We start from the raw sequence: 144,179 nt of genomic DNA on the forward strand, positions 1-144,179 counted from the left end.
GCTCCACCACCAACCGCAGCTCCACCCCCTGACACCGAAAGTTCAGTTCTGCTTCACTTCGAGCGGCCGTTGAAGACAGAGGCACCCTTTGCTCCCCGAAAGCCCTCCTTTCCCCCTTCGGAAGCCACTCTGCTGAAAGGCTTTCTTTTCAAGCCGTGGTCTTCAAATTCGGACAGCTTCCATGTGAGCTAGTCCCGCAGAGGGGGCCAGCCAAGGACCCAGGCTTTGGGGAAAACCGAACGGCGTCACCACCCCTCCTCACCCTCCCATCACTTTCAAAATTATGAAACGTGCAAACCAAAGCGAACAGAAGCGTCTCACCCTCCAAGCTACTCTACACAGATTCATGGGCCTGGACGCTGGACCCTCCGTTCTTTGACAGCAATGCTCCCCTGAGCCACATTAATTCTAAAATGTGCAGTTGCTTAAAGTGAAAGCCTGATTGTTGAAATCAATGTACACCAGCTTCTTTATTTGTATGTTTCATCTTAGAATCCTAGAACTTGGGGAAGCAGAAGCAAGCAAAGCTTACTGATCTTATAAACAGAGGTACTCAACCCTACCATACTCAACATCCTGTATTACAACAAAAATGTAACACTGCTTTACTCTCCTGGAATTAAATTCACAGATAATGTAAACTACACAAATAAGTTCAATAAACCAGTGTAATGTTATTAAGGTGGAAAAAGAGAAAGTAATTTATTCTAAAATACTAATATCAATAAAAATAATATGTTTTTCACTACGTAAATACTCTGGCCCCAATATGAGAACTGCGGAACAAAAACTGCCCCTACAAAATCTCAGGACGCCCCGTAGGGGGCAGTACTGTGCCCACTGAGAAACTGCTAAGGACTTCTTTCCGAGGAAATGCTTCAGATACAGAAATTCATTCTTTTGTTCATACACTTAACAGCTAGGTTTTTGAGCACCAGCGTTCGCCAGGCACTGTGGGAGATGCAAAGCTGAGACGCAATATTCCTGTCCTCAAGGAGGCTACAGTCGAGTAACCAAGTGAAAAACATGAGCATAAAAACATCAAGGTGAGAGGGAGAAGAGATCAAGATGGAATACAAAAAGAGATCCCTTTTAAGGGTATGGACTGATGAATTTAAATCTCACCCTCTCTCTCTGCCTTTCTCCCTCTTCCTTCTTCTCTCCCTTCTTCCCTTTTCCCTTCTTTTTCTCCTCCTCTTCATCTTCTTTAGCACCAGTTTATAGAGTCACCTCCTTCTCACTATAAGCTGTCTGCCTGGTTCACTGCCCGATTCTAGCAGCCCAGAGTCCTCCCAATTTAGGGCCATGCCCACAGGGCAGTTCTGTCCAGGAAAACAACTTCAATACCACAGTGCTTAGAACAGTGTCCTTGGCTGAATTGCGGCCAATTATTTGGTATCCTTGTACAAAGCAAGACTGTTATCACCCTCAAAAAAAAAAAAAAAAAAAAAAAACCCTGCTTGCAGACCCAAGCAATATGAATATATGTTTAGCATAGCAGATTGTGCCAGCCCACATAAATCTGTTTAGAGATCATGCTCACAGAGTAACTTGTTTTTATTAAAATAAACTCATTTGTAAAAATTGTAAATATGACTGATTTCAACAGCTGTGTGGCTCCAGAAGTAAGTTTTGAGCCATGGATTGGCACAATTAGAAGAGTCTAGATTTTTTATGCATATGTTTTGCAGTTTGTCATACACAGTCTGGAATGGCAAAACTTCAGTACTGCTAGAGATGAAAAGTTGTCCAGCAGGTTTTTAAAAAGCACAGCACTTTTGCTATTCAGAGCCTCTTCCATATTTGGAACGGTGAAAAAAAATATTTGTAGGAAATGAAGAGCTTTGAATCCAAAGTTCTAAGCTCTGGTGTCATCTGAAGAGGAATAGGCTTCCAACAGCACTTTTTTGTAGTAGTTCCTTCTGTTATTATTTTTCCTTTTTCTACCTTTGGTGACAACGTCTGAAAAACATGATACCGTGAGAACAGATTGGCCGAGAAGACGTCAAACGAAGACACTTTAAACTTTTAATTACAGGTAGGTGAACTCAAGAATTTAGCCTGAGTGAAATACTCCCACAGTGCTCTCCAATGGCTAGTTCCAAAGGTAAACAAAAACGTTCTGGTTAAAACTGGTTCAGACTGAACAAACTTTCAAAGTCAGGTTAGGGTCAAGTCATTTCCTATTTCTCTGAATGCTGGCTTTGTGAAAATAGGAATGTTGATAATAACAACAGTAAAAACAAGGTAATAATCTTAGTAATGCTCTCCGCATTCCACTCCTCCCCTGTTTCTGCATCTAGAATAAGACTATACATATAGGACTATAGGGCTACAGATGCAAAATGAGAAAAACAGGAAAAACTGATTTCCCAGTATTTATTCAAGGAGTAACATGTTGATATGCTTTTTTTTTTTTTTTTAAATCATGGTGTCAATCTGGGCTGGTTCAACCATTGCTATGTATTCTATTTTCACCAAAAAGTTAGTGGCTATGTCAACACTATCTCTGAAAAAAAAAATGGTGCCAGTGTTATCTTTTTTCACCTAAAATCTTAGGACATAAGTAACTCTAGAGGAATACCTAACTAAAAAGCAATACTAGAGTGAGAAGATGAAATACTTCACTGTATTTCAAAGTCTTAGCAGAGGAGTCTGCAAGTGGCAGCTCTTAAACTTTAGTGTGAGTGAAAATTACTGGGAACTTTGTTTAAAATGTAGATTCTCAGACTCTGCTCCTGGAAGAGTCGAATTCAGTAGGTCTGGGATGAGGCCATGACTCTGCCAGGCAGCTGGTGACGCTCAGGTAAGTGACCTGTAGGCTTCACTTTGAGAAACCGTGATCTAGAAAAATGCTTATAATTGAGGAAAAATTTACTGCATTCTTGTAGAACTAAGGGTTACAAGCCATCAGAAGTCATTATCTCTGAGATATCCATTCCTAAAACTGTCGGTTGGTTGGACATCAACACTGAAAGGGAAATTCTACTTCAGTCTTCCAAGAACTTTTGGACCCACTGCAGACATCCATCTTCCAGGGAAACTTACGTGGTACGCTAAACACTGGGTCCTTTAGATATACTGTCTCATTTTACCTTCCTGGCATCTCTGTGAAGTAGCTGGTATACATGCTGCCAAAGTGAGCACTCTGTGAAGTAGTTGGTATTGCTTGAAGTTAACATGAGGATGCCAAGGTTTGGTTGATCTTGGCTGGACTCACTCATGCATCGTGGTCAGCAGGTGGGTCATCCGGAGGCTGCCTGGTCCCAGGATAGATTCCTTTGTGTAGCTGGCAGTTGGCTGATGGTCAGTGGATCGTCTAGGTGCTGGCTTATCTAGGATGGCCTTGGTCCTACCTCCAGTGGGTTGCTGGCTATTGATCATAGGGTGACTGGGCCACTTGTGTCTCATCTTCCGGTAGAATGTAGCTTGGACTCCTTTACATGCACAGAGTTCTAAGAAACTGAGAAGCAGTGCTTAAGACTTCTTATGGCTAGCCTCAGAACCGACACACTGTCATTCCTACCACATTCTACTAGTCCAAGCAAGTCACAGGGCTCGCCCAGATGCTACCTCTTGATGGGAGCAGCTGCAAAGCCACACTGCAAAGGGTGAGGATACAGGAAGGGTAAACAATTGTGGCCATTTTTTGTAATCGATTTTCCACAGTAACTATATGACTCAAGGCAGGTTTCTTAACTTCTGTTTCTACTCAGCTTCCAAAATGAAGATAAGATTACAAATGTTGTGCCCTATCTCCAAGGGTGGATAGTTCATGCAAAGGGCCTGGCTTACCTTAATTTTTCGGAAAATAGTGGCCACAATAATGCTGATGCTGCCGTCTGGGGTCTTCCTAGCCTGAAAGTCTTATGAATCTGCATGACAGAGAGAGGAGGCAGATTTTTTGGTGACCTCTTAGGGCATGACTTTGGCCCTGATTTTCTCTGGTGATTTCATGCTGTTCCACTTAGCACTCTTCTGGTTGTGGTACAGAAGCCCATTCAAGCTAGCTCAATAAAAGAAGCCAAAGCTACTGTTTGTTCCTGCATGTTCACACCATCCTCTCCTCCCTTGACTCTCCTTTTAAGACTCCTCTAGAACATGTCCCAGCCAAGTGGCCTTAGCCCTGGAGTCCAATATGACTGTTCAGCTTTGTTCATTAGAGCTAAATGGCCTGGTTCTCAGTGTCCCAATTCCAAAATCTAAAGAGAGAATCTGCTTGGTCCAGCACATCTCTTCTTAAAAGATCAGTTTAGTCTAATCCGCCATGGCAGGAGGGGTGGACAGTCTTGGGGGGAAGGGGCAGCTCTATGTGGGCAACAGAGGCTGTGAGCAAAAGCAGTTCCTTCGGGAGATGGCCATGAGCCAGCAGACGCAATGATTCACATTTCCTGGACACAGGCAGCCTTCTCTAATATTTTAAATTACCTTCCCATCAAACAGTCGAAGTACACAACTTCAAGGACTTTATAAAAATCCACCTCATCTCTGAAAGGCTCTTAATAAAGTGGAGGTAGGTGGCTATTTCTCCCACGCACTCACCAAAAGCCTACCACAAGTTTTCACTGTAAGCAGATGTGTATTAGTTTGCTAGAGCTTAATCACAAAGTACCACAGACCACAAAGGACACTGATGTGACTTACACAAGAGAAGTATATTTTTCTCACAGTTGCAGGGGCTACAAATCCAGAGGTCAAGGCAGGATTAGTTCCTTCTGAGGGTTGGAGGAGAGATATGTTTCAGTTTTCCCTCTTTGACTTGTGGATGGCTGTCTTCTCCCAGGGTCTTCACATCATCTTCCCTCTGCGCTTGTCTGTGTTCAAATTCCTCTCTTATAAGGACAACAATCATATAGGATGAGGGTCCACCCTAATGCCCTCATTTTACCTAATTCCCTTTGCACAGACTCTGTCTCCAAATACAGTCACATTCTGAGGTTAGAATTTCCAACACACGAGTTCTGAGGGAGACACAGTAATTCAGCCCATAACAGTGTGAAAACAGTCATTTCTATAAACAATGTAAATGGTATCTGAGCCTGTTCTTTCCATTGCAACATCACGAGGCTTATCTACAGTTCCGCTTATCAGAATGCTCTTCAGTCTCTGAGAGCATCCAGTAACTACTTATTGACTCTTTGTCTGTCATTATAAATGAGCCTTCTTTAAAACTCCAACTCTGTGAAAAAGTGGTCATACTGTGAACTTTTTGAAGGTGCTTTTGAAAAAATTCTGTTATCAAATAGCATTTTGTTTATATGTTGCCTAAGAAAATGGTTCTCAACTCTGGGTAGACAATAGAATCATCTGGTGTTTTAAAAAAACAGCCCCTGCCCCTTCACCAGTCCTACCTCTAAAGATTCTGATTATTTGGTTTAGGCTGGGATACAGGCACTGATTTTTTTTTTTTTTAAAGCATCCCAAATGATTCTAAACTGAAGTGAGTTTTGAGAACCACTGGCTTCAGATAAAACATAGGGGAGGCAGACAACTCTTATAAAGCACCTCAACCTGCCAGGCCCTGAGCTAAGTGCTTTGCTATGTAATTTAATTTTCAAAACAATCCTATGAATATTAGTACTATGTCCTCCATTTGTCTAGACAAGAAAACTGAGGCTCAAGAAGATTGCCTTACTCAAGTCCCAGAAGCTGTAGAGGCAGAAGGTTTATTCAGGTTTAAATACTGGGGGAAGGAGGAGCCTGGATAGAGCTGGAGGTTGGTCAGGCCTTTTCCATTGCGGAGACAACACGCGCAGAAAAACACAACAATTTTTGGCCACTTTTAAAAAAACAGATCTGGGGGCGCCTGGGTGGCTCAGTCAGTTAAGCATCTGCCTTTGGCTCAGGTCATGATCTCAGGGTCCTGGGATCAAGTCCCACTTCGGGGTCCCTGCTCAGCAGGGAGTCTGCTTCTCCCTCTCCCTCCACCCCCCCCAATTGTGCTCTATCTCTCTCTGAAATAAATAAAAGTCTTAAAAAAATGAAATAAAAATTAAAAAAAACAGATCTTACTTTCACACTGATTCTTCCATCCCAAGCCTCAACAACCACCAAGGGAATATATTGTTTGTCGGAACAGACGAGGCTATGCTGCTGTAACAAACCCACATAAATCTCGGTTTAACATATCACGATTTATTTCTCATTCATCAGGTTTTCTCATAGCTCTCAGTGACTCTCTGGGTCAACTCCTACCACACGGTTACTCGAGGTTCCAGGCTGCTCCCTCATTTTGGCTATACCTTTTGGAATACATGTGTTCTAGGTTGCTCAGGTGGGGTGGGCGGCGGGAGAGATTTCTACCAGCTATCAAATGTTTTGGTTTACGAGTGACACATGGCACTTCTGCATAGAGCTCTTTGATCAGCCCAAATCACAGGAAATGTGGGGGAGCGCGAGGACATTTTAGTGAGCAGCAAATGTCTCTGCCACGTTACCTCAACAAAAAGCATCTTTTTGGAGAACATGTTCAAGAAGATTGAAACCCATGTTTGACTCCACAGGCCCTCCTTTCCCACTGCACAGTGAAGACTAAAGTCCATTCTTCTGTAAAGGCAAACCTAAATTCTTAACTGAGGTATGAGGCACTTAGGTATGTTAACATGTAATTTTGCCATATTATACATTTCTTAGGAGACAGAGATCATATCTCATTTTTCTCTCTCCTAATGCATTGTACACAGTAGGTCCTCAATAATAGTATGTATGTACACATATACATAAATTCAGCAAATGTTAATTGGACAAGATAGACATAGTTTCTGCTTTCATGACTACAATTAAAATACCCTAATAACAACATACTGGTTTTGTGGCTTGTCATTTGTAATGTACTTTATATCATTATCTTGTTTTAATTATGAATGTCATAAATTAAAAATATACACCAATTAGCTTGGGCTTCTCATTAATTTCTCAGCTGTTTTGTAGGTCAGACATTCTATTATCTACCTCCTTACACATTTCTTTCCCCCCTGTTTCATAGCTGGATGAGATGTATGTCATTTATAGCCAGCAAGGTGATACAATGCTATGCTTATGTTATGCATGTATTCAGAGGTTACACATCTCTTTTCTGATCATGCAGAGATATGCAGACTCTTAACAACTTTTTTGAGATATACTTGCCCAAAGACAGTTGAGGGACAATATAAACATTTTTCAGTTTAGATACACAAGGATTTTTTTTCTGATTTGTGCCTTCCTTTAGATACTTCACAGTTCATAATTAAGAATTATAGCTTGAAAGCAACTTTAAAATTTTTATAACATATTTTCATTACCAAAGGAATATGATCACTTTGCAGAAACTTAAAAAAAAACAACAAAGCAAAACAGAGGTAAGAATGCATCTACAGGTCTCCCTAACTACTATTAGCATTTTGGTGTATTTCCAGATTAGCTATTTTTAGATGAAAGAAAATACGTTACCTTTGTTTTTTCTCCTGCAAGGTTATTTCATGTAAGAATATTAGAAAACTGTCATTTTGGATAGACATTTCCATTTAGCTAGTATTTTAGTGATTATTATTTCATGCAACAGCTGTGAGGTGAAGGTTCGGAAGAAACCAGGGAATTCATTTGAGTGATGATGGTAAATTACATTTTCTCCCTAGTGGGGTGGGGAAAGAGACTTAGGAAAAATTTGAGGAAGAAACAGAAAAGAGACATATGCTGTGGTCCTAAATATAAAACATGTAAATTGAATGAAAAATATAATTACAGAACATAAGATTGGGGTAACTTATTTTTCTTCCTAAATAATTAAAGCAAAAGCTTGTGTCTTTTTTTAAGACCCTGATTTTCCTAAATATTCACCATAGTAAATAGCTATAATTAAGATTCATCACACGTAATCAGTTTCCAAATTATTTCACGAATACATTACCTCCTGCAACAGGCCCCTCCTTTTCTCCCCCAAGTCAATCTTTAAGCGAGTTGAAGTTTCACAATGGTCCTTTAAACCAGTATTCATAGCTCACAACGTCTGCATGTCCAGAGTGCCCAATGTTTGGCACGCTTTGATCCAGTAAATGTTTTAGTCCCATATATTTTGGATGTTTAAATCACTTTGATTTGGCATGTGGTCTGAAGGTAGTGGTATTCCAAGAGCCCCCTCACTGCATGTTAAGTGCTGTTCTCTGACTCTCAGCCAGAGCTCGGATGTTGGCAGGGTTGATTGCTCAAATGTAGTGATTTCATTTCCAACCTTTGCATACTAAAATTACATAGCCCAAACATGAAGCTTCCAGATTTTTCCTCTTGAAAACAGAATAAAGACATCATTTAACATTGCTACAAAATAATTAAGACAATCTTTGAAATGGGAATGCATTTGAAAATTGTTAAGCTGTCACAATACTGAGGAACTTAATGCTGGTTTGTGAGGTTAATAACAGCTGAGAAACAAACAAAAAAAAGTATAGTTGTTTAGGGAATTTCCTATTTTCCTACTTTTACCTTATAGAGGGAGTGTCATAGATTCGGTTCTCCCTAAAGCAGACCCTGAATAAAGGACGTAAGAGCCAGTGGTCATTTGGGACGTGATGCCGAGAAGTACAGGCAGGGGACAGAAGCGAGACGGGGAAGGAAGCCACTACTATAGAGTGCAGTTTCAGCATCTAGGGCCCAACCCCAGTGGAGACTAGAGACAAAGTGTAGCACACCTCAGGGGCCAGGGAGCTGCGGTGTTGTTATCCATCACTGGCACTGGCAGCCTTGGGATGTTGTACTTTGTCACTCCCAGCCTGCATCCAGCATGGCCCATGAAGACACCCTCAGGTGGGGTCACAGATATTGGCCGGAGGCTGCCAATGGCACATATCAGAATGTGGAGCGCCAAGACCGTATGAGTAGGGCACCACAGTGTCTGGTTAGGGGAGGAGGTTAAGAACATAGGTTTCAATCACACACACCTAGTAGAGTCCTGCTTTTGCCACTTACGTGTGAAATTGAGTAAATTACCTCATCTATCCGTTTAATTTGTAAAGTGAAAATAATACAGATTTTTACCTCCTAGGGTCTTTGTAAGGATTAAATCAGATACTGGGGATATACTACATACAAGGTAAGAGTTCACCACACGTATCAAAGAACTGACTCAATATGTCAGTAAACTGGGCGCCTGGGCGGCTCAGTTGATTAAGCAACTGCCTTCGGCTCAGGTCATGATCCTGGAGTCCTGGGATTGAGTCCCACATCAGGCTCCCTGCTGAGCAGGGAGTCTGCTTCTCCCTCTGACCCTCCCCCCTCTCATGTACTCTCTCTATATCATTCTCTCTCTCAAATAAATAAATAAAATATTTTAAAAAATATGTCCGTAAACTGTGACTTTTTTAACCTTTATGACAGACAGCTCTTGGGGTGGCTTCTGGTTTCGCCCGTCCTTGTAATGGTGATTTTAACAATGTCTGAATTATGTGACCCTGACCTCTGGCCATAGCTAGGGGGAACATCAAAACCAATCCAATTCTTTGATGCGGGGTGGGGGGGGGGACACTTGGAAATCTGAAATGGAATTGGAGCGCCTGGGTGGCTCAGTCGGTTGAGCATCTGTCTCCTGATTTTGGCTCAGGTCATGATCTCAGGGTTGTGGGCTGGGCTCTACACTCAGATCTCAGGGTTGTGGGCTGGGCTCTACACTCAGCAGGGAGTATGCTTCTCCCTCTCCCTCTCCCCCTGCTCGTGTTCTCTCTCTTTCTAAAAAATAAGTAAATCTTAAAAAAAAAAAAAATGGAATCAATGAGCATGGGTGTCATTGTTGTGTTATATTAATAGCAACTATTTTAAAAACTCCTGCAAGAGCTTGGTGCAGCCCTGGCTCTCTCCACTGACTTTTGGTTGTTCTGACCATCCATGAGGTAACTTAGATCCTTTCAAAAATATGCCTTTTTGCTAAAGTTAGCCAGAGAGAATTTCTGTTGCTTGCAACCAAAAGAATCTCAACCGGTAAAATCCATCTGTTCTTTTTTTTAAAGATTTTATTTATTTATTTCAGAGAGAGAGAGAATGAGAGATAGAAAGCACGAGAGGGAAGAGGGTCAGAGGGAGAAGCAGACTCCCTGCTGAGCAGGGAGCCCGATGTGGGACTCGATCCCGGGACTCCAGGATCATGACCTGAGCCGAAGGCAGTCGCTTAACCAACTGAGCCACCCAGGCGCCCCATCTGTTCTTAATTCAACACTTTAACTGATGACTGCTCTCATCAATATTTATATATAAACATAATTTAAAAACACATATGAAAGAATTTAATTATATATACATTATATATTTATATTTCATGCATAAACATAACTTTTATTAAATATGTAAATATTATTTTATATATGTAAATATTCCAGAGGTAGTGAAAAACAAAAATGAAAAACCCCACAACCTTCCAGTCTTTCCACAGTCATTGTACTGATGGCCTGTATCATCAGTTGCAAAGCCAAGATACAGTCGTTAGATGGGTTTCAATTTCATGAGAATGCCCAATATATGGACAATTAACTGTTAGCAAACTGAAGTGAAAATCTGTTTTTTTTTTTTTAAAGATTTATTTATTCTTGGGGCACCTGGGTGGCTCATTCAGTTAATCATCTGCCTTCTGCTCAGGTCATGATCCCCGGGGTCCTGGGATCGAGCCCTGCATCGGGCTTCCTGCTCCATGAGGAGTCTGCTTCTCCCTCTCCTCCTGCTCTCTCTCTCTCAAATAAACAAAATCTTTCAAAAAAAATTTACTTATTCATTTGAGAGAGAGAGCAAGAGAACCTGTGCAAGCGACAGAGGGGCGGTGGGGGGCGGGGCAGAGGGAGAATGAGAGAATCCTTAAGGAGACTCCCCACCCAGCGTAGAGCCCTACTTGGGCTCGATCCCATGACCCTGAGATTATGACCTGAGCCAAGAGTCGGGATGTTCAACCAACTGAGCCACCCAGGCACCCCGAAAATCTGTTCTTTTACAGCCTTGGAGCTGTATAAATCTAACAAGCAGCTTCTAAAAATATAATCAAGATAATTTTGTATCTTTTTTTAAAAATTAGATGCTGTTAGCTAGATCCTACTCTTTTTCTGAGGTATGGGCTTCCCTTCACTATAACCCCCATGGACCTCCATTTTCTGTCAACTTTATATCTTCTCAGTCTGCTTCTTATCTTCTGATTTCCTTTATCTATTACCATTTGGTCAACTGATATTTATTGTCAACTATGGACATTATGTAAGTGCTGGATCTATAAACATAAAGCAAAACAAAATAGTTCCTGACCTAAAAAGCCTATAATCTCATGGTGAGACAAATATTAAGTAATCACTATAAAATATATAGTTACAAATTATGAAAAATGTCATGTACGAATATTGGGGATCAAATGGAAGATTAAAATAGGAAATCTCATTTAGATTGAGGGGGCATCAGGAAAACTTCTCTAAAACGATGACTTTTATGCTGAGAAATGGAGGATATAAGTAGGAGTTAGAGATGCATTGGTGGAGGGAAGGGCATTCTAGACAAAGGGAATAGCATATGAAAAAGCAGAGAGGTAGGAAAAAAGAACTGAAACAAGGCTAAGAGTGGCTGGAGTGTTGTAGGCCAAAAGAGTGGGGAGATGAAGCTGAGAGGTTGGTAGGAGCCATAAGCATCTGCAAAGGAAGCACTAGTCAGTAACTGGTGTCATAGATCTAAGATCCTTAAAGGAGTATTTTGACTATTGAATGGAGAATGGATGGTAGGGGAAAGAGGAGAAGCAAGGCCAATCAGGAAGCTCTTGCAGTAGTATAGGCATGTGATTGTGATGAGCTGAGAGAGCTAGTGGAAGAAACAGAGAGAACTGAGAGGTATGTGGGAGGCAGAAAATCAGGACTTGGTGATAGACGAAGTTGAAGGAGAAGGAAGCTTTAGGTTTCTGGCTTCAGCATTTGGATGGATGGTAGTGGCATTTTATTGATAAGAGGAATTCTGAAGGAACAGAAGGCTTCAGGAAAAGATCGAGATATGTTGTTAGTCTGTAGTTCAGGAACGTGATTATGGACTGGAGACATAAACTTGGGAGTTGCTGAAATACAGGTAGTATTTAAAGCCTTGAGAGCAGGGAACACCATGTAAAGAAAGAGTGTAGAGCTCAGGATCAAGCTCTGGAGAACAATATGAAGGTTAAGGAGAGAGAAAGACCATCAAAAAGGCAAAAGACAAAATAAATAAAAAAGCAGTCCTGCAATCTGGAGGGAAAACCATAGAGTGCAGTGTTATAGCAGGCAGGAAAAAAAAAAAAAAACTTTCGAGAAAAATGTGTTCTATGGTCGGAAATGATGCCGAGGGGTTGAGTAGGAAGATGACTAAAAAGTCCATATTTGAGTCAGTGAAATGGCAATCATTGGTCCCCTCAGTAAGCAGTTAAGTATTTTTGCAACCTGCTATGCCCTATTCCAAATGTGCCCTAACTCCTGACCAAAAACCAAAAGAAAACAAAAACTACTTTTTGCTTTGAAACTTACAGCACTCCTCCAAGGCGAGAAATTCCTCTTCCTATAAAATTGATTCAGAACTCCTATTATTTCCTTCCCCATCTTACTCTCATATGACAACCTCCTTTCTGGAGGAAAACTCCTCTCAAGGAAGGTTCTTCTCACCATCATTACTTATAGACAATATGTCACCCCTCCAATTCTGAAGGCCAGAAACCCAAAGTCAGTAACATCAGGCCCAAATCAAAGTGTTGGCAGGTCTGTATTCCTCTGAAGGAACTAGTGGAGAACCTGTTTCTTGCTTCTTCCAGCTCCTGGAGGTGGGCTGCGAGCATTTCCTTGGCTTGTGGCCGCATGATGCCAATCTTTGACTTGATGGTCACGTTGTCTTCTAAGATCTTCTAAAATCTCCCTCTGTTTTCCCTTCCATACAGATACATGATTGTATTTAGGGCTCAACCCAAATGATCCAGGACAATCTCCACATCTCAAGATCCTTAATTACATCTAAAGACCCTCTCCTTTTTTGTTTCAGGGAAGGAAATATTCATAGATTCCACTGATTAGGATGAAGATATCTTTTGGGTGGCTACTTTTCATAAAAGTTGTATGACAAGCGTGGACTATAAAGGCTGTATTCCTTTCTGCCTCCTGGCATCCCTATATTACCTGAAAATCAAGATATTTTCAACTGTATTCAACTCATCCCTAAGATCAACAACTCTTCTTTATTATTGTCAATATCCTTGAAAATCCCCTGGGAGTTCATCTTTACAACTATGGAATTATCTTTAATGTGCGCTCTATTACCAAATAAGGTCTAAGACTTCCTTTGCAAAAATACCTCTGAGGGCTTCTTTTAGACTCTCTTGACTCTAGCCTGTCACTTTTCTAGACCATCCAAGAAAATCTTTCAAGTCCACCTGTGTATACTCAACGACTCGGTGGCTCTATTTTTTTAGCTTTTACTTCCTATGAACAGCAAGTTCCGAGTAAGACCTTTCAAGACCCTAAGCATTGAAAATATTAATGTCCCTGATTCTCTATGTATCCTATATGCCTTTGTTGGCTAAGTGCATTCCATTATCAGTAATAGAGATCCACCTAACCGCAGTTTAAACAAGAGAGTTTCCCTTTCAGTTAAGAAGTCCAGATGTAGTTAAGCATTTGACTCTCAATTCCCTGAAGTTATTATGAGCCAGGTTCTTTCTTCTTATACTTGTATGAAGTAGGGCATAGGTTCCATCTTTAAAGGTCACCTCATAGTCCAAGACAGCTCTGGAGTTCCAGCCATTATATATATATTCTAGGCAGCAGGTAAAAGGAAGCACAGAAAGGCAGAAAGTGTTCTCACTCCCTTCCTTCCCAGCAGGTTTCCTAGAAACCTTTGTATCTCCTTCCCTTTGTATCTCCCTTTGTATCTCCTGTGGTCACATAGTCACATTTTGCTGCAATGGAAGAAAACATCATTTTCCAGCAGGACAGATTGCTCAGGGTATTGTTTTAAGGAATGAGAGAATGGATATTAGGAGGCAAACTGGCTCTCTTTTCCTCTATGTCCTAATATAGAGTGAGTTTTTATCCCCATAATATCCCTCAGCAAGAAGTAGTTACTCAAGTCCTAATAAAGTCCCTTATATTATGGGGCAATCTCTCAATTGCAAAAAAGTACTGTATATGTGTGCGTGGGAGGGTAGTGGGGAGAAGACAAGTAAATCTGAAATACCCTCCATTAATCCCATGGTGCATACCTATCAGGATCCCTGATAAAATCAGATTTCAAAAAAGGCAGAAGGGGGAGCAGAAGAGCTTACCCATGCTTACAAGTAGGCTGTGCACAGTGATCTTCCAGAGTACAGTATTGAAAGGGAAGGAAAAGTGATTTTACAGCGGAGAAACCTGAGAAACGCTATTTCTGCCACGTGATCAAGGTTAACCAACAGCCATAAATCACACTGATAGTATGTCATCTGATATAACCACTTTACTTCTGTGATCTTCCTTATCCATAATCTCAGTCGAATCATGAGAAAAACAGACTAATTCCAACAGAGGGGTATCTTCCAAATATCTCAAAATTGTTCAGGCATCAAAAACATCCCTATTATGGAAGAGTTATAATAAGCTTCAATAAAAATGAGTGTGTATACATAAGTGCAAAAACATACACTGCTTTAAATTTTTTCAGTGACTGGCATCGCTTTGTGCATTATATAAGAGGATATCTATTTGTTAAGGTATTTAAATTCCTGGGTTTTATAAGGCTTTAAATAACAATATCCAGATAAATCAACAAGAAAAGGCAGCTCAACTCGGAAACCGTTTTAGAATCCAGACTCTCTCATATGAGATCCTTAACTCCTATTCCCCTTGAAGGAAGTTTCCAACTATTTCACAAACTAATATTAGAATGTCTTTGTAAAAAAACAAAACAAGAGAATATGCATGGCGGTGAATGATTTTATTGCTTTAAGAAAGAAATGTATTTTTGGTATCATTAATACAAAATTTATAATATTTATATTTATATAATTGTATATAAAAACTATCTATAGAATACAACCTAAGCACAAATTTAGAAAGATATAGAGAGTTTTCAAATATAAAACCTTTGTGCTATTAAAAAGATATTGAACAAGTAGATATTAATACATTTGCTGTGTGTATAATCATAAAAATAAACAAAAAATATTAAAAATCTTTATTAACCCAAATTAGAATTATAAAAATGTTTATCTGAATTTTGACATTCAAGTACAGAAGCTGTTCAGGGCCTTCCCACAGATGACCCGAACCCTGGCTTTTAGGTAAATGGGGAAAGAAAGCTAAAGGCAAATAGGAGATGGACACTGAAAAGAACAAGAACAAAAGGATGGCAAAGACACAAAGACACAATGGTTCAGGAAGTTTCTAGTCTGATACAAGAAAATATTTTTAGGAAGGAAAAACATTAAAAGTGCTTAAAACAAAAAAATGTCAATGTCACTAATTACTCTTAAGTGCCATAAAACATTAGTTATCAAAATAACTTTTATTAAGAGTTGGCCATACTTCAACTACTGATACACTAGAGAATTACTATTACTACAGTGCCTTGTTCAAACGTCAAATATTTATCAGTTATCGCTGTAATTTATCTTACACATGTACATAAATACCAGAAAAGTTTAAATATTTTTATTTACTATTTTAATCATTTCCTTAAAGATGCAGGATTTCATCTTGTATCACTTATATGGACATGACAAAGGTGAATTAAATAGCAACTGAATATAAAGAATACTTGATACCAGGGCATCATGATCTGGAACAACTGAAGTTTTCTACCTCTTGCTCCATTTTCTAGATAAAGGGTAAAAAGGAAAAATAGTAACTTTCAGTATAAAAAAAAAGAAACATTACTCTATTGCTATTTTACATAAATAACCTCAAGAATATTATCAACTCATGTATATACCTGAGAGAGAAAATAGAAATTTAGTTCCGTATTTATGACTATCACCTAAACTGATTATCACCAATGGGACTTCATTATTTAAATCCCTTTGAAATAAGTGTGAGACGCAGTCATCTTATGTTAAGTTCAAACAGTCATAATCAAGACACTAGTGTATTTCTAGATACTAATATTCTGTATTTTATAGGTACTAATATTACATACCTATCATACTATGTAGGTACCACAGTACACTTAGTAGATATACTAATTACTATGTATATTATATACTGGTAGGTACATTAGTATGTACCTAATAGATACATACTATAGATACATGGTAAATAGATTTATAATAGATATACTATATTGTTATAGATATATACTATGTTGTTATTATCCAATATCTATTTTTAAAAATTAGTACTAATGCCCACTATAAAGCAAGATTAAGTAAAGACACACAGGTCTATCTTAAGGCTATCTTGAAAAAGAGCTACGTATCTTCATTAATACACACACAAAATAGAGATTTTTCAATCTACTGATACTATAGTTCCAATGTTTATCGAAGAAACACAAACTAGTGAAGTACTAGATTTCAAAAAGTACAGAACTTAGTTGTATATAGAAATAATCCATAGTCCACATATTAAAAAATGGTCTTTAAAAATTCTTATAATTTCTTATATAGATTAGCTTACCTGAATAAGTGTTGTTTTGTCATAGTCCATGCGATGCTGATAAATACACTGGCTGATTACTGCATATAAATTTTCCAACTGAAAAATATTGTATTCTTGACTTTTTTTAACAACAGTCTTCAAAAGATTCTAAAAGAAAACATGAGTGTTTACACATGTGAGAGAGAAATTCGTGAGATATTTTAATTTTGAAGATTTGGGAAATTTTTAGCATATAAACCAGAAGAGGGCAGACCAATTACTTGATGAGACATGGTGGCCTCTGAAAGTGGCTCTGATCCTTAGTGGTAGTTCACTTCATCATCGTTCTAGGATCCTGGCCTCTGCCCTGGGTAACTCCCAACCTAAAAACTATAGCTGAAGAGGTGGCCAATTTCAATTTTAGCCATAAATCTCTATAGACAAATTAAAATATAACCGCAAACTAGATTAATAAGAAAAAAAGCAACATTTTTGCAGGGTATTTTATGGCAATGCAAGTGCATCATAATGTGAAACAAAAGAGAGAGTACATAAATGATGAACCACCTCACTACTTCAGTTCTTTTTTTTTTTTTTACGATTTATCTATTTTAGAGAAAGAGAGTGAAAGAGAGTGAGTGAGCGAGGGGCACAAGGGGAGGAAGAGAGTCTTAAGCAGACTCCCCGCTGAGCCCAGAGCCCAATGTGGGGCTCAACGTGGAGCTCGATCTCACGACCCTGAGATCATGTCCTGAGCCGAAACGGAGAGTGGGACACTTAACAGACTGTGCCACCCAGGCATCCCAGTTCTTTTTCTTAATGACTGAAGTGGACTCACTAGATTTCTGTGATTCTTTAAGTCTGGCCCTACAAGGATATGCCATTACCTCTCAGTTAACAAACAAACAAACAAACAAAAAGCCATTATGGTTGAGTAAAAACCAAATAAATTGGTCACTGGTGATGATCAGAAAACAATGTATATGGGCATGTGGGTGGCTCAGTTGGTTGAGCATCTGACTCCTGGTTTTGGCTCAGGTCAGGATCTCATGGCTTGTGAGACTGAGCCCTGTGATGGGCTCCATGCTCAGCGGGCAGTCTGCTTGAGATCCACTCCCTCTCCCTACCCCCCCATGCTCGCCCTCTCTCTATCTCTAAATAAATAAATAAATCTTAAAAAAAAAAAAACCAAAACAATGTATAGGATCAATAATGCAGAGAAGTATGTTAAAAAAACCAGAATATCAACACATTAGCCATCTCCAAGCACTGCTTTTATGAAAGTTATTCTATACCAAGTTCACCCTTTTATAAAAGATCATGATTTACTGCATGTCAAATTGACACAATGTACTATCACAAGTCCATTTTTGGTGGGTTCTGTTACTAATCTGCACACCGAAGCATTACGATTTCAATTTACATACTTTTAATTGTTCATGGTCCACGACAAGTGAGGGTGTAGGCCGGGAAAGAATTGCCAAAGCCTTTTCAACACTGATGAGCTGCTGTTGTTCTACTTGGGAACGTCTAGCTCGAGTCATTCGCAGAACACACATTTCTAGAATGAAAAGTTAAATAACTATTATGTGGTTCACAGACACTATGTTTAAAAGAAACATTAGGCAAATTAAATAGCAGGACATATTTACTAAAACACAAACACCAACTCTGGTTTTTTGGCTCTGCTGCAAGATTAAGATGCTGCCACTTCTACTCTCAAAAAAGAAAGAGAAGTACTTCTCAAATGGAGCATTTCAAAGGACCCTCAGCAGGATCCTTTGCACAAGATTACTTCAGCACAAGAGTCCTAGAATGTAAAAGCTGGAAGGGACCTCCGTAATCTAGGAGTTGCAAACTACCACCCATAGGACCAATCTGCCCTACTGGTATAAATACACAAATAAAAATTATATATATATATATATTTATACATATATTTATACATATGTATTTATATATGATGTATATAAAAATATGTAAAAATATATATCTATATTTATATATATTTATATAATATATAAATAAAAAATAAATACACAAATAAAAACACAACCATGCCCATTTTACATATGTGTGTCAATGTGGCTTTTCTAACAGATTTGAGTAGTTGGGACAGAGATTGTACCACTAAATATTTACTATCTGTCCCTTTACAGAAAAAGTTTGCCTATCTCTGATCTAGAATAATCTACTCACTGATAGATAAGAACAATGAGGCCAAGAGAGGTGAAGGGACTTTCTTCTAAGGTCAACTACCTAACTGTTAAGAGCCAGAACAAGAACCCAAATCTGCTGATAGGTAAACAAGTACCTGTCCCCCATTAAATAGTGTCCTTTAAAAAAAGATAATGATAAAAGAAAAATAAAACAATTCTGAACCCAAACAAAACATACTACATTATATAGCCAAAGATTAACATTTAAAATATCCACACTGAAAAGGCTATATCCTAGTCTATCCTGCTGTGATTACTCAAATACACTAGAACTCATTTCAAGGAAGTCCTTGAAAAAGATTTGCCTAGTTTATAAGACAGTGAAAAAACAAAACAAAACAAAAAAACCCCCAGTCTCATGAACATCCTCAATACTTGTTTTTGACCAAAATGAATTTTTTAACTGTTATCCCTCTTTTTGCTTTGTAAGACTAAATAATGTTTGACTTTTCCAAAACCCAAACAAATCTACTGCTAAAGATACAAGAAGATCCAGATAGAAGACAATTCTAAATGAAAAACTTTGGTGAAAGGATCATTAGAATAAATATAAATAATCTTGGACTTAACCCCTAATAGAAATAGAGCAATGATGGGGGTGAGTAACACTGGTTCTGTATCACTCAGCCAGAATTACAGAAACCTGCTGATTTTGCTTAAAAAGAAGAGGGTATCCTGCCAGTTTTTGAAAACTGTATAGCCAAGCACTTTGCAACATGCTTTAGATGGATTATTTTATTCAAGTTTCAAAATATTTCATTACCTGACCACTATCTACCCCAATATTGCAGAAGAGAAAAGGGAGACTGACTGGTCAAGACCTTGCCCAAGGTCAAAAGTTACTAAGTAGAGGACTTGGGTTCAAATCCAGGTCTATTTGATGCCACATTGTGCTTTTAACAGTAGTGATTTACAAGCTCAACAGTTATTAAGTAAAGAAATTGCTATTTTTCCTAATTAACACCTGCATTCTGAAAGACAAGGAAAAGGAATAAAATGAGATGGTAATTACTCATTTGAAAACTTTGAGTGAAACATTTTTAAGCAACGAATCATGGAACACTAATCAAAAACTAATGATGTACTGTATGGTGAGTAACATAATAATAAATAAATTAATTAAAGATCTATTTGAGAGAGAGAGAGAGAGAATGAGTGGGGAGGGGCACAGGGAGAGGGAACAAGAATCCCAAACAGACTGTGAGCTGAGTGTGGAGCCCGATGTGGGGTTCCATCCCACGATCCTGAGATTGCCACCTGGGCCGAAACCAAGAGTTGGACACCCAACCGACTGTGCCACCCAGGTGCACCAAAACATCTTTTAAAATTAAAATTAGTAAGTTGCTTTCATTGAGAAAGACTTGCCTTTTGCTTCATTTTCATCAGAAGTATCTATTATCTGACAGCCAGAAGCATCTCCATTGCAGACAACTTTATCTTTCCTCACTTCTGTGCATGCTCTGGTCTTCCCAGATTCTTCAAGTTCATTTTCAATACCACAGATACTTGAATTATTATTCCCCAATTCTATTTTGCTTTCAGAGGCATTTTGGTGCTTTTCATTTTCTTCCACTGAGGACTCTCCTGTGTTTCCAGTCTCATTGTGGTCTACACTTGTATCTTGATTTTCCTCTGTATCACTCTCAATTTTGTCATCTGTGACATTCTGGCTCTCATCTTTCACCTGTGAAATCCTCCTTCGTTTTGTTATGGTGCCTAAGTACCACTTTGACTTTTTGCGGATTTTTCTCTTCAACTGAGCTTCAAAGAATTTAAAGAAAAAGGATTAAAAGAACATTTGACAATTTTCTAAAGTCTAAGTGAGTGAGTGAAAAATACCTCCCGAGATGTAAGAGGATAGAGAGTTTGAGAAACTGCTGTAGTTTTTTATGGTTGGAACACAGAAACAAGGGTAGAGAGTACTGTAAGAAGAAGCTAGGAAGTGGGCAATGATGTGTCCTTCTAAAGAGTTTGGATTTTATCTTGAATAATTTTAAGGAGGGCAATGATATGAACTGTATGATGACCCCATGACAACAATCGCTGTGGCGATGAACTGGAGAAAACGGCCTACACTTACTGAGTGCTCACCATGTGGTGGGGACTCTTCTAAGCTCTTTGTGTACTGACCCCCTGAAATTTCACTTTCACCTGATCAGGGTTATCAACATCGTTTTACAGATGAAGAAAACTAAGCTATACAGAGCTGAAACATTCTGCCTGGACCAGATACAGAATAACTACACTGTAATATTCTGTTTGGGAGATTCGTCCATACTGTTGCATGTGCTTGAATTTTAGTCATTCTCACTGTTGTATAATCCATATTTTCCCATTCTATTGTCAGTGGGCATTTGGGTTGCTCCCAGTTTTGGGCTATTATAAATACTGGTTCTAGGAACATTCTTGGACATGTCTTTCAGCAAACATAATGTATGCAATCCTGCTGGGTGTATAGCTAGGGATGGACTGTTTTAAAGGAGACATTGTCCATGTCCTCAATTTCCATATACATACTTGCCCAAAGCTGATTGGACCAAGAGCCATTGGTCGTACAGATCTCTTGCTCGTTTGCCTTCTCATCCTCCCTTTCCCAGCTGCCATCTCCCATTTTTACAAAAGAAGGGCCTACTCTACCTATCTCAAATCACTTACCCCAGGATGGACAAGCATGCAATACAATAAGGTAAGTTCCAACCCCCACAACAAACACACACACACACACACACACACACATAGAATTCTAAAAATTCTGTTTAAAAGCATCTGAGATCTAACAAGACACTGAGGAATTATGATACCAGAATCTGGAAAAAACAAATGAATAACTGAGAGTCTAAGATGCTGAGGAGAGTTGGGACATTCATAGGGCTTAAAGAACAAAAACTGGAATTAAGAGCCTGCCAAGGAAGGGAGGTCTTGGGAAAACCCAAGGGTTCTGGGTTAGTACCCTCTGGAGCTACACCGTAAGAATAAGGAGGAACAGGAAATAGACTAGAATTTATAGAAACGAAAATCAATTTCAAATCAGTCAATTCGCAGTTAGATGAAGGTGAACTGGGACTGCAAGTGGCCTATCATTATAAACCTGGAATTATTTCAAGAATGCAAAATTGCCTTAACATTAACAAAATCAAGGTAATTTACCACATCGATATAGAGGAAACTAAGGAGAAAGTAAATGGCATCAGTAGAAAATAAAGGCTAGTTTCATAAGTAAAAGTTAGCCAAGGGCACTTACCAGGAGTACTGCAAGCCACAGGAGTACTGGTTGTCTTGAGTTTTTCATTCTGCTCTGGATCTGATCTTTTATCACCAGCAGAGGTGGAATTTTGCTTTGGCATCACATGATAGTAAGATGGGGCATATTTGGAGGAGCTACAACCTTATAAATAGACAGGGGATATCAAGTCAAATGTCCACATTTCAAAATTACATGAAGGGTTAATGAAAAGGACTCAATACACTACACCAGAGGCATCTTTTTTCTGATGCTAAATCATTTTCCTACCTCTCTTCTTTCTAGATTCCCGAATTTCTTCACAAAGCTGCTCAAAGTCTTCATCAAGTTCTTCTTTAATTATTGCATAGGCCGTATCTCTTAAAGCACAGGCTCTATGCCTAATAAGACGATCTGAGAAATGAATACAGAATTCAGTTTTAAAATCTCTCCTTTCAATAATTTACCAAAAATAAGCTCAACATGTTGGGCTAAGATTATAGTCATTAAAATTCCTTTTTCACTTTTACCATGAATAGTAAATGTTACTGGAACTGTATTATTCTGTTTTTGCTGTTAATCTAATGTCCTGGACATCTGATTCAATACGGCAGGCTAAACCCAAACAATTTTATTGCTCTGCCCTATCTAGCTCCCCTTGAAATATCAGGGGAAAAAAAAATCAATCAACAGCAAGACTATACAACAACACGACAACAACAAAAACAGCAAGGAAGGCTATCGGTGTCATTAGTGAACCAGAGGTGGAAAAGAATTTTAGAAGATAGAGAAGATGTTATTGCATTGACAGAGAAACTAAACAGACAATTAAATAGCAACCTTACACAGGAAACACTGGAAAAGTCCCTATGCTCAGGGTCCAAGCACTGTAAACTGGAATATTCTCTGAGGCAGAGGGGAGGTAATAAGTGAAGGTAAAACTGCTTGAACAACTGGATCAGTTCCCTCAGGGAGGTAGGCTGCAATATTCACACCCAGGTTGGAGTTGGCAGCAATAGCTAGAATATCAGAAGGATTCTTCACGGGATTTCTAACATGGCATTTGGGCCCAAAGAAAGGCAGGGGCAAAAGCCTAAGCACTGGTTCCCCAAGTGTGGTAGCATCAGCGTCACCTGGAAACTTGTCAGAAATGTAAATTCTCACATCCTCCCCTACATCTACAGAATCAGAAACCATGGAGATGGGGCCCTGCAAGCTGTATCTTAACAAGCCCTTTAGGAGATGCTGATTGCCCGCTACAGGCATACCACTGGTCTAAAGTAGTTTTAGATTGTCACCGTGGGCAGAAGGAGACGTAGCAGCAGCATGACTGCGGTGATACAGAAAAAGCCCTCAGTGTCCAGGGCAAATGCTTCCTTTCTACAGTTAGGGGTGTTCTCAGGTTGGTAGCCTGCTCCCCAGGGTTAACCTACAGAACCCTGAACTACAGGGAAAAGCCTACGGGAGGAGAAGCAGAGGACTGGCAGCAGAACGGTGAGCTTTTCAATTGCTGAAGAAACTCTCAGTAGGTCCCTATGCTAATCAATCTAATTTATAAACACTACCAACTAGAAAACAGAAAGCCAATGTACTGGGGGAGAGAGTTAACATAGCAAACAGGACTATTAAAAAAAATTACCCACTGAGAGAGTTAAGGATACTATCCACAAAACAAAAATAGGAAGCTAGGAAAAAGCAGCACTGAAGAAAAATATTTTTGGATAACAGAGTAAGTTTATATCAAGTTGAATATCATTATATATATGAACAAACATATTAAAAAATCCCTTACATTATAAATTTTATTTTTTAATAGATTGCATAGGTGAGGACAGAATAGGTATATGTATAGAAAAGGTCTAAAAAGATCCCCAAACTGTCCACCTTTGGAGAGAGGAAATAGGGCACTTAGTTTTCATTTTTATTGAAGCGTAGTTGAGTTATATTAGTTTCAAGTGTACAACACAGTGATTCGACATTTATATACGTTATGAAATTGATCACCATAATAAATCTAGAGGGCTTAGTTTTTAAAATGTTATTAGCAAGTCGGGGTGCTGGGGTGGCTCAGTCAGTCAAGTGTCCAACTTGGTTTTGGCTCAGGTCATGATCTCAGGGTCCTGGGATGGAACCCCACATCAGGCTCCATGCTCTTGAGAAAATGCTTTCAAACCTTTTCTATTACAGAATATTTATTTTCCACTTGGAGAAAGAGCACTGATAAACAAAGGAAAGAAGCTAAGTTGTTATGCAATTCTGTGTCTCATTAGAGGATACACCAAGGAACTGTAAATACAGGTACGCTGCAGTCAAAGAAACCTGCATTCAAATTCTGCTTCTGCCACTTCCTGGCAGTATGACCCCAAATAAGTTTTTTTTTTTTTTTTACCTCTCTAACTTCATTTTGTTCAACTGTAAAATGAGCATAACACTGTATTAAATGGCCTTGTGAATGTAAAATGTTTATATCACCTGGCATAAAGTCAACCCTCACTAAATGTTAGCAGTCCCTGTCCCCCACCCCGGGGCGGGGGGAAACAAACCCACTAATGCTCACCTCCAGGATCTCTATCTGGATTGTATTCTAAAGCATTACTACAGATTAGGTCGATATCACTCAAATAGTCTTTCACAGTCAGATACTTGTGGAGATCAATTTTACTGATTACAGATGAAAGGTCCATTGGTTGCTTTATCACAGTGACATAATCAGGAACCTAAAATTCAAGCAAATGACCAAATCACTAAATTAACTCTGAACATAAAAAACATTTGAGTCCAGTTGCTCTGACGGGCAATACAGGGGAGAGAGAATAAATATATAAGAAATAACAATAATGTATTAATATGAAACCTTTGACTCTGTTTAAAGCTGGTTTTGTTTTGTATTTACTCCTGTTCCTGGGCACCTGTATCTCCAGTAATATCTTAGACCTCTTTCCTTATCCAAATGTCACCCATCCTTCAATGTCAACTTAAGACTTCACACTTCACTCTCCAGGTCACTTTAAATCGTGTAGGTCACAATAATATTATGCAGCCTTAAGTCAATCTTAAATCACGTCTAGAATGTTTGGGTTGGCAGACAAAGTTAACTGGCTACTCTTTGGAGGAAAGGAAAATGCATTAGATGGCTTTTAAGTCTCCATGTGCTTAGGACACTACTCGGTATATTCCACATAAAGAAAATAAGCTCAGAGTGTAGACAGGGAACCACATAAACAATTCAAATATTCTCTAATTCATTATAGTTTAGAACAAATTCCAGCCAAAGATTAAATCAATACCTCATCAGGGTCAACAGGTTTAGTAAATACTCTGAATCGCTTGTCAATAGCAAGCCTATGTGTAACATTTCTCAAGAAAATCCTCAGTTCTCTAAATGTATCTTCTTCTTGTTCTTCTAGTCGTTTCACTTCTTCTACGGTCAGTGGTCTTGGCTCAGGTGGTGGTGCTACAGGGAGTACCTCCAAGGCCTGCAAAACTTCACATGAACGAAGATTTTAGTTATTACTCTCCCATCATAGCAAGGGTGACAAATGATTCAGTGGCCAGGCTTTCAGGGGTTATCCTTACATCTGCTGGGAATTAGAGGATTTGAAATACTCAAGTGCTACCATAATCTCTATCCCTAGCTCCCCTCCGGCAACAATTGGTAATTTGTTATTTGTAATGTTAATTCCTAAGTCACTACCTCTGTTCCATTTTAAGATCAGTTAAGAGGCTATTAAAACTTTGAAAATGCATTATCTCCAGCACAAGAATATTCTATTAAAAAAAGCTTTTTACTAGTTAATTTTTGAACTAATAAAAAACTGTTGTATGTTTCAAATGTAGTAAGTTTAATTTTGTTTGAACAGATATGCACTGAGTACTCAGGATAAAAAAGGAGTATGAGAGTGATGCCCCAATAAATTGGCAATCTATTAAAGGAGTAAGGGACAATTATCACATCATTGTAATGTTATATTAGTAGTATGAAAAAAGCACACTGGGTCATAATGGTAGAAAATTAATTATGCCTAGATATGTTAAGGAGGAAAAAAATGAATTATAGAAGGACAAGTTGTTCCTTAGGCAGAGATAAGCAATGAGAATAGAAGCATTACTGACAGAGAGCAAGCATAAATGAAATTATGAAAAGACAGGAATATGATGCATGTGGTGTAAAAACAGAGTGTTTGCAAGGAAAGAGATGGGGGAAGGAGGGGAGAACAAAAGTACCAAAATCGGGCTTGGGAAGACAGGCTGGAGCTTTATGAATTCCAGCTGAAATTCTCCATGGACTGGAACTACAGTAGGAAAGTCCTTGTATGCTTTAAGATCTTTAGTCTACTTTAATGGGAAGCATAGAGATTTATAAGCAAACCTAACGCCTGAGGTTTTGAGTTTGTGTTATTAGAAGATGACGATGCCATTCATATTTTATTCCCACTTTCTCGAAATTATTATACATTAAACTTTGATAGAGAAACTAACCTGCTTTCTTTTTTTTAAAGATTTTATTTATTTATTTGAGAGAGAATGAGAGATAGAGAGCACGAGAGGGAAGAGGGTCAGAGGGAGAAGCAGACTCCCTGCTGAGCAGGGAGCCCAATGTGGGACTCGATCCCGGGACTCCAGGATCATGACCTGAGCCGAAGGCAGTCGCTTAACCAACTGAGCCACCCAGGCGCCCCACCTGCTTTCTTTTTTGATAAAGGAGGCTTAGCAGCTTGCTTTAGAATTAAATCTTCAAAAAATTTTGTTCGTTCTTCTTTACCAGGTAACTGGACATTGAAAATTTCTCCATAATCACGGATAAATAATTCTTGGACCTTAAAAAAGAAAATACATGCATTATAAATGTGTATACACAATACCGTGTATATATCATTCAATGCAACAGTGGGTTATTACACACATATTTTTAATGACCTGAACTGTGTACTAAAGAGATGTTTTTATTAAAACACAGATCTTTTCTATATGTTGGAGTTATATATAAATCATATATGCGTGAGGGTAGGAACTAAAAAATAGGGGATCTTCTTTAAAACTCAAGACTCCAAAGTATAATTCATGTGGCAAGTGACATGGCAATATTTGATTTCAAGGGTTTTTTGGGATCAATTAACTCACGCTCAGAACCCAAAGTGAGATAGGATAAGAATAAAGGCTAGGGGGTACCAGGCTGGCTCAGTTGATAGATCATGCAACTCTTGATCTCGGGGTTGTGAGTTTGAGCCTCACTGTGGGTGTAGAAATTACTTAAAAATGAAATCTTTAAAAAGAAATTAAAAAAATAATAACAAAGGCTAGAAAATAACAAGTGCTGTTGAGGATGTAGAGAAATTAGAACCCCTGTGCTGATAGGAATGTAAAAATGTTGCAGCGGCTATGGAAAACACAGAATTACCATGTAATCTAGTATATGGATCTGAAGAGCTAAAAAAAAAACAACAAAAAACCCACCACTCAAACACATACTTATATACCAATGATCATACCAGGATTATTCATAGTAGGCAAGAGGTAGAGACAATCCAAATGTTCATCACCAGATGAATGGATAAAAATGTGATATATACATAAAATGGAATATTACTTAACCTTAAAAAGGAGCGAAATTCTAATGCATGCCGCAACATGGATGAACTCTGAAAACACGCTAAGAGAAATAAGTCAGTCACAAAAGGACAAATACTATATGAATCTACTTATACAAGATATGTAAAATAGGTGAATTCACAGAGACAGAAATTTATTGTAACAGAGGTTACTAGAGGTTAGATAAAGGAAGGAATAGGGAGTAATTGTTTAATGGGTATAAAGTTTCTGTTTGGATGATGAAAAAGTTCTAGAAACAGATAGTGGTGATGGCTGCACAACACTGTGAATATACTCAATGCAATGTACTTGATGTCACTGAATTGTACACTTAAAAATGGTTAAAATGGTAAATTTTATGTTATGCATATTTTACTGCCAAAAGAATGGCAAAAGAGATCCCAAAAGGCTGTTTCTAAACAACCTCTTAACCTTTTCCAGTATTTTTTTAAAAGATTTTATTTATTTGACAGAGAGAGCGTGAGCGTACAAGCAGGGGAAGGGGCAGAGGGTGAGGGACAAGCAGACTCCCCGCTGAGCAGTGAGCCCGATGTGGGACGATCCCAGGACCCTGAGATCATGACCTGAGCTGAAAGCAGACTTTTAACCGACTGAGCCACCCAGGTGCCCTTTCCGCCCCCCCCCGCCCCGTATTATTATTAGAGGATAATGATGTTCATTCCTTGTGTGATGCTTACGTACTTTGTTTTGGTTATCTTTGACATATAGAAGTTTACATTCATAGCTTTTGCATAACCTGATTTACAGGGTCTTCCATGCTCCCATATATGAAAATGTTCCTAGTATGTTATATGAAGCTTTCCTCCTATTGTCTCAACATCATTTATGAAATGTCTCTATCTTTGCTAATTCATTTACTAAATTACTATATAAACAAGAGTCTAATGGATTTTATTACATTAATTTCTCCATGCTGGCCCAAATTCCAGTTTTATTTCTAATTTTGTGGTATGCTTTAATATTTGGTGGGCCAAGAACCTTCTCATAGCTTTTTCAACATTTTTTTTTTTTTTTGGAAATTCAAGCACTTTTTCCTTTGACACTGAATTTTAGGATCCTACCTATTTTGCTGGGATTTTTACTGGAATTTGTGCCTCTTTCCCCTTTCTGGTGGCCTAGAAGTTATAGCCTGTATTTTTATTTTTTTACTGTTATAAGTTTTAACAGATATATCTAAGCTTTTTCTAGCAAACTGTAAGGTTAGTCAATACCTACATATCAGACAAAAATCTGAATGTGTGTTTACTTCTTAACTCTCCTTTGCTATGTCCTTCCTGCCATTATTAAATTCAGACCAAGACCAACTTAGTTTCACATTTCTTAAAAAATTTTTTCTAGGGCGCCTGGGTGGCTCAGTTGGTTAAGCGACTGCCTTCGGCTCAGGTCATGATCCTGGAGTCCTGGGATCGAGTCCCACATCGGGCTCCCTGCTTAGCAAGGAGTCTGCTTCTCCCTCTGACCCTCTTCCCTCTCATGCTATCTCTCATTCTCTCTCTCTCAAATAAATAAATAAAATCTTAAAAAAAAAATTTTTTTTTCTATCACAATTTTGTGACAATAAGTTTTACTGTTTTCTTTGTTCACTGCTTCTTATATGCCACTTCTACAAAATAAAAATCCAAGAGAATAATCTTTTAATAATTAGTTCTTTCAGTCAAGGGTTTATGGGTAATAGTTTCTTAGGCATGGCATATTCAAAACTGTCTTTGGGGTGCCTGGGTAGCTCAGTTGGTTAAACATCTGACTCTTGATTTCGGCTCAGGTCATGATCTCAGGGTTGTGAGATCGAGCCCTGCATTGGACTCTGCACTAGGCAAGAAGCCTGCTTAGGATTCTTGCCCTCTTCCCCAGCCTCTCTCCCTAAAAATCTTTGTTTTGTTCTCTCACTCAAATGCTTACTTTGTTGAGAAGAAAATTAAGAGTTTAAAATTATTTTCCTTCAAAACTCTGGAAATAGGGGTGCCTGGGTGGCTCAGTCATTGGGCATCTGCCTTCAACTCAGGTCATGGTCCCAGGGTCATGGGATCGAGCCCCGCATTGGGCTCCCTGCTCCGTGGGAGGCCTGCTTCTCCCTCTTCCTCTGCTTGTGTTCCCTCTCTCATTGTGTCTCTGTCAAATAAATAATAAAATCTTTAAAAAAAAAAAAAAGATTCTCTCTCTCTCCCTCTGCCACTCCCCACCTCTAAAATAAATAAATCTTAAAAACAAAAACAATAACAAAAACCTCTGGAAATAAATATTGCTCACTTGTCTCCTTAGTAGCTAGTGTTACCAATGGGAAGGTAGAAGCAATTTTTCAGTCCTTCCTAGTAATATTTTTTCTCTCAGTAGATTTTAAAATTTTCTTCTGTACTTCTGACATCCTGAAATTTTATCTAGATGTGGGCCTTTTTATTTTTTTAATTTAATTTAATTTATGTTATGTTAGTCACCATACAGCATTAGTTTTTGATGTAGTGTTCCGTGATTCATTGTTTTTGTATAACACCCAGTGCTCCATGCAGTACGTGCCCTCCTTAATACCCATCACTGAGCCAACCCATCCCCCCACCCCCTCCCCTCTAGAACCCTCAGTTTGTTTCTCTGAGTCCATAGTCTCTCATCGTTCGTCTCTCCCTCCAATACCCCCCATTTCCTTCTCCTAGTGTCCTCCCTGCTATTCCTTATGTTCCACAAATAAGTGAAACCATATGATAATTGACTTTCTCTTCTTATTTCACTTAGCATAATCTCCTCCAGTCCCATCCATGTGGATGTAAAAGTTGGGTATTCATTCTTTCTGATGGCTGAGTAATATTCCACTGTATATAGGGACCACATCTTCTTTATCCATTCATCTGCTGAAGGGCATCTCGGCTCTTTCCACAGTGTGGCTATTGCGGACATTGCTGCTATGAACATTGGGGTGCATATGGCCCTTCTTTTCATTACATCTGTGTCTTTGGGGTAAATACCCAGGAGTGCAATTGCTGGGTCATAGGGTAGCTCTATTTTTAATTTTTTGAGGCACCTCCACACTCTCTTCCCAAGTGGCTGTACCAACTTGCATTCCCACCAACAGTGTATGAGGGTTCCCCTTTCTCCACAACCTCTCCAACATTTGTTGTTTCTTGCCTTGTCCATTTTTGCAATCCTAACTGGTGTAAGGTGGTATCTCAGTGTAGTTTTGATTTGAATTTCCCTGATGGCTAATGATGATGAACATTTTTTCATGTGTCTGTTAGCCATTTGTATGTCTTCTTTGGAGAAGTATCTGTTCATGTCTTCTGTCCATTTTTTTTACTTATATTTTTTGGGTGTTGAGTTTGAGTTCTTTATAGATCTTAGAAATCAGTGCTTTGTCTGTAGTCATTTGCAAATATCTTCTCCCATTCTGTGGGTTGCCTCTTTGTTTTGTTGACTGTTTCCTTTGCTGTGCAGAAGCTTTTTATCTTGATGAAGTCCCAAGAGTTCATTTTTGCTTTTGCTTCACCAGCCTTTGGAGATGTATCTTGAAAGAAGTTGCTGTGGCCGATGTCAAAGAGGTTACTGCCTATGTTCTAGGATTTTGATGGATTCCACTGTCACATTGAGGTCTTTCATCCATTTTGAGTTTATCTTTGTGTGTGGTGGTAGAGAATGGTTGAGTTTCATTCTTCTGTATATAGCTGTCCAATTTTCCCAGCACCACTTATTGAAGAGACTGTCTTTTTTCCATTGCATGTTTTTTCCTGCTTTGTTGAAGATTATTTGACCATAGTGTTGAGGGTCCATATCTGGGCTATTCTGTTCCATTGGTCTATATGTCTGTTTCTGTGCCAGTACCACGCTGTCTTGGTGATCACTGCTTTGTAATATAGCTTGAAATCAGGCAACGTGATGCCCTCAGCTTTTTCTTTTTCAACATTTCCTTGGTGATTCAGGGTCTTTTCTGATTCCATACAAATTTTAGGATTGTTTGTTCCAGCACTTTGAAAAATGTCATTGGAATTTTGATCAGGATGGCATTGAAGGTATAGATTGCTCTGGGTAGCATAGACATTTTAACAATGTTTATTCTTCTGATCCATGAGCATGGAATGTTTTTCCATCTTTTTGTTCTTCAATTTCTTTTGTGAGTGTTCTGTAGTTCCTAGAGTGTATATCCTTTACCTCTTTGGTTAGGTTTATTCCAAGGTTATTTTACGGTTTTTGGTGCTATTGTAAATGGAATCGTTTCTCTAATTTCTCTTTCTACAGTTGCATTGTTAGTGTATAAGAAAGCAACTGATTTCTGTGCATTGATTTTGTATCCTGCCACATTACTGAATTGCTGTATGAGTTCTAGTAATTTGGGGGTGGAGTCTTTTGGGTTTTCCACATAAAGTATCATGTCATCTGCAAAGAGAGAGTGTTTGACTTCTTTGCCAATTTGAATACCTTTTATTTCTTTTGGTTGTCTGATTGCTGTTGCTAAGACTTCCAGTACTATGTTGAACAACAGTGGTGAGAGTGGGCATCCTTGACGTGTTCCTGATCTTAAGGGAAAGGTTCTCATCTTTTCCCCATTGAGGATGATATTCACTGTGGGTTTTTCATAGGTGGATTTTATGAACTTGAGGAATGTCCCCTCTATCCCTATACTCTGAAGAGTTTTAATCAGGGAAGGATACTGTGTTTTGTCAAATGCTTTTTCTGCATCAATTGAGAGGACCATATGGTTCTTCTCTCTCCTTGTATTAATGTGTTCTATCACACTGATTGATTTGCGAAATGTTGAACCACCCTTGCATCCCGGGGATAAATCCCACTTGGTTGTGGTGGATGATCCTTTTAATGTATTGTTGGGTCCTATTAGCTAGGATTTTGTTGAGGATTTTGGAATCCATATTCATCAGGGATATCGGTCTGAAATCCTCCTTTTTGATGGGGTCTTTGCCTGGTTTGGGGATTAAGGTAATGCTGGCCTCACAGAATGAGTCTGGAAGCTTTCCTTCTGTTTCTATTTTTTGAAACAGCCTCAGGAGAATAGGTATTATTTCTTCTTTGAGTGTTTGGTAGAATTCCCCAGGGAATCCATCAGGCCTTGGACTCTTGTTTTTTGGGAGGTTTTTGATCACTGCTTCAATCTCGTTATTGGTTATTGGCCTATTCAGGTTGTCAATTTCTTCCTGTTTCAGTCTTGACAGTTTCCAGATTTCCAGGAAGGCATCCATTTCTTCCAGGTTGCTTTATTGGCATATAGTTGTTGATAATAATTTCTAATAATTGTTTCTATTTCCTTGGTGTTAGTCATGATCTCTCCCCTTTCATTCATAATTCTATTAATTTGGGTCCTTTCTCTTTTCTTTTGGGTAAGTCTGGCCAGTGGTTTATCGGTCTTATTCTTTCAAAGAACCAGCTTCTAGTTTCATTGATCTGATTTACTGTGTTTCTGGTTTCTAATTCATAGTCTCTGCTCTAATCTTAATTATTTCTCTTCTAATGCATGGCTTAGGCATCGTCTGTTGCTTTTTCTCTAGTTCTTTACAGTGTAAAGTTAGTTGGTGAATTCTGGGTTTTTCTATCTTTTTGAGTGAGGCTTGGATGGCTATGTATTTCCCCCTTAGGCCAGCCTTTGCAGTATCCCATAGGTTTTGGACCAATGTGTTTTCGTTCTCATTTGTTTCCATGAATTGTTTAAGTTCTTCTTTGACTTCCTGGTTGACCCAAACATTCTTGAGCAGAGTGGTCTTTAGTTTCCAAGTGTTTGAATTTTTTCCAAATTTTTTCTTGTGATTGAGTTCCAGTTTTTTAAAAAGATTTTTACATATTTATTGAGAGAAAGAGAATGATAGAGAGCATGAGAGGGGTGAGAGTCAGAGGGAGAAGCAGACTCCCTGCTGAGCAGGGAGCCCGATGCGGGACTTGATCCCACGACTCCAGGATCATGACCTGAGCCAAAGGCAGTCGCTTAACCAACTGAGCCACCCAGGTGCCCTGAGTTCCAGTTTTAAAGCATTATGGTCTGAGAATATGCAGGGAATAATCTTATTAATCTTTTGGTATCATTTGAGACCTGATCTGTGACCCAGTATGTGGTCTATTCTGGAGAAAGTTCCGTGTGCGCTCGAGAAGAATGAACATTCTGTTGTTTTAGGGTGGAATGTTCTCTCTATATATATCTATGAGGTCCATCTGGTTCAGTGCGTCCTTCAAAACTCTTCTTTGTTGATTTTCTGCTCAGTTGATCTGTCTATTGCTGAGAGTGGAGTATGGAGGTCTCCTACAATTAATGTATTATTATCAATATGACTATTTTGGTTAACAATTGGCTTATGTAGACGGATGCTCCCATGTTGGGGGCGTAGATATTTACAACTGTTAGATCTTGTTGGATAGACCCTTTAAGAATGATATAGTGTCCTTCTGTGTCTCTAACTACAGTCTTTAAAATCTAATCTGTCTGATATAAGAATTGTTACCCCAGTTTTCTTTTGAGGTCCACTGGCATGGAAGATGGATCTCCATCCCTTCACTTTCAGTCTGGATGTATGTTTAGGTTCAAAATGAGTCTCTTGTAGACAGCATATGGATGGGTCCTGTCTTTTTATCCAATCTGCAACCCTGTGCCGTTTTATGGGAGCATTTAGGCCATTCACGTTGAGACTGATTATTGAAAGATATGAATTTATTGTCATCATGTTGCCTGTTAAGTCCTTGTTTCTATAGATTGTCTCTGTAGATTTCTGTTCTATATCACTCTTGGGGTCTTTCTCCTTTTATAGAACCCCCTTAATATTTCTTGCAGGGCCGGCTTAGCGGTCACATATTCTTTCAGTTTCTGCTGGTCTTGGAAGCTCTGCATCTCTCCATCCATTCTAGATGACAGCCTTGCTGGGTAAAGTATTCTTTGCCGCATGTTCTTCTTGTTTAGTACTCTGAATATGTCTTGCCAGCCCTTTCTGTCTTGCCAGGTCTCTGTGGATATGTCTGACCAGTTATTCTGATGTTACTCCCTCTGTACGTAAGGAATCTCTTCCTCCTAACTGCCCTTAAGATGGTTTCCTTGGTTCTAAGATTTGAGTTTTACTATTACATGCTGCGGCATTGGCCTGTTTTCCTTGATCCTGGAAGGTGTCCTCGGTCTCTAAGACACGAATGTTTGTTTCATTCCCCAGATTAGGTAAATTCTCAGCTATGATTTGCTCAAATATATCTTCTAGTCCTCTCTCTCTCTCCACCCCTTCAGGACCCCAATAATTCTGACATTGGAACGTCTCATGGTGTCACTTCTTTCTCTGATTTCATGGATTCTGAGTTGTTTCTCCCTGGCCTCCTCTTTTTCCTTCTTGTCTATCAATTGGTCTCTAGATCACTAATTCGTTCTGCCTCGCTTACCCTGTTAGATTATCTAGGTTAGATTGGATCTCATTGATGGCATTTTTAAGTTCTGCCAGTTCAGCTTTCATTACTGCCCTTAGAGACTCTATGTTGCCATTAATCGATTTCTCCATTCTAGCTACTGTCTTCACAACTGCTACCCTGAATTCCATCTTTGACATCTTGGTTCTATCTGTATCCATTTGTAAATCTGTGGCAGAAGTCACAGTCTCTGAGTCTTTCCTATTTTGGGGGTTCCTCCTCCTAGTCATTCTGTTGAGGGGTGGTTGAGGGAATGTACGGAGTCCAAATTATTGACCACAACCCAAGCAAGATGCATCTGTTTTATAGGGACTTTAGGGTTGTTGACCTCTTGTTCTCCCAGCCTGTCTTCTGGGGGAGGGGCCTGCACGCTGTTACTCAGGCAACCCTGTTTGGGCAAGAGTTGCCCTGCTCCCTGTGGGGTGGGGGATGGGCTCAGTGAAAACCGGTTTGGGGGGGCTTTTGTTCTCTGGCAGCTTTCTGTGTCTCTTCTGAGAGTCAGAGCAGAAGAGATCTTTTCCAACCCTCTGCCTCAGAGGAGAGAGATGGCAGTCAGTTCTTCAGTGAGCTCTGCAGGCCACACTATCTCCGTTTCTGTGCAGTGTCCTGGGTTGCGTGCCCCTCAGCAGCGCTCCAAGTCCTCCCCTCCAGGTTGGGGCACTTCTCTGCCCTTTGTGCTTCTAAAACCGCCAGCCGCCCCCAGTTTGCATGCGTGGCCCCCGCCGCTCCAGGTTTCAGTCTGGGGGGGTTGCCCTAAAGTCCTTTCCCCGCCACTACCTCTCTGCGATCTGCGAGTCTGTGCCCTGTTCCCAGCATGGGAGGCTTTCGCTCACCAGTGGTGCAGAATCCCAACGGCTCCCTCCCCCTTTCTTTTATCTTCTGATATATGCCCGCGGAATCACAGCTCCCTGCTTCATACCAACCGCCTGCGACATTCTGTTTGTAGAGATCCCAGATACATCTTCTTACATCTCAGGCTGATTTCGTGGGTGTTCAGAGTGGTCTGGTAGATATCCAGCTCAATTCCGGGGACCAGCTGGAATAGGGTTCCCTACTCCTCTGCCATACTTTCCTCTCCGCTGGGCCTTTTTATATCCATCAGTTAGAACACAGAAACTCCTATATCTGAACTTAAGGTATTCTTTAACTCTACAAAAGGTTTTAGTATGTGACTATTTTCTCTTCTACATTTATTTTCTCTTCCCATAAGCCCATTAAATAGGTGTTAGTCCTGAACTGATCACCTCTATTTTAGCTTTTTTTCCTCCCTTTTCAAATCTCTGTCCTTTTGTATCATATACCATAAGAATTCCTTGTCTCATGATATTCCATCTCACTAATTGCTCTTCATGTGTGTCTACTCCTTTTCAAAAGCCTCATGGAGTTTTTTTTTTATTTGGAGGGGAGCAGTTATTTCATTTAGAATATCTCCAATTGGTTCTTTTCTACAATAGTCTGTTGGTAATGCATGGATATGATTATTCATTGAGCGGTCTTTCTCAAATACTTACTTATAAGCTCATCTTTGCCTTTGAATTCTTAACTGCCCATAGATGCTTGTTCTGTTTATTCTAGCTTCTACTTCCAGTGATTATAAAGAAGCTAGTCTACCCTGGAAATAGAATGTACCTGTAATTTGCTTTCTGGGCAACAGGGTCTCCCCATTCTTCCTGATATTGGCAGCCATAGATAGTCACTGCTCTGACACATTAATCTTTGGGCCCACCCTCACTGCTCTTAGCTAAGGACGAACAACTCTTCTGATTGCTGCTTGGCATGGCCAGAAGTGAAGAAAGCCAGTTAACTCAAAGTTGTCCAAGGGCTCTTTCAATTCCTTCCTAGCACTGACTCAGAGCTAGAAACTATTCCCATCTTTCAAAGTAGTCCTCTCATGCACATGCTTTGAACTGTGGTTACCCTCATCAATCTGATCCCCATTGCTTTTCTTCCATGGATTCATGAAAGTTTCTAATCTATTCATGACATTCTTTCTCATTTTTCCCATACTGCTGACTTGTTAAGTGCTCATGCATATAGGTACTCTGATTGCAGTTCTGATATGGACAATTTTTAATGCAATTTTTAATGTACCTCAAATGGTACACAGTGTTTTCATTTATTATATAGAACAATGCTACCTAGACAGTGTCACTGAACCACTAAAAGGCTCAAAGTGGACTTGTTTATTTGTATCCACATAAATTAGATTATTCATTTTTTAAAATAAACAATTCCTGGTCCTGTGCCCACTCCTCCCTACCATGCAGTATGGTACTGGGACTTTACCCAATTTACAATTATATCCTTAGGAAATATTACCCTAAGAAAACAGAGAAGCTATTCTTTAAAAAAAGATCTTTGAGTGCAGAATTCCCACATTCTTGATCAAGTTATCTTACATTAAGCTGACTGGTTTTTCAACCTCCCTAATTCCATATAAAGAATGCTCAGCTAGGGGCACCTGGGTGGCTCAGTCAGTTAAGCATCCAATGCTTGATTTCAGCTCAAGTCATGATTTCAGGGTTGTGAGATGGAGCCCTGTGTCAGGCTCCACGCTGGGTGTGGAGCCTGCTTGAGATTCTCTCTTCCCCTTCCCTTTTGCCCCTAGTCCCAACTCACACGTGCTCTCAAAAAAAAACAAAACAAAAAAACACCCCAAAAAACAGAAAACAAAACAAAACACAACTCAGCTGGTTTGTCTTGTTATCAAGAGTATGAACTTATTATCTTTGTTTCAAACTTCAGAATGATTAACAAAGTTTTAACTGACTAGGAGTACAATAAGCCCAATGGTATAATGTGGCTACTAAATAGTAATTCTTCTTTACTCTGTTAACCAGAACACTGCTAGAGTAATTTATCCCGGGTACAACTTTTCAAAAGGAATATAACGATATTCAGGAGAGTGACTAGAATTTTGAAGAAACTAAAAATATGTGTCGTGTGGCAGAGCTTGCTATTATCAGGCCCACATCCTCTTCTTGGGCACACTGCTCTGTTACACCTCCTAGTCTCCCTTGCTGTTAGGAGGAGCCAAAGAGAACGGGACAGGAAACGATATACATCTTTCAGATCAGGCACATGAATGGGCCACTCCTTTCAGTGAGGTGGAATGAAAGCAAGCTGAAAGCTACATGATGAAAACGAGAAAGCTCTCTGAGCCCAAGTGTCTGGAACGACTTCATGGGGGAGGATAGGCCTGAATGTAGTCACCTGCGTAGTATAGTTAAGTGAGCAAGAAATAAACTTCTGTTGTATTAATAACACTAAGGAATATACCGTATCATAGAAGAAATGTTTAGTGTGAAAAAGCCTGGGTCAAAGTGGGGAGATACAAATCAACATAACAGAGGATTCAAATATATAAAGAGTTGTCGTGATGAAAATAGATTTGACAAGTTCTATATAGTACCTGGAAAACAGAGATTAAGATAAGGAAGCCCTTAAAAATAAGTTGATTTTTTAGGAATCAGAGCTAACAATGAACAGGGAAGAAAGTGTCTCAACAAAGCTGAAATATCCACATAAAGAAGTCAATATAAAGGAAGAGTCCAGAACTAGATTAACTAAACTAGAAGCCTTTGAGTCTGTAACATACACATGTTTATTTCCCAGCTTATTCAACTTTCAGTTGAGTAATTCACAATCAACTATTAAAACAGAGCCATCAGGGACAACCTGATCTCATTTCCTTCCTTCTGCTCTTCACTCACTGTGCTCTGGCCACCCTGGTCTTGCTGTTTCTTCCAACACACCAAACACACTTTTGCTTCACGGTCTTTGCACTTGCTTTTCTTCTGCCAGGAAACCTTGCCCCTCAGATGCCCAACTGGGCTACTCACTGTCTTACTTTTTTCAGGTCTTTCCTTAAAAGTCATCTTCTTTTTTTTAAGATTTTATTTATTTATTTGACAGAGAGAGACACAGCGAGAGAGGGAACACAAGCAGGGGGAGTGGGAGAGGGAGAAGCAGGCTTCCCACGGAGCAGGGAGCCCGATGCAGGGCTCAATCCCAGGACCCTGGGATCATGACCTGAGCCGAAGGCAGACACTTGATGACTGAGCCACAATAGGCACCCCAAAAGTCATCTTCTTAGTGAGGCCTTGCCTAAGACTATTTAACATTATAACCCTATCACACTCTTTTGGTATTGCTTAGCTAAATTTTTATCCATAGCAATAGGTTATTATATATTTTATTTATTTTTCTCTCCGCCCCCCAATTAAAATGTATGCCCTAGGAAGACAGAAATTTTTGTCTATATTTTTCAATGCTATATCCCCAGTATCTAGAACTATGCCTGTTAAAGAATAAGTACCCAATAAATATTAATTAAAATATCTGAATTTATCTTCCTACTCACATTCTTAAAAAAATGCAAACCAATTTTGTCAAAGGTATGGAAAAACTTACTCACACATAGAAGCCGATAATATGCTTATTATGTACTCTGACAATTGAAAGGTAGGAAAAAAAGTCTTACTTCATGTACTTTATATTCTGCTAGGAGAGAGAAAGGCAAAACAAATAAATAATGGCAGGTGGTGATAAGAACAAAGTAGAGTAAGGGAAAAGAGAGTGATGGGCAGAGGAGCTGATTGCTGTAATTGAGAAACTGATCAGGGAAGGCCTCTGAGAGGTGATACCTGGGCAGAGACCTGAGAAAAATAAAGAATCATGCCAGGCAAGTATCTAGAAGAGTATTCCAGGCAGAAAAAGCATGAACTTCTGTCACTGGTAGTTGCCTAAATAGGCACAAACTTGAAAGACAGTGATTTAGTGCCACCAAAAATTTTAAATGTGCATATTCTTTGATTAAGCTAAGGTTAATATACTTTTAGGAATGGATGCTAGAAAAATACACAAAGTAATGCTCATGTTAAATAAAACTCAAGGATGCTCACTCTAACAGTTCAACAGATAAAAACTAAACCACCACCAAAAGATCTATGAACAAGAATCTGGATAAATTTTTGGTACATCAAGACAATGGAAAAAGCCATCCTACTTTTTAAAAGGAATGAGACTGTGTCCTGAAAAATACATTATATATATACATAAATACATTTTATATACAAACATAAAGCAAACTGCAGAATAGTATGCAATAGTATGTGTATATATATATATATATACATTATACACACACACACACACACACACACACAGCAAACTGCAGAATAGTATGAAACATATAACTATTTTTTAAGAGAAAAAAGTATATAATGTAGCCCTACTATACACATACATATTTATACATACCATCCTGCCCAACAGGTCTATATACCAAATAGTTAACATGACATTTCTGATAAGAAAACTTTTCCATATCCTATTATTCACCTCTGTAGCACTTGGAAATTTTTACAATAAATTCTTAATAAGTCTCTTTCTAAGTAGAGCGATTTCTCCCCCTCAAATTACCTCTTCTGGGAGAGCAGAATGGGGTTTGTCAGAAGTTGCAAGTAATAAAACTGGAGCAAATGAAGGAATATTCTGTAACAATGTAGTAAATGTGGCTTTGAGTGTTGGTCCAACTATTTCCCACCACAGGTGGATATGAGGAACATATACTATACTTGGTGCTGTTCTCTTAGCTTCACGAATCACCTAGTAGAGAGGGAAAAAAAATTATATTTAGTTAAAGTCAGTACATTAGTAATGCTCACTTTATTAGTCTGGAACAACATTTAACTTCCTACAATTATCATATAAAACCCGCAAGTTTTTAAAATGCTTCGCCCAGTCTCATAATCTTATTTTTAAATGTTTTATGAAAGTCTCATTTGTAGGAAAACATGGTTGCTTCAAGCAATTAGAAAGAAAACAGCTTAATCAATCTAGAAGATTTGTGTTAAATATAAAAATATAAAACTTTTACATTTAAAAGATTTTAACATGAAAATAGCAAAAACAGAAGCAGCAGAAAATCTGAGCATAAACCACATAGCAGTTAGTGTTTTAAGTACTTTATTCACTTAATTCTCATACCAGCCACACAAGGTAAGTACTATCATTACTTCCATTTTGTACATGGGGAAAACAAGGTAGAGATCTAACAACTTCCCTAAGGTCACACAGATATTAAATGGTGGAAATGTGACTTAAATCCATACTCTTTAATGACTAGGCAATTACATATAGTTCTATTTCATAAACCTGGAGTTAGAAATCAGAATGACAAGAAAACAGTTCAAGAAGGATAAGGCAATTCCAGATTGTGCCTCTGGAAGACTGCATTCTCTTACAGCTTATTTGGACAACAATGAATTACCTGGGCACACGTTTCTTCAGGAGATGTAGCACTGACTCCAAAAAGAACAGGAATGTCTAATGTATATACTGCAAATTTTTCCAAAGCATGGATGACAGCTGGTGCCAAATGAGAACCTTGCCCAAAGCCTGGTTCTCCCACTATCAATATTCTTGGTCGAAAAGACATAGGTTGATAACATGCATTTCTGAAAGAAATTAGCTTTATCTTAGAAAAAGCAAAAATTTAAATTTTCCTCCCAAATTACCCATTTTTAACTCTCTTAAGGTAAAAATTTTGACTATGTGGGTGGCAATCCATAACAGCATGGTTCACGTGGTTTTTGGAAAGTATCAACCACCACAGATTTTAGGAATACTTTATATAGGGAAATTTCTACTACAGTGACAACTGTAATGATAAAAATATTTGATGTTTTAACTTAAAAAAAAAGATCAGTTAGCATCTTTTATCTTTTTCAACCACCGTCTTTTAGTTTTAGGGAATTCACACACCAAAAAATTATATATATTCATTTGCAGGAGAAATATATACCTATTCAAGTGAAGAAAATTAAAATTTTCTTTTGCCTTAAAGGATTTTTGAGAAAGCCCATTCTCATATACAGATGGAATATCATCATCACTGTATGCCAAGTCACTTTCTAGCAGAGGACATGAAATATCTATAAAACAAAAAAATTGCACATTAGTAACTTTTCTGGATTGCAAAGCAAATGTTTACCTAATGCTCTGGTTAGCAAATCAATGTAAATGAAATGTACAAGAGATTTTTTAAAAATCAAAAATATCTATGTAGATATAAGTAACAAGTAAATATAAAAAGGCCATTTCAAACTTAAAACAGATTTAACTGAAGGCAATCTGTGAATCTGTGAAGTAAATTTCCTTCAAATACCCAGGCAAAGCATGACTAGATTCCTTTCAAGAGACTCTTTTTATTATTATTATTTAAAAGTTTTATTTGCTTATTTTGAGAGAGAGAAAAAAAGAGCGCACGTGGGAGCAGGGGGTAGGCAGAGAGAGAGGGAGAGAGAAACTCAAGCAGACTCCGCGCTGAGTGTGCAGAGCCTGACACAGGACTTGATCCCAAGATCCACCACAAGATCACAACCTAAGCTGCAACCAAGAGTCAGATGCTCAACTGACCGCGTCACCCAGGCGCCCTGAAGAGGCTCTTTTCTAAAGAAACATTTCTGGGATGTATAAAACATTTAGCTTTATGATTATGAAAACTAACTTTAAATGGCCAATCAAGTTGCATACCTGAATCCAATGCTTTATTTGTTCTGATTTCTGCATGTGGAAATACTCTCTGCAGGGCTTCTAAGATCTTGTGAACGGTGCTTTGCAGGAGTGGTTTCACAACAGTGGACAATGCCTGCCCAGGTGATGTCACAGCTCTTTGGGCAGCTGGTATCATCTTTTGCATAGCTACCTCAAAATCCTTAGCTGAGATGTTAATTGAAGAGAGATCCAACTGTAGTTTCTCACTAGTAGTATAGATTTGTGGGTAGCGTCGACGCAGAGCACATAAAGCAGCCTCAGAGCATATTGACTTAATATCTGCACCACAGTATCCTATGCAAGGTAACCAAAAAATTTTAAAATGTAAAGCATCACCCTAATAGCATGACCATGGCTGAAAGAAAATTAAAACTTAACCTAGCAATATAGTAGGAAAATATTTAAAATAAGGCTAAAAATCTCTCATTCACCCAGTGAACTTATAATGGTAGTAATAACCACTGACAAATCTATCAACTTTTGCAAGTGAAATGTACAAACACTAAGTATAGCATAGCATTCAAGAACAAGAGTTTTAAAATCAGACAGACCAGGGTCAAATTCCATTTTATCATTTACAACATGTATGATCTTTGGAGAAGCATTTATGCTCGCTCAGCCATTTCTACATCTGTAAAATAGGGATAATACTACCTACTTCACAGGACTGATGTGAGAATTTCTTGAAATAATATATGTAGAATGCTTAACAGAATGACTAGAAAAATGTGAACAGCAAAAGATGGCTATTTTTTTTTAAATATTTTATTTATTTATTTGAGAGAGAGAGAATGAGAGATAGAGAGTACGAGAGGGAAGAGGGTCAGAGGGAGAAGCAGACTCCCTGCTGAGCAGGGAGCCCGATGCAGGACTCGATCCTGGGACTCCAGGATCATGACCTGAGCCGAAGGCAGTCGCTTAACCACCTGAGCCACCCAGGCACCCAAAAGATGGCTATTATTATTGTCTAACTTTGCTTTCAAATTCTGCAACAGCCAATTCATCAAATATCTCTATTCAATATCCAGGATTTTGTAAGAAGAAAACATGCCACAAATAAGAGATTAGAAACATATAACCTGTATTTTTTTAAACATAATGTTGCAAGACTACAACTTGTTTCATCTCTGAAATGCATGCATTTTATCTTTTAATGCCTAAAGCAATGTTTACCAACACAGTTTTCTGCTAGTTCTTCTAGAAATATGTCCAGTGGTTTAGGATTCCAATCCCTTGTGTGAATCTTAAGAATTTCTTTTCGAGCCTACAAGTAAGAACAATTTAACATTTTTAATAATAAAGTGTTACTCAGATGTGAATAATTTCAATTTAAAATAATTTTATCTAAAATCATAAAGAAATCAGTTTATTATATATCAGTCTATAAATCAGTCTATTATAATAAAAAAATATGAAACACTAAAAAAGAAAGGAAAAAGATGTATCTGTAAGCATTTAAGTTTATGTTAAAGAAGATACGCATTTATAGTGCTCAAGTTCTAGTCACCATAAATGTGTACGAAATTAAATAACAATGAGACTAGTGTTCATTCTGGTACGTATTAAAAATTGTGTTTTTTTAAAGATTTATTTATTTATTCCAGAGAGAGAGAGCACCAGTAGGGAGAGGGGCAGAGGGAGAGAAGCTGACTCCCTGCTGAGCACAGAGCCTGATCTCATAACCCTGAGATCATTATCTGAGCTGAAATCCAGTTGGATGCTTAACCAGCAGAGCCACGCAGGCGCCCCAAGAATTGTTTTTAAGAGTACTGACAGCCCTACTCATATTTCCCTGCTTGGTTCTCAAAAGATTAAGCAGCTTTAAAATAACTGGGTAGGATTATATGGTAGTATCCATGAAAAAGCCAATGTTAATAAATTGACTGAGGACTGACTATTCATTAGGCCACATGTTCTGAAGCAAAATAAAGTTGTATGGTAACAACCAAAGGCTATGTTCAAATTGAGAATTTTTTTTTTTTTTTTTTAAAGATTGACTGATTTTAGAAAGAGAGCAAGAGCACATGAGTGGGGGAAGGGGCAGAGGGAAAAGGGATGAGAGAATCTCAAGCTGACTCTGAACTGAGCCTGGAGTCCGTTGCAGGGCTTGATCTCACGACCCTGAGACCATGACCTTAGCCAAAATCAAGAGTCGGATGCTTAACTGACTCTGAGCCACCCAGGCGCCCCTCAAATTGAGAAAATTTTAAGAGTATTTTTAGGGAAAGCATTATTTTATTTAAAAAAAAAAAAGAATAAAAAAAATCCAACTTCTTTTCTTTAAATAAAATAATGCTTCCCTAAAAATACACACATATATATTTGGATGTTAATCACATATGACTTTTGCTTCAGAGCATACAAAACTCAATCTTCAAATTTTCACTGTGCCAAGATTTGTCCATGATATGGGCAACATATTCTGTCAAAATCTGAATAATGTTAAATTCCTACATCTTTGTCAGGTAGGCTGAAAAGGAATTCTCTGTCAAAGCGACCAGGCCTTCGCAAAGCAGGATCGATAGAATCCAGTCTGTTGGTTGCACCAATGACCACAATTTCTCCTCTGCTGTCCAATCCATCCATAAGAGCTAGCAGGGTGGAAACAATGGAACTAAATGTAAAGATAAGAGAGAAGAGATTAAACACATGATGCTAAATATATATTATTTCTTCTTTTGCTAAGATTTAATAAACATGTAAACAAATTTTCTCAGGGCATGTCATTACTTCCAATAGATTTAAAAACTGTAAACACATTAAATGGCATAGAGATTAAAATCAATGAAAAACATAAATGGCCTTTAGAATGCCACAAATGGATCCTGGAATACATTTCGTAAAGCAAAAGGATACAACATCAAAAAAAAAAAAAAAAAAAAAGCAGACAAACTGTATCTAAAAAATGCTCCACTGTATACACATTATCAAAGAACTCCCAAATAAAATAGAATACAAATAAAGCATAAAAAGTAGAACTTTATGTTTTAATTATGGATAGAGACTAAAACAATCTCCCTATCTTCATCACCCACTTTCTTTCCTTTTTTTTTTTTTTAAGTTTATTTATTTGTCTCCACACCCAACGTGGGGCTTGAACTCATGACCCCGAAATCAAGTCGTGTGCTCTTCAGACTCAGTGTCCTTTTTTGACTTAATCCAATAGTTTTTTGAGAAAAAAACCCAAAAAACTTCACACAGATCACATAATCCATACACATTTCATATTAAATACTTAATGTATTTATATCTAAGGGCTTTGCAAAACTCCACAGTACTAGGACACCAATGGAAATGACAATAAGCCCTTAATATCACCTGATATTTAATTTTCCTGATTTTTTCAGAATATCTTTTTTCATTTCATTCTTTTTTTTTTTTAAAAGATTTTATTTATTTATTTGAGAGAGAGAGACACAGCAAGAGGGAACACAAGCAGAGGGAGTGGGAGAGGGAGAAGCAGGCTTCCCGCGGAGCAGGGAGCCCGATGCAGGGCTCGATCCCGGGACCCTGGGATCATGACCTGAGCCGAAGGCAGCCGCTTAACAAGTGAGCCACCCAGCTGCCCCATTTTACATTTCATTTTTTTAAGCCAAGACCCACACACTGCACTTGGTCAAATGTCCCTCAAATCCTTAACGGTTCCCATCAAATCTTCCTTTCTTTTTATTCCTTCCTGCCATTTATTTGTTGAAGAAACTGGGTCATTTGCCTTGTAAAATTTCCTTCCTACATTCTGGATTGGGCTGCTTGCTTCCTGATAGGATCATTTAACCTGTCCTCTATCTTTCACACTTCCTATGAACTGGCAGTTAGATCTAGAAGCTTAACAGATGCAGGCTGAAATACTTGGGATAGCATATATCATAGGAATATACCATGTACTTGTTATTGTATATGCAAGAGGCACATAATGCCAGTTTTTCCTTTAAGATTAGGGGACTGGGTTTAGGTGAGGTGTTATCAGTTTACTACATTCATCATAAACTTCACTATCAACCTTTTTACCTGTTTTTACATCTTAGTTCAGGGTTTCTCAATCTTGGCACAATTAATATTTGGGTCAGATAACTCTTTATTGTACAGAGCTGTTCTTTGCACCGTAGGATGTTTTACAGCGTCTGTGGTCCTCACCCACTAGATGCCAGTAGTGGACGGTCCACCTCCTCTAATTTGTGACAATCAAAAATGTCTCCAGACATTTGTCCCATGTGGGAGGAGGGGCAAAATCCACTCCCAGTTGAAAACCACGGGTCTAGATCCACTATTTGCGAAATGGTGATTTTTCTATTTCAATAATTTTCCTTGCATTTATAAACTATGATTTTCCTATAAAGAACAATGTTACTCCTTCAATTATTTAAATTACTCTGAATCATGGCCTGAATCATAGTTACAGGACAGGAAAAAGAAATGCTTGATGCATTTTCTTTATCAATTTTCAGAGTAATGAGTCACTATTTTAGCATCCTCTGGAGTGACCAATTAGGTTTTTATTTAAAAAAATCATTAAAAACTGACAGTTCTTATGTATTTGATGCACTTCACTCTGTTGTAGTCATTTTTGATGCTCAAATTATCCCATCTTTGGCCAATAGAAACTCCTTCAAAACTGACTATGTCATTCTGATGTGACTCCGGTAGTTTCTGATTGCTTCCTTGCTTCCAGGCATTACATGATATTCCAGGCTTATCTTGCTTATTTCCAGACTTATTTCCAATACCCACCATCTCTCCTAAGAGCCCTAGTATTTAGAAAACACATTTTGGGTGCCAGGGGTACGAATTTTACTGGATTGTAATAGCTTCTAGGCCTTTTAAAGTATCCAGAGCTAGAAACTATTTTTTTTTTAATTCATTGTGAGTTCATACTGATACTCCCAATTCAAAGTAAAGATTTTAAGGTTTTGAGATTCTTTTTTTTTTTTAAGATTTTTATTTATTTATTTGATAGAGAGAGACACAGCGAGAGAGGGAACACAAGCAGGGGAAGTGGGAGAGGGAGAAGCTGGCTTCCCGCTGAGCAGGGAGCCTGATGCGGGGCTCGATCCCAGGACCCTGGGATCATGACCTGAGCTGAAGGCAGATGCTTAACGACTGAGCCACCCAGGTGCCCCAAGATTTTAAGGTTTTAACTTATTTTACATTTATATCCTCTTTCTCTTAGGCTAAAAATCGTATTTTCTAAGGCATTCACAACCTTGCTAATTTGCATTATCTTATCGTATTATTACTACTAAATAAAAAAACACAGTTTAATTATGTAACTTTTAAAAATGCTTAATTTAACAAAAATATTTATACTCAGATTGTTTAAGTCTTTGGTTAAAAAAAACAAAAACAAAACTTGCACCCACAAAGTTTCATATATATATATATATATGTATATATATATATATATACACACACACACACACACACACACACACATATATATTTATATGAATGAAAATAGCGACCTGGTTTTCCCAATACCATTTATTGAAGAGACTGTCTATCCTATATTCTTACATACAATTAGTCTCCATTGCATATTTCTGCCTCCTCTGTCACAGATTAATTGACCCTATAACGTGGGTTTATTTCTGGGCTATTGTAAATAATGCTGTAATAAACATAGAGGTACATATATGTTTTTGAATTAGTGGGGTTTGGGGGAGGGTAAATAACCAATAGTGGAATTATTGGATTAAATGGGGGGGTATTTTTATTTTTTAACCTTTTTTTTTTTTTTTAAAGATTTTATTTATTTGACAGAGAGAGACACAGCGAGAGAAGGAACACAAGCAGAGGGAGTGGGAGAGGGAGAGAAACAAGCTTCCCGCCAAGCAGGGAGCCCGATGCGGGGCTCGATCCCAGGACCCCAGGATCATGACCTGAGCTGAAGGCAGACACTTTATGACTGAGCCACCCAGGCACCCCTATTTTTTAACTTTTTGTGGAACCTCTGTACTATTTTCCATAGTGGCTGAACCAGTTTACATTCTAAGTGACAGTGCATGAGGGTTTTCTTTTCTCCACATCCTTGCCAACACTTAACTATTTCTTGTCTTCTGATATTAGCCATTCTGACAGGTATAAGATGATATTTCATTGTGGTTTTGATTTGCATTTCCCTGATGATTAGTGATGTTGACCATATTACCCTGTTCTGTTAATCTATTTTTGTGCCAGTGCCATACTGTTCTGATTACCACAGCTTTGTAGCATATTCTGAAATCTGGGACTGTGATACCTCCAACTTTGCTCTTTCTCAGGACTGCTTTGGCAAACTTTGAAACTGGACCACTTTCTTACACCATTCACAAAAATAAACTCAAATGGAAAAAAGACCTAAATGTGAAACCAGAAACCATAAAACTCCTTAAAGAAAACATAGGGAGTAATTTCTTGGATATTAGCCTTAGCAACATTTTTCTAGATGTGCCTCCTCAGCCAAAAGAAACCAAAGCAAAACTGAACTATTGGGAATACACCAAAATAAAAAGCTTTTGGAAAGCAAAGGAAGCCATCAACAAAACAAAAAGGAAACCCACTGAACAGAAAACGATATTTCCAAAAGATATATCTGATAAGGTGTTAATATCCAAAACATATAAAGAACTATACAACTCAACACCAAAAAACCCCAAATAATCTGGTTAAAAAATGGGAAGAGCACATTCTTTGAAAGAATAGACATCTTCCCTAAGAAGACATACAGATAGCTGACACATGAAAATATGGTCAACATCACTAATCATCAGGGAAATGCAAATCAAAACCACAATGAAATATCATCTTATACCTGTCAGAATGGCTAATATCAGAAGACAAGAAATAGTTAAGTGTTGGCAAGGATGTGGAGAAAAGAAAACCCTCATGCACTGTCACTTAGAATGTAAACTGGTTCAGCCACTATGGAAAATAGTACAGAGGTTCCACAAAAAGTTAAAAAATAGGGGTGCCTGGGTGGCTCAGTCATAAAGTGTCTGCCTTCAGCTCAGGTCATGATCCTGGGGTCCTGGGATCGAGCCCCGCATCGGGCTCCCTGCTTGGCGGGAAGCTTGTTTCTCTCCCTCTCCCACTCCCTCTGCTTGTGTTCCCTCTCTCGCTGTGTCTCTCTCTGTCAAATAAATAAAATCTTTAAAAAAAAAAAAAAAGGTTAAAAAATAAAAATACCCCCCCATTTAATCCAATAATTCCACTATTGGTTATTTACCCTCCCCCAAACCCCACTAATTCAAAAACATATATGTACCTCTATGTTTATTACAGCATTATTTACAATAGCCAAGATATGAAAGCAACCTAACTGTGCATCAAAAGATGACGGATGGGTAAAGAAGAGGTGCTATATATGTATACAATGGAGTATTACTCAGCCATAAAAAAAGAATGGGATCTTGCCATTTGCCATTTGCCACAACATAGATTCACCTAGAGAAGTAAGTCAGATAAAGGAAATTACCATATGATTTCAGTTATATGTGGAATCTAAAAACAAAACAAACAAAAAACCAGAAACGGAACCATAAATACAGAGAATAAACTGGTAATTGCCAGAGGGAAGGGGGTTGGGAGATGAGCACGATGGGTGAAGGAGATTAAGAGGCCCAAACTTACAGTTATAAAATAAGTCATGAGGATGAAAAGTACAGCATGGGGAATATAGTCAATATTGTAATAATGTTGTATGGTGACAGATGGTAAATACACTTATCCTGGTATGAGCACGGCTTAATATACAGAATTGCTGAATCACTATGTTTTACACCTTAAACTAGTAACACTGTATGTCAACCATCCTTCAATAAAAAATATATGTATGTATTTAAGATGGCATGTGCTTCCCAAATTGTGCTATCATTTTCTCCAATTCCTTTTAGAACTATTCCAAAACATAGTAAGCACTCAATTGGTTTAACACAATGAATACAGTATGGCTGATGATGACATGTGCCATGTATAAAACGTTTGTATGATTACTGGTAGGGTATTACAGACACAACTATTTTTACCATAGCATTTAACATTTTAATTTACTGAGAGCAACAAATGAAATTGTGTAGCATCAAGTCAAAGAAGGCCACCAGAATACAGTAAATATTGTTAGGTATTAGAAAAATAAAAACCTATCTATCACTCACATTATTATGTCTTGTTTCTCTTTATATTATTTACAATAAAAAACTATAGTGGCATATATGAAGGCATGCGAACATCTGCTTTAGGGTATCCCAATTAAGCAATTATGGATAATACATGAGACCAACTGAAAAGAAGTTTTGAAAAACCGAAGAGGAACTAGAATTAAAAGTAATTTAGATTCAAGCTGAGGCAGAGGCAAGTGCCCCACCTTGGGCAGTCAGCTTGTCACAGAGGTGTAAATTTCCCATCCTAAAAATGGAAAAGTTGGCCTAATCTTTGAATCTCAAACTAGTAGTCATGCACTAAGACATATTTTGTTTGGCCAAGGCAGTGTCTTAAAAATACCTGAATTAGTTGGCAACGTTTAAAAGATACTTAACACAAAAATTTGAACATAACATTTAAGAAAGAGAACAAATTCATTTTTCAAGTCTGAGTCAGCTTCTGCATTTCCGTTAACAGGTTGGGGCTAAAAACAACTGGCTCCACTCTTATGATTAGCCGCTCAGCCACATTCCCAACCTTGGCCCCACTCTAACTAAAGGCCTGCCTCACTCATTTCATTTGCCTTATACCTCATTGGCCAGTGGGCTTTTAAGTTTGTATCATGAATTAAACCTGTAACTAATATTTTGATACTGTGCTTGTGAACACCTTGCCATGCAGAACAGGTCCATTTTTTCTTTTTGTACTATATATTAGGGTTCTACCAAAATAAGGAAACTATTGGTTTGTAAGGTATCTTTCACTATTTAACATTCTATTCCTCATGCCACATCAATACAGCTCAGAATACAAGAAGAAAGGCAGAAGTGCCATCAAGCAAGGTTTACCTGTGAATTTGATCTTGCCTGCTTGATCGTACTGGAGCCAGACCATCGATTTCATCAAAAAAAATAATGGATGGGCGCATCTGATAAGCCTAGAAAACAGGTCCAGTGTTTGCATGTTATCATGAGTAACTTCAAATATACAGACTTAATATGAGCCTTTTTAATACATTTTCATTCCAACTTGCTTACAAGAATTTATTAAAATTTATAAATCTAAATGTAAATCCAAGACCTATATTTTAAGGATCCAAACTAAAATATTAATAAATACAATTTAATTTGCATTCTCAATTGGAAATATTCAAAATACATACTCCACTGGTCATATACCTTAGGTTTCATATAACTATAGTTATTGGGACACATAAAATTATCTATTCAAGACCAACTGTTGAAACAAGACAAAGACCAGAAGACAACGACATAGCCTTCCTCCCGGTCAGAATGGGAAAGCATTTAGCAAGATGCCATAGTTTTGTTTTTTTTTAAAGTCCATCTCAATAAAGTCAAAGAAACTCAGTGAGTTCTATAAAAAGATTTAAAAGCATTTGCAGCAATATGCCTCAGTAGATCAGAATGTATTATCTCACAATGTGCTGTCAATACAATCTGGGATATGAAAATGAAAGTCACTCTAGGGCAGAACTTATTTTCAACTCACATAATGAGACAATTCACCACTGCTAAGTATGAGAGTTCAGTCTCTCTCTAGGTATGACACCTAAGACTCCAAAGAACTTAGATCCAATTATTCCTCTGTCTTTTTCCTATAAAACTGTTCATCATAGGTCAGTATTATCTGGACATACAAAGGAAAATAATCCATAAAGGGTATATATTTGTTCTAATTCTTCGGAGTTTATTTCTATGAAACATGATTAAATACAAGACTTACCTAATCCTTACATACTTACATCTACGTTGATTATAGGTCTGTGTAGGTAATTTTAATATCATACCTGATCAAACAGTAATCGGAGCTGTCTCTCAGACTCTCCTACCCATTTACTCAGACAGTCAGCACCTTTCCTCATGAAGAACGCTACTCTCTTCTCCCCTTGACTGCACTCATTGGCAAGTGCTCTGGCAACCAGAGTTTTTCCAGTTCCAGGTGGGCCATAAAACAAACAACCTCTACAAAAGAATAAGTATTATTTTAGTACTACATTAAAAAGTAGACTATTTAAACAAAATTAGAAACCAATTCCATGAATGCAGTTAGTTAGTGAATAAAAAAGTAAATAAGACAACTGAAATATCGTTTCAATCCACAAAGTACAATTTAAAACCTGAAAATATCAATACTACAAAATTGAAACTAATAAAACCCTTTATTTGAAACCTATTTTCTTTTACTCACTCATCATGCTCATCATATTACCTTATCTTGCATAAAATAAGTCACCCTTAAAAACCCTTGATAGTTTACTTTTGTAACATATTAGGGGAAAGAATAGCAGATTTCATCTACAACCTTTGGTTTCACTGCCAGTAACACAGCACCAACAGTTTTGTAAGAAAACACGATGGGAATGAATAGAAAAGGAAGTAAGATAAGAGAGCTTAAATAACCGGTGTTTGCGTGGCAGGGACTAGGACGATGTAAGTAATCTGAAATCATTCTTGGTAATATCACTGTAATGGGGTAACCTATAGTTTTATACATATTTCCAAAGTTATTCATTGCTCTTTGGCTAGAATTCCAAAAAAAAAAAAAAGGACTGTACCCATCATTTTTATTAGAAATGTAAAAAGGGTATAGAAATAGAACACATCAGGGATTAAGTGCTACCAAAGTAACAAGAAATAATCAATTTCAGATCATCATATAAAAGTAACACTAAAGAAGATTCCAGAGAAGCAAAAATGACAAAATAAGAATTGTGGGAAAAAATTCACAGTAATAGATGAAATCTATCAAAAGAATAATATATAAAAGAAAAATAAGAAATGGACGCGATCAAATGCAGAAAGAAAAAAACAAAGCAACTGCTAAAAAAACAATACACCAATGGAATAAATAAATGAAAATTTCAACCTACAAAGGCCAAAGGCAGGAATAGATTTTTTAAAATGTATCTATTGAGCCAACAATGTCATTTGTGAGGCTATATCCTAAAGAAGGAATTAAGGAAGGATTCACACAAAGAGGAAGCAATGAGATATTCAGGATATTGACATTTGTGATAATAATTTTAAAAAACCTAAATCGCCAGAAATAGCAGAATTGACTTTAAAAAAACGGATACATCCATATAATGGTATATTATTCAGCCATTAAAACAGAAAGAGAACACACCATATGAAACCAGTAGGTTAACACAATCATATATTTGATTTATTATAAGGGGAAATGTATGTTATGAGGAAGGGGAAATGAAAAAAAATCGGGAGTTCTTTTTAGATTTATACTTTTTTTTTTACAGTAATGTAGTATTTTATTCTGTCCATTAATAACTAATATTTGAGAACATTTATAGTATTAATGGAACTTTAAGAGAAGTTCTACTTTTTTTACATTTCAGTATTGGGTATTGTAAAAAACTCAAAATATAGGGGCGCCTCGGTGGCGCAGTTAGTTGAGTCCAACTCTTGGTTTTGGCTGAGGTTGTGGCCTCAGGGTTATGAGACTGAGCCAGCCCTGTGTCAGGCTCCATGCTCAGGGCAGAGTCTGCTTAAGACACTCTTTCCCTCTGCCCCTCCCTCCCGCTCTCACTCTTTCTCCCTCAAATAAATAAATCTTTAAAACAAAAACAAAATATGGCCAAAATTATTAGGTCAAAAACCTTATAATTAATGCTTGGTGTTAGTCTACATACTATTCAGTTTTTGGCATAAAGTTCTTTTGCTACAAGAAAGAACATTTTGGTTTACTTTACTAATAAATAAAACAGGAATATCTCTGTTTAATGCTGGGATGGCCTCTTTTTGATATCTCTTCTGCTACTGATTTTTAGCATAATTATCTGTGGTTGTATGAATGGACTTGAGTGGACAGAGGTACTCATCACGTTTATTCCAAGTAAGAGTAAGTGACTGTTCACGCTAGTAATGAGGAGACAGACAGGCAATGCAACTGCCCTATATTTTTGAGGCCAATAGGTTTAGCCTAAGGAGGTTAGCCAAAATTCAGGAATAAAAAGCCCACACAAAAATGTAGTCTGGAGCCAAATTGGGAGCTTAAGAAAAGAACAAAGCCATAGCAACTTCTGCCGCTCCTGGTGCTGCTTGTTGTGCTCGTTCAGTGTGGACCTGGCACCTCTTTTGTGAAGCGACAGCTGAGGAGACTCCGGTGCTCGCTGTGGCAGATGAAAAGCCCACGGAAGGAGTCAAGACTGAGAACAACGATCATATTAATTTTAAGGTGGCGGGGCAGGATGATTCTGTGGTGCAGTTTACGACTAAGAGGCACACACCACTTAGTAAACTAATGAAAGCCTAATTGAGAACGACAGGGTTTGTCAATAAGGCAGATCAAATTCCGATTTGAAGGGCAGCCAATCAATAAAACAGACACACCTGCACAACTGGAAATGGAGGATGAAGATATAATTGATGTGTTCCAGCAGCAGATAGGAGGTGTCTAACTAAAAAGGGAACCAGCTACTTTACTCCAGAACTCTGTTCCTCCAGACCAAGAAGACATTCTCAATTAGAAAGCCGCTATCTGGTTCCACCACATCCTGACTACTGCAGTACAGCTTCCTCTATTCTTTCATTTTCCCCTTCCCCATTCCTTTATTGTAAAGTAACTGTGTATGTGCACAAGCATATTGCATTTTTTTTTAACTAAATGGCCAATGGTACGTTTTGATCAACATCAAATGGATATGGGATGGGGGAAAATACTGCTTCTGTGAAAATACCCCCTTCTCTCCGTCAGTGGCATGTTCAGTCAGCTCTTATCTTCATATTCCAGTAAGTTATTTTCCTCTCACTGCTTAACAAAAAAAAGAACATAAAAATCCTTGCATACCTTGTCTGATTGGAAAAATTTAATGTTTTTCATTTATCATTGTAAAACCAAGGACAATTTTATTTTGTATGTAGCTGTTACATGTAGGGCAATCTGTCTTTAAGTAGGGATAAATTACTCTAAAAGAAATGAATCCTAGATAGTTTTCCCTTCAACTTAAGCGTTTTGTTGTTTAAATAAACTTGTTTAAAAAAAAAAAAAAGAACAAAGCCATAAATTGCTCTTTGAGGCAATGAGGATGGTGAATTTTCCACCATTTTCTTTGTGGTTTTGTGCAATCTTGGGTCCTTGAAATGCCCACTCGTGCCCCTCCTGACAGCTCTGCCACCTCAGCAGCAAACCACAGTAGGGGCAGAGAAGGAGAGACTGGGTCGGGACGGCACTCCCCCCGACCCAATTTACTAAATTACTTTAACTAAGTACTTCCAATATTTCTTATAAGCAGCAAGGGTCATTATTTAATATTAATATCTTTCTAGTTAAAAAAATTAATTCACCAATGCCTAACTGTGATTGAGGTATGGTATATAACTTTTATAACGGAAAAGGGAAAAAGCTTACTAGTTTAAAAAGTTTACTTAAATCAATGTTTCCATACAGGATGACTCAGGAAGAAAAGTTTCAGGAGGAAAAAGGAATCAGGGACTAGGGTTTAAAAATGGGTTAATAAGGTATAAAAACTAGAAGAAAAAGGAAGAAGATAAAAAAGTGGGTGATATGAAAGCTAAAATAAAGTAGAGCTCCCAATAAGAAAGCTCATTTGTGGGGTGCCTGGGTGGCTTAGTCCATTAAGCGTCCGGCTCTTGATTTTGGCTCAGGTCATGATCTCGGTTGTGAGACTGAGCCTGGTGTTGGGCTCCATGCCGGGCATGGAGACTGCTTAAGATTCTTTCTCTTCCTCTCCCTCTGCACTGCTCCCCCCACCGCCCCCCCTTTAAAAAAAAAAAGCTAATTTGCAAAACACCTCTTGAAATTTAGAGGTAATATATCTCAAGGCAGGAGAGAAGGGTTATGTTGAAAATTGAGGAGGATGGAATAAGACATTATTAAAAAACAGTGAGACCACCCCTTTCACTACTCTGTGCAGGCAAACTGCTTGGATAGTTTACTTTCTGATACAGGAAAAGATGAGATGCTGCAGAAGTTAAGTTAAAAACTCCATGCTGAAAGGTGGAGACTACTAACCCTTGCTCAGGCCTACTGCTAAAATGCTGGCAGCTGGGCCCATAAGCTTCAGACAGAAAACTGGAGGATTTGTGTCTGGTGGGGGAAAAACACGCCTAGATACTGACTTTGAGGATTTCTGGTAAAAGAATCACCACCCACCAATCACCCTAAGGTGAGGCCTACAAATTAACAACTCTACAAGTGAGCTTTTAAAAACATGCTCCACTCTTGGGGCACCTGAGTGGCTCAGCTCAGTCAGTTGAGCGACTGACTCTTGATTTCGGCTCAGGTCATGGTCTCAGGGTCGTGAGACTGAGCCCCGTGGGGGTGCTCAGCACTCTGCTGGAGATGCTCTCCCTCTGTCCCTGTGCATGCCTGTGTGTGCACTCTCGCTCTCAAAATAAATAAGTACATCTTTAAAAAAAACCACCTTCACCCTTAAATATTAACAGAGAGCCAAGGATCAGTAGACACTTAAGGAAATCCCCACTAGACACTTAAGGAAAAAAGATCAAAAGAGATAAAAACAAGAAAAAAAAAGTAGATTAATCTAGAAAGTCCAACATTCAATTGACATGAGTTGAGGGAAAAGAAAAAATGGAGTGGAAAAATTACTGAAGAAGTGACACAAAAATCTTTCCCAGAAATCAAAGGACACGTTTCCATACTGTAAAGGCAGAGGGCACGTACAGCATGGAGCACTGGGTGTTATATGAAAACAATGAATCATGTATCACTGCATCAAAAACTAATGATGTATTGTATGGTGACTAACATAACATAATAAAATTAAATTAAATTTAAAAAAAAAGCGGGAGGGGAAAAAGACACATCAACGGACTGTGGTTCCACGACCATTCTCAAAAAGAAAATAAAAATAACCTTTTGTGCATTCTTTATTCTCAGGGTATTGCTAGAATGTACTCCATCAAAACACAGCTGTAAAAAAAGGTCTTAGGGGCACCTGGCTGGCTCAGTTGGTTGACTGTGAGACTCTTGATCTTGGGGTTGTGGGTTCAAGCCCTATGTTAGGTGTGGAGATAACTTTAAAAAAAAAAATCTTAAAAAAAAAAAAAGGTCTTAGTTGATTCCAGGAAGCAGGGAATCCAGCACTGAAAGATAAAGGAAATCCCACTGAGTGTGATGAGAAGTCCCAAAGCTTAGTTGTCCCTCAAGACTAAGAATAACCAGTCTGGATGGAAGCAAGAGAACAAAGCTCCAAGATGTGTCTAGAAAAATAAGGAGTCAATAAATTATTCGATATGTTTAACTGTACTGAAGAGTTTTATCTCTAGCAAAGACTCTGCATGAACTGAAAAGTACATATAAAACTAATTACAAAAAAATCCTAAAGAACAACAACAACAAAAAAAACCCCACCCACAGGCAAACAGTATTAAAGCTGAGGGGAAAGAGCAGAGTTGTAAAAGAGAGAAAATGTAGTCATAATATACTATACATGGCTCAGCTGTAAGAAATATTTACATAATCATAAAGCACACACTGAAAATTGACTCAACAATTTTATATGTGCATAAAGAAGCTACCAGGAGCATATGAGGACAGGGAAGAAAATGTATATATATGGGGGGTGGGGAAACCAAAAGAGCCTGTTCATGTTAGAAGTCAACAGATTCTGTCTAAAACAGACCAAAAATTACAGTATGAGCATATTTTTTTTCTTTTTAAAGATTTTATTTATTTGACAGAGACAGAGCTAGCAAGAGCAGGAACACAAGCAGGGGGAGTGGGAGAGGGAGAAGCAGGCTTCCCGCTGAGCAGGGAGCCCGATGCGGGCCGATCCCCAGACCCTGGGATCACGACCTAAGCAGAAGGCAGATGCTTAACGACTGAGCCACCCAGGCGCCCCCAGTATGAACATATTATTTAAATACGTATTTAACTAGATAAACAGGAATTAGTAGTAGTTGGCTCTGGAAAGTGGGAGGAGGAAGAGTAGAGAGGAGACTACTGTCTTTTTTTTCCTTTGTAAGACTTATAGTACAATGTGACTTTTAAAATTATGTACATGTATTACTTTGGTATAAATGTGAAACTAAATTTGAAAGTGAAAAAAGTAAAGAATATGTATGGGAAGAATTTCACTAAATGTAGGAAAAGCCTTGGAAATTATTTCTTTTCATAATCAATTTTGAAACCATTTTTCAAGCTAAACATCAAGAAGGTAAAAATATTCAAAGTACCCAAAGCATAATAAATTACTATAGGCCTGAAAAATTTCAACAGAAAAGTGTTATCTTTCTGGACAATAGTAGCATAGTCTCAATTCTGGCTAAAATAAAATGTACAATTAAATTACCTTGGAGGTTGAATTTTGAATTTTTCAAAGACTTCTGGATAAAGTAATGGAAACACCACCATCTCTTTTAGAGCTGCAATATGATTAGACAGGCCGCCAACGCTATCAAATCGTACCTGATAATGGAAGGGAAACACGGACATTCTCAGATTTGGAGCCAAAGTTAAAATGTCATTCCATCCCTAAACTATACTCAACCCATACACAGTCAAATGAGTAACAGCATTTTAGTTGTAGCCTGAAGATTTGAAAAAAAGAAAAAAAAAGTCTGTAAAAGTTCTGATTTAGAGAAAATTGGTTTATTTAACTTTAAATTAAGCAAAACAGTATGTATGTTCAAGCATACATTTCAAGATAGTACTCACTGAAGAATCTAGTTGCATTGGATCAACATCCGCAAGACTTGCTCCAATCTTCATTCTATCTTTATAAATTCCTTTTAATTCATCTTTCCGAAAATTTAGCGGGAGGCACCTATTTAGAAAAGATTTTAAAAAAACACCCCATCAGTTCACTTTTCTCCCCCAAATTCCATGTTAAAATATGGATATTTTCCTTTTTAAAAAGGTTTAATTTCAATCACAGCCATTGTGAAAATATGTATTTCAACTTCATTTTCTTTATAGGTTGAGAACTTCAATGTTAGAAATCTCTGAAGTTTTATTATTAAAGATGTACAGTCAAATGAAATACCACGGTTCAAGATGCCACAGTACCATAAAATAATTCATGTTTGGGAATCCAGTCTGTATCAATATACTTTATAATGACTGTGCTTAACATATACAGAATATTTACTATTTGCCAAGCTGTTTTAGGTGGCTTTACATGCAATTATTCATTAAGTCCTCATAACAGTCTTACGGAGTAGGCATTATTATTTCCTCTATTTTAAAAGAAAACTGAGGCATAAAAAGGTTAACTAAAATGCCCAAAGTCACAGAAAGTGGTAGATCCAGGACTCAAACCAAAGCAGTGTGTCTCCAGACCTGCAACAACTCTGCTACAATACCTCTCAGCAAAACATTCACAGTCCACCAAGCATTTGGATCCACATCAATCCTCTCAAGCAAGAATGAATCACTGCTTTCCTAACTACTTTCAAAAACAGTTATGGTAGATTACACAGAATATACCTAGAAGAACCTGCTTGTTTCATAGATGGAGAATGCAAACTGCTCATGCTAAGGCTGAGACACTTACATCAGAGCACCTAAGCAAAGAAAGAAGCTGCAGCTGAACACAAGAAAAAGCACTCCAGACCCGCCCTGAGTGCCAGGTCCTGCTAGCCCCAGACTCCCAAGGAATTTATGCTGTGAAATCGGAGATGGATGGACACGTTTTAACTGTGGCTTTGTAAAAGGCATTTCCTAAATAACCCTTAACAGAAATAGAACTGCATGCTATAAAATCCACAGGATTAGATGCACATTTCTAGGAATGAAGGCAAAGAAAAATCCAAGTAGTCTAAATAATACAGGTTGTGGATGATCTAACTCATTGCTGCCAACAGAAATGAAATGCAAGTCAAAATGTGATTTAAAATTTTGTTTAGACACACTAAAACAAAAAAGTAAGACTAATTTTAACAATATATTTGACTTATTTAAAACATACCATTTCAATATGCAAAATAAATATTTACAAAATTGGGATATTTTACATTCTTTCTTGTACTAAGTCTTTGAGATCCAAGAGTATATTTTTTTACAAAAATTTATAATATTTCTCAATTCAGATTAGCTACATTTCAAGCGCCTAATAGCCACATGTAACGAGTGACTACCACATTAGGGCAGATCTAATGTTATAAAAGAACAGAGCTTAGGATACAAAGAATGGTTGGTTTGCAAATCCCTTCATTATGTTCTGTTTCATTAAACATTACTTTCTACTCTCTTATTTTATTAGGATACAAGCACTGCATTTTTCACTCACCCACCCACATCTGTAAAATGGGAATAATTCTTGCTGTGAACTTACATATGAACTTACGAACGTACATGAACTTATACTACACAGAGTATTGAAATGAGTAAACTCCTTAATTTTCCTAAAGAGTTCTGTAAGAATGTACTATTAAATTATTATAAACAGAAAATACATTGAAAATGAAAAAAAAAATTTATTTCCTCATGTCAGTGTTTACCAAGCACCATTTTGAGCTATACAATGGTTGTGTCAGAAAACATATGTTCTAATTTATTACTAGTTTCACACATACGTATTTCAAACAAGATGGCATTCCGGTTTATACATTAACCTCTTAATTCTTAAATTTGATCAAGCAGTACCTATTCCCAAATTATTCAGCCTTCTCACCACTTAAAAAAAAAATAGCTTGTAGTTTTAAAAGGCATCAGTATGACACTTACCTGTTGATAGCTCTATTACGGCTCCTTTTTCTTCGCCTCTCAAAGTGTTGTTCATCTTCAGAAGAGGAAGATGAAGTAGAGTCACTACTGTGGATTGCATGCCTTCGCCTAAAGTAAAGAGGAAAACTGAAATCATGACGAAGGAGGGCAGGAAAAACAGAGGCATAAGATGCAAACATCAGAAATACCTAAGGATCCAAAAAGGTTTATCATTAAATCAATACATTTGCTGAACCAATGAAGTAGGCTTTGTTGGTTGAATCTTTTGAAAGGAATAAAAGAGTTGGATAACAAGACGAAGGGAAAAAAAAAAGATAGGCAGGAGGCTGGGGTAGAGCTGACAACCATATGTTCATTATGATAGGACACGGTTCAGGCAGAATGACTTCTTAGTCTTGATATAAATCAGTTTTCCTCAAAGAGAAAGGTGGGAAAAAGAGGGAGAGATCAGACCTATAAATACAGAAAACTGATGGTTGCAAGACAGGGGGTTGTGAGGGGTGGAGTGGGAGATATAGGCTTCCAATAATGGAATGATGAAATTACAGGAGTTAAAGGTACAGCAAAGGGAATACTGTCAATAGTATTTTAATAGCATTGTTATAGTGACAGATGGTAGCTCCACTTGTAGTGACCACTGCATAACATACAGTTGCTGAATCACTATGTTGTATAATTGAAACTCGTGTAACACATGTGTCAACTACAGTCAAATAATAAACAAAATACACAAATAAAAAATATAAAATAAATGTGTCAGAATCTTCCACTAGTCAATGCGATCCGAGGGCAGGAATCCTGACTTAGTCATTTTTATATCCATAGGGCTTAGCACATGCTAGTACACAAACATTTGTTAAATAATTGTAGTGGGAAAAAAAAAATCCTGTACCCAAAGAGCTATGAGACACTTTCCATAAAGGGTAGACTCTGTAAACCAGATATGGGAACTTGAGTACCAAACAGGCAAAAAAAAAAAAAAAAATTCCTACCTGTTGCAAGATAACATAGTAGGTGGTGATTATAAAGGCAGTCAGTCATTAAGTAACTTTCAGAAACATATATCCATTAAAAGTAAGAAAAGAAACTAAATCTCAAAGTAAGTGCCAGCCTTTCACTTCTGTTGGATCTAACAGAGGTTTGTCCTTTGAGTCAGGGAACCAAGACAGCTGCCCTAGACCTTATGCTTGGTGGGGATTCCAGGGAACATTATGCCTTATCCTGATTTTCTGAAGATCATTAGATTTCACCACCAAAATACTGGTCTTTAACAATATTTTTAGGGGCCTATGAAAAGTAATGACAGTGTGGCCTCCTTTCAAGTGCAACTTATCTTGGGCAGCCCTGACAGGTTACCCTCCTGGTTCTCCATCCTTCTGGGCTCTGATTGTCTGAAAAGGGATGATGAAACAGGAAATCTAGAATGTACACTTTTGATTTTTGACACTCTGAAAATGAAATTAAAAGAGCCAGGGACACAAGTAGTATTTCTTATTTTTCCTAGAAGAATTCGTCAGCACCTATGAAAGTGTTGCTTTCTGTGATTAGATAGTTTGCTTCTATGAGGAGACTTTCAAGAACTGTTTGAATAGTTGAAGTCTTGAAGGATTTGTCTCACCTCTGAGAAAATTACTATTAGGAAAAAGTACCATTTCCATATCAATGTCCTTTTTTTTTTTTGCCTTCTTTAGTCTTCACCAACAAACTCTCTCATTCATGAATTACTATAATGTTACCTTTACCCAGAAAGTTCTAGTGAATCAGAAAACCCTTTATTACTTGGGAGAATGAGAAAATAACAAGAATTACCTCTTTGGACTTAATTATGACAGACAACCAACAAATGTTAGGATGTAGCAGGGGAAAAAACCTACAAGTAATCTGAATGGTCAAAGAAAAAAATGTTTCCTACTATATGAGAGAAATGAATTTTTTAAAAGTGGAAATAAAACCTGGAAAAAAAACAGATCTAGAAAACGATGGTATCATGAAAAGTCTAGAAAGTTATGTAACCTTGAATGTTTGTCATAGTGAGAAAATAGGTCTGTGATACTATGTGAAGACAAGACTACACCTACACTCAAACAATGTGAAGATTAAATGAAACAGTCTATGTAAGATGCTTAACACCAAGCCAGGAATACAGTAAACACTGAAGCAAAGGTAGCCTCTATTATTAAAGTGTAGAACAATGGAATAAACTACCTTACCATGGTAGTTATTAACAATTCCTATTAATGGAAGCAAAAGCAAAAACCAGTCAGTGGTAGTAAGGGTAAGAGCATTATAGGCATAGAGCTAACTCTCCCAAATATATGATTCTAGAATTCTATTTGGATACACCCAATCCTAAGACTCTAGAATCCTACCCTAACATAGCCATAATTATGTTGTCATAAATCAATCACTATTTCAGAACCAAACCTGTTCATTCGTTTACAATAAGGACTTCTTGGTCCAGCAGAAGATAATCTATATCTTGGTCTTGCAGGAGAAGCTGGGCCACTATAAAAAATGTTGGGCTTTCTCTGGTGACGAGGTTCTAAAAAGAAGAATTATAAGTATGTAATATATAAATATGTATGAAGATAATTTTGCTCTTCATCTAGATACTCAAAAAGATGCTGCCTTCCGTGAAAATACTAGTACATATCTACTATAGACTGTTTTACTGTTCACATTATAAATCATTTACATCTGTAGGGTTGTTGCTGAAAAATATGTATAGCACAGACACCAACCAACCAAAACATACACTGGCCATAAACAACCATTATGATTATACTGATGCCTAACAGCTGGTTATCAGCCCTGCATATATATATGCTCATAAGTATGGAGCTATAACTTTAACATAAATCAAAAAAGGTCCTATTTACAGAAAGTGGCAAAATAAACTAAGTAGAAAGCTGTAAAATCTAAATAAATCAATAAATCAATAAATCTAAAATATTTAAAGACAGACATGAAATTTCAAAATAGCCCATTTGCTTTGGTCAAGGCTAATATCTAACTTTCTCGAAGAAATGATTTCTTGCACATTTAGCATAGTTTATGAAAGACAACAGCCATGAGTATTCTGTAAAATGAAAACATGAAAAATAAGAGAAAAGGCAGTAAAGATAAAGGTAATATAATTATAGCTTCTCCTGGAAAAAATATATATAGCACTTACTTTCCAGTGGAGCCTGGTAGTACACAGTAGCTTTTCTCTGTCTAAGATAGTATCGTTTCTGATTATCTTCTTCCCCATCCTCTTCATCTTCATCTTCATCATCATCTTCATCATCATCATCATCATCATCTTCATCTTCATCATCTTCACCATCATCTTCATCTTCTTGGTCTTCACCCTCTTCAGATGATTCTACAGTTAAGAAACATTTACTTTCAAGATAGTCACTAAAATGTTAATGATTTTTAACACAGTGGGAGAAAGAGACCCTCCTCTAAAAATTTATTTACTTCTAGATTGTTCATAGAAATGATCTGTAATTTTTTTGCAGCAACATTAAATGAAGATTTTTTAAAATGAAGTAAATTGTAGAATTAAGAATAACTAGAGGAAAGAAAAAAGGAAGCAGGGAAAGAAGTTTAAAGGCTATTGTCACTAGTACCAAACTAAAGGTTATGGTATTGCTGCTACTTTTATTAATATAAGTGACTATACTTAAATTTCCAAGTTAATTTAACATGTTGACAAATTAGAGTATCTCCTCACTTAGCTATTGCCTTTCATATTTAAGTTTTAAATTCCATCTAGCCCTTCTGGCTGTCACTGAGTTACATGGAGTGTTAACTCAAATAATCTGCTTATGAAATTGTGAAACACCCTCACCAAATATTTAAAATGCATTTCAGAAAACCGGTTTTCACTCAAGAGAAGTTCTAATAAATTATAGCAGCAATTTCTAAACAGAAGAGCTAAACTTAATTTTAATCACCTTTTAACAGGTAGAGATGTGTTGTCTGCAGATACACTCTACAAGCAAACCAGGTTTATTTGCTTTAGATTTGCTGATTTCAAGTACGTTCCCAAATAAGACATACTATCCTTTTAAGCTCTCCCCTGCCCTCACTTTTCAATTACAACCAATCCTTTGATCTCTCACAAACTACCATAAATGTCACAACTTCTGAATAAAAAAGCTATCTCTTACTAAATAAAAAGTGCTGAAATTCAAACCCAGGAGTAGAACAAAAGACTAACCCACACTGCCTTCTTGATTGTCAGTTGTTTCCTCATCCGTTCTTTGAATACCTTTTTGTTTTCCTCTTGTGTACATATTAAGATTCCCCTAAAAATGTTTAAACAAAAGCCATTGAGTATATTAAAAAAATTCAGTAGGATCTTCCTATCCTGCTTAAAATGAAGATATTTACAGCTATAAACTCTTACAACTACAGCAGTAATTAGTGACTGATCAAACAAATGCTGGACAGTTTAAAAATGTTGAAAATGATGAATAATTTAACCAAAAATGGATAGGTACCATAGAAAAAAGGTTATACTGGAGATCATTAAATTATCCCCTACATGGAAGGAGAAATATATACATATTCTTTTTTACTGAAGTGTAGTTGACAATGTTACACTAGTTTCAGGGCTGAGGAAGGATATATTTACTTCTTCTGTTTCATTAAACACTCCCAAGTCTTCAAGTTCCCTCATTCGCTGTCTACGCATCTTCTTCATGTCATCCATTTTCTGAAGTACAGCTTCAGCAGTGCTTTAAGAAAATTGACATAATATAAGCTAAAATTCTAAAAGAGTAGCACATTTCTAAAAACTTTATTTTTTTTCCATTGTATTTTTTGAATGCTGGGATTTTATTTTTATTTAATAATTTTTTGTTATGTTAATCACATTACATCATTAGTTTTTGATGTAGTGTTCCATGATTCATTGTTTGTGCATAACACCCAGTGCTCCACGCAGAACGTGCCCTCTTTAATACCCATCACCAGGCTAATCCATCCCCCACCCCCTCCCCTCTAGAACCCTCAGTTTGTTTTTCAGAGTCCATCGTCTCTCATGGTTCGTCTCCCCCTCCGACTTACTCCCCTTCATTCTTCCCCTCCTGCTATCTTTTTTTTTTCTTAACATATATTGCATTATTTGTTTCAGAAGTACAGATCCGTGCTTCATCAGTCTTGTACAATTCACAGTGCTCACCATAGCACATACCCTCACCAATGTCTATCACCCAGCCACCCAATCCCTCCCACCCCCCACCACTCCAGCAACCCTCAGTTTGTTTCCTGAGATTAAGAATTCCTCATATCAGTGAGGTCATATGATACATGTCTTTCTCTGATTGACTTATTTCACTCAGCATAATACCCTCCAGTTCCATCCACGTCATTGCAAATGGCAAGATCTCATTCCTTTTGATGGCTGCATAATAGTCCATTGTGTATATATACCACAACTTCTTTATCCATTCATCTGTCGATGGACATCTTGGCTCTTTCCAGTTTGGCTATTGTGGACTTTGCTGCTATAAACATTGGGGTGCACGCACCCCTTCGGATCCCTACATTTGTATCTTTGGGGTAAATACCCAGTAGTGCAATTGCTGGATCGTATGGTAGCTCTATTTTCAACTGTTTGAGGAACCTCCATACTGTTTTCCAGAGTGGTCGCACCAGCTTTATGTGCTGGGATTTTAAATATCTCTATACAAGGCATTGATTTACTTGTGTAAAAATATTCTAAAATTTCTTTCCAAGAATTTATTAAGATTTTATTTATTTGACAGAAAGAGAGAGCACAAGCAGGGGGAGTGGCAGGCAGAAGGAGAGGGAGAAGCAGACTCCCCACCAAGCAGGGAGCCCCGTGTGGGGCTCGATCCCAGGACCACAGGATCATGACTTGAGCTGAAGGCAGATGCTTAACTGACTGAGCCACCCAGGTGCCCCTCTTTCCAAGAATTTAAATAAATATATAGAACCATTACAAAGCCTCCTAATAATCATTCTCTTTTATGCTTTACACAGCTTAATATATTAAATATTCAAGCTAGTTGAAATTTATGATCCTTCCCCAACAAAAAATTTTGCCAGCTAAATCATCTTGATCTGAATAATTTTTACTTACTTTGTTATAAGTTTGTCAAACAGCACAGACTGGTTCACACTACTATAGCGACTTCTAATCCGGCAACTGCGGCGAACTTCAACGTCACCATTCTCTTCATGCAAGTGTTCTTTAGTTTGAACGATGTTTCTAGTCCTCAGTGACCGAGTAACTGGAATCACTTTATCTTTAAGATGTGTACATAAAAATGGAACAATTTTAAATAATGGCATTTATAAAACAATTCTAAAATGAACAACTGAATAGCTATACTTTCATATAACAAAATCATAGTATCTTGAACTTACCGTTCTTAAAAACAATAGAAAACAAAAATAAAGTTACAACATACACATACCATACGACCTAGCCATTCTGCTTTCCAGAGAAAAGGAAAGATATGTAATACAAAAATTTGTATACAAATGTTCAAATGTGATAGGCCCAAACTGGAAACAACCCAAATGTCCACCAAAAGAGGAATAAACAAATTATGGGAAACAACCTAAATGTCCCTCAGTGGATGAATGGATAAAGAAGATATAAAATATACATACACAACAGAATACCATTCAGCCATGAGAAAGAATATCCTGCCGTTTGCAATAACATGGATGGACCTTGAGGGCATTATGCTAAGTGAAAGTCTGAGAAAGACAAATATTGTGTAATATCATTTAAATGTGGAATCTAAAAAAAGCCAAACTCATAGAAACAGACTAGGATGTTAGTTACCAAGGACTGGCTGCTGAGGGAAAAGGAGAGCTGTTGGTCAGAATATAAATTTCCAGCTATAAGACATATAAATTCTGAGGATTTAATGTACAGCATAGAGATTATAGTTAGTAATACTGCATTATACACTTCAAAGTTGCTAAGAGAGTGGATCTTAAATGTTCTCACCACAAAAAAGAAATGGAAATTGTGTGACATGATGCTGGTGTTAGCTAAAGCTATGAAAATCAATTTGCAATATATAAATGTACCAAATCAACATTTATTGTACACTTTGAACACGCACAATGTTATATGTCAATTATATCACAAAAAAACGGGGGGGGGGGCCAAACTGTGGTATATCCATATAATGGAATACTTGGCAAGAAAATGAAACAATGTGGATGATACTGAAAGTAATTATGCTGAGAGAGAGAAAGCCAGACAAAAAGAATGCAACTGCATAATTTCATTTACATAAAACTCTAGAAAATGAAAACTACATTATAGTGATAGAAAGCAGGCTGGTGATTGCTCAGGAATCTTGGTGCGTGGAAGGGGCCTGGAGAGGAGTAGGGGGAGTGGTTATAAAGAGGTCTGAGCGAGGTTTTGGCAGTGATAGTTATCTTCACTATCTTATTGCAGCAGTGGCTTCGCGGCATACACTTACGACAAACCAAACTGTACACTTTAAATATGTACAGTTTATTGTATGTACCTCGATACATCTGTACACAAAATGTGAATTACATGTTTTCAATCTGAAATGCCTTTAACATTACTTACCTTCTTTGCACTCTTCTTTCTTCTTATCAGCCTGCTGTCTGGCCAACTGCCTATATGAAAAAATATATTATTCAAAATAATTGACATACTTTTAAATCCTGTATTTCAAAATACTACAAAGTAGGGTAAAAAGGTATATCAGCTTAGAGAGTAAATACTCAAAGATACCTAAAAGCCTAAAAAACACTGAAAAATAAAAAGCTTTAGAATATAGTATCTATGCTTCTGTCAGTTATGGCTAACCAAAGTCTGAGAACCCCGTTGTGAAATGCAATGATATACGTATTAACTCTTAGAATTAATCAAATCAAAGTATCTTACTTAAAACAAGAAATTATATCCTTAGCCTATTTAGGTATAACTGAACTGTAATTATTGAGCATAAACAAGACAATGTGTTTTATACCACAGGGATATAGTGATCCCACATCCTTGAGATATTTATTAACTATAAGCAGAACTAATGTCCCTTAGCAATATGTTAATTTCCTTCTAAAAACATTTGCTGGCTACAATCTCTATATGACATGCATTATCATTCACATGCAGAAACAGTCCCATTTGTGAATCAGATATTTCACTTAAAAACTGGCAGGCAGTACTGAAACTGGAAAGAATACTTTCCAAGGTTTTAAAAAAACAAGTAGCTTCCCCCCAACTTTTTTCAAAAGCCACTGAGCAAACAAAACAGTATGTCTCATTAACTTATTTTTAGGGACTCAATTTTCCATACTTGGATAGCTACATCTATTAATCAACCTATGTGTCAAGCTATTTCCGAGTGCGCTGGTTAAACACATGGGATTTCAAATGTGACACTTTAAAATAAAATGGAACCATCTTATCCAGAAGAGTCAAATCATGTATTCTCACAACAATGTAAGTCATCATTAATTCATTATCTCTTTTGTTAAGAACCAGAACAAAATAAAAACATTTGAGCAATCTGTCCACAGGTCAAGGCCTAGTTTGTTCATAGGCTCACAGACCTTCTCATAAAGGATCCCCTCCCCCCATACCATGTAGATCTACACTTCTATAAACAAGGCCCCTATTAAATGCTAGGGACATAATGATTAAAGCAATGTTCGTTCTTTTTCTTTCTCTCTCTCTCTCTGCCCTTCCTTCTATCTTTCCTTCCTTTTCTCTCTTTCTTTCCTTCTTGCCTGTAGGGGAATGGGAGCACCTTTCCTCTCACAGAGGCTGATAAACTTTTCCTTAAACAGGTGGGTAGTAAACACTTAGGCTTGTGAGTCATACAGTCTCTGGTCACACAACAGCTTTACCACTGAAGCAGGAAAACAGCCCTAAGTACAACGACGGGTATGGCTGTGCTCCAGGGCAACTATTTACAAAAACAGGTGCCTGCACTTTTGTCAACCTCTGCAAATCTGATAAAAGCTATGGATCTTTTCTACCTAGAAAACTGCATACACACATACAAGTTTATACATTATTTCAGAGGTTTCATGAGCTCCCTGAAAACTATGATTACTGGACCCTAGTTAGGAACTCCAGAACCAAAGAAATATAGATCCTGCCCTCAGGTACAGTTACTCAAATCTTTCCGTATTATTCTAACAGTTTGGTCTTTTGGTCTTTGAGCCTCGATAGAAAACAAAATGGATGGAGGGACACAGAAAAGAAGTAGAGATTACTATAGTCAGGCAAACTAGCAACAGCAAAAAGGGTCACCCTGATAAGTAGCAGGAAACTACATTAAGCAAAATTCAACAATACTGAGGGCTAGTTTATCTAAGTCTTATACAAACAGATCCTAATCTTATCACTATGTAAAATAAGTCTTTGTAATAATGATCGGAATACACAGATTATTTTTTAAGTTAGAAGTTCTTCTCCACAGAAGACATATAAATGGCCAATATTAGCACACGAAAAGGTATTCTATGCTACTAACCATCAAGGAAATGTAAATCAGAACCACAAGAGATACTCTTAAACCCATTAAATGGCTAAAACCAAAAAGACTATGACAAGTGTTGATGAGGATGTGGAGAAATAAGAACCCTCATACACTGCTAATGGGAATGTAAAATGGTACAGCTGCTTTAGCCAACTATTCAGCAGTCCTCAATGTTAAAAAGTTACCATTTGACCCAGCAATTCACTCCTAGGTATATACCCCCAAACAATCAAAACCCTATGTCCACACAAAATTTGAACACCAATGTTCACAATATCATTCAAAATAGCCACGAAGTAGAAACAATCCAAATGTCCATCAACTAATGAGTGGATAAACAAAACATGATATATTTATGCAATGCAATCCTATTCAGCAAAAAAAGAATGAAGCGCTGATAGGTACTACAATAAAATGAACCTTCAAAACATCATACCGAGTGAAAGAAGCCAGATACAAAAGGCCATAAATATGATTCCATTTATATATAATGTCCAGGATAGCCAAATCCATAGACACAGAAAGTGTCCTCACTCGGGGTGGAGTCTGCTTAAGAACCTCTTTCTCCCTCTCCGTCTAATAAAAATAAAAATTAAAAAAATTTTTTTAAGATTTTATTTATCTGACAGAGAAAGACACAGCGAGAGAGGGAGCACAAGCAGGGGGAGTGGGAGAGGGAGAAGCAGGCTTCCCGTGGAGCAGGGAGCCTGACGTGGGGCTCGATCCCAGGACCCTGGGACCATGACCTGAGCCGAAGGCAGACGCTCAACGAATGAGCCACCCAGGCGCCCCTAAAAAAAATTTTTAAAAGACAGCAATTCAATATATTTTAAAAGGAATCAAATTTAAAAATACCATGTCACTCATCTTTAATTGTAGATTGAAAAAGCACTTATTTTAACACTCCTCTAATAGCTTTTGAGCATAAAGGCCAACACAATGTTTCATAAACTTAAGGTACATATACTTTTAAAGGTAAAGACTAGAAGGACTTCCAACATTAAATTTTTAACAGTTCTTTTTTAAAAAAAGATTTATTTATTTGAGAGAGATAGCACATGTGAGAGTGAAAAGGGCGAAGAGCCGAGGGAGAGAATCCTTAAGGAGACTACCTGCTGAGTGCAGAGCCCAACATGGGTGCTTAGATACCAGGACCCCAGATCATGACCTGAGCCGAAATCAAGAGTCTGATGCTTAACTGAATGAGCCACCCAGGCACTGCTCCCAAACATTAAATTTTTTATGACTATGTACAAGCCAAACTAGAGAGAAATTCATTTACGTTTTATACAAATAAAATAAAACCAACAAAACCACTAACAAAATATTAACGTATGAGGTTTTGCCAAAATAAAATAGCCATTTGCTGTGTGTATGTGGTTTCTCTTCAGTTTGGTATATTGTACATCATGTTTGTTGTGTATCATGACTTAATTCATCCACTTCTCTGTATTTCAAGTGCTCCGTTTGGAGCACTTCATTTGAACAGCATGTCATGACATCACCAGGGCTTCCTCTTCAAAGCATCATTTATGTATCAAGGTCAGACTCAGTTTTTATCTCATGAACCTGAGCTAACTCAAGCAGTACTAGCTGGTACCAACTTAGTTGTAAACACCAATGTAGGGCCTGAAATTTTATGACTGTTCTCTAGAAGGTAGCAATTTAGATGATCCAGAACGTTTACTTTTTCTTCAGATCATGTAATAAAGTTTAAAATTCTCACAGAGAATCCATAGGCCACTTTCCCCACCCCAAGAAGACTTCAATCAAAGTTTCAGAAATATTGGGGTGGCTTAAATTATATTTCATCAATTCTGTAAGTTGTACATTTCCCTCCATCTTAACATCTCTGAAATTGGGATGTGTTTTAAATATTTGGAATGTCTTAGTTTAACTTTGAGTGTTTTCTTTTGACTGTCTCATAAAACAATGAGTGTTTCAATTGCTGCTATCTTGGATCCCATGAACACACCGTAAATAATGGATGAAATGATGCAAATTTTAAAATATATAATGAAAGACTATTTAAATAACAAAAAACAAACTTAAAAGGGCATGATGTCATTTATCTGGAAAACCTGCTACACAAAATAATCAAAAGTCTACTTAAGAACAGGAGGGCCCTAGGGGTTTTTGGCTGGCTTGGACAATGGAGCGTGTGACTCTCGATCTCGGGGTCATGAGTTTGAGCCCCACATTGGGTGTAGAGATTACTTAAATAAGTCTTTAAAAAAAAAAAAAGAGTAGGAGCGTTCTAGTCTTGTAAGTTACTATGAGAAATTTCTTTATGAGAAGAATTAATGTATAGAGCAATGATTTCATTAAAGAAATTTTATTTTAATTGGCACCCCCTGCATTTGTCAGGCCCACCAAAGTGGGAGGAAAAGTCAAGGTTTTTTGCTAATTAGATATAAATCTGCCGCAAACCAAACAAATCCAAGTTCCCTGAATTACCTAACTACCTAATTCACTAAAAATAATTCCTGGAGTATTAAAGTGGAATTCTCAGGGTTCTTGAGAAATGAAATTTAAATATGTATAAATCATCTAGTTCCCTTAGACAAGTAAAAAAAAATCATGTTCCATTTCCTAGGTGAAGACTGCTTTTACAAGTGCACCAACATACAAATTAATAACTCAGAATTGATGAAATACTTGATAATGAGAATACTCGAAAATGACGAGAAAAATAACTACTATTTTGAATAAAGGCTTTGTATTAAGTATGAAGCAGAACAACATATCACAAGCAAGTTAAAATCACAAAGTCACACACACTCAAGTAGTTACCAAGCAACTCTGTCAGCTGCACTCACACATACCACAAATACTGTCTTTGAACAAGAAAATAAAAACAAACTGGGTACATATTAAAATTTTAATTCAGTAATATTCATTTGTGGCAATTTCATTTCAAGTTACATTTTGCAACCCTGGAATCTTTGATGACTGGGCAAGAATACACTTAAAAATTAAATGCAAATCCTAAATTACTTTAAAACTATTTTAAATTAGCATTCAACCATCTTGTTTTACCTTGTAAAATGCCTTCCATTAGCATGTTTCTCTGTTATTTCCATATTCTTATCAAAACTAGAATCTGAAGAATTCTGTGCATTTTTTCTCAAAGACCTTAAAGCACGTGTCCGGTGGTAGGTTTCAACTTCTTTAACTGAAGACCCATCCTTTAAGAAAAATGAGAAAGTGATCTAAGTTTTTCTTCAGTTAGAATTCCCAAGTTAAACTCCTCCTGAGAAATTTTCTTTGATTACAAGTTTGTAACAACTGCTTTTTGGGCAGCATCATTTTGTATCTCCCGAGAAACTACAACAGTATTTAAACTAAATAATCATTTTATGATAAAGACATTATCAGCAATGTCTATGAAATGGCTAATATAAGATTTATTGATGTTTTATAGCTCTATTTCATAGCAAGCGGTCTAGTAAAGTTTTCCACCAATGACAAAAACTTGTAATAGTTCATAACACTAAATACTCCTTTATTTTAAGGCTACAGAAATTAGAAAGATACACAAACCATTGCCTGCCGTGCAACCACTGGCAGCAACTTTAAAATAACTGAACCATCAGAATTGTAATTTGGGGGCGCCTGGGTGGCTCAGTTGGTTAAGCGACTGCCTTCGGCTCAGGTCATGATCCTGGAGTCCCGGGATAGAGTCCCGCATCGGGCTCCCTGCTCGGCGGGGAGTCTGCCTCTCCCTCTGACCCTCTTCCCTCTCGTGCTCTCTATCGCTCTCATTCTCTCTCTCTCAAATAAATAAATAAATCTTAAAAAAAAAAAAAAAAAAGAATTGTAATTTGGGCTTGGATGATAAAAAGGAGTTACTACCACCTCTTTCATAGTTTCACCCAGATGATGCAACACTTGAATTCAAAGGTTGTTTATGTATGTTAATCTGTAAAAACCACAATGCTCTATGTGACTTTATTATTGCTCAATAGACTAGAGTTTCTCTTAGTGGCTTCTTTATGAGCTACAGAGGTTCTGTCATAAAGTATCTAAAAGCTCATACACATCTCTCTGAAATCATATAAAGGCTACTTTCACATAAAAAGAGAAGGTAAAAGTACCTAATAACTCTCTAATTACATGCCATACTACTCTGAAAATTGATAATTTTTGAAAAACAGGGAGTATTTTTAAAAACGTGCAACATTAGTATACCCTCCCCTTAACTTAGTCTGGCTTTACACATTCATTTCATTTTGTGTTATCAGGACATTTTGTCATTTAATTTTGCTTTGAGCAGAATATTTCACTGGTTCACAAGTAAAATAAGGATATTTAATCCACAAGGATTTGTGTTAAGAATTAGACAGGTATTTCATAAAATATTAGTGATATGTATGGTTTGTAAATCACTTTTATCAGTGCACCTATATGTAAGGATATTTGAAAAAGGAGTATCTACACTTTTAGGTAGGTGTATTATTTTGAAAATGAACACCTACATCTTAGATAGGCGTAGTATAACAAGACTTTCCAAGAAAAATTTTATGGGAATCTATTTCCAGATTCTTAACTTCCCTATGTACTTTTTCTTAAAACTGATCTGCCTGAGAAGGCATCCTCGTTCATTTACCTTTCTCTTATTTTACAAAAGAAAGTCACCTCTCTCACTCATTCTGAATCTTACTACTGTGGACTGACTCGAGGCTTTAAAAACCTTCCTAAAGCCAAACAAAGAAAAACACTAGTGTTAGGTGTTAAGAAACTGAATGACAAAGCTAGGCAACAAATTCTTTCCTTTGTGAGGTGGCTTCTAATTCTCTGCTTTCAACAAAATTGAAAGGAGACCTAATCAAGCTAAGAGACCATGAAAAATAATTTTGGCAAGTGTTTTTTGGCATATAAGCCAGAAAACCTGAGTGGCACTGCTAAACTCCTTTCATTACTGTCTACTTATTTATATGAACAATGTTTCTCCGTGCTTACATTTATAAAACAATGGAACTGACGCCAAACACTGTCTTCAGCAATAAGATTCTTCCACAGAACTAACTGGGTGGGGGTGGGGGATTTCAATCACATGAAATCCCAATGAAATCTTACTTTCTGTTTCAGCATTTTTAATCAAAATAAGTATGCTTTTGTTGTTTGCATCAATTGAATATTGTTATATTTTCTTAGAGCCTTGTGATCACAGAAAAGTAAAAAAATTCAAATTTTGTTTTACAAGTATGAAAGGATACTTACTAAATTACTTTTAAGTATAAAAATATATCAAGATAAAATGCTGAGGCTTACGTGAATTTGAAATACAAAGTAAAAGAGGAAAAAAAGAATCAAGATAAAATTTCTGATTGCTAAAGGAGCATGTTTATGTATTATGTTTTTAATGTGCCAAGACAGGTATCAAATAACTATGGTTTTTAAATTCCAGAGGATAAAAAGACTGATGCAATAGTTTTATTTTTTAATGTCAACACTAAAGGATGACTGAAATGACCTCTTTTCTAACTATTTAAACCAATGCGGATGGGGTAAACCTTAGATAGCAAAATCGTTTTAAGGAAAACCTTAAAAATGTACCAGAGAATGCAGAGCTAAAAATTTAGACACTCTTAGAAGAAAACAAAGGGGAAAACTTTCTTTTTTCTTTGTAAAGATTTTATTTATTTGAGAGAGAGAATGAGAGAGAGAGAGAGAGAGAGAGCATGAGAGGGGGGAGGGTCAGAGGGAGAAGCAGACTCCCCGCTGAGCGGGGAGCCCGATGCGAGACTTGATCCCTGGACTCCAGGTTCATGACCTGAGCCAAAGGTAGTCGCTTAGCCAACTGAGCCACCCAGGCGCCCCAAAGGGGAAAACTTTCATTACATTGGATTTGGCAAAGATTTCTTAGATATGATACTGAAAGCACAGATAATGAAAGAAAAAATAGATAACCTGGACTTTATCAAAATTATAAACTTTTGTGCCAGGACACTATTCAGAGTGAAATGGAAACCCATGGAATAGAAGAAGATATTTACAAATCATATATCTGACAAAGGACTGATATCCATAATATATAAAGAACTCCTATATTTTAACAACAAAAAATGGGCAGAAAACTTAAATAGACACTTCTTCAAAGAATATACACAAATGGCCAATAAACACACGAAAAGATGCCCAACATAACTAGTCATAGAGAAATACAAAATCAAACCCACAAATGAGATGTCACTTCACATTGTTAGGATGGTTATTATAAAAAAAGAGAAAATAAGTGTTGGCAAGGATGTGGAGAAATTGGAATCCTTGTAGATTGCTGGTGGGAATGCAAAATGGTACAGCCACTATGGAAAATGATATGGCAATTCCTCAAAAAATTAAACAGAATTACCGTATGATCCAGCAATCCTACTTTTGGATATATACTCAAAAGAAATGAAAGCGGACATTTGTATACTCCTATTCATAGCAGCATTATTTACAATGTCCAAAGGTAGATGCAATCCAAATATTCATCGATAGATGAATGGATTAAAAAACTGTGGTACTTACAGTAGAATATTATCCAGCCTTAAAAGGAAGTAAATTTTAACATGCTAATACAACAAATATGAAACAGAAGACATTATGCTAAGTGAAATAAGCCAGTTATAAAAGGACAAATATTGTATGTTTCCTCTTATATGAGGGCCCAGGGTAGTCAAATTCATAAAGACAGAAAGAAAGGTAGTTGTTAGGTGCTAGGAGGAGGGAAGAATGGGGAGTTATTTAGTGGGTACAGAGTTTCAGTTTTGGAAAATAAAAATTCTGGAGATGGACAGTGATGATGGTTGCAGAACAAAATGAATGTACTTAATGCTACAGAACTGTACACTTAAAAATGGTTAAAATGGTACATTTTATATTATCTACAATTAATTATTACAATAAAAAAAGAAAGTAAATGTCACCATATTCCTGGGGATAATAAAAAAGGTTTGTCTACAAGCCAAAAAAAGGGGGGGGGGGTGCTAACTACCGGGAAAAAAAAATTCCCTGGAAAATCTTGGAAGATTTCATTTTTTTTTTTTAATTTTATTTATTTGACAGAGAGACACAGTGAGAGAGGGAACACAAGCAGGGGGAGTGGGAGAGGGAGAAGCAGGCTTCCCGCTGAGCAGGGAGCCCAATGTGGGGCTCGATCCCAGGACCCTGGGACCACGACCCGAGCTGAAGGCAGACGCCCAATGACTGAGCCACTCAGGCGCCCCTTGGAAGATTTAATTTTATAAGTGGTATAAGTGAATCTTTGATTTGCATAGTGAGTGGCTTCGTTCATACTCTCTAAATTAGAACTAGGCATAAAGAAAAGCTTTCCTTAACTGTGTGGACAAAAAAACAAAACAGGTTCGTTGGGAATCACCTACACAGAGGTACACACTGGTAAGTTTTAAAATAACAACTTTCAAAAATATTTCTTATAAAAGCAATATAAAAATAAAACCAATACATGCCCATTATAATTGGAAAAAATGAAGAAATGCACAAAGATGAAAATGTCACTCTTAACTCCAGCTACCCATGATAACCACTGTTAAACTTTTGGTACATAAACTATTCTTTTTCTATACAATCATATTCCCATGACTTTTAAATTGGGATATTATTTATGTTTTGTAACTTTTTTCTAATAATACAAAACATTTCCCCATGCCATCAAATCTTCTAAAAACCTTTTAAAATGAGTGACTAGGGGTGTCTGGGTGGCTCAGTCGGTTAAGTGGCTGACCCTTGGTTTAGGCTCAGGTCATGATCTCAGGGTTGTGGGATCAAGCTCCACCCCCCTTGGGCTCTACACTCAGGAGTCTGCTTGGGATTCTCTCTCTCTCTCCCTCTGCCCCTCCCCCTGCTCACTCACTCTCTCAAAATAAGTAAATGAATCTTTTTGAAAAATAACATGAGGGGCGCCTGCCCCTCAGTCGTTAAGCGTCTGTCTTCAGCTTTAAGAATAAATTAAATTTATTATTAATTTAATAAATTAAAAATAAAAATAAAATGAATGCCTAGTATTCCAGTTATTACAGGAATCAATTTAATAAATTGCTTAATGTATATTTAAATTATCTGCAAGTTTTTTGTTATAATACCTCTAGATGAATTATCCTGTATACATCTGATTTCCTAAGGAAACTAGCACAGTTATTAAAACAGTCACATTTTAATCTTTTTTTTTTAAAGATTTTATTTATTTATTTGACAGACAGAGAGACAGCGAGAGGGTACACAAGCAGGGGGAGTGGGAAAGGGAGAAGCAGGCTTCCTGTCAAGCAGGGAACCTGATGCGGGGCTTGATCCCAGGACCCTGAGACCATGACCTGAGCCGAAGGCAGTCGCTTAACCGACTGAGCCACCCAGGCGCCCCTTAATACAGCTTTTCAAAATAATTCTCAAGAGGTTAAGTTACATGTCAACTGGTAACAGTAATTATCACTGGATGATAGAGATGAGGACTTCCACTTTCTATTTTTTACATTTTTTCAACGTGCATTACTAGAAAGAATTTTCCTAAGAAGTAAAAAACAAAAGAGAAAACATACTTAATCTGAAAACTAAACCTGGAGATGTAGTGTCCTCATTTATTCTTTTGCTAAAATCTACTTAAATATTGAGAGCACTGACAGTTCCTCAAAAGTGGAGTTTTAAAAGAGGAAAAAATATATTGTGTTAAATTTTTAGGTCTCTTATAATCTTTCAAAATCAGTATGTTAGTAGACAAGAAGCAACTAGACTAACAAAAGCTTTTCCCCAAAGTAGACACAATTATATAATAGAAATATACTAATACATTGTTTTCCCACAAAAGACCAAGGTTATCGAAGCTTTAAATTCATAACAAAAAATATGTATGTGGGTTAGCTGGTTGAATCAATTCAAGTATCAATACAACAAATGAGGTGTAAACAGGATATTTTAAATCAGAGTTACATAGGCATCCAGATATAGGGCTCCTTGAAAACTTGATCAGAATATTCTAACCCAGTATAAGCTGTGGTATCTCTCCTTAGCTTCATCTTTAAACATAGGTGTGGTCAAGTCTTCACCATGGATCTACTCCACAAGCTTCAGCAATTTGATTTGTACCTCTACAGCTCTTACAATAGCCCCAAAACTATCTCCCAAAAGTGAAACCCAATGGCCTCTGCTCTACCTCACTGATTTCTATGCAGCTGATCACTCCCTTCTTTAAATGCTTTGATCCTTTGGTTCACATGATACTTCAATACTTTTTTTTTTTTTTTTTTGGTTTGGGCATTTTATTCAGAAGTAGTGTTTTAAAACAACTTCTCAAACTTATTTAACTCATGTGGATAACATAGTAGAGTTTTGTATAAAAAGGAGAAAGCCATCATGTAATACTTACTAAGGCTTGCACATAGCTCAGTGTTGACGCAAGCATACTGGGCATAGTGATGTGAGATATGCATTTTCCTTTCAAATACTCACATGATACTTTTTAAAAAACATAATTCATCCTTAAAATATAGCCATTACACCAGATCTTTTTCTTTTTGTTTAAAGATTTTATTTATTTGACTGACAGAGAGAGACACAGCGGAACACAAGCAGGGGGAGTGGGAGAAGGAGAAGCAGGCTTCCCTTGGAGCAGGGAGCCTGATGCGGAGCTTGATCCCAGGATCCAGGGATCATGACCTGAGCCAAAGGCAGATGCTTAACGCCTGAGCCACCCAGGCACCCCCACCTCTGATCTTAAATATATTTGTGTTCTGTTATGTCTTCTATTCACCTTCAAGAATTCACCTACCACTTTTATATAGGTGACTCCCAAAGATATATAGCCCTAACCTCTCTGGCATATTCCCAATGGTCTACAGTTCACCTCTTTAGCTGGAAACAACACTGCCTTCCCTCTCTTGTATCTAAACAACTCTCAGACCCCTTGCAGTATTATTTGGCATTTTTTTCTCTGTTCCTTCTAGAATCACCTTAATTTAGCCTCTAGTTTTCTCTACTTTGGTCTATTGTGATAATAGTGTACCAATTAAGAGCCCAAACTCTTTAACGACAGACTGCCTTGGATTGATTCTTGGCATGTCACTTAGAGCTGTACAATCTTGTCCAAGTTACATAAGGTCTCTGCGCCTTGACTTCCATATCAGCAGTGAGGGTAATAATAATAGTTACTTAAGGGGCGCCTGGGTGGCTCAGTCATTAAGCATCTGCCTTCAGCTCAGGTCATGATCCCAGGGTCCGGGGATCGAGCCCCACATCGGGCTCCCTGCTCAGCGGGAAGCCTGCTTCTCCTTCTCCCACTCCCCCTGCTTGTGTTCCTGCTCTCGCTAACTCTCTCTCTCTGTCAAATAAATAAATAAAATCTTAAAAAAAGTAAGTTACTTATTTTTTTATAAAGATTTTTTTTTAATTTATTTATTTGACAGAGAGAGACACAGTGAGAGAAGGAACACAAGCAGGGAGAGTGGCAGAGGGAGAAGCAGGCTTCCCGCCGAGCAAGAAGCCCGATGTGGGGCTCGATCCCAGGACCCTGGGATCATGACCTGAGCCGAAGGCAGACGCTTAATGACTGAGACACCCAAGTGCCCAAAAGTAAGTTACTTAATAAGGCAAATGTATTATGTGTATATCAGGTACCATGCCTGGTACACAGCAAGTGCTATATAATTGGTAGCTATCAATATTATAATCTTTTAACTGGTCTTCCAAGCTCTACATTTGTTGACTATAATCCATCTTAAACACTATTTCGTCAGATCCCTGTTCTAAAAGTTGCAACTTCTAAGCATAAAATCAAAGGCCGGTCTTTAACACAAACTGACAAAAATGGACTACCTATTATTACATCAAAACAAGTACACACTTGAATTCAGAGCAGCCATGTCACTCAACTTTAGGATGCAACAGTCACAGCAATATGTCAAAATATCCCTATTTATGCTTTGTGATAATTTATTAAGTTGGACACTTTTCATTTTTCTGTGTTGTGTTACGCACCAAGTTTTTTTTTTTTTAAAGACTTTATTTATTCATGAAAGACAGAAGAGAGAGAGAGGCAGAGGGAGAAGCAGGCTCCCAAGGAGCAGGGAGCCCGACGTGGAACTCGATCCCAGGACTCTGGGATCATGACCCGAGCCGAAGGCAGACGTTTAACCATCTGAGCCACCCAGGCGCCCTACACACCAAGTTTTAAAGAATCTCCCATATGTTGTACATTTGTGTCATTTACAGCACTTTTCAAACTTTTAAAATAGACAACTTAAAAAAGTACCTTCTACATACCACAGCATATTTTATTTTACCTAACATATAGAAAAATAAAAATGTATGTAAACACAACGTAAAAGTAATGTACACTCATCATTCCACTACTGTCCATGAGATACTATCCCCTACTATTAGCATGAAAACAACCCTAAATTTAATGAATCAAAGAACCTCAGATCCGCAAAAGCACAGAAATCGGCAATGGCTAGTCTGACTCTCGAAGAAAAAGAACCACAGAAGAGGCATCTGAATGGATGAAAATGCTAGATCTTGTGATCCAATTAAGATGAAAATAAAAGTTTAAGAAACAAACAAACAGAAAAACAATTTTAAAACAAAACTTCAGGGAACCCATACAAGTTAGGAGGAAAACCCAAAAACAAGCAAATCCTTAAGCCCAGCTGATTGAGAACATATTCAAAATGTAAAGGTAGAAAGAGGTTAATAAATAGGTGACTATAAGTACCTTCAGAAATTGAATATAAGGTCAGCTTCCCAGATGAAATAAAGAAAAATCCAAGTTAACAAATTAATATGAATAAATTTAACCATCTTTAAAGGTAACTTACCCTAAAAAATGATCTGTCAATAAATATATAGCTGAGGAGCTAAGAAGACCTAAATACAATCAGGGTGATCAGGAGTTAAGTTTCTGACGTGCATGACTGATGTAAAAAGCAAGCTGTAATTAAATCAAATGTATTGAATGTGAGTCCCCAAATTAGAAAATATTCCAATCACAAAGGTATGTTTCATTTTTGGTACTGGTGGGCTTTGACAGCATGAATACATTACCCCTCAGGGCTATCCGTTTCTTTTGATCCAATCCCATGCCAAGTAACCCTTTGATTATAATTTGGTCTATGGAGAATTTATAGAAGACAGAAGTTCTATGTCTCAAAAAGGTATAATCCCTACTGGAAATCCTAGCCTGGCAAAAAAAAAAATCCCTTTCACCCTGCAAAATCCATCTGAGTGCTAACCGCTCAGCCACCACATACCCCTGATAGGGCAAGAATGGCAAATAGTCTCAGTATATTGACATGTTAGTTCTCTGCTAGACTAAGTTCCTTTAGCGCAAGGATAGTTAACAACGAATATTTATTATGCACCTATTACACTCTAGGCTCTATTCTAGGTCCTAGAAATACAATACCAAACAAAAGGTCAAAATCCAGAAGAGAGTTACATTCTGACTTAGGGAGAGATAAAATATTTAAAAAGTAGAAATTTAATAGAACATGTAAGAAAGTGGTAAGTAATAAGGAAGCACAAAGCAGAGTAAAGAGGCATGTCAATGAGAGCGATCTCTAATTTAAATAAGATGGTTAGGGTAAGCATCACTGAAAAGGTGAAGTTTTAGCAGACTTGAAAGAGACAGATTCCTAGGTTCTCCTAGGTAGAACCTGGAGCTCTATCACTTATTATAAAGGTAAATTTGAGCACGTTATTTAGGTCTCCATGTCTCAGTTCTCTCACCTGCAAAACAAAGATGATCATATCTACCTCTTAAGATTAGGAGAATTAATAATTATTAAATTCTTGGAAAACGTTAAGTACTATGAGTTCTGAGATTCTATAAAAATTAAAAAAATAGGGGCGCCTGGGTGGCTCAGTCGTTAAGCGTCTGCCTTCTGCTCAGGTCATGGTCCCAAGGTCCTGGGATCGAGTCCCACATCGGGCTCCCTGCTCGGCGGAGAGCCTGCTTCTCCCTCTCCCACTCCCCCTGCTTGTGTTCCCTCTCTCACTGTCTCTCTCTCTGTCAAATAAATAAGATCTTTAAAAAAAAAATTTTAAATGTAAAAGGAAAATAGGAATGAATCATGCAGATATTCAGGGGAAGAGTATTCCCACCAGAGGGGAGAACAAGTACAAAGGCCCTGGTATTCGAGCAGCAGCTAGACCAATACAGCTGGAATAGACTAGGTTTTGCAGGGGGAAAATGGAAGAGGATGTCATCATAAAGAGAAAGGGGCGTAGGGCTACTCCCAAACTTTTCAACTTTTACTCAGAGATTTTTGAGCAGAGGAGTGATCAACTGTTCCTGACTTTTATAAAGATCACTCTGTAAGCTATACTGAGAACTGACGGTTGTGGAAGGGGATCATTATATAGAAGGGTGGAACACCAGGAGGCCAGTCAAGAATCTGTTTTAACAACCTAGGGATTATGGCTTAGACCAGCATGGCAACGATGGAGGATCTGAGAAGTGGTCAGATTCCAAATATACTTTGAAAGTAGAGCCAACAGGGGCGCCTGGGTGGCTCAGTTGGTTAAGCGGCTGCCTTCTGCTCAGGTCATGATCCCAGCGTCCTGGGATCGAGCCCCACGTCAGGCTCCCTGTTCAGTGGAGAGCCTGCTTCTCCCTCTCCCTCTGCCTGCTGCTCTGCCTACTTGTGCGCTCTGTCAAATAAATAAATAAATCTTAAAAAAAAAAAAGGTAGAGCCAACAGAATTTGCTAATATGAAATGAGAGAGGAGTCAGGACGACCCTCAGGTTCTTGGCCTGAAGAAATGGAAAGATGGGAGTGGGCATTAAAATTGACTGTGGTCTTAACTGCTGACAATGACTGAGTCCTAACTATATGCCAAGTGTTCCAGGTCATCTCCTTACAGGCATGGTCACATTTAATCCTCACTACACATGTGGTATCACCTCTTTTAACAAGTGTAGATTATTGGTAAGCTGAGATTCAAAACTAAGAGTTGTTTTAAGCGCCTATGTCACTTAATCAGTGCTCAATACATCATTACAGTCATAGGATCTAGCGCTGTCCAGAAGATAATATTCAATAAATATTTATTGAAATAATTAGATTTTCTGAACATAGGTTGTTAGTAAGTCAAGGGACCTGAGTTCAGTGCAGAAGGGTCTGCCCTCCTGAGATCTCAATCACAACGTGTGATCCTGAAAGTCAGGAAATTATTATTTTTTCAATTCAGAATCACAATTGCAGAGATTAAACAGACTTTTTCACTCCCTTCAGTAGAGGAGCAACTAGTACAGGGTGCCTACAAAAGATACAGACAACTAGTTTCAGGTAGCGATCACTCCCTTAACTGTTTTGTCACTCTCTCCCCCTTGGCCTCTCATTCTTACTTCCCACTTCCTAACCCTCTATCCGGTCCTATTTTTCTCAGCCCCATGCCCACCCTCCTCAAAGAGAACTACTTCCTGCTGCCTTAACTTTTCTAGCGTTGCTCCAACTTCTCCAGCCTTTCGTTAACGCTGTCTCCTCCACCTGTGCCTCTTTCAGCAGCTGCGGTAGGGAGGTGGAGGGCCTCCCCCCACCTCCCGGCCCTGACTGTACAATCAAAAAATCCAATCTGTACTTTCGACCTAGAAAGAGAAGCAGTTCTTTCAAGACTTTACTGCTCCACCCCCTTGGAAACTTCCCCTATAGACATTGTTTGTAACTGCAGCATGATATAAGAGAAAAGGAAAGGTTTTGGAGGCAGAGGATCTAAGTTCCAATTTTAGATCTACCCCTCACTGGCTACTTTGAGTCCATTTTTTCGTCTGTAACAGATACCATAACTATCCATTCTCATGGAGCTGTTAACGAGACTTAAGTGAAGAAGGTGTACATGAAATGTTGGTCTCCATCTCTCCACATTATGCAACCTGGTATTATTCACGGCGCTCTTATTACCGACCCTCTCTGGATCGCAAATGAAGGTCAGGGAACCTGAATTACAATCTTTCTATTCCCGTGGCCCCTAAAGCATCTATCGTGCATCCAGTAGGGAGTCAGTAAACGTGGGCTGCTCTCGACAGAGGCGAACCTAGGGCAGGAGCCTGGGAGATAGGTTAGGGAGGTGTGTGAGATGGGGGTGGGGCAGCCCGACAAACCAAGATTCCAGAGGGCTTCGGTTTGCTCTTGCGTGAAATGAGGTAGTAACGAACCGCCTAGCCCTCTTCCAGACTGCCTGATCTCTTGCCCCGACCCACACCCCTTCGGGCTCCGACCTTAGGAAGCCTTCCATCTTACTTGTCCTCGACAACACTCCTCCCAACCTCCCCCCACCCCCCACCCCCCACCAACTGTCACCCGGACCGCACCGCCCACCCTCAGGCCCCACCCGGCCAACCCGCCGCGGGCAGTCCCGCAGGCCCGGCCCGAGGGGCCCGCCACAGGCCGGTACTCACGCCCGCGGCGGCGACGGTGACGGCGGACTGCTCGGCGGCACGGGCCGAGCGGAGCCGCCTCCGGCCGAGCTGCTCCAGGCTGAGGAACTCGTTGGACAGGTCCAGAGGGTCCGTGGCCGAGGAGGCGGAATGGCTATGCAGCTCCAGGCTGCTGCGGAGAACCACCATCTTCCCTGTCTCCTCGCCCGGCGCCCGTGGCGAGAGACGGGCTCGCGTACGACCGACAGCCGCTCAGGCTCTTCCGCGCTCCGAATTCTGGCGCCACTAGCTCCGCGCCAGCGGCCTCTCCGCGCGCACCCAGAATCCCTCCGCTGCCTGTCCCGCCCACGCCGCGTCCCTTAAACGGCCGGCTCGAAACTTTTCGCCCCTCTGCCGGCCTAAATACTTCGGGTTGAAGTTGAGGAGGACCTGCATCGACAGTGCCCAGGACCTGAGCGGACAGTGGCGGGAGAACGCTGACTTCTTTTTCTTATATAGTTCCGGCTCGCTGAACTCGGCGGAGGGAGACGATGGGTAGCGGGAAGAGGTCCCGTTTGGAATTTTGGCGCGTGGCTGTCGGGGGTTGGGGGGGGCAGGGGGGGCTCCTGCCTGCTCTGATTGGCTGACGGAGGCCTGGCGGCTCCTCCTAGCCCCGCCCGTCACCTGCCTTCAGCTTCCCGCCACGCAGGATTCAAATGCAAAATGCTGAGTCCTTGACTGGAGCGGGATAAAGCACTTGGCTTTAGGCAGGTTTTCACTTTGATCCTTAAGAGCTTTTCACGGATAGCTTAACCAAAACAATTTACCTATCAAAAGAAAACAGAAGGGGACCTAAAAGTGACCCTGCAGAGTACTATAGTTAAGGGTTCTGTACCCATCGCTGCCGTATCCGTGTATACGATCCTGAGCAAATTACTCACCTTCCCCGGTCTTAATTTCCTCATCTGTAAGTTAACTGTAATAATAGTAATAATCCGAATACCTACGGCTCCAAGATATTATACCTTAGAACCGTGTCTGCGCATAGTAAGAGCTCAATAAGTTTTTGCTACTATTAAAGAATTACAGGAAATGGCTTCTCTAAGATAAAGCAGTTACACGACTACTTTGAAATAGATAACATGCTGAATGATCAGAATGTGAGAGGAGTTCTAGTGAAACTGAAATAAGCTTTATTGATTTGGATAACTACATTTCCTTAATTCGACATTTATTAAATATTTATTGAGCATCTATTATGTGCCAGGCAGTATTCTCGACACTGGGGATACAGCAGTGAATAAGAACAAAAAGTGCCCTTATGGAACTTAAATTCTGGTGGAAGGAAAAAGACAATAAATGAAAGAAATGTTTATTATCATAAATGTTGAAGAGAAATATAAAGTAGGGAAGGGGAGAGGGAAGCCTGCAATTTTAAACAGGATGATTAGGGAAGGTCTCTCAGATAAATGTAAGCAAAGACCTAAAGATGTTAGGTATATTTGGTATAAGAAAGAAGCAAGCAGAAGGAAGGGGAGGACAGGGAGGCTAATGAGACCAAAAAGGAAAGAGCTTCTAGGAGTAGATCCTGCAGGGCTGTAGGCCTCAGCTTTAAGGTTTTGTGCTTTTTAAAAAAATTTAAATTCAATTAATTAACATATAGTGTATTATTAGTTTAAGAGGTAGAGTTTGGTGACTCATTGGTTGCATGTCACACTCAGTGCTCATTACCAAGTGCCCTCCTTAATGCCCATCACCCAGTTACCCCATCACCCTACCCACCTCCCTTCCAGCAACCCTCAGTTTGTTTCCTAGAGTTAAGAGTCTCTGATGGTTTGTCTCCCTCTCTGATTTCCTCTTATTTTATTTTTCTCTCCCTTCCCCTATGATCCTCTGTTTTCTTTCTTAAATTCCACATACGAATGAGATCATATAATTGTCTTTCTCTGATTTACTTATTTAGGTTAGTATAATCCCCCCTAGTTCCATCCAGGTCGTTACAAATGGTTAAGATTTCATTCTTTTCTTTTTTTTTTTTAAGATTTTATTTATTCATTAGAGAGAGAGAGAGAGAGACAAAGAGAGCACAAGTTGGGGAGAGGCAGAGCTCGAGGGAGAAGCAGGCTCCCTGCTGAGCAAGGAGCCCGATGCGGGGCTCTATCCCAGGACCCTGGGATCTTGACCTGAGCTGAAGGCAGATGCTTAACTGAGCCACCCAGGCGCCCCAGATTTCAAATGCAAAATGCTGAGTCCTTGACTGGAGCGGGATAAAGCACTTGGCTTAGGCATCTTTTTGATGGCTGAATTATAATATTCCATTATTCATTATATATATATATATGGACATCTGGGCTCTTTCTATATTTTGGCTATTGTGGACGTTGCTGCTATAAACATTGGGGTGCAGGTGCCCTTTCGAATCACTGTTTGTATCCTTTGGTTAAATACCTAGGAATGCAATTGCTGAGTTGTAGGGTAGCTCTATTTTTAACTTTTTCAGGAATCACCACACTGTTTTCCAGAGGGGCTGCACCAGCTTGCATTCCCGCCAACAGTGTAGGAGGCTTCCCCTTTCTCCTTCTCAACATCTGTTGTTTCCTGACTTGTTAATTTCAGCCATTCTGACTACTTTTTATTACAACTGAGGTGAAAAGATATCACAGGGTTTTGAATAGAGGAGTGACTTTTTCTGGGTGACTTCTTCAAAGAATCTCTCTGGCTGCTGCATGGAAAACGCAGTATTTGGGTTTATATATACTAAAAAAAAATCTTGTTTATCTTAACTAAAATTTCAACTGGGTGTCTTTGTATTTTTATTTGCTAAATTTGGCAACCCTAGTTAGGAGGCCACTGCTGTTGTTCAGGCAAGAGATGATGGTGACATGGGCCAGTGTTAGAGCAGTGGAGGAAATAAATGGTTGAATTCTGGATGTATTTGGAAGAAAGAGCCAAGTGAATCTGCTGATTAATTGGATTTAGGTGTGAGAGCAAGAGAGCATCAAGGATGACTCTATTTTACTTTTTTTTTTTGCTTGAGCTAATGGAAAGGGACGCTGCATTTATTTTTTATTTTTTAATTTTATTATGTTAGTCACCATGCAATACATCATTTCTACCCAAAAGGCATATGCATTTGTGATTTTGTTAGATATTACCAGATTGACCTCCACAGAGGTTATAGCAGTCGTTTTAGTTCTTTTAAAATAAGTAAAGACATAGAAATTTTAGAACACCAAGAGACAGAGACAGCCAAAGGGTTTTCTTTGTTCCTTTATTCTCTCTCCAACAACACTGAGAATAACCACACTGGCTTCATGCCTTTGGTTGGTATGGTGGGTTGAATTGTGTATCCTGAAGGAATATGTCCAAGTCCTAAACTCTGGCACCTATAAATGTGACCTTATTTGGGAACAGGGTCTTTGCAGGTGTAATTAAAGACTTTGAAATGAGATCATCCTGGATTTATGGTAGACCCTAAACACAATGACTGGTGTCCATATAAGAGAAAGGAGAGGGGTGTTTAACACATAAAGACACACAGAGAAGAAGGGAATGTGAAGATGGAGGCAGAAATTGGAATGATGCATCTCTAAGCCAATGAATGCCAAGGATTGCTGGCAACCTCCAGAAGCTAGGAGAGAGATAACAGAACAGACTCCATCAGAGCCTCTGGAAGGAACCAACCCTGCTGACACCTTGATTTCAGACTTCTGGCCTCCTGAGAATAAATTCCTGGGTTTTCTTTCTTTCTTTTTTATTTTTAAAGTCGCTTAGTTTGTAGTAATTTTTTACAGCAGCCTTAGGAAACTTAATGGGTTGGTGTGGAATTGGTCTTTGGCAGGTATTGCTTTCCTTTTAGTTTTAGCGATTGTAGACAGGAATTACTTGATTTAGGAAAAAAGGAGCAGAGGAAACTGAGGTTCTTTCCCATAGCCCCAGACTGCTTACAGAGGATCAAGTGTTTTTACCTCAGGTGTGAGAGAAAAGAGGGCTGAGGTAAGAGCTAAGCGTAATTCCATTACCTCATTTGAAATGAGGTTATAGGTAGGTCCCTTTCTGTTCTTTGGTAACAAGTTTAGAAAGTAAACATCAACTTGGACAGGGATTTCTTTCAGGAATGTTGTAATGTGACCTTACTTAAATACAATAGCTAATCTCATTGATTACTGTCAAAAGAAAAAAACCCATTAATCACATGGAGTTGGGGGGGTCATAGTTGCCATTTGCTATTTTTTAACTACTCTGAATTTAAACAGATACCTCTCCTATTTGAGAGATTTTCTTTTTGACTGGGTTTGGGTTAAGCAGGGTCCTACCCCCTTTGATGGAAGTCCTACAGGGACAGACTTTATTTCCCTGTTAACATGCTAACCAGGACTCAGGCACGTGACCACAGCTCAGTCAGTGGACTGCTCCCACCTCAAACATTCATTGCCTCTTGAAGGAGTGACCCAAAGATGCAGGGGCAGAGGTTATTCATGGAGGCAACAGCAGATGGTACAGAGGTAGTGGCATCACTGGTGAAATTCTAGCCAGCTGATTCTTGGTATTTTGGAGAATTAGCTTAGTGTGACCTGGCTGTGCTTCCTCTCCTCCAAGCCCTGCCCAACCTTCCTCCTTCCCCTCCGTCCAGTAAATTTGATTTCCTGTTTAAGTTAGCCAGAGATGGTTTCAGTTGTTTGCAACCAAGAATTCTGCCTGGTATACAGGCTTCAGGTCAGAGGGAAAATTTTACCGATGGTTTCCTAGAATGGACATTGACAAAAAGAATGTTGGGGGGCCATGTGAGACAGATACCCCTCTCAGATCAGGATGGAGGGTTGGGAGAGAGGGTATGTGGGCACAGGAAGTGAACTGGGAAGAGATGCCATAATTTTGTGATGTGGTTTTCAGACTTTCTCACTTTATCAGCCTCCCCTGAATATACTTCAATTTCTCAGTTTTCCCATGTAAGGTATGGTACACAGCCCTGAGTCTAATACCACAGATACGGGCTCTCCCACACAGAGGGCCCACCCCATTCTAAGAAAGATGAGTAATAACATTATTACATTCCAACCCAGCCCAGCTTCTCACCTCTAATGGCAAGGTGCCCCCCCGCCCCAGCTCCCATTGTATATTGCTATCTTAGCACTTTATATTGAAATTATCCCTTTAGGGGCACCTGGGGAGCTCAGTCTGTTGAGCATCTGACTCTTGATTTCAGCTCCGGTCATGATCTCAGGGTCCTGGCACTGAGCCCCACATCAGGCTCCATGCTCCCTCTGCCCTCCCCCCACCATGCTCTTTCTCTCTCTCTCTCAAATAAATAAATGAATTAATAAATAAATCTTTTAAAAAAATAAGTTATCCTTTTAACACAGGAAAGTAATAATCAGATAAATGCAAATTAAAATAATAATGGGAATGCTAGAGTGGGTTTTTTTTGCCTTTTTTTATTTTTTAATAATAACAATGTGATAATGAGGTATAGGCCCATTTCTTTTTTCTTTTTTTAAGATTTTATTTATTTATTTGACAGAGAGAGAGAGACAGCGAGAGAGGGAACACAAGCAGGGGGAGTGGGAGAGGGAGAAGCGGGCTTCCCATGGAGCAGGGAGCCTGATGCGGGGCTTGATCCCAGGACCCGGGGATCATGACCCGAGCCGAAGGCAGACGCTTAACAACTGAGCCACCCAGGCACACCTAGGCCCATTTCTTAAAGCAATATAGCAACAAGTACCAAGAGACCTGGAAAATATTTAAAACAATTGGCTCAGGAATTCCACTTCTAGGACTCTACCCTAACATAATAATCAGCAGCATGGACCAAGATTTACATACAAAAATGTTAATTGCAGCTTTATTTATAATAGGAGAATCTGAAAACTAAATATACAAAAGTAGGGGAAAAGTTAAGTGAACCATAGTCTGTCCATGCAGCTCTTTATATTAGTGTTGATAAATTTGATTTTTTAAGAATTTTTTTATTTAAAAAAATTTGTTATTAGAAAGTAATACAGTTGACCCTTGAATAACATGGAGCTTAGGGACGCTAATACCCGTGCTGTCAAAAACCTGCATATAATTTTTGACTCCCCCAAAATATAACTACTAATAGCCTAGTATTGACCACATGTCTTACTGATAACATTAACAGTCAATTAACACTTATTCTGTATGTTGTATTATATACCATATACCATATTCTTACATTACAATAAGCTAGAGAAAAGAAAATGTTAAGAAAACCAGAAAAGAAAATGCATTTACAGTACTGTACTGTAAAAAAAAATCTGTGTGAGTGGACCCACGCAGTTCAAACCTGTGCTGTTCAAGGGTCAACTGTAAGTGTAAAAAAGGCAGTACAGAAACATAAAAAATAAACGTACAAGTTGCTCTGTGTGATTGCTATGAGGAAAAGGGAGTTTTCTCTTTCCACTGGGGTTGCCAAGCCTGGAAAATATGAATATGGGGCTGCCAACGGCCATCCTCCCCACAGCAGGAAGTGAAGTCATCTCTGGATGAAGCCAAGCACTGAGAAGCAGTCTGAGAGCTGGGGAGAAAGAAGGCCTGGGGAAGTGGGTTCTGCTTCTGGTCCCTTGAGATCCCAGTTTCTGCAGCTCATCTTTTGATTCTGAGAGCCACTTCAGCGTCCTTCCCATTAAACGAGCTAATAAACAGCCTTTCTGCCTTGACTTTTAACTGAATGAGTCATGACTAATACCAGGCCAGCTGCTTTGTTGGAATCAAATTATAGTGCTTGTGCTATAATTCTATTCTAATGATCAATTAATTCTTCCAACAACATGAAATGAGGTCCATGCGGCATGAAATGGGTTCGGTAAACCACTAAAGGCCCCTAAATAATCACCTTTCTTCATGGCCACAAATCATCCTGGGAATAGGCATCAAGTTCACAGAGTATAGTGTCTGGAATACATATTTTTCCTTTTTATGAAACTCAAGACAGCAAGTATTCATATTTAATCTTAAGTCATCTCCTCCAACATATTTTCTCGAAGATCCATAATCTTATATTATGGGTATATGATATAACTCATCTGGGTCTGAAGATTTTTAACCCGTTTAAGGCAAATTGGTGCTTTCTACCACTGCACTTATCTTGGCTTTAATTTCCTGTCACTGCTGTTTCCCTTATTCTCTACAGCCTGAGGATCATTTTCTTTGACAGAGAAAAAAAAACACAATCAAAATAGACATTGGGTATTTGTTTCTTTCACTTATATAGTCCTTTACCACATATCATATGGTCCCAAGCGATGGGATTATCTTTCTTTTTTCTTCTAGCTCTTAACACTGAACATTGGGCACCTGGGTGGCTCAGTTGGTTGGGTGACTGCCTTCGGCTCGGGTCATGATCCTAGAGTCCTGGGATCGAGTCCCGCATCGGGCTCCCTGCTCAGTGGGGAGTCTGCTTCTCCCTCTGACCCTCTTCCCTCTCGTGCTATCTCTCTCTCTAATAAATAAATAAAATCTTTAAAAAGAAAAACAAAAAAAACCCACTGAGCATTAAAAATACCTCCTCCCCCAATTAAAAAAAAAATAACCCCTTTTGTGGTTAAACCTCAGTGTATTATGTGCTGCCTACTTCTTGATCTCCCCTTTCACATCTGTGGTCCTCTTTTATACTTTCTTTGTTCTGTGTCCTTTCTGTAAACCCCAATCCTTTAACATCCTGATTTCACTGGGTTTGGGGTTCGTTGAGTGCACTCTTATTTCTTCCTCAACCAGATCTTTGGAGTTTATAGGTCAGAATCTGTTTCTAAGCATTAGAACCTTATTCCTCTGAAACCATATCCCTTTTTGTAGTCTCTACTATGAAATCACATGAATGTAAAAAATACAATCTATTTTTTTTTTGTTAAAAAAATTCCTACTTACGAGAAAGTCTGAAGCATAAAGAAGCATAAAGAAAGTACGTAATGGCAGAACTGCTGGCTCTCCTCTACCCCTGTCTCTGTTGTTTGCCCAGCAACTTCAGACCACCTCTAGACTGGGTAAACCAGTGAACTTCTCTGTGATTGGGTAGGCAACTCATGCCTTCTCCAAACAGGTGCAAACTCCTTTCAGATTTGTCCTTGAGTACTTGTCCTCAGCCCTAGGTATATCTTTTGGTTACACTTTTATCAGTTAATTCTGGACATTCAACTTCCCTTAAGCAAGGTAGAGAAGGGGGCAGAGGGGAACAATCATCAACCAGTGGCATGGGAATGCCTTAGGAGTCTGGGAGCCAGCTGGAGTAGAAGGCTCTCAGAATGCCAAGGGGAGAATGGTGGGTTTGGGGGAGGAAGGGAAGGCTTGGTGAGGGAATGACTGCTCAGTGTATGACCCTGCTGGCCCCAGGTAACTGCCTGCCATTGAAGGGCTTGCCAAAGTATGGGCAGGTGGCTGCCTGCTGGCCTCACAGGACTCTGGTTTCTGGGTTAAGAGGGCTGCAGGAAGGTTACTGCCAAACTAAAGCTGTGAAGTCACAGAGGACTTGGGTTTGAGCCTGTGGCTGGAGCAGACCCCACTGGATGTTCTCAGGACCACACTCCCAACTCTTGTACCGCCCCAGAAACTGCAGGAAGCTTCTTCTTCCAGTACACCTTACTGAGAAGGCTTAACTTGGTGCCCACTTTGAAGGAGAAATGTTTAAAGGAATTCTGTTATTTATCATAGAGCCTATATTGAAGTGTGTCAGAGCCGAGAGGCAATACATTGATAACTGACACAAGCACTTATGTTTGAAGTCTTTAGCATTTCCGTAGGGGCTTTCGAACTCCTGACTGCAGATGGCCTATAAACCAACTAAGAATTTCAGTTTTTATAATGGGAAGTACGATATCAGTTATATATGTTCATTACAAATATAAGACAATTCAGAAGGCTAATAAGTATAAAGTGAAAGTCCTTCATACCATTCATTCATTAGAGATAAACAGTTTTAATAATTTGGTTACTTCCAGACTGCTGGCAAATGTATGATTAACACAAAACGGATGCCATGGGGACTCTTTTTAAACTTTTTTAAAACTTACTCTCTCAAGGGCGCCTGGGTGGGCTCAGATGGTTAAGCGTCTGCCTTCCGCTCAGGTCAGGATCCCAGGATCCTGGGATCGAGTCCCGCATCGGGCTTCCTGCTCAGCGGGGAGGCTGCTTCTCCCTCTGCCGCTCTCTCTGTCTCTTATGAATAAATAAATAAAATATTTTTAAAAAAACTTTATCAAGGAATCACTGTATCTTTTTGAGTCAACACACACAATTCTATTAAAGACATGTTACAACATGGTGAGATTTGGGGTTGCTATCCCTCTCTAAAACCGTCCGATGCGGACGTATTTGGAATTAACTCCCCCTTTCCCCTGGTTCTAGGGGCCTCTAGCATAAAACTGCTAAAGCTTCTTTTTTCACACACATGATCCTCTCATTTCACTTTGCTCAAGTCGAGTCTTCCGCGTCCCGTCTGGTTCCTCCACAGCTTTGTGGAGGCTTTGAAGAGGGTCTCAGACGCCTCCGGGAGACTCCCGAAGCGCCGTTCAGGGTCGGGCGGTTTACCAATTCCACGCCCTCCCCCGACTCCTTCAAGCCACCTGCGGGTGACCTCGGTCCTCCCCACCCTAACCCCATCCTCGCTGTCACCGCCGCCCAGAGCATGCCCGGCCCCGCCCCAGCGGACTCGAGCTCGGCCAGCACCGCCCCGCCATGGCTCCACCCACGTGCCTGGGTCCCGCGTACCCGGAATTACGCAAGCCTCCTCGTCCAAGGCTCCGCCCGCTGGAAGCCCACGACGCTCACCGCCCCCCCCTACCCCGCAACCCATCCGCCCACTTCGCCCTGGCTCCGGAACCTGCACCGCGCATCCCGCCTGGGCTCCGCCCACCGGAATCTGCAAAACCCGCGCAGCCCGGGCTCCATCCATCCGGAACTTGCACCGCCTTCCTGGGCCCCGCGCGCCCGGAACCTGCGTCGCTCGCTCCGCCCAGACTCCGCCTACCCAGTCCCTGGCTCCACCACCGGGGAACTGTACCAGCTGCCCCGAGCTCCGCCCCGAGGACCCGCGCGGCCAGCCGAGCGCCGGCTCCTCCCCCGAAGCCTGCTCGCGGGACTGGTGCAGTCGCTTCGCCTCGGGTCCGTGCCCTGGCCCAAGCTAGCCCGCCATGGAGGGGGATGCCCCCGCCGCTGCAGCCGCCCGCTACCAGCCGGCCAGCCCCCCGCGGGACGCCTGTGTCTACAACAGCTGCTACTGGTGAGGGGGCGCGGGTGCAGCCCCCGGCATCTCCCTGGCTCCCTGGGTCTCCGCGTCGCAGCCGGGCCCCGCCTCTTCTCAGCCCCTCCCTGGGGGCGCTCTGGGCCTCCACTGGCGGGTTTTCCCGCTTGTGGGATGAGGGAGCGGGAATGGCAGCCCTCGTCTCTTGAGTGGAGCGTAGGCGTTTGGAGGGGGGAGGGGCGGAATTCCCAGGAATGGTAGGGTCGGTGGTGCATTACTAATGCCCGGCGCTTTTCGCTTGCACATTTCGCAGCAGATCTCAGTGCTTGGGGCCCAGGAAGGGGAGTTGGAGGCGGAGGGTGGAGCGCGGAGAACCTTTGCAGATTACTCTGCTGAAGCCTTTGTGGTTTCACACTCATTTTAATTTTGGAAGAGAATGGAGGAACGGAGATTTTGCAAATAACTTTCGCAAGGTCATCAGCTGATAGCGACCAGGAATCCACTTCAGACCTTCTTGTATCAGAAACCGTCATGAACCACCATGTTGTCATTATCATACCCATTACATTTACATAGCACTTGCTGTATGCCAAACATTGTTTTGATTCGCTTGTGTAAACTAATTCATTTGAGCCCCACAATTACCCTAGGAGGTAGGTACTTTTGTTATCCCTGTTTTTATAAAGATGAGAACACTGAGGCACAGAGGGGTGCAACTAATTTGCCTTAAGGCCACATGTCTTGTGAATGAAGAAATGGGGATTTACATGTAGAGAGTTTGGCTCTGGAGTCCACACATTATACCCCTGTCCCAGGCCACCTGTGTGGCCGAATCACCCCTCCTGGAACCTTGGTCTTTTTCACTCCCACACCTGAGTAATGATTTCTTCCCCAACCTCCAGTTGCAGAATAAACCTCAGGCCCATCTAAAACTACCTTTTCCTCTAGCTGGTCATCAAACCAGTGTAACCAAGACTTTAACATTTGTTCAGCTCTGACTCCTTGTCAGGGCTCGTGCCAAGTGTTTCCATCCATGGCTCGGAGATAGGTTCTATGATTTACCTCATTTTATTAGTGGAAAGGGAGCCTTATAGGAGTCCATGATTCTTAACGACTGCACTTTATTTCTGTCTTACTTCTCACCTAAATCCCCTTAGTTCTTGTCCCTAACGTCCATTCGTTGTTTTATTTATTCATTCGGTAAATGTTTATGAGGCACTTGGACTGTGTGGTGCACAATTGTAGGCACTTTGGGATACAACACAGGGTAGACAAATTCCCTGTAAGATCTCATGGTTCATATGTTTTGGTTCAGGGAAAGCAGGCAAAACCAAGTAAAGCATGTTTGGTGTTAAGTATTATGAGAAAATAAAGCAAGGTAAGGGATGGTGACTCACTTTTTCATGATGGATATTTAAGGAAGGCATTGTTGATAAAGTGGTATTTGAGCAGAGATCTGAATAAAAAAGGGTGGGAGCCTTGTGGATATTGGGGGAAGATCATTCTAGGCAGGGGAGCAGTGGTGCAAAGGCTCTGAGAAGGAAGGGTGCAGGAGTGTTCTAGGAACAAGGTAGCTGGGACAGCTAGAGTGGAGTCATCTGGTGGAAGCATGGCAGGGAATAGACATCTCTTCAATAGATGGTCTCCTTTAAGTTCCTTCAGCCATGGGCCAGGCCCTCCTTGGCTGTCAGTGGCTTGTTCCAGTCCTTCCTTACAGGCCTCTGCCCAGATCTCTCCTATCCCCTCACGTCCTGAACCTTAGCTGGCTTCACACTGCTGAAAGCCGTTCTAAATTCACACGAGCCCTAGAATCACCTGGGAGCTTGTAAAGCATGCAGATCTTACGGTCCCACTCCACAGAGAGTCTGGATGTGTGAAGAGTGCAGTGGAGGAGTCTTAGCTCGTCCATTTATCACATTTTCAGGAATACAGTTACAGACAGTGAAGTCTGTCTCCTGAGCATAGCAGGTCCTTTCAGATCTGGTCACCATGTGTTTCTCCAATCTCATTCTGAACCTGCCTTCTATTCTAACCCAGGGCTTCTCAGCCATGGCTTTATTGACATTTTGAGCATGCTAATGTTGTGGGGGGCTGTCCTGTGTATTGTAGGGTGTGCAGCAGCATCCCTCGTCTCTACTCACTAGATGCCTGTAGCATCCTCACCCAATTTGTGACAACCAAAAACGTCACCAGATAGTGCCAAATGTTCCCTGGGGGGCAAAATCGCCTCTGGTTGAGAACCAGTGTTCTGCCCAGTCTTAATCTATCAAGGAGGTGCACCTTACTATGCTTGCTCCTGCAGGTTCTTATAACTTGAAATAAATGCCTCTTTTCTGCTTCTTTAGTCAGATGTTATTTATCTGTTCAGAGCCAGCTGAATGATAATAGTGGTAACCGGTATTTGTGTGGCACTAGGTGGTTTGCAGAGCATGTCTGATTCAATTGTAATTGTTTTGTATTCTTTGAACAGTTGAGCACCTGCTATGTGTCAGGGATCCTTCCCTTCTGCATGCTTCTCTGACCTCAGCCCATCACCAGTAGCCCTTGCAGAATCTTGACCTTAATGCTGCTTTGTTAGTCTTTCTGCTACAAAATAATCAACCAGTAGGTTGGAACATTATTATTACAATCTCCCCCCCTTTTAAAGAGGTACCAGGACTCACACCAAATCTGAGGGTCTTCCTATCCCAACAGTAACTCCCAGAGTTTCCAAATATAAGCACCCCCTCCCCCCCTTTTAAGTAGGCTTCATGCCCATTGTGGAGCCCAACACAGGACTTGAACTCACGATCCTGAGATCAAGACCTGAGCTGAGATCAAGATTTGGATGCTTAACTGACTGACTGAGTCACCCAGGTGTCCCAAGGCCCCCCTCTTTTAAACATCAAATGTTTCTTGAGATCCTCCTATATGATATTGTATCCTGTATGATATTGTACTCATAAAAAATTGATAAAAGACTACAGATTCAGTAACGCCTATGTTTAAGTTTTTTTTTCTCTTTGTGACATTCATACATACTTGAAAAATAATAGACAAAGTTTGTCCATTCACATATGTATTCAGCTTGCCAACAGTATTTGTGGTACACTCGGATTCTCAAACTCTTCATGTTAACTCTGTTCTCATCCTTGGGGCTGGGGGAGGGGAACAAACAATGAGAAGCCACTGACCTATACCTCCTCCGTCTTCCTGTGTCCCTCAAAATTAATGACTCTCTTCTATGCATCTTTTATGGCCGCCTCTGATGCTTGCTTATTTATGGATCTGTATGTCTCCTCTCATTGTCTGTGAGCTCTAATTTATCATTACATCCTCCAAGCACTTAGCATAGTGCTTTTACATCACAGCCTCTTGAAGATGTCTGCAGTCAACTCCAGAATGTCTACAGGCTGGACAGAAAAATGTCTTCTGAAAACTTGGTCTTAGAACATCCAGGTTTTGTTTGGAAGTTAGGCTTTGACAGATTGAGTCACGAGTACGAGCAGAGTGTTGATGCAGCTCATTTTGAACAAAGGTGCGGTGTGGCTCATTAGAAAAAGATAAGAATCCAGAGGCTGAGCTGTGAATACTGCCAGCAATGATTGATTTTGCCTGTGTGGGAGTATGCCTGTGGCTATCAGGGTGGCTTGGTTTCATGCACTGGGCATTGCTTTACTTAGGTGATTCTGACTACTGCTTTAAATATCTGAAGGCATGTCATAGAGAAAAGGAGATTCATCTGGGGAAGAAGTGTAGGAAGATGGATTTCAGTTCAGCATGAGAAGGGACTTCCTAAAAGTCAGAACCTCTTTTGTACCAGAGGGATGCAGGGAATCCCACTCAGAGTCTCCCTCCAAAAGAATTCCTCGGCATATCGTGTAACTGCTCCCCGGTCCTTTCCAGCCAGAAGCCCTCCTCCCCAACACACTCATCCTGCCCCATCGCTAAGGGGAGCAGTGAACCAATATTAACTAAGATTTGTCAAGTGTTTATGGTATGATTATCCCCATTTTACACATGAGAAAAGCAGATACTCAGGTCGGGATGTTCAAAGCTTCTTACCTTGTGAGTGGCTGAGTTGGAATTCCAGCTGTATCTCAAGTCCCCGGATCCAAAACTTAGGGAGTACTGATGGAGCATCTTATCAGTTATAAAATGCCTCCATGTGCAAGCACTGCTGGGGCAGATAGCGAGCATTCTGTTTGGAGGGAGGTCGGCGCACAGTATAAATTGGGTCACACCTTGTTGGGGATGTTTTAGAAGAGGGTCAAACATCAGTCAGTTATTCGATGAGGTGGTGTTTAAAGTCTCTTCCAACTTTTTTATGTCTTCATCAGTCTTCTGTTCAAATTTGAAAGACACAGAGCACTATTGCTTAATTGTACTGATTAAACTATTATTTTATTTCAGTGAAGAAAATATTTGGAAGCTCTGTGAATACATCAAAAACCATGACCAGTATCCTTTAGAAGAGTGTTATGCTGTGTTCATATCTAATGAGAGGAAGATGGTAAGTTGGTGAGTGATTGCAGAAAGAGAACAAGAGATTTATGGTGACAATAGGAACTAAATACAATATGGGGTCAGCACTGTCCCAAAATGTGCTTTATAAAATACAGCAACATTTTAAAGTTTATTTTTGAATGAGTTTTTTTTTTTTTTTCCTTTCAGGGCACAGTTGAGTTAGAAAAGTTTAGTCCCTTATTTGTAGGTCAAGAAATAGGTGATGGTATACACAGATTAAGTCCCTTTTCTTTAGGTATTAAGTTAGAGCTTTTTAAATTGCTTAGGCTAGAGCCACATACTCTCAGGTTTGAAGGAAAGATGTTTTTGTCTCTGGAGTTTAAATAAAATTATGGTAAATTTACATGAAGTTTTAAAAAAGCAAGCCTTTAAAAAAAAGTAAGCCCTTAATATTTTGTAAAGCACTTTAAAAAAATATTTAAAGATTTATATTTTTAAGTAATCCCTACATCCAGTGTGGGGCTTGAACTCACAACCCCAAGGTCAAGAGTCACACATGCTACCAAATGAGCCAGCCTGGCACCCTGTGAAGCACTTTTTGTAAGCATCATCTCATTTGATGCCAGCGGGAACATGGTAAAGTAGGCAGGCTTCAGACAACTATCTCCATTTTATAGATGAAGAAATAGGGGCTCAGGGAGGTCCCACAAATAATGTGGGAAAGCAAGACTTGAACCTTCCAGGCCTTTTTTTTTTTTTTTAAGATTCTATTTATTTATTTGATAGAGACACAGCGAGAGAGGGAACACAAGCAGGGGGAGTGGAAGAGGGAGAAGCAGGCTTCCCGCCGAGCAGGGAGCCCGATGCGGGGCTCAATCCCAGGACCTGGGACCATGACCTGAGCCGAAGGCAGACGCTTAACGACTGAGCCACCCAGACACCCCCCTTCCAGGCCTTCTGATTGCCTGTTGAGATCTCTTTCTACTCTCCAAAGAACATCAGATAATTTTTGCATTTTCATTGTTAAGAACACTTGGAAGGATTTAGATTTCTTCTTCATTCACCTTGATTGTTGGTTGCTTAGAAATATTTTATATTTATGTATTGCTTTAAGGAATTTAGTAGTGGTATAATTGAAGTTGTGCCTTATGAAATTGGTTATATTTTGTAGATACCTATCTGGAAACAACAGGCAAGACCTGGAGATGGACCTGTGATCTGGGTAAGATGGTCAATTCAGAGAGCTTCTGGTGCATTCGTACTTGTAATTCCTGAGTGGTCTCTATGTTTTTGTTTTTGTTTTTTTTTTTAAAGAGAGATCATGAACAGGGGGAGAGGCAGACAGAGAGGGAGAAGCAGGCTCCCTGCTGAGCCAGGAGCCCAATGTGAGGCTCGATGTGGGGCTCGACGTGGGGCTCGATCCCAGGATCCTGGGATCATGACCTGAGCTGAAGGCAGACGTTTAACCATTTGAGCCACCCAGGGCCCCTCTCTATGTTTTGGTAAAGCAGAAGTGATTAGAGCAGTAGAGAAAGGCTATGATAATTATTGATAATTGACCTCTTGGGAATAGATGTTATTTTGTCTAGGGTAGTACTTACAGACACGTTTTCATTTAATATAATTATTATTACAGGAAATATTTTATTTTTTAATTATTATTATTATTATTTTTAGTGAGCTCTACGCCCAATGTGGGGTTCGAACTCATGACCCCAGAATCAAGAGTTACATGCTCTACCGACTGATCCAGCCAGGTGCCCCATATAGGAAAGATTTTAAATAGCTGATGTGGCAGATATATTTGTGATCTCCTAGGCTGTTACCCATTTAACACTGGAAGGAACTTCAGCAATATCTAGTCCAGCTGCACATTAGAATTATCTAGATACCATGTTAAAAGTATAGGTTTCTGATTTAGTTGATTTAGAGAACGTTCAGGAGTTAGTGTTCTTAGCAGACTCGTGAGTGACCATGACTAGCATTTGAAAAACCTGGATCTACTGCAGCCCTTCCATTTTTCGGGTGAAGAAACAAGCCCCGAAGAAGAGTGAGAAGCTCGAAGTTATCTAGTTGATCAGTGGCAGGACGGGGTCTCAGCCTGGGGTCCTTTCTAGTACACATCTAGGTGTCACCTTAACCTGTCCCCCTGAAGAATTGTTTATGCTAATAACATGAAGATAAAGTAAAAGAAAAACTCCATTCATGATAATGTAACCAGCATCTATTTCTTTTTTTTTTTAAAGATTTTTATTTATTTGACAGAGACACAGCGAGAGAGAGAGAGAGCACAAGCAGGGGGAGTGGGAGAGGGAGAAGCAGGCTTCCCGCTGAGCAGGGAGCCTGATGCGGGGCTCGATCCCAGGACCCTGGGATCATGACCTGAGCCGAAGGCAGATGCTTAACGACTGAGCCACCCAGGAGCTCCCACCAGCATCTATTTCTGATACTTGTTTAAAATAAGATATCATTTGCATTGGTTTCATGCATTTATTTAGCCTATATTTAAATAGACTAAAATCCCTGGCCTCACAGAGCTCACATTCTTGCCTCTTTTACCAGCAGGTGATTTGCTGTGCTAATATTAAAGCCCAAGTCCAGTTTTGGAGTTAAGTCCCCGTCCTCCCCTTGGTGTCTTTATGAACTGGACATGTTATTTATCTTATCTTCAGTGTCCTCCTCTGGCCAGTGGCGTTGCGAGCCTTAAGTGATATAATGTGTGTGAGGCATTATTCTGGTACCTGGTACAGTGTCTGGTACTGGTGCTCAGGCTTTTCTTGTTAGCAACAATAGCTGCGTAACCCTTGTTGCAGACTGTCCACGTGCCCTAGAAGTCATCCCTGTTGCTGAACCACTCAGCTGACTTTGAGTCATGATCTTTCTTCTTGTTTTAGAGAAACTTGCAGGGAAAGGACCTGTAGTCATGTCCCCCTTGTACAGCATCTCATGGCACCCCAGAATGAGGTTCCTGTTATGAGAAGTCCCCCCACACCTTCCAGCAAATGTATCTTTGCCTCATTGCTGTCCTCTTGTAGGAAATCGGTACCCCTGGTGGGTAGAGACACCCAGTCCCAAGAAGCTGATCACCTTCTAGGTGGGTTTCCCTCCCCCTAGCCCAGCTTGGTCTCGTCCAGGCATCTGGGCATGTGCTGAATCCAACTCAGATCTGTGAGGCTGCTGCTTGATCTGTATTCCTTGACTCCACATCTGTGCTATAAAGGTGACTTGGAGTTGAGGCCTGCTTTCCCTCTCCAGTTCACCAGCCATCCGGGATGTGGGGGTATGGACCCAAACTACTGGGAGGTTGTGGATATTCATTACTTACGCGTTTTCCACAAGCTGTACTTTCTTCCCGGAACACACTCCCCTCAGGCAGGACTCAGCCATGGCAGCCTTTCCTCAGTGACATGTTCCTTGGCTTTTGGACCCCACTCCCCTCCATTTCTGGGTTGGCTTTTAAAAAGTGTTTACATACATAATCTCCTTAATTGTCCCACAGCCCGCTGTGGGAAGGGGAGGGGCCAAAGTTTGACCTGAAGGCCCTCACCTGTAGCCTCCTGCTCTTGGCCACCCTCACGCTGTCTGCAGCACTTGACTGGTGCCCACTCTCTGCTCCGGGAGCTCCTCGAGGGTCAGGACTTTCCTTTCTCATCTTTGCATCTTTACTTCAGTCACACAGTTTCTCACAGGCAATAGAGAGTATGCACTTCAAAGCCACTGGAATAGGAGGGAGGCGATGTCAGGAGAGAAACAGGTTTTGGATGAGGCAGAGACTAGAGACTCCTGGAGAGAGCCAGCACGCAGGGGATGGCTGCGGGGGGAGAGGTGGAAAGCTTGCCGCGGAAGGACGGGAATTACACGGACGCACCCAGTAGAAGGGGGGCTGCTCTCACTTTATTTATCTGGAGGGTAGCATGCATTAAGGGGAGTGCAGGGCGTAACCATCCATTTCTGATGCTATTTCTGCCTTACGAAGATAGCATTGGAGCCAAAAGAAGCTCTTTAGTTTTTGATGGCAGAGCATCTCCAGTGATAATTAATCACCTTCCTCCCATCATAGGGTCGATGAAACAACGTTTGAGAAAGTGCTCTGTAAGCTCTGAAGTACTAGAAATATAAGGTGATGGGACTAATGCAGTACTAATGTGAGCCTTTTATCTCCCAGTCCTGTTCTCTGTGAGAGCGCCTTTCTTCCAAGGGACTCAGAGCATCTGACTGCCCTCATGCCCCTCCATAACTTCCCTCCCGTCCCTTCTAGCCATTAGCTGGTGTTGGGCAGTGCCCAGCGTCGGGGACTGAGCGATGCGTCACAGCTGAGCCACACAGGGGATGCTGTCTTCATCTTTCCTCCTTAATGGCTATAGACCGGGGTTGGCCTGTTTAACAGCAACAACACTTTAAAGTTCTTTCACGTTGCAGGCTAGCCCGAGCAATCGCCTTTGTTAATACTTTGGAGGATATCCTTGCACACCTTTTCCTCTGTATTCATACGCATGCATGTGTACTTTAGAATGCACATGTGTGTCTTCATATACACATAGCTTTTAAAAAAATAATATATAGTACATGTTTTGCAATTTACTCTTCCCATCCAACTATGTAACATAATCCGTTTTTTCATTTTCTGCATAAATTTACCTAGGTTTTTTTTTTTTATTTGGTGGCTGCATTGTGGCTTATTCCTCTCGTGGTGGGCTTTTGGTTGTTTCTGAATTTTCACTATTGTAAACAGTGCTGCAGAGATTTTCTTTGTATATATATACCTTTACACGCGTATGGCCATTTTTTTCTGTAGGATGGGTTCCTAGAGGTAAAATTGCTAGGTCAAAGGGTATACATTTAATGTATTGAACATTTCCACTACTTAAGTGTTCCCTGTCACTAGACATTTAGTCTTTTTTTTGGGTTTTGTGTTTGCTTTATTTTGCTATTTTAAGAAGGGTTGAATTAGTCTTGTATTCATTGTTAATGATTATATATGAGTTATTACTGTGACCTTGGAATTCACCATCAAGAAGTAACTTGGTTAACCTCAGCAACTTTTACTTCTAGGATTACCATGTTGTCCTGCTTCATGTCTCAAGTGGAGGACAGAGCTTCATTTATGATCTTGACACTGTGCTGCCATTTCCCTGTCCATTTGACACTTACGTGGAAGATGCCTTTAAGTCTGACGAGGACATCCATCCACAGTTTAGAAGGTGAGGAGATTCAGGATGGATTTACCTACTTTCTGAAGTTAGACCTTGACAGTTGTACAGAGAATTTGTGTGAGTGTGTGTGTGTGTGTGTGTGTGTGTGTATGTGATTTTCTATTTTTTTGGCATTTGTTTTGCAAATATCACTTGATTTGGCATCACCATTGAGTTGATATTTAAAAATGATGTTATACAGAAGATTCAAAATGTTTTGAAGTTTTAAAAGTTGTCCAACATATAAAAGGTTGGCATTCTTTTAAAAATGTGTGTGATGGGGCGCCTGGGTGGCTCAGTCGTTAAGCGTCTGCCTTTGGCTCAGGTCATGATCCCAGGGTCCTGGGATCGAGCCCCGCATCGGGCTCCCTGCTTGGCGGAAAGCCTGCTTCTCCCTCTCCCACTCCACCTGCTTGTGTTCCTGCTTTCACTCTCTCTCTGTCAAATAAATAAACAAAATCTTAAAAAAAAAAAAAAGTGTGTGTTATGAGATCCCAAACGTTTTCTGAAAGCCATTTTGGGGATTTCTGTCATACATGTGTATGTGGGTGGGTGGGTGTGTGGGTTGTGACCTTAATGATGAGAAAATTGAAGGGTTTGTGATGGCGGCACCTGAACATTATGCCCTTTACCCCCGATACACAATTGAGTAAATAAAGGCACCTGGATATATTTCTGTGCCTGTGTAGTTTTGGATTTCAGCTGATCGTTTCTCAAGGCTTCTTTAGCAGGTGATAAAGCTGCATAGATATTTGTGTATTACTAATAGTACAGAAATGCCTGGGTACTTTTGTGTATGTCATAGAAAATGAGTCTGTATAAAAATTGAGCGGGAGTTTTACTATGAAACCTTCCTAATGTAGGTGAATGTTGCTTTATCTGCAGGAAATTTAGAGTGATCCGTGCAGATTCGTATTTGAAGAACTTTGCTTCTGATCGATCTCACATGAAAGATTCCAGTGGGAACTGGAGAGAACCTCCTCCATCATATCCGTGCATTGAAACTGGAGGTGAGCCAAAGATGCCTTCTCATAGAGGTTTCTGATCACCGTGCAGATCAGCATTGCCTCTTAACCAGGGACAAGAAGTGTGTGTTATTCTTTGTATGAAACTCCCTGAGTTGTAAGAAGGTAATAGGGAGCACAGATGTGCGTATTTATTAGATTCAGAAATTGAGGCACAGAGACCAGGACTTAAGCGTAAGAGCTCGCGGGGAGGGGAGGTGTTCAGGAGCAGAACCACGAGACCTGCATACCGCCTTGCACACTGCCAGGGTATTGGGTGTGCCTACTGATGGGACACTGAGCCTCTGGAGGTCTGCGTGCTTGGGTCATTTAACAGTGGGACAAGTAGCACCTTGCCATGGTGGGGTTTCATGTTAGGGTGAAAGTCCCTAGGGCATCCTTGCAATATGTGAAATATCAATTCCCTGGCTCTGTGATAAAATCTGCATTAGAAGGAAGTGAGATCTAGGAGGTTTTATTGTACCACTCATCACATTTATGTGCTTTTAGGCATCAGTCCAATTAATTTCTGAGATTTAAGTAGATAAAGAGTTCTTCACCCTATTACTGTTGTTTGGCATTCACATGAGCTTGAAACATTATTGATGATTGTAAGTAATTCACAACGTTTGCCATTTCTTGGTGAGGTCATTCCGTCCTGGGGCTTGGACCTTCTGTGTGAAAGTTCTCTGTAAGCTATACAACATACCAGAAAAATAGGACAGTGGCAATCGGAGTTGAGCAAGGAAGAAAATAAATATATTTGGTGTATTTGAACACTGAAAGAGGATTCAAACTGATTTTTGAGGCTACCTCTGAAAAACTGTCTCATGATTTTAAACATTTATATTGGAGTTGCTTTTGGGTCTGCCAGCCTGCTTGCTAGCCTCAGCGTTAGAATTGGGGACAGCTCCTAGGTTAGGAGGGGGTATCATAGATCTTCCTTTTAGTCTCGGGCAGCCTGCCGTATAGGGTGTGGCCTGGGACAGCGTGCCTTCAGCCACCTGCCGTTTCTCTTTCAGACGTGAGCACCCAGCGCAGAGCCTAGCACATAGCAAGCACTCAGTAAACACCAGCCTGTCAGCCCGGATCCTCTTTGAGTCATTCCTTTTGTTTGTTTGTTTGTTTGTTTTTTAAATAGTTTTTTTTAAGATTTTTTTATTTATTTATTGAGAGAGAGAGAATGATAGAGAGCATGAGAGGGAGGAGGGTCAGAGGGAGAAGCAGACTCCCTGCTGAGCAGGGAGCCCGACCCAGGACTCGATCCTGGGACTCCAGGATCATGACCTGAGCCGAAGGCAGTTGCTTAACCAGCTGAGCCACCCAGGCACCCATTCCTTTTGGTTTTGATGACTACTGCCCAGTAGATGCTATTTTGTGCCAGGCTTTGGTGCCAGCCACTTTACATAGTAGTTTAGTAGAATTTTTACCACAGCTCAGGCAAGCTTTATTTTGCACATTTGATAGATGTGTAAAGTGAGGTGCATGAAGATTAAGCTCTTTGCCTCGGATGCACAGCGAGGCAGGATGAGGAGGGGGCATGGTGGTGGTGGTTTCTGCCTTGTGTGTGATTAGTTCATCAGGGACCTTCTGAACTTGAGATTGAAACTAAAAGGAATCTGCTCTGAAGTGTGGGGTGAACATGTGGGTCTCCCATGTCATAATTTAACGACACTGTAATGTTCTCTCATGTGGTAAACTCAGTACTTCAAATCCTGTGTTTATCAAAGGAATATATTTGAAGTTAGGATAAGTGAGAATTACTTTTAGCTAATTAGTAGTGTTTTATAAAAAAAAAAAGAAGGTTAAAAAAAGAAAAAAAGTGGTTCAAGAAAAATATTGAACCTTAATGTCTGTTTCAGGTACTTTAATAGCACTTTTCTCCATCCCCTGCATTCAGTGGCGGGTTTGACTCTTAGGGCTTGAATTTAGTACATTTGATATGTTGACCATTAGGATTATATGATTAATAATTTTGGTGGCCATATGTCTGCAAGACCACTCTTTTTCAGTTCAGCATTTAGTGTATTTTAAAGAAAGGAACTATTTTTTTTTTTTTGCCCCGATGAGAAGGAAACTGAAATTTATAGTCATATCACCTTGCCCTGAAGAGTCAGTTCCAGCACTAGCCGCTGATGGCTCAGTTTTTAAAGACACTTCTGAAGTCTTGGGCTGAATTATAGAGCACACCAAATGTCCCCCTCTTTCTGAGTCCTTTCCTGCCTCTTATCCGCATATACCTGTGATCTTCTTGCTTCCTAATGTCTAGTAACACTGGCTAATTTGAGCCAAGCTGGAGGATCAGTGTTAGGGAAACAAATGTTATAGTGCCTCGTGGGGGAGATTAGAAGAGACAGATGTTTACTTATTATACCTTGATCTCTAAAAAAAATTTTATATTTTGTGTTTAATACATTGATCTTTTTACATAATGAATGATTGCAGATCATAATCAGTTTTTATTTAATTACATTAAAAAGTCTTAGAAAACAAAACAGAAAAGGGGGGGTGCCTTAGAAAACAAATGTTGTATTTCAAAAGCTGAGATTTCTTTTAAAAGCAGTTTGTTAAAAATTTTCACAGACTTTTACTGGCCTCTGTAGAGTCTGGCACCCACCCACCCAGGTCAGTAGGAACTGCCACTTCATCATTCCTGATAGGTGCTCGTCTTCCCTTTATTTCTGGTTACGTGGTAATCCAGCATTCCCAGCTCTCTGATGACTTCAAGAAAAGTTCTGTGTTTGCTGATTATCTAGCTTTTGTGTTAGAAGCGTGTTAGCAACTCTGTTTTAGTTTTCTACATCCTCCGTGCTTACCTGCATTTTCGAAAGATACAGGTGTGGCGTCACGGATGCTAGGCTTACATGTTTTTGCTTTCAGTTGTTTAAAGGCTTCTCTCTCTTGTTTTCTGCTTGCGTGGGCTCTGATCTTGTATTTGTTTCTCTGAATGCTTTCCGCTCTGCATATTTTTTTTTTTTTAAAGATTTTATTTATTTGACAGAGAGAGAGAACACAAGTAGGCAGAGTGGCAGGCAAAGAGAGAGGGAGAAGCAGGCTCCCCACTGAGCAGGGAGCCCGATGCGGGGCTCGATCCCAGGACCCTGGGATCACGACCTGAGCCGAAGGCAGACACTCAACCGACTGAGCCACCCAGGCGCTCCTCCGCTCTCAATATTTTTAAAGGTTTTTTTCTTTGTCACTATTTTTAGCATTTTGATTAGGATGGATTGTAGTGTAGTTTCCTTTAGGTTTATTCCTGAATAACCTGAAGATTATTCTGAGATCCTGAGATTGGTGGATTTATAGTTTTCATCAAATTTGAAAACATTTGGCCATTATTTCCTTGCACATTTTTTTCTGACCACCCACCCTCCTTTAAATTCTTGTCCTTCAGCTACGCATGTGTTAGATGGCTTGATATTATTCCCATAGGTCAGTGATGTTCTTCTTTTTTTTCAGACTTTTTCTGTACGTGCTTAGTTTTGAATAATATAATTTTTTTAAGATTGTATTTATTTATTTGACAGAGAGAGCGAGAGAGGGACCATAAGCAGGGGAGTGGGAGAGGGAGAAGCAGGCTTCCTGCAGAGCAGGGAGCCTGATGTGGGGCTTGATCCCAGGATGCCGGGATCACGACCTGAGCCAAAGGCAGACGCTTAATGACTGAGCCATAATTCTTTTATTTTGTCTGTAAATTCATTGCTCTTGTCTTCTGCGTTAACTAATTTGTTGTTAATCTCATCCAGCACATTTTTTAAAATTTTATATATTTTTTTATGTCTAGAAATTCCATTTTGGACTGATTTAATGTTTTGAATTTCTCTCTTCATCATGCTCATGTTTTTCTCTACCCTTTTGAACATATGGGGCATGTTTATAATAGCTGCTCCTTGTCTGCTAGTTCCATTATTTCTGTCATTTTAGTCCATTTCTGTTGATTGAATTTTCCCCTGGTTTTGGGTCATATTTTCCTGTTTCTTTGTGTGATTTGTAAAATTTGGTTGGAGGCTGGACTTTGAATTTATGTTGTCAGTTGCTGGGTCTTGAGGTCCTTTTTAAAAACAGTGTTGGCATGCAGTTAAATTACTGGGAGTCAGCTGGGTCCTTTCAGGGCTTGTTTTTAAGCTTTTTTAGTGTAGGTCCAGAGCAGCCTTTCATCTAGTGCTAATTTAGCCCCAGTGCTCTGGTGCAGCCCTTCTAAGGACTCTACCAAATGCTTGTGCCTTACAAGTTCTCTCTCCCCTGACTGGGGGGGGACTATGGAAGTTCTGGCAGTTATTAGATCGACTATATTCTTGGGTGCTTCTTTCCTGGCCCTGGGAAGTCAGTCCCAGCCAAAGACGGGTGTGTGTTGTGGTCAGGGTGGGTGGGGAAAGGTGTGGGGGGGTCTGCTCTGCACCTCCCCATCCTGTACTCTCTGCCCCCCTAGGTCCAGCTGCCCGGGCCCTCCCGAACTTAGATGTTTGTCTTCTCACTTCAGGGAGACTGCCACGCTGGGTGTGTTCCCCTCTGTGTGCTGGGCCCCGGACACTGCCCCTGAGGCCAGTAAGCCGGAGGGATGCCAGGGCTTCCCTTACTTGTTTCTACTTTCTTAGGAATCCCAGGTGTGTGCTGCTTGTTGTCCCAACGTCTGGAAAGAGTTGCTAAATATATTTGCATGGTTTTCTGTAAGTTTATGGTGGAAGTGCAGTTTCTGTAACAATTTTTTGATGGGCAGATACAGCAATATGTACATAAAAATTTTTTCTAGTGTGGAGAATTTTTTTTCAAGATTTTATTTACTTATTGGACAGAGAGAGACACAGAGAGAGAGGGAACAGAAGCAGCGGGAGAAGGAGAGGGAGAAGCAGGCTTCCCACTGAGCAGGGAGCCCGATGCGGGGCTCGATCCCAGGACCCTAGGATCATGACCTGAGCCGAAGGCAGACGCTTAACGACTGAGCCACCCAGGCACCCCTAGTGTGGAGAATTTAAATCATATACCAAGCTAGACAAAATCGTATGTCAGACTTTCAACAGTTATCAGTTCATGGCCAGTCAATTCATTTGTATCCCATCCACTTTTCCCCTTCTCGTATTATTTTGAAGCCAATCCCAAATACTGTGTCATTTCAACTCTAAATATTTCAGTATGGATCTCTAAAATATAAGGCTTTCTTTCTTTTTTTTTAAAATATGACCACTATACCGTTATTACATCTAAAAAACTTAACAGTAATTCTTTAAAATCATCATATAGCTCTCTAGCCAGTGTTCACATTCACAGTTATAAAGTCATAAAGTCAGGGCACCTGGGTGGCTCAGTTGTTAAGCGTCTGCCTTCGGCTCAGGTCATGATCCCAGGGTCCTGGGATCGAGCCCCGCATCGGGCTCCCTGCTCAGCGGGAAGCCTGCTTCTCCCTCTCCCACTCCCCCTGCTTGTGTTCCTGCTTTCACTGTGTCTCTCTCTGTCAAATAAATAAATAAAATCTTAAAAAAAGAAAAAAGTCATAAAGTCATCATCCTTTTTTTTTTTTTTTAAGATTTTATTTTTAAGTAATCTCTACACCCAGCATGGGGCTCGAACTCACGACCCCGAGATCAAGAGCCACATGCTCTACTGACTGAGCCAGCCAGGCGCCCCCATATCATCTTTTTTTTGTACAGTTTCTTTATTTGAATCAGTGTCCAAATGAAAGCCCCACATTGTGTTTGGTTATGTCTCCTAAGAGTCTTTTTTAATATATAGATTCCTTGCCCAACCCTTTTTTTCCTACGTATTTGTTGAAGAAACTGGGTCTGGGAGAAGCAGTGTGGATTTTGCTGATTGTATCTCTTTTGTAGCCTCTGAATTTCATGTAATTGGCAGTTGAATCCAATTAATTGGCAGTTTGATTATTCATGCTTTTTTTTGTTTTTAAAAATTTTATTTAAAATCAATTAATTAACATATAATGTATTATTAGATTCAGAGGTAGAGTTTAGTGATTCATCAGTTGCATATAATACCCAGGGCTCATTCCATCAAGTGTCCTCCTTCATGCATTTTTAAGTTTTTATTTTGAAATAATTTTAGACTTCTGAGAAATTTGCTAAAACACTATTGAGCATTCCCATATACCTTTTACTCAGATTCCACTAATGTTGAATTTCATATAACCATAGTGTAATTATTGAAACCAAGAAAATGATGTACTTGATATAAATATATTGATCCAGGGGCGCCTGGGTGGCTCAGTCGGTTAAGCGTCTGCCTTCGGCCCAGGTCATGATCCCGGGGTCCTGGGATCGAGTCCCGCATCGGGCTCCCTGCTCGGCAGGGAGTCTGCTTCTCCCTCTGCCTGCTGCTCCCCCTGCTTGTGCTTTCTCTGTGTCAAATAAATAAATATTTAAAAAAATATATATTGATCCAGTACTGTTGACTTACAGACCTTACTTAACTTTTGCAAGTCTTCCCACTAATTTCTTTGCTCTGGTCCAGAATCTACCCCACGACATTACATTTAGTTGTTCTGTCTCCTCAGTCCCCTGCAATCTCTGACAATTTCTTTTTTTATCCTTTCTATAACTTTTACAGTTTTGAAGAGTACTGGTCAGTTATTTGGTAGAGTGTCCCCCCAGTTTGGGTTTGTGTGATGTTTTGTCATGATTAGATTGAGTTACGCGTTTGAGACAAGAATACTGCAGAAGTGATATTGAACCCTTCTCCACTTGAATACTTTTCCCTACTTTTGGTCCCTGGGTTGTTTTATTGTGTTTTCAATGGACATTTCTTTCATGAATTTTTTAGATTCCAAAATGAACCTGAATGATTTTATCAGTATGGATCCTGAGGTAGGATGGGGAGCTGTCTACTCCCTATCTGAATTCGTACATCGGTTTGGCAGTCAGAACTACTGAACTTGACATCTGGATGTAGAACCATGGAGAAATTCTAGGACACGAACAGTTCATCCCTTCATTGGGGACAGCAAACACTATGGTACATTTGGCTTGGAATTATATTTTCCTCTTTTAATTCAGTTGAGTTGAAACATGAATGAACGAAAGAAATTAAAAAAAAAAAACGGTTTTTTTTTTTGGATATGTTAGGTTGAAACTTGATGTAGTGTGTATTTGCTAAGATATTCCAACACTCATTTGTTAAAACATGTGATAACTTATGCCAGTAATTGCTTTTGTTATGATAAATGTGTGGACTTTGTGTCTGTTCTGGATGTTTTGTTTCTCTCCAGCTACACTGTAAGCTCCTTGAGGGCAAGGCTGTGGCTCATTGGTCTGTGACTCCCTCATGCACCTCAAAGTTGCCCATAAAATGTGTGCTGGTGATTGTACTGCTGCTTGAAGAGGGCTGGTACTGTGAGCTGAATCAGCAATAAGTATTAGTCTTTCTGGACTATTATGTTCTTAAGAAAAGATTGCAGCCCTCTCAGGCTTGAGTGTTATTTGGCCTATTTATATATGTTTTTTAAATAAAATTGATTTAAAAGTAATTTTGTTTTGAAGATTTTGTGTCACCCTTGATGATCTGAGATACCCAAGAATATCTTACTTGTAGACGGGAACCATTACTTTAAAATACATGTATCGATCTTCCTTCTTGAAGATGTTTTGGAAATTTGGCTTTCGTCATATAATTCCAAATGAAAGATGTTTGGCATGAAACTGGCATATACAGTGTTAACTCTCACGCATGTCTTCATGATTCTCCTGTAACAGTGAGCAATTTCTGAAAGCAAGGATGTCCAGGCTTTTGATCTTAGATGAGTTTTCAGATTATTGAGAAACTTTCATTTAATGTAGATCCTCTGCCTTGTGCTATGAAGGGACACCTGCAGTTGTTACTCAAGAATCAATCAAGGGAAATGTCATATATCCGTTTGGTTCAGCTGACCAGGAGGCTTCTGGGGGAAAGTGAATGAACCTTTGGTAAGAGGAACAGAAACACCACCTCTTAAGTTATTTTATAATTTAGAACTAATTATAGACCTCATACTTACATATCTTTGTTGACTTTTAGATGGTCATTTAAAAAGCATGCGGCTAAAATGAAGAAGATAAATTTTGGCAGGCTATAGTACGGAAATGCTTTGTCTTGAGCAGAAAGTTTCAGAGGGACCAAAAGATTGTAATCTGATTTACAAACTGCATTTTTAGAGAGTTTTTTTTTTGCCAATTTATGAGCAGGTTTCCAATCTGGTATTCATAATTGTGTCTAGTACAGACAAATCAGACAGTGTGTGTGTATAAGTTTGAACTTTGCAGCCAACTTGTCTTGAAATTGAAAACCCCTTACTTCTTGCCAGTGTAGGAAGCACGGTTTAAAGTTTTAAGCCTGTTAAAATGTCCAGTGGTCACAATCTTGAGTTAGAAGCAAAAGAGGACATTTGTTGTTTTTTTCTACCTACCACTCCCCACTGCTACAGCTCCTTCTGGGAACCTCTTCTTTGTACATTTTGTTTAGTCCTGGTGGCCCAAATGGAAAGGCCTTTGGCCTAAGCTGGAACAGGCTTGGAGCCAACCCTGGACAAGTCTAAGAATGACCTGTCACAAAGTCCTCTGGATTTGCTGTATTGACATTCAAGGAGAAAAAAAAAATCTCTCCATGAGGAATGCTAAACTAGGGGCCTGGGAGTTTGGGGCTCCCCATGGTGGGCATCCTGACTGCCACTGAAGGGCCCATTGCAGAATGCCGCCCGGCAGAGCTGAGAGCAGAGCAAAAACCCTGAAGGCATTTCTGAGTGCCTGGATCTTTCTGTTGCTTCAAGCCAGCAGCAACTTTGGAACTTCCCAGTTACATAAACCAGTGGATTCCTTTTTCTCTTCAGCTTGTGTGAGTTGGATTGCCGTCAGTTTTAACTGAAAGGTAGGTTCCCTTGCAAGATTTTTCTTGAAAGTTGTTTATCAGGAACTGTACTTTTGTCTTTCTATGCTTAATTTTTCTCTAAGGTCAGGGTTGCTTCTCCTTATACCCAACATGTGTGAGAGAACTGAATAAATACTGATAAATGCTGTCTGTTTGCAAAGAGGAACTTTCAAGAAAAGCAGGGGACTAAAATAGAATTTGTAAGTTGACTATGAAAATAAGAGAAATGAGGTATCTCTGAGAATCTGACACATGACGGAGCAGGGAAGCAAATTCCACAATGTAAAATGGTTCCCAGGTCAGTAGAACTGACTCTCTGATGGGAGATACTACCATGGCTTGTAAGAAGGTTTATGTCTTTCAGAAGAGGGGTTGGTTAGCAATGAAAGTAAAGGCAAACTGTTTTGTGTGTATGGTTTTTTGAGTTTAATTTTTAATTATTTTAAAAATAGGTGGTGCATGAGCATTATGCAAATTCAAAATATATAAAAGTATATGGTAAAAAGTCCCCCGTCCTTCCATTTTTTGATTTCTCTATCCAGAAACAATCTGTCTTCAGTTTTTTTTATGTCCTTCCAGGAATTTTTATGCCCATGTTAGCATATAGGTATTATATATTAAGTTCTGTTTTTTTTTTTTTTCACCCCCGTAAGTGGTAACATTCTAAACATTGTTCTGCATTTTACTTTCTAAAGTTAAAATACTTGGATATTTTCTAATCAGTACATGTTGAACTTCCTCATTCTTTTTAAGGGTTACATTGTATTCTGTGGTATGCATGGTCCATAATTTCACAGTCCTTTTTAAGTTGTTTCTAGTCTTTTGGTATGACAAAACTGCTTGAAGGAACATTTTCGTCTATGTGTCTTTCTAACAGTTTCTGAGTTAAATTTTGAAAGTGTAGACTGCTAGTTGTCCCACCGAATGCATGCTTTTTTTTTTTTTCCTAAAAATGGGAATCGCAAATGTTCTCTATAAAGGGCCAGATAGTAAATACTTTGGGCTTTGCATGCCATAAGGTCTTTGCCATAATTGCTCAACTCTGCATGAATGTATGGCTGTGCTCCAGGAAAACTGTTTATAAAATCCAGGGACTCGAGGGTTTGACCGTTAGGCTATAATTTGCTGTCCCTTGTTCTAGAGTAAGAGTTGTAGCTGATGTGTGGCTGTTCTGCCAGGGACTACAGTTCCCAGCCTCCTTTGCAGCGAGGTGTGACCATGTGACCAGGTTCTCACCATTAGAATGTAAGGGGTTGACGGTGAAACACAGCCTACCCAGTCCTTTACACCCCCTTGCCTACTGATGGAGCGGTTGAGCACTAGAATGACCTCGGAAGCTGCCCATTGAAGATAGCAGAGCCACCATCAGCCTGGACTCCTGAATGACCCTATGGAGCTGAGTCTTATACGTGGAAGTCCTCAGAGCCAACCTTGTGTGTTTCTTTAAGTCACGGAATTATTGGGTGAGTCTTGACTTAGCAGTTTGGCCCTCCCTAAACAATCTAGTGCCCATTCAGGCACTTGTGACAGGGTATTTTTGGACTGGGTCAGAAATTGTGATGTTCTGTGTGGAGTCAGATCCTCTGTGTGCTTGTGCAAGCCACCCCTTCGGTGTCCTGCAATGTTGGTGGAATTATTGCCCTTCACAGAATGTTCAGGAACACTGAAAAACAGATGCCCATTATGCCCATTAATACCTCTTTTTTTGCATGAGGTTAGGAGCCTTGTGGGAAAGATGCCAAATGAGCCCTGTTTTCATTTATGGTTCATACATGTTCAGGCCTATCTGATGGCCTAGGAGTCCTGAAAGCAGTCCTTGCTAGATGAGAGAAAAACAGGTTCCTGAGAGAAAATGACACCCGAGTTGGGGAGACATACGGCTGAGTGGTTCAGGCCGATCGATGACTGGAGATTAGAGGGACTGCAGGTGGCAGTTACGGTGTGAGGTGTGCCTCCCCGTTGCTCCCCCTTCACAGTGCACTCTGGCCTCACCTCCTCCACCTTCGTGAAAGCCCCGTCTTCTGGGAATGAAAGGAAGGAGCTGTCAGGGCTCAGCATGGCTCTGTGAGAACCTTGGAGGGAGCTGGTCTTGGTCAGGAGGAGGAGATCAGCATTCTGACAAAGGTTGGAGTTTTGGTGGTTGAGTGGTTGATTCAGAGCAACAGAGCAGGAGCATGATTCTCTGTGAACCCGTTTCATCATGACTTTGAAGTAGAAAATGACCTTCTATGGGACTCGCAAGCTGGTGGGAACTTGAGTACACTCAGCTTGTAATAATGAGTGCCCCTGATGCTTCGTGGAAACTTTTGGTGGAGAATGCTTTTCTAAAAAGCTGGACTTGGTGAAGGTGTGCTTAAATCATCAAGATTTGGGATTACTATAAATGTGATAGGTTTGTACTTACTAGTGGTTGGAAGCCTGGGACATACCAGATATATACCATTAGGGGAAGAGGAAGTCATACTCATTTGCCTTGAATAGATTTTGGAGAACAGAGGTAGAAGTTACAAGGAGGTAATTTTCCTACTTCTGTCCGTCGCTCCTCCCCATCTTCCCTTCCTCTGTCATCCATCCACCCCCTGTCTGTTGCATGCCTACCACTTGCAAAGTTAGGCCATGGTGAGCAAGGCAGAACTGTATAAAAGAAGGTAGATGCAGAGTGCTCAGGTTTAAGGGACAGTGAGCTGCCACATCACTCATTAGCAAGTAAGCAGAAAGCTAGCCTTTGCAGAACATGGTCTACAGAAATCTTTTGATAAAAAATTGGCACTTAAAAGATTACACTTTGAACAAACATAAGCCCAACTGAAGAACTGTCCTGTAATTATTTAAAAAGGCCTTGGAGGAAGGAAGTAACTATTGTAGTACAGAAGGTATAGAACCAGAAAATGTGGAAACATATGAAGATCCCAAGGAACAGAAAGGAAAGTCCAGCCTGAACCAGAATTATTCACTTAGCTGCCCTGTTCAGGGGTGATCATCAGCTCTCTGGTGAGGACATGCTGGAGACTCGTATCGGCACCTGCTGCTTCTGTGTGTTGGGTGCAGGTGTACATGTTGAGTATATAGAACTCCTTCTGGAGGTTAATGACAGTCTCTGCAACAAGTCCTTCTGTCACCTTCACAGAACACTGAGGTAAAGAGGCTGTCCAGTTATAATGGCAGTGAGTCTCCAGGCCGAGTGCTGGAGCAATTACAGTCCAGCGTCCGATACTCGCAGGGACAAAAAGGGCTAAGTCGTCCCCCATAAGACATTCTCTTGCAGTGTGAGGTGCATGGAGGATGCTCAGTAAACATTTGGTGAAGGAATGAATGTATGTTTATGAGGTTCTCTAGATGCATTTCTGTTAGCGATGTTAATTATAAAATCAATGAAATGGTATGTGGCTGTGCACCTGAAGCAGCTGTAGCCAGTTGATGAGATTGAATTTGGTTGTGGGACACGCGACTGACACCACCAGAGTCATTTTGCTCTTGGTGAAGAAATGACAGGAGTGCTCTGTGGGAGGGCTTCTCGTTGGGTCTTCCTCGGCCCTCGGTCTCACTGTGCTCCCTCCCAGTCTTCTTGGCACATTGTCTGTGCCAGTTCCGAGAGCCTTCGCACGTATCTCCGACTAACTAGAACATTCTGTCAAGAGATCTACTTCTGTGTGTGCTGTGGCTGAAGAACCCGGAGGGGACAATATCCCTGTATTTCATACTTGTAGAAACCACAGTGTAGGTTTAGCCTGTTGTAATATGGCAAGGGGGCTGTGGTCTGAATGTTTGTGTCCCTCTCCCTCTCCCAAATCCGTATGTTCAAATCCTAACCCACAGAGGTGATGGTATTAGGAGGTGGGGGCCTTTGGCAGGTGATTAGTTCCTGAGGGTGGCGCCCTCATGGATGGGGTTAGCACTGTCCTGAAAGAGATCCCAGAAGTCTCCCTAGCCCCTTCCCGTGTGAGGACACAATGATAAGTGTGCAGCCTACGACCTCAGCTGGCCATGCGGGTACCCTGACTGGACTTACAGCATCGAGAACTGTGAGCAATAACTTCCTGTTGTTTTTAAGCCACTCAGTCTGTGGTATTTTATTAGGGTGGCCTGAAAGGTTTAAAACCAAGAATTCCTAACGTGCAGTCCCAGCACACATTGTGTATGATGATATGAGCACATTTTTCTGGAGCAAGGTCCCATGGCTTGTATTACCTATTTATTCATTTAAAAATATTATTATTTTTACCTACGGAAGGGCTGCTCCGTGCCAGGCTCCAGGTTAGATGCTGCTAACTGAAACCAGAGTAGCACCTGCCCTTCTGTGGGTTACGGGTTGACGGTAGAGACTGACGTCAATCAAAGAATCATGCAAATGACCACACAATGGCAGCTGTGCACCCTGCTATCAAGGAGAGGTAACAGCTCCGTGAGGTGGGAGAAGGATCTGGTTAAAGGGGTGGGGAGGCCTCCTGGAGGAGGTGTTTCATCCGTCTGACAGATAGCTCCTACTCTGTGCCAAGCACTGTTCCTGCCCCGGTGATTGAGCAGTGGAGAAAACAAAGCCCCGGTGCTCATAGAGCCTACATTCTGGTGGAGTGGACAGACGGTGAACATGTACGATGTGTAAAAAGGTGGTTGCTCTTTATTGAGTTGGGGAAAGATTGTGGGTGGAGCCTTTTGGGGGAGGAAGAGCAGGAAGTTTCATTCTGGACATGTTAAATCTGAGATGCCGGTTGGATGTCTTAGATGAGATGTCAAATAGGAGTTGGATAAAGGAGTCTGGGATTCAGGGATGAGATTCAGGCTGGGAATATACAATGGGGGACATGAGCCAGTGTTTGAAGGCACAGGGCTGTAGGAGATGACGGGGATGCTGGGTGTAGATGGGGAAGAGGTCTGGGGACCTAGCCCTGGGGACTTTTACATTTAGGGCTCAGGAGAGTCGAGAAGGTACCAGAAATGGACAGAGAGGGTGGGTGGGGGCAGGAGTGGGGGTTGGGGGACGAAGAGAAAACCAGGAAAGTCCAGAGGGAGAGAGGGATCAGATCAGATGTTGCTGATCAGTAGAGTAAGCTGAGGAGGACCAAGGTGACTGTTGGCTTTGGCAACATGGAGGTCTTCAGAGCAACGGGGATGGAAGTGGTTGAATGGATTCAGGAGAGAACGGGAAGAAGGAGGCAGAGTACTGTAGTAAAGGGAGCAGAGAAATGGGGGAGCTAAGGGGAAAGGGGACCAAGGAGAGACTGCTGTGTCCCTGTCCCTTGTGCAGTTCTTCCTTTATGAGGAGATTAACCATTTCTGCCCCTCCAAAGAGCTCTGATGATACCAGAGGCCTGTCCTCCAGGCCTGCCGTCCTCGCCCACGGGGCTAACACCACTCAGCTCTTGCTCTGGGGGTTACTCCCTATGACTAGATCCGTCCCAGGTTTGTTCGCTCGCTTCGCTTCGCTTCGCTTCGCTTCTCTTCTCTCTTCTTTTCTTTTAGATTTTATTTATTTGAGAGAGAGCAGAGCGAGAGAGAGAGAGTGCACGAGCAGGGTTGAGGGACAGGAGAGGGACAAGAAGGCTCCCTGCTGAGCAGGGAGCCTGATTTGGGGCTCGATCCCAGGACTCTGAGGTCACGACCTGAGCCAAAGGCAGACGCTTAACCGACTGAGCCCCCCAGGCGCCCCCCATACTGTCTTTCTTGAGCATCGACATGGAGGAAAGAATGCTGGATGGCCTGCAGGGATATTTCATCCTTGGGCACTAGCCCTAATAAGACTCCCTGCTTTTTTTCTTGTCTCCTTCCCACCTTGCCATCGATATCTCCACAAAGCAGCCAGAGTGGTCTTTTAAAAATACAGACCGGAGCACCTCAGTCCCCTGCTTTAAAACAACAAACCCCCGTCCCTGCTACTCGACGGTGGCTTCAACGGGAACTTAAGACAAAATCTTTCCGAGGCCCTCAAGGCCCTGCGTGGTCTGGACCGTCCCGCCTCTGTGGTTCCAGCCCCACAACTCCCGGTCCATGCCCCTTCTTGCCATCCCCATGAAGGTTGTGTTGTGAACCAGGCCGAGCCCATTCCTTCCGGAGGGACCTCACATTCTGCTTGCTCTGGCTTGCCCCCTCCTTCCCATATCTTCTCTGGGCTGACCGCTCCCTGACATTTCGTTCCCAGCTCCAAGTCCACTAATCCAGGCTGCCCGACCAGCCAAGGTCACGTCACTTCATCACTTCTTTCCTTCATAGCAGTTGTCACTAATGGAAATGACCTTGTGTATAGATTTATTTAAGAGCCTGTTTGCTGTCTCCCTTCACCAGACCAAGGGCGCTGGCTCTGCCTTACTCAGGCTAGCAGTGTCTGGCCCTGTAGGTACTCAGCAAGTATTCCTCGACTGTTTTCATGAAGGAACAATTCTGTCGCCAGCAGAGTCTGGAAGATCAAGTCTCCCAACCACTGCATCTCTGGATAATGCCGGGAAAGTGCTGTTCAATTCTTGCCCCTTGGATTCCTCGCTCTGATGAGGTTCTGTTCCGTTTTAGATCGTGCTGGCCTTGCCCACGCAGCTTTCTTTCACAAACTCTCAGGCCTCTGCTCTTTCACCTCTCGGTCTGGAGGGCACATCACAGATGACTTCTGCAGGTGGCCAGGATCGTCGCGAGGTGATTTTATTAGCGTCACCCACACTCTCAGTGGGCTCCCCACTCCACAAACGTACCCAGAAAACACGTTGTCCTGTGTCGGACTGTGACGGTGGGGCTCAGGGGATGTCCCCCTTTCCTCCAAGCTGACCACATAGCCTGGCACTGGAACGGACTATCTCTTTTACCCTCTCAGCCATGGAGAGTGTGGCTTTGGCTGTGAGCTACAGCAGGTGTCTGCTGGGGCCAGGCTTTTAATAACACCCGTTTGTTAACAAGGGAGCAGTCAGAGCTGAATTTCGCTTAGAGTTAGCAGACAGGCTTTCCTGAGGTTTCCATGGGGACCCGGAGTTTTAGAGCAATTTCTGGGAAGACATTGGAAAGAAATTGAGGGGCAAAATGTTAATACAGTCACTGTGCTGGCACACACTGTTTCTAGAATCGTGGGTGATGAATGAGTCACTTCCCACTCAAGGCCCACAGGGTGCAGAGCTGTTGTGATCTCTAAGGCCAGGTGTGGAGGAGGCCTAGTTCCTGCACTCAGAATACAAGAAAAATCAGGTTTCAGTCCTTAGTCACCATTACAGCTGTGCTTTTTGTTCACCACATGCTGTGTTACCTTGGGGAAATCACTTAACCTCTCTGGGCTTTGGTTGTTTCACTTAAGGTTATTTTGAGATTGTGTGTGTGTGTGTGTGTGTGTGTGTGTGTGTGAGAGAGAGAGAGAGAGAGAGAGAGAGAGAGAGAGAGAGACAGAGAGAAGTTTTCATACTCTGAAAGGATTAATACTCCGAAAGGTAAAGTGTTTTAAATTGCTAACACTGGTTTCATGCAAAATATGTGCCATATCTTTTTTAAATGTCATTTTAAAGCGATCCTTTGGCTTTCCCATCCTCTTAGTCTGTCACTTAAATGACTTTGTCACCTGTTGGGCTTCTAGGCATCTTGGAAACTTAAAAAAACAAACCAATTTGGCTCCACCTCTGTGGAGGGTAACCCAGATATTTATCTTTAAAAATGACCTATAAAAATACTCTTTGACTTAGTCATCCCCGACGTAGGAATTTGTCTTCCAGATCTGCACATATGTACGATGCGGATAAACAAGTTACTCACTGCAGCCTGAGGATAACAGCCCAGGATTGGAAACCACCTGCAGGCCCGTTCCCTGGGGCCTGATGGGACGAACTGTAATCCACCTGTAGAGGAAAATATTGTGAAGCTGTGAAAATAAATGAGCCAGGCTGCTCCTTAAGCTGAGTGGTGATGTTTTTATTCTTTCGTGTTAACTTAGGTTATATTCTTTTGTATCGGGTATTTAAAAAGCATGTGAAACAGTGTGTATTAAAAGAGAAAAATACATATGTATTGGCTTGTGTTTGGACAGAATATGTAAAAGAATATCCAATATCCGAAAGAAACTGGTAATTTTGGTTGCCTCTGGGGAGGAGAACCAGGTGTCTGGGGTCGGGAAGGGAGGGAAACTTCATTGTGTACCCTTTTCTGTTTTTACGATTGTGATCTCTGAATATATCACTTGTTAGAAATAGATTTTTTTTCAAAGATTTTATTTATTTATTTGAGAGAGCGAGAATGAGAGAGAGAGAGAGAGAGAGAGAGAGAGCACATGAGAGGGGGAGGGTCAGAGGGAGAAGCAGACTCCCCGCTGAGCAGGGAGCCTGATGCGGGACTCGATCCCACGACTCCAGGATCATGACCTGAGCCGAAGGCAGTCGCTTAACCAACTGAGCCACCCAGGTGCCCAGAAATAGATTTAAAATAAAAAAAAAACGACACTTTCCATCACTTACACATATACCCACATACTTTTTTTTTTTTTTTTTAAACACAACTTTTAACAGGTCAGCTTCAGGTACGCTCTGTTGTGAAAATCGCTTTGACCAACAGCAGGAAAAGTCAGGGTGTGTGAGGCACACTTAACAGAACCTGGAGGTAATGTTCCCATGGTGAGAGCCTGCGGGAATGAGGAAACATGCCCCCAGTTGTTCTTCCGTTATACTGCTCTTAGCCTCGTCTTCAACAGCTCTAACCTGTGATTTTGCTGCTCAGAGTGAAGGTGAGACCTCTGAGCAGCAGAGGAGTGGTTTGTGTACTGGTAAAGGATGTGTTTCTGTGCTGCATAGGGCTTTGAGCTGCACTTTGGGTGCAGAAAGGCTCAGGAGATCCATGAGCTCAGGCAAAGAGACTAACCCTTCTTAGTAGATTCCTCTTGTTTTAAGAATCTTAACACCTCAAGGGAACCCGTAATGACAGCTCACATTTATTGGGTACCCGTTTTGTACCTAGCATTGCTCAAAGCTACTTTCTGTGTATAAAATTATTATCCTTGCAGCAACCCGATGGAGTAGGAATTAGTATTATCCCCATTTTTCAGATGAGGAAACAGGCATGGGCAACTTAGCCAGAGGAGCACAGTTAATACATAGAGGAACGTGATTTGAACCTGTGTCTGATTCCAGAATTAATACTATCTCACAAAATGAAGATGCAGGCACGTTGAAATAAATCCAAAGGCAAAATTAGGGCATTGTTCTCTGAGAGCAGCATGGATCATAGAAATGAGAACCTGGGGAAGTAATGGGGTGGCCTGTCTCAAACCACAAGATGAGATTTAGGGCTTAATCTTGTAGGAGAAAAGGGGCTCTGGTGGCAAGCTCTTAAACAGCAGAGGGCTGTGGGAAGACTAGCACTTTGCAGAGTGTCCTTATGGGGTTGGCAGGTTGGGGTCGGCAGAGGCAGGAGGGGGGAGACCAGGGGGAAGGGCCTCCACATGCAAACCGATAGGGTCAGAACTAGGGAGGGTGCCATGGACATGGAAGGGTGGATCTGCGCGATTTCCCTCAAGGATTTGGTGGGGTTTGTACCGGTTGAAGGCTGAAAAGGAAGCCAGTAGAGAACAACATGGTTAGCATACTCTGTCATGCAGGGATGGGTCACTGAGGAGGTATTTCATCCTGCTTGTACGTTCTGGTGCATTTAACGCTTCTGCCAGCTACTCTGCTCAAGGCTTTCATGTCTGCCAAAACGGTTCTTCCAGAAGGTGCAGCAGATGCTGTCAGTGCCCACCTCCCTGATAGTTCCCATCTCCCCGTACTCTTCCTCACCTAAGTGAAGCCCTGGTGTGTCCATGAGAGGCTCTCCCTGGCCTGACGTGCTCGGCTGGACGCATGGAAGAGTTAATCCGCCCTGGAGCTGTCCTCAGCAGCTGATGCTCAGGGACTGGAGGGTGAATGCTTCAGCTTGCTTGTTCCTCGGAGGATACAACTCTTGAGGGAGGTGCTACAGGTCTCCTGGCATCCCAAGCAGGATTGGTCCCCAGCTGCCCACACGGCATACCCGCTTGGCACCTGCTCAGTAACCTGCTTCCTTGCCTCCCCTGACTCACCCCCCACCCCATGCTGGTGCTTCCCAGGATCCCCTCTCAGGTAAACTACCTGTACCCCAGTCCCTGTCTCAAGGTCGACTTTGGGGGAACCCAACCTAAGGCGGTTTACAGATGATACTCTATAGGCGCAGCGAGGTGATTTCACTTGTTCAAGCTCACAAGTCCAGTCTGTAGCAAATCTAGGATTTTAATCCAGGTCTCCTTAGCCCAGTGGGTTCCTGATGTTGTTTTCTGCTAGACTATGTTTAGTATCTGTTATAATGCCTCCTTGGGTCTTTTTACACGTCTGGGTTTCCTACAAGAGTCTAACTCTAATATAAGCTCATAAAAGGCAGGAACTATGGTCTTAGTAATTTTGTACCCAAGACCAGCAAGAACTGTGTCTTGTTCTCATGCAGAATAGATGCTCCATGGGGATTTGTTGAAAGGAAGAGAGCGAGCGAGAGGAAGAGGGCCGAAGGCGGAAGCGTAGGCAGTTGGGTGCCTGACCTTGGGGAGCATGAAAGAGATTCTCCAGGCATCTTGACATGGGACATGAGAGTGACTTGCCTTGGAGGAGACCACGATTAGAGTGTCAAAAGCAGAGGACCCAGAGGAGGCATAATGGTGAGCAGAAAAATTGGCGGAGAACTCAAAATGTCCATTTTCTTGAGAATCACTTAGGAAAGATCACTATTGAAATAGTCCTAACTTTTAGTGCAAGTACCCCCAACAGGGAGTTTTTAAAAAAATTATTTCTTGTCTTCAATATAATATTAGTAAGCATAGTTTTCTAGGAAAAAAAAAATGGGATGGATTCTCACCAAAGATTAAAGTCTACAAATCAGATACTCCAGGGCAGTATTTTTCAAACTATGCTCTACAAGGCAGTAGGACTTCCAAGGAACTCTCTTGGAAGTCTCCTCGAGAGGAGGTTAATAGATCATCATAATGACTAATGTATACTGGACTCTAACTCTTAAGTGGTGAGCCATGCCCTAGGCTATGTCTTGGTCTGCATTATCTCATTTAGTCTCCCCAGTTACCCTTTGATAATAAGTGCTGTTATCACCCCTTCTTCACAGACAAGGAAGCTAACGCTCAACAGATGTCACTCAGCTAGGAAGTGGACAAAGTGGGATTCATTCCCAGGACTATTTGATTCTAGAGTCCATGTCCTTCACCGACAAGACTATAGGGACCCTCCTACCCACCCCTTGCCGACTATGCCTTCCCTCCACCGGAAGTGAAACTCCAGTTTTGACACCGTGGAGAGCAAGCTGGGGGACAGGAACTACACTGCTGGTTGCAGGTCGGGAAGGAGTATACTAAAACGTGCCATCCTTTGATTGCCTTCTCTAAAAGTCTTAGGGTCTTGCTTTCCCATTACACAGAGGAGGTTTAAAGTGCATTTTGATGAGTGCATTCTGCTCTCTTGGTACACAAGGGGGAGCATTTAGCACAGGAATGGGACTAAGATCACTGCAGAGAGTATTCTTGCTCTTTGCAGGAAAAGAGTTCTCTCTCTCTCTCTTTCTCTCTCTCGGTCACAATTGTTTGCTGAACCCTTTGAAAGCAAGTTGCAGATACCAAGAGACTGGCTATAAATACAACAGCAGGATTTCCTAAGAACAAAGTCATTTTTCTGCATAATCACAATATTATTTTCATGTCTAGGAAATTTAACATCGATGCAATGGTAATATACAATACGCATTCTATATTCAAATTTTTCCAAATATTCCCAAGATGTCCTTTAGTGCTTTTTCCAAGTCCAGAATCAACATTGTATTCTTTTAATATTAGAACATGGTCATTTTTTCCAGAGTATTTTGCTGCAAAATGTTCATAATTTTTACTGGCTATTTAATATTCCATGGAGCTGATTTGCCATGATTTATTAATAAATGTCTCTTTGGTTATTCCTATGGCGTTAAGTGGGGCTTTTCCTTTTTCACTTTTGATTCAGGCACCGATTGAGTAGATAGCAGATTCCAAAGTGAGGGTGAGGCTGACCATCATATGTGGAGTTCACCAAGTGTCAAAGGTCAGGTTCCCCAGGAAGGACTCTGTGATGGAGATTTGTATATAGGAGGTTCACTGGGTAGTGCTTGGGGATCAACGCCTGTGGAGGAGTAAAAGAAGCAGGGCTGGGCAGAGGGAGTATTTGCTCTTTGATGCGGTCACTGCAAAGGCCTCAGCTGCCCCTCCACTATGTCTGAAGCTGAGACGGTCTTGCAGAGGTGTCCCCTGTGGAAGCAAGGAGGCCGCCTCTTTATGGCTCTATGTGGACCAGTCATTGGGTGCAGATTGCCCCTGGGAAGGGGACGTGACCTTGGGTGAGATAGCTCTCTTCAACTTAGAGCCGTTTTCAGAGAGACTCAGGGTGGGAATGAGGGCCTCAGTCCCGAGAGGAGGTCTGGGCAGAGACTAGAGCATCCACCATGCCAGGGGAATTCTCACGGACCTGTAGTCCCAGCCCGTGACCTCTGCAGCCAGACTGAATACACAAGCAGTCAGCTTAGTGAGGGTGCATGCGTGCTGTGACTCCTCCCTCACTCCCCAGGGGAAAGGCTTTCTTCGAAAGTATATGATGGGGACTTCCTTAGGACCACATAGAGCTTGAAATATACTTTCTACAGTTGAGGGCAGAGAACCCAGGGGGCGAGCTTTGGTCCTGCCCTCCCAGGCTCTGTTGGGGCAAAGGATGAGAGAATGTTTCCTGGGGCTCAAAGGTGGGCCCCCCTGGGAAGAGAGAACTGGGCCAGAGCCATTAAAAAAAACTTAAAATTATTTAAGATTCACAAGTTGCAAAAATAGAGAGTTCCCATGTGCCCTTCACCCTGCTTTCCCTAGTGATACCATCTTACGTAACCATAGTACATTTTCAAAACTGGGGAATTGACATTGACATCGGTATGATATTATGAACTAAGTTACAGACTTTATTTGGGTTTCATTAATGTTTACATGCACTTGTGTGTGTTACTATGTAATTTTATCACATGTATAGATTTGTGGATTTGTGTAATCATCACCGCAATCAGGGTGCATAATTGCTCCATTACTATGAAGAAACTCCCTAATGGGGGTGCCTGGGTGGCTCAGTTGTTAAGCGTCTGCCTTCGGCTTGGGTCATGGTCCCAGGGTCCTGGGATCGAGCCCCGCATTGGGCTCCCAGCTCTGCGGGAAGCCTGCTTCTCCCTCTCCCACTCCCCCTGCTTGTGTTCCCTTTCTTGCTGTGTCTCTGTCAAATAAATAAATAAAATCTTAAAAAAAATGCCTCCCTAATGCCACAGCTACACACCCACCCCTACCGCCCGCAGCCACTGGGCTATTATTCGCCATCACTGTAATCTTACCATTTCAAGGGTGTTATATAATGGCATCGTGCAGTATGTGGCTTTTTGAGATCGACTTTTTCCACTGGGCGTAACATCCTTAAGCTCTATCTGTGTTGTTGCATGTGTCAGTAGCTCATTCTCTTTTGTATCTTAGTAGCATGCCCTTGTATAATCACACACAGTTTGTTTATCCGTCATTTAATGGAGTCAGTTAAGTTCTGGCCAAGAGGACCCTCTGGGAGGGTGAGGACTTCCAACGATGAAGTCCGAGTGGAGAGGTGTGCCAGGGACCAGGGTGAGGAGACAGTGACCGCTGGGATGGACTGCTTCTCCCTGGCTCATCACCAGCCAGTTAGAGTGTTTCCAGACATAACCACTTACCTCTTTGCCTTCCGTCCATTTTGACATGGCATGCAAAACAGCAGCTAATGAGTTGGGGAGGAAATGTGAAGGGGTGCTGGGAGAGAGAAGTTGACTGCATAGGAGCCCCCGCTTTCCCTCGCCGCTCTCACTGAACCAGATGGCTCTAGCTGAGAAGTGGGAGAAATCTTTGGAATGAAACTGGAATTGTTGCTTAATATGATGAACATCATAACACTTTGAATTACTCTAGTAAGACCACATTTGTGGGGCGCCTGGGTGGCTCAGTCGTTAAGTGTCTGTCTTTGGCTCTGGTCATGATCGCAGCGTCCTGGGATCCAGCCCCACATTGGATTCCCCGCTCGGCGGAGAGCCTGCTTCTCCCTCTCCCTCTGCTTGCTGCTCCCCTACTTGTGCTCACTCTCTCTCTCTGTCAAATAAATAAAATCTTTAAAAAAAAAAAGACCACATCTATGACTTGATGTGACCATTAGAATGTCATTACCGGAACGTGACCAGAGCAGGCAGGGTCCTGCGATAGTTCTCATCTAGAATCAAGGACAACCTCCTGCTTCCTATTACTCCCCGCCCTCCCCAAACTGAATACATTTTAAAGGGATGGTGGGAGAAAAATGACAATGTGTGTTTTGATAATGTCCACACAGTAGTGCAGAAATAACTTGGAAATAAACATCTAACATAAGCCTTTTTTTTTCTTTTATACTGTAATTTCTTTAGAGCAAATTCCTGGCAATGGGGTTAATAGGTCAAAGGGCATGGATATTTTTATGGTTTTTGAAACATATTGCCAAATTGCTTTTTTTTTTAAGATTTTATTTCTTTATCTGAGGGAGAGAGAGAGAGAGAGAGAGCACGAGCAGGGGCAAAGGGCAGAGGGAGAGGGAGAAGCAGGCTCCCTGATGAGCAGAGAGCCGGATGTGGGGCTCGATCCCAGGACCCTGAGATCATGACCTGAGCTGAAGGCACTGAGATCATGACCTGAGCTGAAGGCAGACACTTAACTGACTGAGCTACCCAGGCACCCCGCCAAATTGCTCTTCTCAAGGTTCATACCAATTTATATTTCCACCAGATACTGTATGAAAGTTTCATCACATATTCAGTGGTACAGGATAGTATCATAAGATTGTTTGTTAATGTAGTGAGGTTTAAATGCTACTTGACGTTTGGAATAAATTTTAAAGCTTTTATAATATGAAAATTTTTGCATTAGATGTTTTATCAATTTCTTTAAACTTGGCATTAAGGGGTGCCTGGGTGGCTCGGTCGTTAAGTGTCTGCCTTCGGCTCAGGTCATGATCCCAGGGTCCTGGGATCGAGCCCCGCATCGGGCTCCCTGCTCCGCGGGAAGCCTGCTTCTCCCTCTCCCACTCCCCCTGCTTGTGTTCCCTCTCTCGCTGTGTCTCTCTCTGTCAAATAAATAAATAAAATCTTAAAAAAAAACTTGGCATTAATATCTTGAGTCTAGAATATTGCTAAGGGTTCGACTTTATAAATTAATCACTGGCTATTAATATGCAGCTTCTAAGGGCTTTCCCAGAGCACTTAGAAAAAGAACAAATTCTGTAGGATTTGCAGGCAAGGAAGAAAGGGACAGGTGGGTGAAGCCCAGAGGATCAGTGAATACAAGAGATAGGTTCAGGGCTATAAATGAGAGGTAACACATGAAGCAAGGGACCAGGAACAATGAGGTGGCCATAAGGTCGGGAGATGAGGTGAGAAAGACCTGGGGAGACAAAGATTCTGGAATGGCCTCCAAACAAAGCAGTAGGGTAGGAAATATGCCTCTTCCCCTGCCAAGTATCAATGAATTAAAAAATTACATATGCATGTGTTTTATATAACACAAAATTTATTATCTTAACCTGTTTTAAGTGTATGATTCCATGGTGTTAGGTATATTCACATTGGTTTGAAACAGATCTGCAGACCTTTTTTATCTTGCAAAACAGAAATGCTTTACCCATTGAAGAACAGTACTTACCTCCCACCCCTGGCCTCTGGTGGCCACCATTTTACTAATTGTTTCTGAGTTTGACTACTTTAGATAACGGCATATAAGTGCAATTGTGTCGTATTTGTCTTTTTGTGATTGGCTTATTTCACGTAGCATGATGTCTTTGAGGTTCATCCATATTGTGTAGCACTTGACAGGATTTCCTTTTTTAAGGCCGGATGATAGTCCGTTGTATGTATATACCACATTTTGATTATCCATTTATCTGTTGATGAGTATTTGGGTTGCTTTGATTTCTTTGCTATTGTGAATAGTGCTGCTATGAATGTGGATTTGCAAATAACTCTTTGAGACCCTGATTTCAATTCTTCTGTATATATATCCAGAAGTAGGATTTCTGGGTTGCATGATATTTCTATTTTTAACTTTTTGGGAACCTCCATACCGTTTTCCATAGTGGTTATGCCATTTTACAGTCCCACCAACACTGTACTAGAGTTCCAGTTTTTCCCATTCTTACCAACACTTGTTATTTTCTGCTTTTTTTGTTTTGTTTTGTTTTCTTTTTTAATATTGGCCATCCTAATGGATATGAGGTGATATCTCATTGTGGTTTTGTCTTACATTTCCCAGATGATTAGTGATATTGAGTATCTTTTCCCATGTTTGTTGCCATTGGTATATCATCTTTGGGGATATGTCTATTCAAGTCCTTTGTCCATTTTATTTATTTGTTTGTTTGTTTGTTTATTTATCTTTCTTTTTTTTTTTCTTTGCTCCCTGAAGGCTTTCAGCACTGACTTCTGTTCATTTTAAAATCAGGTTATTTGATTTTTTTCATTGTTGTATTGTTAGGGTTCTTTATATATTCTGGATATTAACTCCTTATCACATAAATGATTTGCAGATATTTTCTCCTGTTCCCTGGGTTGCATTTCACTCTGTTGATTGTGCTTTTGATGCACAAACATTTTTAAGTTTGATGTAGTCCCCTTTGTCTCTTTTTGCTTTTGTGGTCTATGCTTTTAGTGTTGTATCCAAGAAGTCATTGCTAAGTCCAATGCCATAAAGTTTTTCCCCTGTGTTTTCTTCTAGGAGTTTTGTAGTTTAGGTCTTATATTTAAGTCTTTATTCCTTTTTGAGTTACTTTTTGCGTATGGTATAAGATAAGGGTCCAACTTCATTCTTCTGCTTGTAGACATGCAGCACCAAAACCAATACCATTTATGAAGAGACTGTCTTTTCCCATTAAGTGGTATTGGCAGCCTTGTCAAAGATCATCAAATACTATTATTTTTTATGGATGGAAAAATGATGAAGTTATAGACATTCTTTGTAAGGTAGATTTGGGGACATATAATGAACTTTCGAATGAGGTAGAGAGGTCAGAGTAAAAATACAAAAATGTTAATAAAACCTTGAGACTATTGGATGGGGACGTAGTAACACCTTTTCTTAAAATGTCATCAATGCCTAGGGGCAGCTGTTGATTGACAAGCTAATTAATTCACCACGCAAGTGATTATTGAGTGCCTACCATAGTCCCACTAACCAGGCCAAGGGAATCCAGGCGTGTATTAGAGACAAGTCCGTGCTCTGTGTGTTTGTGTGTGGACTCTCATTTTCTTTTAGCAGCATTAACAAAAATGTGTATGCCTGCCCTCACTCTGCTAGGAGTTTGGAGAGGCAGAAGGGACTGTGCAGGGCCCATGTGAGCTTATTCTTACCATGACCCCCAGAGACCCTCTGTGTCCACTGCTCTTTGCTACGAGCTAATACCTGATGAGGTGGACACGTCATGTCATGAAAGGAAGGAGGCCTTAAAGACCGAGGGTTATATCTAGGTATCTGAAGGAGTCCATGTTCCATCTGAAGCTGCTCTCTGGAGGGCTGTTTCTTAGCGCCTCCTCAGGGGCATTCCATTTTGGTTGAAACCAAAGGTTTTGCCATTTCAGTAACCTAAGTGCTCCATTCAAGAAACACAGAAAGTAGGGTAAAAAGAGATACTGCTTTTGCAAGCCACTGAGACATTCAATAGCACCTTCTTTTGGGCTGAACAATGGCAATTGTGTAGGAGTTAAGGTAATGCTTTGTTTTGTAGTTTCTTGGTTGGGTGTTTTATTTCTTCCTAATGGAGTGGGTATGCATGTGTGACTGGAGTATCTTTTGCATTGACTCTTCTCTCAGCACAACTTCTCCCAGCTCTGTCTGAAGGGTTTTTTATATCCCTGGAGAGGCATATCAAATTTACATAAGGAACCCAGTTTGTAATATTCCTTGTCGTAAACAAATTATTTATGCTTAAATGAACTGTCCCTTGACCTGCATATAGTTCTTACTCCATAATGTAGGGCTAATCATTTTTTGAAATAAAGTTTTTACTTTTGTAATATGTTGGATTTACAGAAAAATTGTAGGGTTCACATATAACCCTTACCCACTTTCAATTTATCCTGATGTTAACATCTGGTATTATCATGGTACTTTTGTCAAAACCAAGAAACCAACATTGGTGCATTACCATTAACTAAGCTCTAGTCCTTATTTGGATTTCACTAGTTTTTCTTCATGAATGTCCTTTTTCTGTTCTACAGTTCAATTTAGGATACCACAGTGCATTCAGTTATCATGTCTCTAGTCTCCTCTGGTCTCTTACAGTTTCTTAATCTTTCTTTGTTTTTTATGACCTTGACAATTTTGAGGAGAATTGGGCATGTGTTTTGTAGAATGTTGGTTCAATAATTTTTAGTGTATTATTTTGTAGTCTTCCTAGAACCCAGAGTTAAGGCACTTCTTCAGTTATTGTCAAAGGCAGTTTATTGGGTTGGGTGGACTTGAATGGACGCTTGCAGTTCATAAACTAATTAATTATTGTAGTTAAGAATCCAGTGTCCAGGAGGGACAACTGCAGTTTTTAGTCACCCTTATAGAGTTAGCCTTGGTCAGGTTTATACACCTTTGGGTTTGTAACATGGCCACTGTGTTAGTCAGGGTCTTGGGAGGAAATCTAAGGCATATTTACCTGGGATTTTGAAGAGGACTTAATGAAGGGATTATATACCCAGATGGGACAATGTTTTAGGTTGAGAGGCTATAAAAAAAATACCATAGACTGGGTAGCTTAAACAATAGACATTTATTTCTCACAGTTCTGGAGGCTGGAAAGTGCAAGATCAAGGTGTTGGCCAACTGGTTCTTGATGAGGGCTTTCTTCTGGCTTGTAGATGACTGCCTTCTCTCTTTGTCCTCACCTGGAGAGAGATAGCTCTAGTCTCTCTTCTTCTTAAAAGGGCACTCATCCCATCATGGGGACCCCACCCTCATGACCTCATCTATACCTATTTACCTCCCAAGTGGCCTACCTCCAGATTCCACCACATTGTGGGCTAGAGCTTCAACATAGGAATTTTCAGGGGATACAAACATGCATTCCATAGTAGGCAGGGATAGAGAGAACAATTAGGGATGTTGAGGCTCTCAGGGACTGGTGGCAGAGGGAAGCTCTTTCACCACAAGGGCTAAAGGAGAAAAAGGAGGACAATGTGTCATGGAGCTCAGAGAGAGCTGAAGATGTTGGGTGAGAATGGGTAGCAGTGCCCAACGGGAGCTGTAGTGGTAGAGAGATGAAGACATTGCCAGAACACCGAGGCAGGGAGAGAGCAAGAAATCTCCAACCTTATGTCTTCTACCCTCAAATTCCCAGTTGTTGTCTCTCATTGGCCAAACCCAGCCAGAAGCTAAGGACAAGGGAGCCTGGATACTGCAGTCCTTAGGAATCAGGCCGCAGAGAAGGGTAGAAAATGGAGAAGCATATGTGTAAATAAAGAATAACCACCACAGACACTTACAAGGGTACCTATGCTGACGGTATCCACTTATTTCATAATGTGAACTTTTGGAGATCATGGACACCACCTGTCAAAATGTAGCCTTGTTAAAGCAATTATATATGTTTCCCAGGCCTGCAAAACAAAGCACCACAAACTGGCTCAAAACAACAGGGGCCCCTGGGTGGCTCAGTTGGTTAAGCGACCGGCTCTTGATTTCAGCTCGGGTCATGATCTCAGAGTCCTGGGATCAAGCCCTGCATTGAGACCTGCATCAGGCTCCGTGCTCAGGAGGGAGTCTGTTGAGATTCTCTCTTTCTCTCTCTTTCTCTCCCTCAGCCTCCCTGCCCCCCTGCTCACACACTCCCTCTTTCTCTCTCTCTAAAATAAATAAATACATCTTAAAAGTAAAAACAACAAAAATGTATTCTCACAGTTCTGGAAGTGCGAATTCTGAAATCAATGTATCATCAGGCCATGCTTCCTCTGAAACTGGTGGGAGAGAATCCTTTCTTGCATTTTCTAGCTTCTGAGGGTTACATTCCTTGGCTTGTAGATGTATCACTCTGATCTCTGTCTCCAAGTCACATGCTTTTCCTCTGCCTGTGTGTTTCTGCCTCTTCTTTGTATAAGGACACCAGTCATTGGGTTAAGGACCCACCCTACTCCAGTGGGATCCCATCTTAAATTAATTAATCATATCTGCAATGACCCTAATTCCAGATAAGGTCACATTCAAGGTACTGGAGAGATTAGGGCTTCAACCTATCTTTTTGGGGAGCACAATTCCATAACATGACCTCTCATGCCCAGAGAACATTTTTTAGCTGATGAGATGGAAGGATCAATTCAAATCTGTATGTACTGCTCTGTAGTGTTACTGTTTGATAGGGGTCTTAATCCCACTCCCACTCCTGAAATGGATAGCGGCGGAGGCTGCTTTCCAGAATTTGAGAGTTCCTGGTAGCTGGGCAGTGACTCAGAGTAGTTGTGGGTAGGGAAAAGGCAGGGAGTGTGCCAACTAGTGCTAAAATATCCAAAGCTGAGAAACAGTATAATCAAGCCTGACCTTCCTCCTCCTTCCTCCTGACTAAAGCAGAGCCGTGATGTGGCTCAAAGATGATTAATGGCCCTCTGCTAGCCCCTTTATAAACAGCGCCTTCTGTATTGCTTACTCTGTGAGTTTCCTAGGGCTTCCAAAACAAATGATCACAAACTTGATGGCTTATAACAACGGAAAGGTATTCTCTCACAGTTCTGGAAGCTTGACGTCTGAAATCAAGGTGTCAGCAGGGGCATCTTTCCTCTGAAGGCGCGAGGGAAAAATCCTTCCTTGCCTCTTCCTAGCAGTCGGTGGTTTCTGGTGATCCTTGGTGTTTGTCCCTTGGCTTGCAGTGTGATCACTAGGATCTCTTTCTCTGTTGTCACCCGGCCTTCTCTCTGTTTGTGGGTCCTCTCTTCTTATTAGGACACCAGTCGTTGGAGTTCGGGTCCTCCCTAAGCCAGTATGACCTTATCATAATTTATGTACATCTGCAAAGACCCTATTTCCCAAAAAGGTCACATTCTGAACTTGTGAGTGGACGTGAATTTGGGGGGTACACTCTTCATCCCACTACACTAATTAAAACTTTTTTTTTTTTTTTTTTCAGTTGAGAAGAAGGAGTCAGAAAGGATAAGTTGCCCAGGTCACTGTTAGAAAATTGCAGAGCTGAGGGTAGGGTACATGCATATTCTTAACCATTAATTAGCCAGAATGTTTTCCTTCTTCGCATCTGCCTGCCTCCCTCTCCGCCGCTACCTTTGTGCTTTCGTTACTTATTTCCTCATTCAAGGATACTTTGGAGTTAGATTATCTTAATTTCAGTGGACGAAAATGATTGGAACTGTTAGCTGTTGAGCGTGGGGGGATGGGAAGATATTACCGTGATGTTTGCTCATTGGGGATTTTCTATGTCCTCTGTGCCTTCTCCATTTATTCATTGTAATTTCTCTGTCAGGAAGAGTTGTTCCTTCTCCCTCATTTATATATTTATATTAGGAGGGGCTTATGCTATTTATTTTAATTTATGGTTATAATCTCATACTATCATTATTTATTTTGTTGCTCAAATTGTCCCCACTTTGCCCGTTAGGAGCTTAATTAGGTTGGGTCCTGTATCCTTTCAACATACTCCGCCATTTGTGAGTACTTCTTACTTTTTGGCACTTTCCTTTTTCCCCTCGGCTCATCTTGTATTTTCCTTGCCCCAACCCTGCGATCAAACTTTTTTTTGGAAAAACATTAGTTCCTTTTATCAAGAGTATCGGTTTTGAAACCAAGATCTTGGTAATGGGTGTGCTCATTGCTTCTTGGTCCTTTTAGTGGACAGAACAAGGAAATATTTGTACGTATACTAACACATACATCTACATTTATTTCAATATGTGTCTGTTCCATTGTTAAAAGCCATGATGAATACAGTCCTTCTAAAGTAAATGCATGGGTGTCTGTAAGGCAGGCTTCTGTCTCCCAATCATAAAGAGAACAACAGGTCCATTACAACATTGCAGAGTCGATAGTACTAGTTCACTTCCAATTTTATAATTCAGATAGCTAAGATTGTTAGGGAAGAGATCTAACCTTATATAATTCTGAAACCAGAAATAAAGAATCATAGAGGTATCCGGTGCATATTTCCTAAACCGCAATTCCATGGAATATTGTTTGGGGAAGTGTTAAAAGGCTTACGATAAAAGGGCTCTGTGGTCCAATAAATTTGGGAAACTTGTCATGGTAGATCCCCCACACTGTGTAACACTGCCCAGGAATTATTACAGGAGTTTAAAAAAAACGCATTTTCCAGAAAAAATATATTTTCAGAAGAAAACATTTGTCAGAAACTTTATGGAAGGGGAAGATATAAGAAGAAAAAGTAAGCGTGTCTAACCTGTATGGCTTTTCTGTTGCACAAATTGATTTGGGACGAAATGTTGGTCTCTGCAATAACCTGGAAACTTTGATGTGTGACCACATTCCTTGTTAAGAGAAGCTGCCGTAAGTTCGTCTTCAAATGGCTTTTCAAACCTAGAGGGAAAATTGCGTTCACTTTCCTGAGGGGCAGATATATTCTGTAGAAAAAGCAGTGTTCTCTACTCCTGCTGTTGAAATACAGCGTCACAGAATTTAGGGGAAAGCTGACGCCAAAGACAAAAAGTCCTGTTTCAAAGTAGTCATTTTGTGGATGAAGGTAGAAACCTACAATCTTTCCTCCACCACAGCATTTCATATTTAAACTTTCTATTTTTAACGTGATGGTGGGATTCATGGCTAATGCTTATGAGATCTGTGTCTAGACAGTTGAGAAAAACAGGAAATGAGTTACATTGTCGTAGCTTAAGAGAATTTAACCTTTTGTCTCCTAGCTCCAAGCTGTGCCTCTTTTGAAAAAACATTCCTACTCTCCTGAGAATTTCAGGGCATTCGAGGGACTATAATAATCCAGGGCCTCTTCAGGGAGCAGAGATAGCTATTTTGGTGAAAGAGGAAATGAGAACATAGGGTTACTGTGCTTTACACCATAAAATGAATGCAGCCACTTGGAGGAACACACTCACTGCCTTCTCTTGGATTCTAAGTATGTGCTCACAGCTGTCTCTGATTGTGTGCTCCCAAAGGGCAGGAGCTCAGCCCGGATCATTTGTTCTCCCTCTGTGTTCGATGCAGAGTTGGATGCTGCAGGCCATAAAGTGTCCCACAGAAGAGCAAGTTAAGAAGAAGCATCTGGCATTTATGGAACGCTTTCTGTGTTCCACACACCGAGTGAAGCACCTCACGGACATGATCCCATTTACTCCTCTTGATGACGCTAAGATGCGGTAACAACTGGTACCCTCATTTCACCCATGAAGAAACGGAAGCACAGAGATGTTAAGGAACCTCACAGGAGTAGCAGAACTGGCATTTGAACCCAAATCAGTATGATTCTAGAACCTGTGTTCTTTGTTGATGTGCTATAGCATTGTGGGGCTATTGTGAAGATTAATGAGATGATGCATGTAACAGACTTATCACGGTTCCTGGCCTATAATAAGGATCACAGTGAATCCCTGCTGTTATTTGCATGTATAAGTATCCTAGTGCTGTTCTTCAGTACTAAGTAGGTGATGCTACTTACCTCTGCTATGTAAGACACACAGTGCTTAGTGTTCCTAAGTAGCTAGTGAGTCGAAATGAATAGTGGTGGTGAGGATTTCTACTCAGTGCATGTAGTACATATGGCTCTGTGGTGGGGCTGGAGATACAGTGATCGTGACAGCGGATCAGGTTAGAGGGTTGGTAAACAAGTGAAGGGAACTGGTCCACCCTGCAAGAAAGTCTACAGTCATGGCCTGATTACGCATTGCCTCCTAGAGTCTAAGAAATGGCCATATACCATATACAACAAATATTACACTAAGGGCCTGCTTTGTCAGACTCCATACGGAGACAAAATCAGACTAGACATAAGCCTTGTGCTCGTGGAACTTGCAGTCTAGTAGGGAATACATTAAAACCCAAAGAATGTAATGGAATAATTACAAATTGTAATAAAGCCACCAAGGAAATAATCAGAGGGCTGAGATACAGAATAATGGAATTGGGACAGGAAAGGGGAGGTCAGATCCTACTTTGCTTGGGGTAGGAAAGGAGGGCTTCCTTGAGTAGGTGGCATTTAAGACCCGACGATAGGAAGAGCCTAGCAAGGGGAACAATACAGACAAAGGCTTTGAGGTGGGAAAGAGCTCCACAAGTTGGAGGGGCTCAAAGAGGAGGGCTGTGGCTGGAGCATAACAAGGAAGGGGGGATGAGGCGGGGCCAGAAGGGTAGGCAGGGGCAGACAATGGAGGGTCTTATCCGCTCTTCGTAAGAAATTGGGTTTTTTTTTTTTTAAAGTTTTATTTATTTATTTGAGAGAGAGAATGAGAGACAGAGAGTACAAGAGGGAAGAGGGTCAGAGGGAGAAGCAGACTCCCCGCTGAGCAGGGAGCCCGATGCGGGACTCGATCCCGGGACTCCAGGATCATGACCTGAGCCGAAGGCAGTCGCTTAACCAACTGAGCCACCCAGGCGCCCAAGAAATTGGGTTTTATTTGAAGTGTAATGGAAACTCACCAAAGGGTCCTAAATAGATGAGTGATGTGATCTGATTTGCTGCTGTGGACTAGACAGGATAAAAATTCTGTTGAGGTGGTCTGGACCAAAGATCGTGGTGCCTGGGACCAAGCAGTCCTTACAAGTGGGAGGCCAGATGGTCAGAGACCATTGGATGATGGAAGCAGAGGTCGGAGCTGTGTGGGGCCGAGATCCAAGGAATGTGGGCAGCCCCTAGACACTGGAAAAGGCAAAAAAGTGGATTCTCCCCAAGGCCTCTGGAAGGAACGCAGCCCTGTCAACGCATTTTAAACTCCTGACTTACAAAACTATAATATAATAAATGTGTTGCTTTAAGCCACTAGGTCGGTGGTAAGTAGTTACAGCAGCAATAGGAAAACTTTCTGCAGCCCCTACGCCTGAAGGAGTGAGGGGAGGGAGGACGTGACCAGACCCAGGGAGAAAGCTACAGGAGAGGGTCCACTGACAGCCGCCATGGCCTGGCCGGAAGATGTCCGTGGGCATAAGCGCTCTCCCTTCACTCTGTCTCACCACCCAGAAGTCTCTCTTTCTTCCACTGGCCTCATCGAAGCAGAGCTACAGGCAGGGGACCCACGATACAGTTCACGTGGGTCAGCCTCGCGGGCGACAAAGAGGATGGAGAAGGGTGGAGAGCAGATCTCGAGCAGCAAATGGAAAATATCCAGGCCAGTGTTGGTTGAGCGGTTTGCCCCTCATCTGGAACTTATAATAAAGTAGGAAGTTTGGAGTGGTTCCCTCACTTATCTGTGCCTTCTCTTTTGTGAGTTCTCTCTAGCAGAGCCTTCGACCCAACGTCTTTGGGTTTTCCTCATATTTTTATAGCGCAGATACATGATGTCAGGGCACCTGTTTCTAATGTCTAATTCACTCATCAGCGTGATGCAGCAAGTTCTCAAAGCAAATGATATGTTAAAGTTAGTCCATCATTTACTGTAAATATAAGACCAAAACACAGGCTGACATCACAGTATCATGAATGAATTGACCTAAATTTTTCATATTTTTCCCTAAATCAGGGGTCCCAAAACTTCTGTCCTTGGACTGACTACATCAGCATTCTCAGGGATGTTTTAAGATTTTAGAGATCTGGGGATTCTGTCCTTGGAGATTCTCATTCAGTAAGCCTGGCTGAGGACTGTGAATCTGTTTTCTTTTTAAAATGGGCCCCCACGGGGGCGCCTGGGTGGCGCAGTCAGTTAAGCACCCGACGTTTGGTTTCGGCTCAGGTCCTGATCTCATGGGTTGTGGGACTGAGCCCTGTGTTGGACTCCACGCTCAGTGGGTGTCTGCTTGGATATTCTCTCCCTCTGCCCCCCACCTCTCAATAAGTAAATAAATCTTTAAAAAAATGTGCCTCCAGAGAGTATTGTGAACAGCAATACTGAGATCTAGACTATTTTTTAGAGCAAAATGACTACAGACTTAGTTATATATTGTGGTTCAGTCTGCTTCAGTGTTAGACCAGTATCAAGAGATGCCTTGAAGTGATTGGAAAAATTATTATAAAAACGACAAAAGCAACTCTTGCCAAACTTTCAAACAACCCAGAGTCATTTAACAGTTGAAGAGAGAAAGTCCCCTTTCATGGCTCTCTTCTGTGTCCATCCCAATCAGTCTCCCCCACCCCCCCACAATGGAGAGGTAACCTTTGTTAATAGTCTGGGGCATCCTCACTGATGTGTTACATATTTTATTATGTATATTTTCCTTTTTTTTTTTTTTCAAAGTAGCCTCCATGCCCAGCGTGGAGCCCAACATGGGGCTTGAACTCATGACCCTGAGATTAAGACTCAGATGCTCAACTGGCTGAGCCACTGAGGTGCCCCTATTATGTATATTTTCAGACCTACTGCTGTGGACTGAATTGTGTCCCCCTGAAATTCATGTTGAAGCCATTATTAACCTCCAAGGTGACTGGAGATGGGAGGAAGTTCAGATGAGGTGCAATCAGGTGTCTGCCATGTGAGGCCAGAAGGAGAAGGAGGCTCTCTGCAAGTCCGGAAGAGAGCTCTCACCAGAAACCGGATGCCGCCAGACCTTGATCTTGGACTTCCCGGCCGCCAGAACTGTGGAAGAATGCATTTCTATTGTTTAAGGTCCCAGTCCAGGGGATTTTGTTACAGCAGCCTGAGACCACAATACCTGCCAAAAATAGAAAAAAAAATAGTGAAAAGAATCTTCATTTACCTATCCCCCAGATCCAACAATTAGATATGATTAGATATGCATTCTAGAAGCAGTAAGATGGATGTGTTGGAGGGGTTCAAGCTAGAGATGGGGGAGCATGTTAAGTACCTCCTGCAGACTTCCAGGCAAGCAATGTTGACAGCTCTAGTTGGGGGAGAAGGAGGGGAACCATCAGGGAGGGATTGAAGAATAGAATTGATGGGGTACATGAGTTTCAGTCATGAGTCTGTGCTTCATTGAATCTAAGATGCCAGTGGTTATAAGATACAGCTTGAATTCAAAGATACTAAGAATGAAAAGGATGTTCATCTTGGAATTGATGAAATGCAGTAGAATTAAAAGCTGGGACCTCCAACTCCACATGGGAGCACTGGACACCAGCTCCAATTTAGTGGTTTGTAAAAGAGAAGCAAGGTTTTGATATCTGGAATCCTGATACATGGTATGGATTAATGAGTGTGTCTTTTTTATGCTTCCCAAGTTGAACTCTTGCTGTTCTTGATTAAAGAACATGTTGGGGGGGGGTGGTTTATGTGGTTGGGAACTTAAAGGAGCTCTCAATTTATCAAAATGCTACCCAGATGTGATGATGTCATTTGCAAGGCCACAGTCATGCTCAGTTTAGAAGCAGCCAAATTCTGTTTATTTAATAAAAATGGATGTTTTGAATGGTGGTGCTAGGGGATCTTGTCTCCTGCATCCTTTTCCGGGAGCTTTCTTGGTCTTCTAGAGAGAGCTTGGATTCCACAGGCAGATGGAGCTATTATCCTTGTTTTCTCTCCCCAGCGACAGGCCTACAAAGCCTGTAATTACAGAGTACCAGCATCCCTTGTTTTGGAGCTGGGATGGTTATATAAACACCAACAGCAAGCATTGCTTGCCCAGGCTATACTTCGAGGACCTGAAATTCCCCTTTGGAAGGCGTGGCATCCAAATCAAACAAGGCACCTGGCTGAGGGGCAGGATGCAGCTTTCTGCAAGAGCCGGATGCAGGCTTGAAGGATCAACATGCCAGGGTGGGGGCCCGAGTCATACCAGCTGGGGAGCTTGTATCTGCATACCCAGGACCCCCCAAATGAATTTTTGCCTTTTCTAATTTGAAATAGGATTGAAGAATTCATGTGAACGTTTTTTAGAAAGTTCAGGCAGAGCCAGACCTCTTTGTTGCTAGTTATTTTAGGACTATATTTTATTGGTCGCTGTTTTGGAAAAAACCATTTTAGCCTTTGTGTTCCCAGAAGTACCCAGCAAAATTGGCCATTCGAGACCCCTGAGCTGTGAGTGCAGACTCTGGATTTAGACAGCCTCGTTTTGAATCCCAGTTCTACTGTGTGTGTTGGGCAAGCTGCTTATCCTTCCTGTGCCTCTCAGTTCTCTCCTCTGTAAAATGGGAATAATAAAGAGTACCTATTTCATAGAATTGTTGAGATAAGCAAGCATTTAGCCTGCTTGGAACAGTGCCTCGCTATTTAACATAAGATAACAATAATA

The 144,179-nt window shown here is 40.3% G+C and overlaps 3 protein-coding genes and 1 pseudogene across 5 annotated transcripts; 2 read left to right on the forward strand and 2 right to left on the reverse strand.

The window, feature by feature from the left end:
- Window positions 1-14,558: 14,558 nt before the first annotated feature.
- On the reverse strand, window positions 14,559-86,641 carry ATAD2 (ATPase family AAA domain containing 2). The gene is made up of 28 exons (XM_027568789.2): window positions 86,217-86,641; window positions 73,865-74,013; window positions 68,902-68,951; window positions 67,420-67,585; window positions 65,947-66,049; window positions 65,530-65,617; window positions 64,495-64,686; window positions 63,744-63,861; window positions 61,320-61,427; window positions 59,310-59,418; window positions 58,945-59,060; window positions 52,441-52,615; window positions 51,482-51,570; window positions 44,973-45,132; window positions 43,692-43,782; window positions 42,498-42,812; window positions 41,767-41,896; window positions 41,233-41,419; window positions 40,383-40,568; window positions 26,668-26,803; window positions 25,274-25,470; window positions 24,544-24,703; window positions 22,278-22,400; window positions 22,008-22,151; window positions 20,132-20,527; window positions 17,975-18,108; window positions 16,587-16,715; window positions 14,559-15,788 (listed from the first exon to the last, which is right to left on the reverse strand). Exons 1-28 carry the CDS (start codon window positions 86,382-86,384, stop codon window positions 15,744-15,746), a joined length of 4,164 nt encoding a protein of 1,387 aa, XP_027424590.2. The 5' UTR covers window positions 86,385-86,641; the 3' UTR covers window positions 14,559-15,743.
- On the reverse strand, window positions 54,304-55,714 carry LOC113908566 (annotated as a pseudogene).
- Window positions 54,747-55,139, forward strand: LOC113914061 (small ubiquitin-related modifier 2-like; the record flags this gene model as incomplete). The annotated part of the gene is made up of 2 exons (XM_035727415.1): window positions 54,747-54,921; window positions 54,995-55,139. Coding segments are annotated over 2 exons (249 nt in total), but the record flags the coding sequence as incomplete, so codon positions are not given.
- A 9,516-nt stretch (window positions 86,642-96,157) lies between the features above and the next one.
- On the forward strand, window positions 96,158-140,310 carry NTAQ1 (N-terminal glutamine amidase 1). 3 transcript variants are annotated; one of them, XM_027582781.2, is made up of 6 exons: window positions 96,158-96,405; window positions 100,759-100,858; window positions 101,984-102,034; window positions 105,865-106,013; window positions 106,890-107,014; window positions 139,053-140,310. In XM_027582781.2, the coding sequence occupies exons 1-6, from the start codon at window positions 96,317-96,319 to the stop codon at window positions 139,097-139,099; spliced, it is 561 nt and encodes a 186-aa protein (XP_027438582.1). In that variant the 5' UTR covers window positions 96,158-96,316; the 3' UTR covers window positions 139,100-140,310. The 3 variants fall into 3 exon arrangements, with proteins under 3 accessions (XP_027438582.1, XP_027438489.1, XP_027438402.1); XM_027582688.2 differs by lacking the exon at window positions 139,053-140,310 and adding an exon at window positions 123,529-123,706; XM_027582601.2 differs by lacking the exon at window positions 139,053-140,310 and adding an exon at window positions 113,777-114,474 and having other exon boundaries at window positions 96,160-96,405.
- Window positions 140,311-144,179: the final 3,869 nt, after the last annotated feature.

Source organism: Zalophus californianus, chromosome 4, assembly GCF_009762305.2.
Source record: "Zalophus californianus isolate mZalCal1 chromosome 4, mZalCal1.pri.v2, whole genome shotgun sequence".
Lineage (NCBI taxonomy): Eukaryota > Metazoa > Chordata > Mammalia > Carnivora > Otariidae > Zalophus > Zalophus californianus.

Bases quoted from the DNA above. Each gene is read 5' to 3' on its own strand.
- ATAD2 (XM_027568789.2), bottom strand. From the start codon at position 86,384: ATGGTGGTTCTCCGCAGCAGCCTGGAGCTGCATAGCCATTCCGCCTCC. The intron at 61,428-63,743 runs GTTTGGTTCTGA...TCTTTACTTTAG, and splicing joins TATTGTAAACGAATGAACAG to GCGAAGGCATGCAATCCACA. The intron at 24,704-25,273 runs GTATTGATTTAA...CTTGAATTTTAG, and splicing joins AACCTGTTGACCCTGATGAG to GTTCCTGATTATGTCACTGT.
- NTAQ1 (XM_027582601.2), top strand. From the start codon at position 96,317: ATGGAGGGGGATGCCCCCGCCGCTGCAGCCGCCCGCTACCAGCCGGCC. The intron at 96,406-100,758 runs GTGAGGGGGCGC...ATTTTATTTCAG, and splicing joins GTCTACAACAGCTGCTACTG to TGAAGAAAATATTTGGAAGC. The intron at 106,014-106,889 runs GTGAGGAGATTC...CTTTATCTGCAG, and splicing joins ATCCATCCACAGTTTAGAAG to GAAATTTAGAGTGATCCGTG.